This window comes from Prionailurus bengalensis, chromosome B1, assembly GCF_016509475.1.
Source record: "Prionailurus bengalensis isolate Pbe53 chromosome B1, Fcat_Pben_1.1_paternal_pri, whole genome shotgun sequence".
Classification (NCBI taxonomy): Eukaryota; Metazoa; Chordata; class Mammalia; order Carnivora; family Felidae; genus Prionailurus; species Prionailurus bengalensis.
In genome coordinates, this window is record NC_057344.1 from 186339537 (window position 1) to 186482481 (window position 142945).

A 142945-nucleotide genomic window follows, 5' to 3' on the forward strand; every position below is an offset into this window, starting at 1 on the left:
TAGTCCTTAATGTTGTCTCTTGCCTCCAGAGAAATTAAGGCTTTCTTAGTAGCCAAAGGAAAAATAAGTAATATTCTTTCTTAAGATTTCCGAACTCTTAAGATTCCCCCGGATTCTGGCTCTCTGTCATTTCTCTGTAATGCCAGTCATTGACGCACCGTGCAGACCCTCTCTCAGAGGCTGGCTGAATTGAATTTACACTGTTTGAGGATCTTGGTTCACAGGGACTGTGTCTGTTTCACCACGATTAAACTTCATATCAATCAATCCATCAGTCAGCAAGAAATTTCAAGCATGTTCTCTGCACTCCAACACTACGTTAGGTATTTTTAGAAAGGAATATGAAGGCACACACGGAAATATTAAATACCCCCTTACACGCGCCTCCCCTCCTACACATAGACTCCTTAAGAAGGCAGGGTAGTATTTAGGAAATAGTTTGAATTTGGGGTCTGGAAGACCTTGGATGTGCTAACGAACCTCCCTCTTTCTGCTTCAAAACAGCCTGTGACAGAGACATTTACTGTTCGACTGAATGCCATGTACTCCCCCCTATGACCCTGCCCCCTTACAGTCAGGCAGTCACATGACTAATTCTGACCAATGGGTGTGAGCAGAAGTGATGTGCGTCACTTCCTTTGCAGAGCATTTCAAACCCAGCGTGTGACTCTCCAGCTTTTTGCTGCCTCTTCTTCAGAAAGCTCTGAAGCCAGGTATCAAGGCAGGGCGACAACTGCAACCTCTAACGGCCCGAGTCTTTGCGTGGCCAAGTGGAGTAGAGCCTCCTGCTTACTTCCAAGAACTGAGCAAGAAATGAGTCATTGTTGGTTAAGCCACTGAGATGTGGGTTTTTAATGGCACTGCACCATTGCCTAGTTTATGCTCACTAATAGAGCCGCTGATCTACCGTCGATCAAGAGTTCCTCTCCCGGGACTCAGAGTCTTGAGCGGGTGCCTCTATGCATGAGTAAATGCTTGGAGAACATTCCCAAGCCATCCCCACAGTTTGTTCATTAGACTGTTCCTGCAACAAAGCTGGACACCACAGTACTCCCTGTCCGGCCACCCAGGGTTCTCTTTATTCCCGTCCATTTCCTCGTCAAGTTCCCCAGGGTTTTGTCAACTCTGTGGGTCTCTTCATATTCCTTGAATAAGTTCCCCTTTGCTTAATTTAGCCAAGGTCTGTTTCTTTTGTACTCGGCAAGGCTCCTCTCCTTGGCCTCGGCACCACTGATAATGGGACTTTGAAAACACCCACCCGTGCCCCTGATGACACCACTCCTGCCATAGACACTGCCCACTGCATCCCAGAAATTATCTCGGGGATGAGGCCCAAGCAGGGGGTTATAATTAGACCTGCTTATCTTCTTCCCCTGGGAGACCATCAGGACCAATCTCATTACCTCAGACACCCCCCAAAAGTGCCAGCCTCCCAGACCATTCTTGACTCATCTGATGCCCACACAGCCCTGGGTATTTCTTAGTGTTGCTCATGCTGCCCACCCTTCCCAACCCTCAGGTTCTTCCAGTGCACCTCTAAACCTCATGTTTGATCAGCAGCAAAATCCCCACTGTCCCCAGCCGCTTCTCTTGTTACAGCCTGCCTTTCCCCGTGAATGTGGTTTCCCTAAAGCCCTCTCCAATCATCACTGGCTTTCTCCTGGAGGCGCAGGGCATTGCCCTCAATTCTCCTTCTAGACCACTACCTCCTATCCCACCCCTGCCTCCCCATCCTGCACACGATCCAGCTCAGTGGGAGCGCACAGACCCACTCCTTTCCTATTGTGCCTATCTACCAGCCTCCAAGACATGTCTCCTTATTCAGGGAAGAGGAGAACTAGGTTGGCACGTGGTGTTTTTGTCCCAGCACTCCTTGTCGGCATTGTTGGAGGCTTCAGTACCTATGTAGATGGCGCATCCCAACACTCTGGCCTCTCGGTTCCTATCCTCCATTTGTCTTTTTTCTCATCTCATCTCAGCTACCCATTCCCAGAATCATGTTCTAGACTCCTACATGATCAATAACTCCACCTTCTCCAAAATCTCTATTTCAAAAAGCATCCCACTTTCTAATTACATCCTCCCATCTTTCCAGCTCATTCTTTCTATTATTCTAACTCCAACCAGACCCTTCAGTTCCCTTGACCCTACGAAGCCTTCACTGTCCATCACTTGCTTTCTGTTTCTACGTCCCTCCTTACCCATCCCTATAGCCCCTCTGGAGAAGCATTGCAGAGGTTAGCAGCACAGGCTCAGACTCAGACTGCCAAGGTCAAATCCTGGCTCTGTCACTTATTAGCTATGTGTCCTTAGATAAGTTACTCAGTCTTCTGTGTCTCAATTCATCATCTATAAAATGGGGGATGGGGGTGCAAACAATAGTATCTATCTTTCTAATAGGGTTGTTGTAAAGATTAAGTGGGTTAATATGTAATATTAATATTTAATATACAGGTGCTTACATGTGTCTGGTATGTAGGAGCCACTATGTAAGTGCATGTGAAATACATTTTTAATACTCCTCAAGCATTTCTTTTAAATGCATCTCATTCTCTCCCTCTTACCCACTTTGCAAAAACCAAACTCTTGGATAAACCCTATTCCCCATGTGCTCCATATAACCAGGTACAAATGGCTTGAGAAAAACACACAGCAATAGTTTACTCTAAATTTATAAATGTATAACCACATACCTCGTGTGGGCTCAGAATTCTGCCTCATTCCCTAAAGCATAAATTCTTCAACTCTATTTTTAAAGCATTCTCCTCTCTCTGTAAGTCTTTAATATCCCTACCTAACCTTTAGCTGATGACCTTCTTTCTCCTTTCATGGAGAAACCAAAACAGTTGCAGAACTTTCTCATATTTCAACCGCAATATCAACCAATCCATTTGCATTTCTATCTACCTACTCTTCTGTCTCAGGCCAACCCTTCCTCTTGGGCACTGGCGCTCCTCCCCTCCTCTCTCCTCAAAGACTTGCTCTATGCAAGTATTTTCTTCCTCCACTGGAATATAAATTTCTCCCCATCAATGATGGGCATTCCCATTGTGTAAAAACATGCTCTGATATTGCTCATCTTTTTAAAAAAACTGAAAACCTCCCTTACCTGAAGCCCCTGCTGACCCATTTTTCGCTCCTGCCCTTTTAAGCAAAAGTCTTTGCAAGAGTTGTCTATCTCAGCTGCCTCTGCTTTTTCATCAGTTCTCTTCTCCTCTCTACCTGCACTGAACTTGCTCTTGTCAAGGTTGCCCAAGACTTCTGCACTGGCCAAAGTCAATGCACCCTCATCCTACTTGACCAACAATACCAGCAACTTGGTGAGCACCGCCTTATTCTTGAAACATCTTTTCCCCGGCCTCCAGGACATGCCCGCCTTTCGTGTTTCTTCTCGCACTGGTCAACTCTTTTCTGTCTCTTTTGCGGGTCTCTCTTCTTCCTGACCTCTGCAAGTTGAGAGTCCCAGGTCCCATTCAGTCTCAGGATTCTAAATACCAACTGTGCACTGATGACTCTGAAACTTGTACTTTTACCCCTCTCCCCTGAAATCAAGACTCATATATCCACCAGCTTAACTAAAATCTATATTTTGATCTCTAAATAGTCACTCTGGGCTTAGAATATCTAAAGCATGTTTTTACACAATGGGAATGCCCATCGTTGATGGGGAGAAATTTATATTCCAGTGGAGGAAGAAAATACTTGCATAGAGCAAGTCTTTGAGTAGAGAAGAGGGGAGGAGCGCCAGTGCCCAACATAATTCTCTATTTTTACCACCCTACCCCCAAACCTGCTCCTCTTGTATCTTTTCCATTCCAGCAAATGGTAGCAATGTTGATGCCGTTGGCCGGGTCAAAAATCTTGAACTCAGCCTTAATTCTGCTTTTCCTCTCGCTTCGATATCCAGTCTATCAGCAAGTCTTCTGGGACTAACTTCAAAATATATCCAGAATCTAACATATTCTTGCATGCCCCTTGCTGCTACTCCACTCTAAGCCACCATTGTCTCTCACCTGGATGACCGAAGGGGTCTCCCAGCTGGTCCCCCTCCTTCCCCCTAAACTGCTTCTTTCCTCTCATTCATTTTTCACACAGCAGCCAGCCAGTGTGATCCTTCTGACACCTGAGCCATTTCATGTTACCCTTCTACAAGCGCTTCTCATCACATTTGGAGTGACGTATAAAGACCTAACCATGACTTTCAAGGCCCCTGGTAATCTGACTGTATCCCCGTTTCCATTAACTGCCTGTTTACTCTATTGTTCATTCTTCTTTAGACACGTCCCCAGAATCTTTGACCTCTTTGTTAACCTTCAGACAAGACACACTATGTGTATTCCATATCGAGGCCTTTGTCCCCATGGTTCTAGGGGTCTGTCTAGAGCGCACCTCCCCCCCCCCACACACACACACCCATCTTTGTCATGGTTCAACCTCTCTCCTCATTCCAGTCTCTGTTTAAATATCATTTCCTAAGACCATGGCATCTAACACAGCCCGCTCCCTATTCCGGTCACTCTCGGCTGTAGACAGTTTCTGACGATGGCTGCCATCAATTCTGCCCATCAGGAGATGGAGTCTTTTTGCCCGCCTTTGAATAGGGGCTGGTCTTGTGACCTGCTTTGGCCAACAGAACACAGAGGAAGTGGCAGTGTGCCAGTTCCAGGACCAGTCTTTAGCAAGCCTGGAAACTTCCAGGCTGTTTTCTCTGGGCAGGCTGGCTGCCATACTATAAAGAAGATCAAGCTAGACTACTGAATGATGAGGCACCATGTAAAGAGAGAAAGAGAACACATGGAGGGCCATGGAGGCACCAAATACATGAATGAATTCTTGGTTTTCTCAGCTCATTCGGCCAGTGAATGTGGCCAAGCGGTTGACCCCAATGGGTCAAACGAGCTGGCTGAACCATCCCCAAATTTCTGACCCACAGAATCACGAAAAATAATAAATCCTTTAAGACCACTAAATTTGGGGATAGTTTGTTACAAGGCAATAAATAACTGAAAATATTTTCCTTCCTCTGTGCTATCTATAGACAAAATGTGTCCTCCCCAAATTCTTATGTTGAAAGCTGTTCTCCATTATGATGGGGAGGTGAGACCTCTGGAAGGTGATTGGGTCATGAAGGCAGAGCTCTCACAAATGGGATTAGGCCCTTATAAAAGAGATCCCACAGAGCTCTCTTGTTCTTCCAGCGAGTAAGGACACAGCAAGAAGGCTGCTGTTACAAACCAGCAGGTGGGGTCTCACCAGACATCGAATCACCAAGCACCTTGATCTTGGACTTCCCAGCCTCCAGAACTGTAAGAAACAAATTTCTGTTGTTTATGAGCCACTCCGGCAATGGTATTTTGCTACTCCATATTATGGTGTTTTGTTAAAGTAGCTTGAACAGACTAAGACACCGCTTAGTTTTCTTCATAGTAATTATCTCAGTAAGAAATTACACAATTATTAGTTTTTCTGTCTACTGTTCATTATCTGTGTCTGCCTCCAGAATATAAACCTATAAGGAAAAGGACTTTGTCTTGTTCACCACAGCATTTCCAGTGTTTGGAACAATCTCTGGCCTATTTTAGGACTCAATAGATATTTGTTGACCCTAACTGATACATGAGGCTTACTTTTCTACAAGAATCATATCTATCCTCATGGAAACATTTTCCTTCAAATCTTAACATCCAATGTCATTGGTCTTTTATTTTTCTTTTATTTTTAATGTTTATTTTTAGTTTTGAGAGAGAGAGAGAGAGAGAGAGAGAGAGTGCAAGCAGAGAGAGAGAAGGAGACACAGAATCTGAAGCAGGCTCCAGGCTCCAAGCTGTCAGCACAGAGCCTGATGTGGGGCTCAAACTCACGAACTGTGAGATCATGACCTGAGCCCAAGTGGAACGCTTAAACGACTGAGCCATCCAGGTGTCCCTGCATTTGTCTTTTTTTTTTTTTAACGTTTATTTATTTTTGAGAGACAGGGAGAGACAGAGAATGAGCAGGGGAGGGGCAGAGGGAGAGGGAGACACAGAATCTGAAACAGGCTCCAGGCTCTGAGAGTCCGCACAGAGCCTGATGCGGGGCTTGAACTCGTGAACTGTGAGATCATGACCTGAGCCGAAGTTGGACGCTTAACCGACTGAGCCATCCAGGCGCCCCTACGTTTGTCTTTTAAATCCGAGATCTCTATTAGGTTGCTAGGGAAACATCAGGTTTTTTTTTTTTTTTTTTAATTCCAGAAAATACTTTGGGCCAAGATCTGCACTGCATTTTAAGCTGACTTGGGCATTGTTACCACTCACTGGATAGTGCAGAGCAATCCTGTGGGTTGGTTAATGACAAAGTACCACTTTGTCCCCTTATCTTCTCAGGACAGACTTCTTGTGCTACCCAGCCCCTCCCATTTAAATACATACATGTCACCATTTTAGGACAGAATATCCAAGCAGGGCTGATAGTTCTTATTAATTCCTGCAATCCCACCAATTTTTCCATCAGGGCAACATGAGAACAGCCCCTTCTGTGTTAGTCATCGAAGATCATTTTCTGGTATGTTTCCTCCCTGACTCACTGGCCCTCACCCCACATAAGATAGCGGACATCGCCACATTGGGCAATGCCTTTCTCAGAAATAGGTTTACTGTGACTTCCTTCATGCCTGGTTGGAACACGGAGTCATAATTAGAATGAGGCTCGTCTCCCAGGTCATTGTTCTGATGGTTCTAAATTGGTTCCCACTATGCCATTTCTTTCTACGTGAATAGGACCTTTGCCTTTCTGATTGCAGACATGTAAGACTGACCACCAGGTCCCTGACACGTCCCTGTGACTACCATTTTCCCTGGTGTTTTTGGGTACTCTGCCCTATACATTTCATTTGGGGAGCCACATTGCTAGGTTGTAATTTAAGTTTTCTAAATTTAGTCTGTAGAAGGCTCACGGCCAATGGAAGGGGATTATAGCTTACTAGGAATCTACATTTAAGCAGGAGAAAGTCCTCTCTGGGGATCTGGATTTATTTACAGAGTTTGGGGACTCAAGTGAAGACCAAATAGACTTAGCAGCCACACTTCCCCAATGCAATTTAACAGTCTCTTAAGCACAAAATCAAACACAATATAAATAAAGTGGCTTGAGTCTTTCCTGAGTGTCTTACCTTAACTTCCGCTGCCTTCTGTCTTGCTATCCCCTAGATGTCCCCAAAGACCCCCGTCTATCTTCTTGAAGAACTGTAGCTTTTTAAGGAGAAACAATCACACCTCCTGAAATGTTTTCTGATACCTCAGGAGCCATGCAGCAACACAGAAAGAATTATTAAAAGATCAGATCTGTTGAAGATCTTAATTAGAAAAGGGACGCGTTGTGTGCAATACGTTTCAGAAAACATGTTATGTGCCTAAACCTGTACTTGGCATTATGGGAAATAAAGAAATGAATCAGTTTTATATCTTACTCTCGGCTAATAAGGAAGTTAAAAAGACAAGCCATAATATAGTAGAGTAGTTCAGAGCCGATACTGTGGAAGTAAATTGGCCGTGTTAGAAGCCTGGCTAGAATCCTGTTAGGATACTTAGCCTTTCTGTGCCTCAATTTCCTCACCCGTAAGCTGGAGACAATAAGAGGAGGTACCTCATAGGGTTATTATGAGGATTTAAACGAGTTGATAAAAATCGAAATGGGCAAGCGTCTCACATGCAGTAAGTGATTTCTTTCGATGGATGATAGATACAGATAGATAGATAGATAGATAGATATGGGTGTGTGTGTGTGCACGCGTGTGTGTGTAATCTTCATACAATGTGGACAGTACCTATTGCAAAGGAAGGGCACATAGAGCACCGTCAGAATCCAGAGGCAGGAGACATCATTTGCAGCTGGAAAGAACCAGGGAGGCTTCCTGGAAGAAGGGCAAAGATGATCGTGCTCACCAAATAGTACATTTGCTTCCCCCACTTCCCAGCTCTTTGTCAGGGTCCAACGACAAGTTTGGGCCAGTGGGATGCATGTGAAAGTAGCACTGGCCTTAACTGGCCCTTCCCCTCCTGCTGCAGCACATGAGAAGGCTTTGCATCCCGGATTTTGCAGCTACAGATGGTGGAAAGTCTATCACCCTGGGTTCCTGAATGGCAGTATCGAGGAGAGACACCTCCTCTGACGGAAACACACATTCAACCCCCAGAATGGATGTATAGCATGGCCAAAGAGAAATCTTTCGTATGAAAAGGCACTGGGAGTGTAGGCTTCATTTGTCACTGTAGGGTAACCCAGCCTGTCTTGACTACGTATATGCCTCTCTGTGTGTATAATATATGGGCCTTATATGAGTCGACAGAAACAATTATTATATATACAAATATATAATTAAAATTATGTAAAATTCAAATCTATATACATAACATGGCGGTGGAAGAACCCAGGGAAAGATGGGAGGGATGACATAGTTTACAACATAGTGAACAAATGTTTGTTTGATTGGAAAGAAAAACCGGGGTCAGATCATGGAGGGCCTTACAGTCCGACCAAAGAGTTTAGACTCTATTCCAGAAGGCAACAGGGCACCATTCAGCGTGTTTCCTGGGATAATCACACCAAGCAGGCAGCACCGGTGAGAGCTCTTTGAAGAGCAAGAGACTTCCATGAGGTCCGATAATCTCACGTGGTACCTGCTTCAGCCAGAGAATCCCTCCCTTCCCCAAACAGCTCAGAACACTACACGTTTGTTCTCTACGTCAACACCAAGAAGAACGGGGGGTTATGATCGCTAAGACGGAAGTTTTTTTTTTTTTTATCATGATTCTTAACCCATCTCCATAAACTCTCCCCATCCAGGGTAGCAGGATGCCCCCTCTGCATTGGCTGTTGGAACTGGAGGAATATCTCAGACAGCTTCTGGAAAGAACCAAAACTCTTATGCTCCCCCTTCATTTATGGAAGTGGAATGGTTTGAAATACCTTGGCAACCAAACTTAAAAGAGGGTATGTTTGTGCCCAAAGTGGAAAAAAGCCAATTGCCTAAGAATTATAGTTTTTTCGCTTTTTCTGAGAAACCCTAAAACCTATGATATTGGTTTAGGTAATCATAGCTACTATAACAAATAAACCCCTCACTGTGTAATGACTCCAACATGGTGGACATTGGTTTCTTACATAAAATCCTAAATGGCGTTTCTGATTGGTGGGTGGCTTCTCTCCATGCAAAGATTCAAGGATCATGGCTCCTTCTATCTTATGGCTTCGTCATTTGCCAGATGTAGTGCCCAAGGATACCGTGCTAACCAGCGCCAAGCTGGCAGAAGGGGAAAGAGAATGGAGGGTCAGGCATGGAGGTTTCACAGACCAGGTGTTGAAGCGGCATGCGTCACTTCTGCTCCCTTTCCACTGGCCAGACCTCAGTGATAGGGTCTCCCCTAACGGCAAAATAGGCAGGTGTCACCCACCTGTCCGTCCAGGAAAAAGAGAAAAGGTGTTTGCAGAATAATAGCCATACCTGGTATTGTTGCCCTGGGCACCTTTCCTCCTGATCCATGTCTATTAAAAGAATGAGTTAGTGAATTAAACTTCTGGCTTCTCATTCTTTCAACAAATATTTATTGAACACTCGTTGCGTCCAAAGCACATGCTTGGTGGCTGGGGTTTCCGGGGGATGCAGAAAATGTGACAGAAAGCCTCCATGGAGGAGCGTATGAGGCGGAAAATGACAAAGTATCCAGGAGAACTTCAGAAGGGCTTTTTGGACGCTCGGCAGAGGGGACAGGTGGAGGCTTCTGCGATGGGAGTGGGTGTCGCAGGCTGACGGCGAGCAGAGACACAGAGGTAGGTGATCATACAGTCCTCACCGGCAGGAAGGGGGAGTTCAATCCGACCAGAGCGAAGGGTAGAAGAAGGGGAGAGAACAAGTGTAGTTTGGACAAGTTTGCCAGGGTCCACGGCCCTCAGACGCTCTCTGATCACAGGTGATGATGTGCATTCCCGAGAAAGGCCATTCAATCACCTCTCTGTTTTTCATCAAGCAGGTACCCCGCTCTCTTTCCACTTGAAATAATTATAAAGATGATTATGGAAATGATAGTGGTGGTGCTAATGATTAGGAGGGAGAAGAGATTTTGTAAAAATTTCCTAACCTACTCAGAAATCTCTGTCTCCCTCAGAAGAATCCTTGAGATCATCATTCATGAGCTGTCGTGGGCCGATTTCCACTCCCTGGGAGCTCACACGAGAAGAAGTCCAGCGGATTCGGGACTGCTTTTGAGAATCAGCGGAGCAGGGCATCTTGGCAATCACTTTGGAGAACAGAGAAGTAAGTCACAGAGCAGCACATTTAGGCCACCTCTGAATGGGCCCCAACAGCTTCCCCCGACCATGGGACTGAAAACCATGGGCGTTGTGACTAGTTTTCCCCACCCTCAGCCTTTCAGAAAAACACCCATGGATAGAGGTAGAGTACTGTGCTAATCAGGGTGCTTATTCTTCCTTTAGGCAGACGGACCAGCTAAGTGCATGACACAGTAGCAACCTGGCAGATGGAGTTGAGCAATAATTCAAATCATTTCAGTGGATCACAGATGTCAATGAAAATAAAAGGGGGGTGTGTACTTCCCAGCCTGTTCTGTGGAGTGCAGCCTGCCCCTCTTGCCCCCGCCTGCCTTCCTTTCTGGACTCAAGGCAGCTCCCAGATACATTAGGGGATGACAGGAAAATGGCTCTATTCGACGCAGACCACGGGACACCTGTCTGCTAGTTTGCTAGGTCAGGCTGCCACAACAATGTACCGCAAACTTGGGGGCTGAAAACAAAAGCAACTTATTCTCTCGCCGTCTTGGAAGGGCGTTCAAAATGGAAGACACAAGAATTGCTAAGGCTCTGGGGTGGGAAGGTGCATAGGCAGTATGATGGCCCTTCAGAAAGTAGGAGAAATACAGGGGGTCAATGCCAAGCCTTCTTCCACTGAGTCCACCATCCACTCTGTTGGCATTCCTAGGCATCCTTCGAAATCAATCTGTACCCACTTTCTTTGGTTCTTCCTCCACCACTGCCTCCTCCTTCCTGGGCATCTACTCCGTCGAGGCACACACTGCTAATCTTGACCTCTTTGATGCCAAAACATCCAATGCACATTATCTCCAGGAAAGCACCTAGCATGCTGCTTTGGACACAGCAAGCACTGAGTGGCGTTTCCCCTTTATCTCTTAAAATCCTTACCACAACGTTAGGGGTTTTCACTGCAAATCAAATTTGAACTGAGTTTTTAGAGAAGATCTGGTTTATGTGCAAAGACACAAAGGTGCAATAGAATCCTTTCAAAGAGCTCTCTTGCTAATGCTAAATCGTGGGGAACGATGCATTTCCTGACATTTTTGGACTCCCAGACCAGAGATAGAGTATGATAAAGGGGGGAATAGGGGTGAGCGGTTTTATAAAGGTTCTTTTGTCCCATCTTTCTTCCAGACTATATCTTTATTTGTGATGCAAAAGGAAAGAATTCACTTACAGCGCATGGATGTGCACAGGTGTGCGTGCCCTGACTTTTGTCCAAGTCAAGTCTTACCTAAGGAAAACATACCTGCCCTGAAAAGAATGTAAGGAACTCTAAAGAACTCCAGGGAGATAGAGGATAGTCTGTGTGTGCATGTGTGTGTGACTGTGAGTGTGCGGTGAGAGAGAGAGACAGGGGGAGAGAGAGAGCGAGAGAGCACAAGTGTGAACAAGCTTGAATTTGGGTATGTTGAAGAGGGGAGGGTGTGGTGGATCAAGTTAACATAAGGAAATTTAATCCGCATTTGACTGCTTAGCCAAACATATAAGTACCTAGAGAATGACATCATTATAGGGGAAGGGGATTGTCTGTGAGTGGAATACTTGAGGCTTGGAGAAGATTTCAGCACCTGCTTTAATCAACCTTAAAACTATTTTTATGAAGATTTATACTTATAGAAGTTTGAGTAGTTTTCCTGAGTTCCTTCCTTTTGCTTATAGTTTGGAACTTCTCCATGGTTTTGGACGCAAATAAATGCAGCTGTTTGCTCTGTGAGAGCAAGGGAAAACATATTTATGCTGCATTTGTAATACAGAGAATGTTCAATTGAGAGTGGATGCGGCTTCTTGCCTGATGTTTCAACTTTGCTTTTTAATAACATAAGATCCTTTCTTCATGCCAATGATGCTGTTGACTCATCAGCATGGCAGAGTGAAAAGAAGAGGGGCCTGGGCATAAAAGCAACTGAGTTTCAGTCCTGCTGTATCCGGAATGACCTTCCTGAATGGGCACGTTATATTTTCCAAAGCTGGCCCCTAAGTCTCACATCTGTGGGTCTGTGTCCCTGTCTCTACGGTCCAAATGGGCTTGCCATTTCCCTGTAACCAAAAGAATGCCACGGAAGTGACCATCACGTGTCCCTTCCGAGGCTGGGTCATAAAAGACAGCGCAGCCTCTGCCTCATTTCTAGAACGGGAGCATGAGGAGCTGGGCGGCCAGGGGAGAAGTTGGCCTCTCCTGAGGTCACTATGCTGTGGAGAAGGCAAGCAATGTGTAGTGACCACGGACAGGCACTCCAGCCAAAAGTCCTGGTCGTCGATGGGCGATATTTGGAAGCGTGGAATCACTACATTGTACCCCTGAAACTAATATAACACCGTATGTTAACTAACTGGAGTTAAAATAAAAACTTAAGGGGCGCCTGGGTGCCTCAGTTGGTTAAGCGTCCAACTTTGGCTCAGGTCATGATCTCGCAGTTCGTGAGTTTGAGCCTGGCATCCGGATCTCTGCTGTCAGCCCGGAGTGTGCTTCAGATCCTGTGTCCCTCTCTCCCTGCCCCTCCCCCACTCGTGCTCTGTCTGTCCCTCTGTCAAAAATGAATAAACATTAAAAAAAAAAAAAACTTGAACAGAGTCCTGGTCTTTGAGAAAGAGAAACACCGTATAATTTCACTCGTGTATAGAATGTAAAAAACAAAACAAATGAAGAAACAAACAGAGGGTGGCATCAGACCAATAAGTAAAGAGAATAAACAGATGGTTACCAGAGGAGAGGGGAGTCGGGGGGATGGGCAAAATGGGTGAAGGGGAGCAGGAGACACAGGCTTCCGTTACGAAATGCACAAAGCATGGGGCTAAAAGGCACAGCATAGGGACTATAGTCAATGATATTGTGAGAGTGTTGGATAGTGACAGAGGGTAGGTACGCTTGGGGTGAGCATAGTGGAATTCACAGAGAAGTTGGATCACTCTGTTGCACCCCTGAAACTAATGTGACATTGTCTGTCAACTATACTCACATAAACAAATTTTTTTTCGAAGTCCTGGTCTTTGAGTTCTTGAAGCCCAAGTGCCGGACAGATGATTGAAGAAGCCTTCGGATGATTCAAACTCTCAGTCATGAAACTTCTCCAGACCTTCCAGTATTTCCAGCTGAGGAACCAGACCTGCCAGAAACCAGCTACCCCCGTCATGCCCTTTCTGCCCGGCCAGGCTGCCACGGGAAGGAGGAATTAAATTCCTTCTTATTTGAGTCCCCGTATATTTGGCTCTCGATTACTCAAGCTCAGCTTTAATCCTAATACACCCTTCAAAGGCTGCCGGTACTTGTATGATAAATTCCCGCTTCCAGAATGTGGCTAAGGCTCTGGGCCTCCTTCTAGCCTGATCTCCTGTCACACTCTTTCCTTCCTCTCTGTGCTCGGGTTCAGCTAGTCTCCATGAAGTTTCTTTGTTTTTGTGCAGTTCTTTCTACCCGGGTGGCCCGGCTTCTCAGCTTGTCCTCTTGGCTAGTTCACCAAGTCTTTGATGTTAAATGACACTTAACATGGATTCCCCTACAATGTACTCTTATAGTGACCCTGTATTTTTCTTTCGTGGTGCTTATCCCTTTGGTGATGAAATAATCATTTGCGTAACTGACACCTGCTGCACCACTCCACTGGAGATATTATGGGGACAAGGCTCCTGTCCCTGTTTCCGGCTCTGTTCCCAGTACCCAAACAGTGCCTGGCACACAGTCGCTACTCAAAGAGTATTTATTGAATTTTACTGAATGAACTTGTCAGACAGCTGACCAAAGTTTACAGGATAGGCTGCTTGTGGCCGTAGAAGTAAGCAAAAGATGAACCTGCCCATACTGGGAGCAACCTACAACCTTGACTTCACAGTTATTATGCTCACAAATCAGCTGAGCTCACCCTATCGGGCTGCGGGCCTCCTGAGTGTGTTCCCTATGGGCTATCTTGAGTGTCATCGGGGACACTTCGGATAATAGAATCTCTCTCTTTAAAAAATTGGTTTATGGATGAAAAAGTCCCAAGTATATAGGATGCTGAGTTTAGCAGAATCTGTATGTAAATTGGTATTTTGCTGGTGATCAATCTTGTGCTAAAAATGGAAAATCAATAAAAAAAAGAAAATCTAAGGGGAAAAATAAGTTGTAGACATTTTTGGTCCAATGAGTTTCCAAGTCCGAGGACGCCGCATCTGAGACCAAGGTTACTGTCTATTTCGAAGGGGTGTGCAAGAACACTGGACAACCATCTCGTATACACAGAATATGGCTGAAGCTCTCAGTGAGAGAAAAGTTCAAAGGCAATGCTTCCCACCACACTTCCTGGGAAAGGCCCTGGCAGTATCTCCTTGAGACTGAGAAGGAATTCATCATCCGTGAACAGCGGTTCCGGAATCTCCTGAGCTGTAGAGTTCACACAACTGTTGAAGGACAAGAGTTGACTTCACGTGCCACGTAGTGGCGACAGAACCAGCAGTGAACTTAAGGACGCTGAAGTCGCACAAAAAATAATAAAAATCAGTAAAAAAACCCATTTCTTCTCAGATCTTTCAACTAGATGCTAAAATGGATTGGCACAATGGAAAGATACAGGTGGCACTGAGCAAGGGCAAACGTTGCCAAGTGGCACCAATTCAACCCGCTTCTGACTGAAGTGAGGGGGGAAAGCCTCGGGGCTGGTTAAGCATTAATGGGAGAGCTGGTAGACCTATATACATCATGAACTTTCTCCAGATAATTTATGTAGACACCTAATTAACTTTGTTCTACATGAGGGAAGAACATGGGGGAAGACATGGGGGAAGTCTCAACAACAACAAAAATAGTTGTTATGAGCTGAACTGCACCCCGCCCCCCAAAGCATATGTGGGAGTCCTAACCGTCAGTATCTCAGAATGGGACCTTATTTGGAAATAGGGTCATTGCAGAAGTAATTAGTTAAAATGAGGTCATTCTGGAGCAGGGTGGCTCCCTAATCCAATATGACTGGTGTCCTGTTGAAGGGAGAAACTTGGACGTAGTGACAGATACGTGCAGAAGGAGACACAGAGAGAAGCTGGTCACCTGCAAGCCCCAGAGAGAAGTCTGGAACAGATCCTTCACGGTCAATTTTGACTTCATACCTCCAGCCTCTGCAACTGTGAGGCAGTAAATTTCTGTCGTTAAGACCACCCGTTCTGTGGTCCTTGGTTACAGCATCCCTGGCTAATGTAGCAGCAAAGCTCCATAGCAGAGTGCGCGGAGCTCAGAGAAGGTCCTGCATCCACCCTTACTAGCTATATGGCCTTGGTCAATCATTTAAAAACTCTTTAAAATTCTCAGCTTCCTCTTCTTTCAAATGTACATAATCGGGAATGATAGTCAAAACATCCAACAACCCAGAAGGTACAATACAGAGGCTACCACTCACACAGGCAGCCACGGGAGAGCCACTGCGGATGCATTCACTCTTGAAGACTCATTACAGCCTTGGACAGCTAGATGGGCACCAAGCACTTAGCGCCACCCGGGCTCTGTCTACCCATGGTCAACTCTGGCCAGGAAAACCCACGGGGATCGAGCCACTGTGGGGAACCACACAGGGCTCTCAGAACACGATAACAGCTCCCTGGGAGTGCCCACCTGGGTCCCTGCTGGGCTGGGCTATCAGGTGAGGGAGAAGTGTAAGGTATGAGGTTCATCCCAGGGACACAAGGCATCTGTTATTTACCCACCTGCATGGAAGTATTTTACAATTTCAGGAACCTCCCTGGCTTTTACCTGCTGCATATCAGGTCGAGGATAATTACAGATATTACATGGTTTTGTGAACGTTAGGCGAAGTGACACACATCAAGTGCTCAGCAAAGTGCCTGGCATATGGCAAATGCTCAATAAATGCTAGTTTACATTATTATTGAGAAGGATGGCATTCAAGTAGAACTCAAGGAACATTTACTTAGCACCTACCACGTGCTGTGTTCTGTTCTGGGCACTAGAAATACAGAGATGAATGTGGTCCAGTCCCTGTCCTCAAGGAATTTATTTTTATTTTTCTAAAGGGTTTAAAACATGTTTGTTAACTTATTTTGAGAGAGTGGAAGAGAGCATGAGCAGGGGAGGGGCAAAGAGGGAGAGGGAGAGGATCCCAAGCTGGCTTCACACAGTCAGCACAGTCAAGCCTGATGCGGGGCTTGAACTCGCAAACCGTGGGATCATGGTTCAAAGAGGTGGATGCTGAGCCGAAACAAAGAGATGGATGCTGAACTCACTGAGCCACCCAGGTGCCTCTCAAGGAATTTTATTTTATTCTTTGCTACTTCCCTGATCTTCATAATGAAGGGAAATGGAGTCTTTCAATGTTTTAGTACCGGTCTTCGTAGGTTCCACTGCCCTTTCCGCACAAGATGTACTCATACTTCATCGTGAGAGTATTTCCTTAGAGACTCTCCTATGCCATGGTTTGGCTTAGGGGATTCCTGAACTGATAGAATCTAAACAAAACAAAACAAAAAATGTATACTGAGGTGCCTGAACTCAATTGATTTCATTTCCATTAAGGTAAAAAGAAAAACGTCAAGCTTGGTTGATAGGTGCCCAGTATTGTTGTTTCAAAGAGGGCATCAAGGGATCGTTTGTGATAAAAATCAGAATTGCTCCTGTGGTAGTTTGTTTCCAAAGACGATGGAATTCTTTGGAATCCTTCTGTCCCATTAGGCACATGGATGGCTCCATCCCGTCTTTATCTAGAGGTGAGGTCTATGACTCTCCTCTCTTGAAACTGGGCTGATTTGTGACTCCTTTGACCAAAAGGTTGTGGGGGAAGTGATTCTCTGCCAGTTCCAGGACTGGCCTTTAGAGGACCAGCAGTTTCCACTTTGCTATGGTCTGGATGCTTCTGCCTCCTCAAAAGTCACCTCAAGGTGATGGTATTAGGAGGTGGGGCCATTTGGGAGGTGATTAGACCATGAACACTCAGCCCTAATGACTGGGATTAATGTTCTTATACAAGAGACCCCAGAGACCCAATGCCCCATGGCATTAAGATAACAGTGAAAAGATGGTCATCTAAGAGGTGGCCCTCTCCAGACACTGAATCTGTCTGCACCATGGCCTTGGACTTCCCAGCTTCCAGAAGTGTGAGAAACAAATGTCTGTGGTTTTTAAGCTACTCAGTTTATGGTATTCCATTATAGCCTCCTAGATGAACTAAGACATAGTTCTTCCTTGAAGCACCTGCTCTTGAGAAGCTCCTTCTGGGAACCTGGCTTCCATGTAATGAAAAGCCCAACATGGAGAGACAGGAGTAGGTGTTCAACTTGCCAGCTTCAGCTGAGTTCTCGGCTGACAGGCAGCACTGACTGCCAACATCGACTGCCGGCCATGTTAATGAGCTGTCTTGGACGTCCAATCCCGTTGAGCCTTCAGGGAACCACAGTCCCAGCCTCCATCTGACCTCCACACAGGAGGCTCCACATGAGAACGACCCAGATGAGCCCAGTCAACCCACAAAACCCCAGGAGACAATAATAAATCAATGTTGGAACCACTGGGTTTGGGGTGTTTTGTTGCAAGGCAATAGATGACCAGAATTTCAGTCTTCATGAACTTCAAATATCCTCGACTTCAAAGCATTGTGAAGAAGTCGGAGCATTGGAACCGGAAGCTGGGCTGCGGGCACAGCTCTGTCCCTAACAAGCTCTGTTACCTTGGACAAGGTGCTTTATCACTTTGGGTCTCTATTTCTTCCCCTGTAAAATAAAGGGTCCAGATCTCTGAGATTCCTCATATCTCTAACACCCTATGGTGCTGTGATCTTTCTGGAATGATGCTTAACAGCACCTTCACTAACCTTTTGGACAGAGTTCCACCCAAATGTAAAATTCTGCTTCATCTCATAGAACTATAGACCCTCAAGGTCATCTGGCTCAATCTGCTCATTGTATAGATGAGGACACCAGTTCACAGAATGGTGAAAGTGTTCCAGCTCCCACACTCACTGCTTCCGTTCTCCTGCTTTTGTCCAATTACTACTTCCTTCACCTTGAAAAGGAGTCATCGCTTTATCTTTTTCAAAATGATCTGGGATTTGGTGAGTCAACTCACCCACTCATGTTTTCTGTATTTTTGTAGTCTTTGATCCTGCCCTCTCACAGCTTTCCAAATGGACCTAGTTTTTCTTTTTTGTGTGTTTTTAGTCTTTTTTTTTTCCACTTTTTTTTTTTATTATGGTAGAATATATAGAACATAAAATTTGCTGTATTAACCATTTTTAAGTGTACCAAATGGATCTAGTTTTCACGATTCATTCCCGATTCCTGAAAAGGGTGACTATGTGACATAACATAGCCGTGAAGGACGATTCTGGAACATTCCTCCATGGTTCTGCAGTGTTCAGCTGCTTGGGGGACTTGGCCACTAGACTAAGAGCCTTGAGGACAGAAGACAGGGTCTTAACCTGGCTGTTAGGAGACCCTCCTCAGATCTCTTATACTACCTTAAGATTGCTTTTCCTGTCTCATGGGAACAAACAGGTTAATAAATGGCAACTGTCGTGTCACATGTGTGCATGCGTGTGCCTTTTCCCCCAAAGGTAAGCTACTCAATGGAATAGCAGGGACATGGTAAGCTCATAAATACCCTTGTTGACAGTCTCGCTTTAGAAATCGCGTCTCCTTGCCAAGTTGTGTTTCTGCTAGAGAACAAAGAGAAATCTGCCCTTTGGTGACTGAATGAGGTCAAAGCATTATAATCAGTGTCACCAAGGGCTGACAGCTTCTGCCCCGCGGATGTAATAAAAGTGAGCAGATCGCTGCCATTCTTGGAAACATTTGCTCAAGTACACCCACACACCATGGCTGTGGGACTGCAGGCAAACACCTCTTTGTGCCCCCAGACCAGGGAGGTGCAGCAGCTCAACCGTTTGGACTCTGAAAAGAATCACAGCTTTGGTGGAAAGCAGGAAGAAGGGCTGGTACTATCTGTCTCTGACGGGAATGAAACGGCAGTAAAACCCTTTGGTTGGCCTTGTATCTTGGGGTCTTGAATCTCCTTGTCTCACTGCCGCTGCAAGTTGCAGAGGAAGGCCGGGCTCAGAGAAGCTATTCTCACACTGGGAAGGGTTCTCTTTGCGGTCACGGTCATGGCCAGGCTGGAGAGGCTGCTACCAACTGGGAGAAGGCACATCATTAGATAAATGTCATGACCCCGTATGAAGGGAAAAGGTAAAAATCAACATCCAGGGTTCTGAAGGACAGCCTAATGGGCAATAAATATTTTACTAGCTCCGGCCATTTATAGGGAAGGCCACCTTTTCACCCTGTCAAATTGTTTCCTTTGTGGGTTTTTCCCCCCCTCTCCCAAGTCCCATTACTTTTCCAGAGTGGGGAAGGAAAAACAACATTGTTGTCACTTCACTAGTGAATTCTGTACACACAGTAGGTCCTAGATAATGTTAGTTCTCTTCCTTTGGTGTCCCTTTTCATTGAAATAAGCCTGCCCATCTCTACTGGGTAAAAACTGTCCCCCCCTCCCCGAACCCTAAGAGAAAAATCGGACCCGAGGACAATGTAGGTGATCCTATTTTAGACCATCATCAGACTTTTTTTTTTTCTTTCTTTCTTTTTTTTTAATAAGCCTTGCAGAGCGACAAGGTCAGTGCCTGTCTTGGCCTGCAGGAGAGGCCAGTGGCCCCCAAATCAGACGTTTCTATTTTCAGATCCCCAAGTCCGGAGAGCGCTAACCTCCAGTGTGCTGAGGGCCACGCAGCCAACCCGCCCGTGGCTCAGGCCCGCAGCCTCTCTGCATTTATATTTCCATAAATTTACATCAAATTTGTGCTGAATCATATCCCCCCACGCAGAAGAAATGAACTACATTATCAATAAGTAAAACAAATTTGAATAATCTGAGAGCAGAGTGCCTCTCCCTGTATCTTTTCTATTTAACTCCTTCCTTGGGCCACCTCTCACACCACTTCCCCCACCAGCCCGGGGCGTTTTTCTCCCAACTCAGCCCTGCCCCACGGTTTTCCGCCCTTCTCTCCCCCACCTTCCTGATTTTCTGGCCTCCCATCAGGAGCCCCACTGGGCCCTGCATCTCCCTTTGTCCCTCCTTTCCTCCCTTTCCTCCTCCAGCCCTCCTTGGCCCCTTCCCTGGACCGACTTCTCAGTCCCCCTTCTCAGAACTCCTCCCTCGCAGAAGCTGCCCCTCTGCCTCGGCTCATCCCCACCCCCTGCCCCGCAGCGCCCCAGCCAATCACGCCCGCGCCCCGCGTCCCTCCAGGATGGCAATTGCGGGGTCCCGGCCTGCCAGGCCATCATCAGCCCCACTCAGTCATTTGAGCACCTCAGCGGTGGTTCAGCGGGGAGTGGAACTTCCTTCCACCCCCTGCTGCCCGGCTGATTGGCAGCCAGCGGGGCTGGAAGGGGGAGGGGAGCAGGAGCATCTGATTGTTTGCTGCTGGGCGAGCAGGGCTTAGTGGTGGCAGAGAGAGGGCCCAGGAGCTCAGGAGGCTAACAGACAGAGGATGCTCTGAGTCAGGAACCCCCGGACAGAGTCCAGGTCTGTCTGTTGTCTGGCTCCCGGCCCTGGTAGGGAAATGATGGATGAGGGGCTTTGCAAAGCATCCCCAGGTAGGGGGAAGAGAGGAGGCTTATCTTTTATAGAATTGAGGCCAGTGGCCCAGGGGACCTCAGGTCTCAAGACTCCGTAGGAGGCCTGACTGCTGTAGACACCAGGACCTGCAGACCTCTGTCCTCTCCCACGAAAATCAAGAACAAAGGAATGCACTTAGCAACCAGGCCAGGGGGACTCCTGGCAGGATCTGTCCAAACGGCCCTCCTTTGACAAAGGTGAGAATCGGGGACCCTGGCTCATATGGAGTTAATTTTTAAAAATGATATAAATATATAATGCATATATATATATATATATATGTATGTATATGTATATGTATATGTCAAATGCGTCACTGTAAATCACTATCGTTCTGAATCATTTTCTTCCCAGGCTCATCAGACTGGGTTTCCTAACTCAGGCCAGAGAAGAGTCACTGGGGGAAAGGAGTGGTCGTGAATGTTGCCCCAGTTGTGTAGTTCAGAGAATAGCTGAGCCAAAAATCTCAACTGGAGATTTGCTGCTAAGTTTCCTTTAATGAGAACACTGACATTTTTGCTTGGGCAGCCAGAATTTGAATTGGAAATACTGTCTGGAGAAGTGGGATCAAAAGCTTTAGGGCCTTCCCATGTGTCTGGGGCTGTTGGGACTTGGCCAAAGTCATCTTGCGAGTCAGTAGAGATGCTGTGACAAGAGGCTAGGTTTCTAACAATAAGTTCCAGTCGTCCTTTCTTTCCAGGTCTCTCCAGAGATTTTTTTTTGTTTTGTTTGCATCAGAATCTGCTGGCTCCGGTTCTCAGATGAAGCTATTCTGGATTGCCACATCTAAATCCCTCTCAAACTTTTGAAAGTGAGAAGCATCACTCAAAAGCATCCAAAGCATGCTCTTCTAACACTCCACGTACATATAAATAAATAAATACAACTGGCCCTGGGGCTATGAATAAATATGGAAAAATTGAGACCCTGGAGACTTCAGAGCGCTAGGGGTGGGTGTGGAAATAGAGGCTAAAGCCATCATTTCATTACTTTAGTGCCAGGGTGGCAAATTTAAGACAAGGGCACCTGGTTTTAAATTGGTCCCGTGCAAATGGACTGTGGGGCGGAACATTTGATGTACCGCTTTTTATCAGATATGAGGATCGTTGGTGAGCGGTCTTATTTTTTTCTTTGAAAAAAGTTAACCACAATATAATTAGCTTTGTTTTTGTCAGCCTGGGCTGCTGTTGATGAGGTATCTAGAGGCCTTCTGGAATAGGTGCCTAACAGCTTAAACTGCATTTAATTATTATTATTACTCAATGTCAGGCTACATAAATGAAAAGAGATAAAAAAGAATCGCTTGCAGCTACATTGCCTTGGTTGGTGATTTCATCACATCTCACAAGCTAAGCAGGTTCGAGCTGGCACTTGGGGCATAAAACCTCTAAGGAAAAGCCAGGCAACTGTGGATGCCATTTCAACCGGGTCGGAAGTTTCTCCACGCACTGGGGACGGTAGAGGCTTGCCACTCTTTGATTTTCCTCCCCAATACCTCAATACCTCAATAACTGGCTGACTTTCTGCAGGGAAGGAAAGCACACAGGGGAAACAGAGTCACAAGGAGACTTGTCTTAAAGGTACCTGGTCTCTCCTGTGAAGATCCCTGGGCTCCCAACTGCTCACTGATTATCCCGCCGCCTGAAATACCAGCTGAGTCTCCAAAGCAGCAGGGGTACCGTGAACCTCAGCTATACATGGTAACTGGAAAGGAAGGGCTGCTTTCCTACCTGAATGCACAGACCAGGAAGCAGCGGAAGGCAGATGGACCACGTTCTGCCTGCTCTTCCTACAGTTCGTTTCATCGACAGGTCGGATGAAACCCAGATGGTTTGCCAGAGGGCAATATATTGGCAGACGGTGCCTTGATTCGTAGCGTAAGGCATTGATCAAGGCTGTTAGGAACAAGTGTCTGGCACCGAGCTAACCCTAGACATTCAGCTCAGGGATGAACCTTCTTTCTATCCCTTTGGATTAAAAAGAGAGTGGGGCCTCTATTTTCTCTTCTTGTTCCCTAGAACATCCGCTTGCAAAGCCTTGATGGTAAGGCTTGCAAACCCTCCAGGACAGGGCCCATGGTCTACGATGTCGTTGAACATTCCCAGGATGTGTACGGTATTTGTACATAAAAGGCACTGGATAAATGTGCGACCTGGCAGACTGGCTCCTTGTCATAGCCCCTGGCCTGCCAGAATCTGTTGCAGAATCTTTTCTAGATGAAGGCCCAACAGGTCATGATGCCAGAGGCTGTTGCCTTCTACGGGGCCACCAGGGAGAGTTCAGACCATCCAGGCTCCTCGTCAGGAGTATCACCATCCACATCAGTTATCTGCTGATGCATGGGTGGCAAACCACCCCAAACCCTAGTGGCTTCACACACAACAGCCATGTGTTTCACCATGTGGTCTGTGGGTCAGCAAATCGGGCAAGGCTCAGCTGGGTAGTTCGTCCGCTGGTTTCAGCTGGGCTCCTGCGTGAACCTCTCATCTGTGGCACCTGGGGGTCACTGGCTTCACTCACAGCTGTGGCAGCTGGCCGGTTGTCGGTCGTGAGTCCATCATCCAGCAAGCTCTTCCGGGCTCGTTTCCACGGTAGTGATCACAGGTTCCCAAGAGCTTAAGCAAGGAGCCCCAGTACACAAGCGCTTCTTCACGAGCTTCTTTGTGTGCACAGTTGGAAACACTGCAGTAGCTAAAGCAGGTCACGTAACTGAGCCTGGAGTCAGAGTTATAGACAGTGGCTGGGACACCGGCAGGGAATTATTAATGCCGTTTTCTGAACAATGTACCGTGCCAACAAAACAAGGCCGACAATAAAACGCAGTATTTCCATCTCCCAGGTGTGGTACTTCTTTTTCAGGCTTCCAAGATGCTGAAGAGGCCCTCTGGGAGCCAGAAGTCCTAGTTGAGTCTCTGTTTCTCCACGTTTCAGATCTCGGTAGCCACATCTGATAAATGAAGAAGACAGCCATCTCACAGGGTTGATCCAGGATCCACAGGGGGCTAGAAATCATAAAGCAACGTTGGCAGTCAGGCTTCCACAACTGTGCGATAGGTTCACAACTGCTTCTCAACCTACCTGATCATTTGCACAGGTCGTGCTTCCGCGACTGGAAAGCTCACCATTGGTGGTGGTCAGTGAGAGGAGTTCAGGAGACCTCGGAAAACCATCTTAAATAATAATGATTCATATGTTGAAGATTTCCTGCCCTCTGTAACTCTCTTCGGTCCTTCCTTTCAGGGGAAAGTCTCGTTTGATGCCAGTAGGGTTTTTTTGGGTTTTTTTTAAGCTTATTTGTTTTGAGAGAGAACGAGAGAAAGTGACTGCAGACAGAGAGAGAGGGAGAAAGAGAGAATCCCAAGCAGGCTCTGCACTGTCAGCGCAGAGCCCCTCGTGGGGCTCGAACCCACCAACTGTGAGAGATCATGACCTGAGCCAAAAACTGAGTCTGAGGCTTAAGTGACAGAGCCACCCAGGCGCCCCATGATGCCAGTAGGTCTTAAAACACCTCTCCTGACACATGTGCAGCATCGTGCTCAGAGCTTTTAGTCCTATTTAGAATTCAATATTGTTTTATTTTCAATATTTTCGTTTGCTTCCTATTTATGACAGCTGATAATTTGAGAAATAAATATAAGTAAACATTGGAAGCTTTAAAAACAATGTTAAATATATAATAACAGGAGGTTCGCTCATTCATGTGACCAACACATATTTGTAGAGCACCTACTATGTGCCAGGCCCTACACCTAACATTCATTAGAGAACAAGGCCACCACCCTGTCCCGGTGATGCTTACTTTCTGGAAGTGGGTCAGGGGCTGGTTAAACAGTTGGGGGGCGGGGGGGTTGGTTCTTGCAGGGGACACGCAGGTGTCTGTTGAGCCCGCCTCCGGCCCAGGGAGAGCAGGCATCCAGGACACAGGAGTCACCTGCAGGTTGAGACCACCCGCTGCCGTCCGTCCCTTCCCTTCGAGGCCCCGCACGAGGGTCGAGGGTCGGGGGCCGGGGCCGGCGCAGGGGTCAGGGGTCCCGGCGTGGAGGTCAGGGGTCGGGAGCCGGGGCAGGGGTCAGGAGTCCCGGCGCGGAGGTGGGGGGTGGGGGGGTCAGGAGGCCCGGCGGCGCGGGGCGGGCCGGGGCCGGCGGGGCCCTGGCTGCGGGCCGGGAGGCCGCGGCTCCTCCTCCCCTTCCTCCCGCGGAGGCGGACGTTGAGTCAACAGCGCGGGCGGCCGCAGGCGGCGGCGCGGCGGCTCGGAGGCGCCCGGCCCTCTCGGGGCCGCGCGGGGCGCGGGTGGCGGCGGCGGCGGCGGCGCGGCGGGAGGAGGCGGAGGCGGAGGCGGAGGCGGAGGCGGGCGGCGTCCACGAGGCCGGCCCGCGCCCGCAGGAGGAGGCCATGAACGGCGACCGGACCGAGAGCGACTGGCAGGGGCTGGTGAGCGAGGTGAGGCCGAGGCGCCGGCCAGGCGGGAAGGGCCGGGCCGCGCGTCCCCGCCCCGCGCCCGCAGCACGTCCCCCTCCCCCGGCCCGCGCCCCCCTGGATGGCCGAGCGCGGCGGGGACGCGCGGGGGGGCGGGGGACGCGCTGCTCCCCGCCCCCGCCAGGTGCGCCGCTCCTCGCGCGCCTCCCGGGCCGGCCGGGCGCCGCTTCCACGCCATCTGGTGCCGGCTTCAGGGGAGGGGCCTTCCCCCTCCCGCGGGGCTCGGCCCTGGATTGGAGAGCGGAGCGCGGGGGACCCGGCAGGAGAGGAGCCAAGCCCCACCTGCCTTCCCGGTCACCACCGTTGTGGAGCCCAGCGATTGGACGGCCCGCGCTGAAGCGGAAAGGTGGTGCCGGGGAGTGGGGCGGGGAGATCCGGGACCTGGGGTTCCCCCCCCCCCCCCCCCGGGCCAGGTGGAATTACCTGCGGTGGAGGTTTGGGTGGGGGGAGTTCGGGGTCCTCCGTAGCCTTCATTCAGTCACTTACTTCTGTCAACACGTGTGTCTTGCGGGCCTACTCTGGGTAAGGTGGAGAGCCATTTATCAAAGGAGCGAACGACAGGTGCGGAAGGCAGTCGATTCGTGCAAGCAGAAAACAGCAGCCCTCTTCCCCCCAAACCCCTTTGTCACAACCACCCCGGGGTTGGCTTTTAGTCTCCTGAGCTATTGCCTCTTCAGCCCAGCCTGAGTTTTTTGGCTTGGGAGGGGCTGTCCGGCTTCTGCAGGTGACAGTGAGGGCTGATGTCTCCCTGTCACAGGTAGGTCGCTCGTCCTGACTTACCGCCATATGTGATGGCAGTTCCCGGTGCTACCTAGCCTTGCTGAGCACCCCCCTCCCCCCAGTTTTCCATTCTCTCCGTCCGGAGAACCATCCCTTTGCCCAAAGCCAACTTGGGGTCTCTTTGACTTTACTCCTGTGCACATAATGCAGGGTGTAGTGATTTGCTCTCTTCCTTCCCCTGTGGGATGTTAGAAGGGAAACCCTTATACTTTCTCCTGTAATCATTTCCAGGGCCTCCAGGTCAGGCGGATAACAGTACTTAACGTCTGGTGTGTGCAAAGCGTTGTATTTCTGAAGAGGGATAAGATGTCTTAAGTTCTTCCTGGTTTAGTTTGTTTACTCTTGGTCTAGTAGCTGAAAACTCCTAACTAGACAGCGTTTGGACGCATTGTTTTGCGGCCTGCGCCCTCCCGTCTCCTCTAACTCTCTGGCTGTATGTCAAGGGACAGATCCTCCAGGGAACTTTCAAGAATCAAGAATCATACCCAGTAGTCAAGGAGGCTGGGGGTGCGTCTTCATAAGAGTCCAGGGTTAGGCTCTGAAATGGCAGCAGAATGTTCTCTACTCCAACAAATATGTATCGAAGGTCTATTAGCAGCCAGGTACCTCGCTAGGTGCTTGGGATTCAGCGGCAAAGAAGGCAGACAACCCCTTCTGCTCTCAAAGAATTTCTGGAACCTATGCTACAGTTCGGGAGAGTTACGCGATAAACATGAAGAGAATGCTAAAGGGTGGAAAACCAGAGGAAGGAAGTGCTTCATTGCATCCGAATATGCCTCCCCGAGGTGGCCTTCCTTCTGCCTTGCGCTGACCACGCTACTGCGGCCTGGTGGTCTCCCCACCGGGATGTGTGTTTTACTTGGCTTTGATCCAGGGGCCTACACACCGAGCTCCATACACAGCGGGTGCTCAAAAAATGCTTATAGAATAAATCAAGATCCTGACATGTGCCTTTTAGGAGTTGCCTTGCCTATCCCAGCTGGATTTCTTCAGGGTAGTGCATTCGTGCCTTCCACAAACACTCAGTTAAGGCTCTAGGGCGTGGAAGGCACACAGCAAGGAGCTATGCTTGCCCCTCTCCTAATACCTCATGGCTGTTTCTTGAGTCCTTCATCAGTGTTAAGTATTTTACATAGCCTCATTCTCATAACGTTATAAAGTAGGAATTATTTCTCATTTTGCAAGTAAGGACACTGTGGCTCAGATAGGTTAAGGAGCTTGCCAGAGCCTTACAGCTGGAGCGGGCAGAATTTGAACCCTGATCTGACTCCAGAGCTTGGAATCATTAGGCCATACTTTGTATATTAATCATTGGTTCATCTCTGTGTATCTTCAGCTAGACAGCAGGTTCTCCAAGAGAGAGGACCATGTTTTATTCACCTTTGAGTCCCCAGTGACTAAATCAGTGTCCCTCAGAGTACGATCTACAGATCACCTGCACCCCAGTCATTTGGGGAACAAAGAACGCAGAGTCACTCTGCGTTTTGGGGAAAAGTGCAAGTTTTAAGGTCTCTCCCCGGATCCGTTGTGCATTTCCCCCTCTTCACCGTGGATCCATCTAAGTCTTAACCCCCCAGTAGCTGTGAATGGGACCTTATTTTGAGATCGGGTCTTTGCAGATGTAATTACGTTAAAGACTGTGAGATGAAATCATCCTGGATTTAGGGTGAGCCCTGAATCTAATGACTGGTGTCCTTACAAAAGAAAGTAAAGATAGATTTCAGACACAGAGATACAAGGGAGAAGACAATGGGAAGGCACAGAGAGGGAGGCCATATGAAGATGGAGATCGAGATCAGAGTTGCACATCGAAAGTCCTGGAATGTCAAGGTTTGCCAGCTGCCACCAGAAGCTGGAAGAGGCATGGAACAGATTCTCCCTTAGAGCCTCCAGAAGGAATCAGTTCTTCTGACACCTCTTGACTGTGGACATCTGGTCTCCACAGCTGTGAGAGAATACATTTCTGTGTTTTAAGCCACCCAGTTTGCGGTAACTGGTTATGGCAGCCACAAGAAACTGATACACCGATGGCATGAAAATGCCCAGGGGTATAGCCTAACATCTGCTCTTCTCAGACACTGAGCTACCCAGGGGATTCCCCTGCCCCACTCAAGTTTAGCTGGTCGGGTGCGGACTGGGCCTGGCGTGGAGATGCCTGCTACGTAGCCAATAGGATCCAAGGGAGAGAGTGGTCAGTGGCTGGTGGTGTTTCAAAGTGATTTTGGAATCCAGCCAGAAGAACTGGGGAAGACAGTCACCAGACATCTGACCTGAGCTGAGTGGGCCTTTTGACGGCTCACGTCGATTTCTGCAGAGGACCTGGTTTCTGCCTCCCGCCCTGGACACGCACTCCATTGCCCTTCCTGCCCAGAGCCCTGTGCTGCCTTTCCATCGGTCTGCTTCCGCGGCTCGCCTCTACCAAGCCGTCTTCACTTAAAATGATCCTACAGAGATCAGTTTTATTTTCATATTTTTAGTATAACTAGCTGAAGTTGCAGCCCACTCGTAGGCCCCAAAGTAAACACGGCCATGCATGTGAAAGAAGCCTGGCTGATGTTCTCTTTTAGAAATTGAATGTCTGGGGAGGGGGAAATGTTCTTCCTAGCACCACCTGAAGTGATCTTCCAAAAGATCTCTCTCTCTCTCAGGGAGAGATCTTGAAATGCAGCCATGCAGACGGTCAGTAATTTTTTATTTCTAAAATAAAAATGCTGGCCACCTCTTGGCCCGCTGCCTTATGATAACCCATGCCTAGTTCAGTTTCACTATTTTCACCATTTGACTTTTGGTTAATTAATTAGATAGCAGTCAGCGTCGTATTCTTTGAGTGTGTTGTGTAACCCTGCACCTCTACCCAGAATAGAGCCACTGACATTGGAAAGACAGAGATTGAATAGGCCCTATGGTTAATGGTGTGCCTTTGGGTCTGCGTTGTTGACTGAGCTCTGCGGGTGAATCTTGGCTCTACTTCTCTCTGGGTGCAAATGATCAAAAACCTAACCCAAAGCGGTTCAGCTCAGGGAATTTATCGGCTGATGTTGTGGGTTGAATTGTGCTTCCCAAAAACATATGTTCAAATCCTAACCTCCCAAAGCTGTGAACGCAACCTTGTTTGGAAATAGGATCTTTGAAGATGTAATCAAGTTAAGGCAAAGTCATTAGAGTGGGTTCTTAATCCAATGACTAGTGTCCTTACAAGGAGAGGAAAATTTGGATGTAGGGATGCACAGGGAGAAGACACTGGGTGAAGTCACAGAGGAAAGAAGGCCATGTGATGACAGAGGCAGAGACCAGGAGTTATGCAGCTAAGGAGTTCCAGAGATTACTGGAAACTACCAGAAGCTAGGAAGAGGCAAGGAACAGTCCTCCCCTGGAGCCTTATTAGGGAGCATGGCCCTGCTGACACGTTAATTTTGGACTTTGAACCCCCAGGAGTAGAAGAGAATTAATTTCTGTTGTTTCAAGCTGCCCAGTTTATGGCAGTTTGTGACAGCAGCTGCAACAAACCAATATAGCTGACCTGTCTAGTAATTCCAAGAGAGGAGTGGTTTGGGCCCCAGCTGGATCCCACACTTAAATGGGCACTTTCTCTCTATCCGTGAGTCTCCTTGCTGTTTGTCTTGAGTCTCAGCCTCCCGTCCTTTTCAAGTTCCGAGAGGAAGACAGCAACTCTTATGTAGTACGTCCCATAAAACCGCAGGCGTCCCTCCATTTGAACCCACTTAGATCACTCACCTGGCCTGGAAGACAGTGGCTCAGGAGTGTGGTAATCTGGTTGTGGGCCCTGCCCAGGAAGGCCACGTGGCCTGAGAGCGGGCAGGCAGCAGGGGCTATTTGCCCGAAGCAGAATGGACTGGAAAAGTCCCTGCACTGTGCAGCTTCTCTGAGCCTCGTTTTCCTAATCTTCAGATGGGTAATGAGTACATACCCCGTAGGTGTGTGAGGGGCTTGTTAGTCCTTGGCCCTCTGCCTGGCAGGTGGTGCTTAGTGAACGTTAGTACAATGAGCATGAACCTCAGGACAGAAACTTGGGCATTCATGAAATGAAGACGTCTATATTTTGCTACAGCATGTGAATTCTGATTACACATTCCCAGGGATGGAAATGTACTTTGGGTCGGAGTCCTGTGTCTCCCTTTCCCCCAGCCTGTATTTAAGTTGTAGGGGGCTTAAGTGGTTCTCAGCCGCTGGCAGGGGTGACGGGGTAGGGGTTACGCATCCCGTCTGGGCTACTTTCATATAGTTACAATCTCCTCATGTTTCATCGAGTATCTAGTCATAGGTCACGGTTGTGTCTCTCCTTGTCCCCCTCTCAGCAATGGCTTGTACCCCACCCGCGCTACTTTGGGTGAACGAAGAACAAGTTGATCATTTGTTCCTTCGCGGCTCTGAGCCTTGCTCAGAGGACCTTGCTGAGCAAGGGGGACCCTGCTCTCTTGCCCAGGGGAAAGGCAAGGGATTCATATTCCGCTGCCCCCAAATCACTCCTGAGCTGATGGAAACTTTTGGAAACTATTGTGCAGTTGTCTGCATACATACACCACATGACACCGGGTGGGTCCAAGACCCTTGAGGTTATTGTCTACTTCCCCAGAAAGAAGGGTGAATTTTTTGGGTTAAGTTTAAGCTGCTTTAACAAAGATACCTACCCTCAAAATATGTTGTTTTAAATAAGGTGGATATGTTGGTCTCTTTCATGTTACAGTGTGTGGTGGTCCAGTCTGGGAGGCCCTGCTCCGTGAGTCATCTAAGAACTCAGATTTTTTTTTACACCTTCTTACTCCAGTGTGTCTGAGGGGGTGGTCCCCAACTGTATGTATGAAGCTGGTTGTTGCCATGTTTTTGTCCCAACCCATGAGAATGGGGGGAAAAAAAGGGCAGGGGGAGTCCAGGGTGAGGGGCTTTTTAAAATTAGGGATGACTTCTTCTCACATCCCATTAGTCTGAGCATAGTCACGTGGCCACACCTAGCCATGGAGGCTAGGGAGCCTAGGGAATGGAACCTTATCTGTGCCCAGCTTGTACTTGGGAAGGTTCTCTTATCACCACTGAGATGGTTTTTCACAGTTTGGGAGGTTCAAGAGTAAGAAGGGTACATAGGACATGAAAAACATAACCACAAAAGGAAAAAAGAATAAATTGTATTTTATCAAAACTTAAAACTTCTGCTCTTTGAAAAACTCCTTTAGGAAAATGAAAAGATAAGCCACAGACTGGGAGAAAATTTGTGCAGAACAGAAGTCTCATATCTAGAATATATAAAGGACTCTCACAACTGAATAATAAAAAAACAAGCAGCCTAATTTTTAAAATGGCAAAAGAGGGGTGCCTGGGTGGCTCAGTCAGTTAAGCATCAGAGTCTAGATTTTGGCTCAAGTCAAGTTCATGGTTCATTAGTTTGAGCCTCGCATCGGGCTCCACGCTGGCAGTGTGGGATTCTCTCTCTCAAAGTAAACAAATAAACTTTAAAAAAAAAAAGAAAATGGCAAAAGAGTTAAATAGATTCTACACTCAAGAGACTTGGATGGTGGGGCACCTGGGTGGCTCAGTCGGTTAAGCATCCAACTGTTGGTTTCAGCTCAGATCATGATCTCATGGTTTCGTGAGTTCGAGCCCCACATCGGGCTCAGAGCCTGCTTGGGATTCTCTCCCTCTCCCTTTCTCTCTGCCCCCCCCCCCCACTATCTCTGTCTCTTTCAAAATAAATAAAATAAACTTTAAAAAATTAAAAAAAAGAGATTTGGATGGAAAATAAGCACATGAATATATACTAAACAGTGTCAGTCATTAGAGAAATGTACATTGAGATCGCAATAAGGTTCCACAACACAACCTGTCAGGAGGGAAAAACAAACAGATAAAAAATGGATAAACCGAATGCCGCCAAGGATGCAGAGCACTGGAAGCCCCATGCGTTGCTGGAGGAATAGAAAGTGGTTACGGCCACTTTTGAAAGTTGTGCAATTTCTCATACAGTCAAACATACGCTTACCCGAACAGCCCAGCCGCCCTGCCCCTGGGTGTTTACCCAAGAGAAGTGAGGATGCACGTCAACACCAAAGCCTGTATGTGAATGTTTATAGCCCTTTTTTTTTTATATAATCACTGAGAATGGAAACAGCCCCAGTGTCCGTGAACTGACGAGCGGATAACTGTCGTGCGTCCATGTAATGAAATCCTGCTCAGTGTTAACGAGGGGACAGGTTACTGATCCGTGCAGAAACATGAATGAGCCTCCAAAACATTTGGTACACCTGAAGCTAGCGTAACATTGTGTGCCAACTATACTAAAAAAAGAAAAAAAAATTGGCAAGTGATGGAAACCAGAGGCTCGAGCCAAGCGTACCTACTGTAAGATTCCATTAATACGAAATTTCTGGGGAGGCGCAGCTACAAGGACAGGAAACAGATCAGTGGTTGCCAGAGCTTGGGAACAGGGTGAGCAGATTGACGGCAGGAGGGCACAAGGGAACTTTGTGGAGTGATGGACGTATTCTGTGCCTCAGCCGTGGTGACGGCTATGTGATTGTACAAGTGTAGTGAAATTCATAGAGCGGTACACCCAAAAAAGATGAACCTTTCTCTGTGTGAGTTGTGCCTCAAGAAATCGAATTTTTTCAAGATCTTTTTTAATATTTATTTTTGAGAGAGAGAGACAGAGAGAGAGAGAGGGAGACACAGACTCCGAAGCAGGCTCTGGGCTCTGAGCTGTCAGCACAGAGTCAGACGCAGGGCTTGAACTCATGAACCGCAAGATCATGACCCAAGCTGAAGTTGGACGTGTAACTGACTGAACCACCTGGGTACCCCGAAATCTAATTTTTTTAAAGGGGAGAGATGGGGGCGCCTGGGTGGCGCAGTCGGTTAAGCGTCCGACTTCAGCCAGGTCACGATCTCGCGGCCCATGAGTTCGAGCCCCGCGTCAGGCTCTGGGCTGATGGCTCAGAGCCTGGAGCCTGTTTCCGATTCTGTGTCTCCCTCTCTCTCTGCCCCTCCCCCGTTCATGCTCTGTCTCTCTCTGTCCCAAAAATAAATAAACGTTGGAAAAAAAAATTAAAAAATAATAATAATAAATAAAGGGGAGAGATGGATATTTGAGATAGACATTGCTCTGGAGAGCTTTATTCCTTACCTCTTCACATCCCACTTCATCAGGTTTCCAGCACGACTAGCCGTGCTCCCCACCCTGGTCCTGGGGTTCCCCCTCCACTGCCCTCACCCAGGCGGATTAGGCAGAGGCTCCGTGCTCATTCTTAGAGACTCACTGATAGCCAAACTCTCTTTCTTTGCCCTCTGATTCTGCCCTTTCCTCAACTTTGGAGATCTTTCTAGTCTTTTGGGAAGCCATGGGGGAGGGAGCTCCTGGGGAGGCTGTTCCATGCCCTGATGTCTTAAGGACCAGACTTCCAACACTGAAGAGCCAATCACTTTGTTACCTGTGTTTTGCTGGGTGCTCCCTTCCTTGGAACACAAAGGCAGAATGTCTGGTTTCTTAAAAAGGCAGAGGGATGTGCAGGGAGAAACAGGGTAGGAATTATAGGAAATGGAGGCAAGGTGGGTAGATAGGACATCAGTTAATATTTCAAAGTATTATTCTTATTAATAATAGTATTAAATTTAAAAAAACAGTACAGAATAGCAGGCACATATATAGACACTTGGTCAGGCTTGAGAGGTGGGAAAAAGCTTCCTAGAGGCAGTGGAACTTGAACTGGGTCCCTCCCCTTTGGTTGAAGAGGCCATGGGTGATCATGATAGAAGCAGGCATGAACACTGGGCTGGCAGCTGACCTTTGAGGAAATGCTTCTGACCTTTGAGGAAAGGCTGGAACTAGTGGGTTGAGGTATAGCAGACATGAAGGTTGGAAGAGCCAGGGTGGCCCAGATGGTGAATGACCTCAGAAGCAAGACAGAGGGCGTGCTCTAACATAGCTGGTAATGGAGAGGTGCTGGACACTTTTTTAGCTGGGGTACAAGTCGATGAAACTATCTGGGATAGATCTGTTTCCACCGAACTCAGTGATCACTGAGCCTCTAACAGAGTCTGCGAGGCACTATGCCAGGCAGCGGGGATGTGCAGACAAATTTGGTAACTTTGCCAGGAATCGGGGAAAGACAAGATGAGGGACTAGCAATCTAGTGTTTTCTGTCACCACCAGCATTTCCGATTACTCCTTTGGCACCGAAGCCATGCCACTTACATGGTTTTCTAACTAACCTATAACGTGTCTATCTCTCCGCTGAACCCAAATGATCTTGAACTCCTTGAGAGCAGGGACCATGTGTTGTTAATTTGTGGCCTTCGCTCTCTTTGCACTGTGCTTTGCCCTTTATAGGAATTAAGTAATTGTAGGATATATGAATCTGGATGTTTGAATAAATGAAGTGGTAAGGAGATAACAGCGTCCGTGGGAATAGAGGAGAAGGGATGGCTAAGAGAAAGATTTTGTTTTTAATGACCCCGACAGGATTTCATAGCCAACTGGATTGGGAAGATGAAATGGAATGGGTCCAAGATGACCCGTGATGGGTGGCTAGAGAGAGGCCAGGCTGGGCATGATAGAGGATTGGGAGTGGCCAAGTTGGTGAGAAGAGATGAGTTCCATTTAGAACTCTGCATTGTTCAGAGTTTCCTGGGAGTACTTGAACTCTTGCAAGGCAAGCTTAGTGCTTACTGGGAGCATTTTGGATGAGCAGCTATCTGCATAGTGGCAGGCTAATTTCAGAGTAAGTTTATTAAAATTAGCATGTGGGGGAAAGTGAGCACAACTGCTATTTTTAACTAATAGGATTCATGTTCTCTCCTGTGCAGGGAAATTCGCATATGCGCTTCTAAAATTGACAATTTCTACTCTTATTATGTTAAAAAATTAATTTAGTGACTTTCACATTGAATAAAATACATTGGCTGAAGATTAGAAGAGGACTTTGGCTAGTCCCTGAATGAAAATGACCAGAGTGAATGACATTTCTTACTCACCGCCTGGTTTTCCACTAATAGAACCACACTGGGGCTTCGGGTACCTCATGGTGGAGATCTTTGCTTAGTGGAGAGTCTGCATCTCTCTGTGGCCCATCAGGTGACATGGTGCCCGTGGGAGGGGTTCCCAAGGAACGTAAACCTTGGTTGGTTTTTGTTTTGAAGTCTTCCCATTTTCATTTTCTGTATAAGTTTGTTCAATAATCTACTCTGTTTCTATCACCTTGTGCTGTTTTATTGTGACATGTCATTTATGTCCAGGATATCAGATCTCCTTCAAGACAGTCTATCCTCTGTACAACTAATCTATTATGCCACCTTAAGAAGAAAAGCACTTTTCACTAAGTCTTCTTACTCAGAAACCTTCTTGGCTCCCCATTATCTGGTATTCAAAGGCTCCCCTCAAACTGGCCTTGAGCTTTCCAACTTTATGTCTCATTGGTCCCCTCAGAAACTGAGTGTTCCAGACAAACTGATCCATCCTGCATTCTGGTTCCTACCTCATTCCCACATCCTGATCTCATCTGGGTGGGCCTTCTACTTCTTCCCAGACCACAGCCTTTACTAGACCTCCAAAATGGAATAGAAGCCCGCATCCCTCATAAAATCGTCCATGACCACCCAAGCTTGAAGTGAACTCTTCAGCCTGTTGCGTTACATAGCTTAGACTCCAAGCCACTCATATAGCACTTAAATGCTCCCAGAGAAATATAGGGACCTTCTCTGTGTGTGGATCTCAACTCCTACACAAGTTAGTGAGCTCCTAAGAGAAGGGACTGTGACCAGCTATGTTGGGTGGGTAGGAGATAGGAATGAATTTCATGCTATGACTCAAGAGGAGCAGAACTGAGTGGGGATACTGAATAATACCCAAGAACCAACCCAGTTCTGACCCATATACAGGACCTCTACTTTGAGGTCTTCACTCATGGAAAAGTGACTCATCAATGTGCCTGCCCACCTATAGCTTTATTAATGGTCGACACACAGAATGTTACTGATGACATGATTATACCCTCTGAGCAGGGGAGAAATTACCTGGGTGCGGTGGGAAGGTAGCTGATCTGCCAGGAGTCAATGTGATAGGGATGAGGGTCGAGAAGGACACAGGAGCCCACCTGAGCCTCTTCCTTGTCCCCTTGCTCTCATCCACTCTCGATCCACCTGAGTCTGCCTTCTGCCCCATCTTTTCTCCTGCAGTGCCCTTGCCAAGCCCATCCAAGACCAGACTCCTCTCTGCCATGCACAGTGGTCTGTCCTCAGGTTTCAGCCTATGTGGTCCTGGCTGTGCAGCCTCTGACACTCCACTCTTCCTTCCCCACCTGCTGGGCTTCTGCATCCCTGCACATGGCCGCTGGACATGTCTCCAGGCACCCTACACTCAATGTGCCCTAACCCGAATCCATCCTCCCTCTGGCTTCTGCCTTTCCTATCTGTCTTCCCTTCTTCCATCCCATCTCGAGTGATGATGTCGCTACAGCTGAACCCAATCTAATTATTAATCAAGGCCCATATCTTCTGCTCTTGAACAAGTCTTTAATAAGGGCTCTGTGTCGCCATTTCCACCGTCCCACCACGGCTCAGATTCTCATTCACTGTCCTCAGAATTATCTGCTACATCCTGTAAGACCTTTCTTCTGTGTCCTGTCATCCAGCTGGAGTTGTCCTTATAAGCACTGAAATGCTTTACCACTCCTTTGCCTCAAGCTCTCTGATGGCCCTCAGGGGCCTGCAGAGTCAAGGCCAGTCCCTCAGTTGGCCTCCAGGGGCCCTGCTCCCCCCTCACCTCCAATGACTCCCCTGGGCCCCTTCTGCCTATCCACTCCCCCACTCTCCACAGAACTCCTAACAGATACCAGATCGTTCCAGGCCCTGAGGCATCTCTAGGTCTTTGCTTGTGTCCAAGGTGACCTCCTTTGCATACTTAAAGGCCATGGTCAAATGTCACATCACATGAGCGTCCTACCTCCCCTGGGCCTGGTATGTTTTACTTGGGAAGTTGATGGTACGTTTCAGTTGGGGAGATGGTGTGGAGAATTGTTGGCAGCATAATAAGGCAAGGTAATGGGGTTCCTGAAAATGGGAGCCCTCAGAGAGGTGTGGGGGGGGGGGCAATAATATCTAGTACAATTCCAGGCACATGGTCCTTGGCAGGTACTCATGGAAGGAAGGAAAGAAGGAAGGAAAGAGTTCACGTTGCCATTTCTGATACTGTCTTTGAAGCCAGCCCTGCTCAGCTGCTGGTGTGCCCCACTTCCAGCCTCTCCCCCAGACTGCTCATGGCCCCAAAGAAGCTGGGAGTGAGTGTCCACGTGGCACCAGCCCATGACCGGTATCCTCACCAGCTGGGTCACGTAAGTCTTCAAGCTCCGTCGGTAGGTAGCTACTTAGTGTTGGGCGAATCTCATGACTTCCCCAAGACCTCAAGTTTCTCTGGACTTTATGCAACGAGGATAACAGTATCCGTCTTGTATCCCTCACCTGAGATGAGGCTAGAGTGAGGTGATATATATGAAAGTATGTTTCCAAGTCCCCGACCCTCTGCAGCCGAGGTGGTGGTCCTGTGCTTTAGGAAATGGTGCCCTGGTCTTCGGAGCCATTGCTAACTCCTTCCCACGTTTGGTGGGGTCCTGAATAAGCCTCTTAGTAGGCTGACATCAGTTCTCAGGACACAGCACTTGCTCACAAAGAACTAACAGTAACCTCCTCCCTGGAGAACACGCCTCCCTGCCTCCTGCACCCGTTTCTGCCCTCCCGCCCTCTCCTCACTGCCTGGTCAAGTGCCTGGAAGCAAAACTGGGATCTGACCCTTCCTTGGTCAAAAGCCTCCATAGCTCCCGCTGGCTCTCACTCTGTCTCAGACTTTATTGTCGTTTAAGGCCTTTCTTACTTTCATCCAAACCAAATGATCCGGCCTTACTTTGCACATCTCCGTTTCACATGTCCTGTGTTCTCGGTAAACGAGAAGCACGCTGAGTGTTTGCAGGAAGCCAGCGTTTCCACCCACCTGGGGTTTGCTCAGGCTGTGCCCTCTGGCAGGAACCCTGGTTCTCTTACTTCTTCTCACTCCTCCTTCGAGGCTCAGTCATAACCACCTTAACCTCCACCTGGAAGGTCTTTGGCCTCCTGCGATCGCATAGCATCCAGGCGCACCTCCGTGACCAGGTCGGAATTATTTGCGTACGTGCCTTGTCTCCAGCCTGGAGTTACTCAGAGTGGGAAGGGGTGGGTGTTTTTTGAATCTGCCATTATACCCAGCACAAAGTCCTGCTTGTAGACAAATCTGAAAGAGGTGACAAGCCTATCCGGCTCTCAGTTAATACTTGCATTGAAAACCTGCTGAATTAAAACAAGGACATCCATTTGTTTGCTCGTCAGAACAACATTCTCGTGTGTTTCTCTCCCCAAAGTCGCCTTGTATCCATTTGATCTCACAGACCTTCTGACTTTCCAAATACAGACTGTGATCTGTTAAAGGTAGTAAGTCAAATCTCCTTTTAATAAGCTCCAAGGGATTTATGAATTCACTAGAAGTCGTTTCCTCTCTCTCTCTCTCTCTCTCTCTCTCTCTCTCTCTCTCTCTCTCTCCATCCATCCCAACCTCCCCTTCTTTCCTTTCTTTTCTTCCAAACCGAAATTTTATCGTATCAGATATATTGCTTGACAAGAGGCAGAAGCTGCAGGTGGGAAATCATTTGGTTATAAAGAGCTACTTTCTGTAACGGGCTCTGACCTGTGCTATCATGTGTCGTACCCAGCCTCTGCCTTCACCCTGGACTAGAAGGGTTTGTGCCAAGGTTGTTCGCACCCACCTTTGACTCTCATGCAAAGAAGCTATGCGATTGCTTTGGCCTCTGCGGTCACCTCATCACAGGACATAATACATAAAAACAGTACCTTACATCTGTCTTTCTTCTACTGATGCTTAAGAGGATTAACCCGGCCTCAGGCACCTTGCTAAAAGTTAGGGTGCAGAAGCCAATGGGATGCTGTCACCTTCTTCTCCATTCCCTTATCCTCATAACCACCTCGTCAGTTAGAATGAGCAGGGGGTAGTGTGAAGAAATGGAAATTCGGAGTCCTTATTGATGGTCACTTGGCAAGAAGCAAGTATGTGGAGGCAGGCCTTTTAAGTTCAAGTCAGATGGTTCTCCCACCGGAAGGCTTGGGTTCCTATCCTCTGCATGCTCGTGCCAGCTGACCTAGATCTGAGCCCAAGAACTTGAGCTGAGATAGAGACTTCTGGGGTCGGGTTCCAAATCCCTGCCCAGACTTCAGTAGAGGCTGGAAGTTGAGCAAAAGTGGCGTCAGGGACACCTGCAGATGTGGCCATAACTGGAGGACGGTCAGGATGCCACCTCTGCTGTGGAGGCTGCAGGCAGGTGCTCCGGGTGACCCAGTGCTGTCTGAGCAGGGGCTCCGCAGAAGTACTAGAATCTAGTAATGCCACAGATCCACGTCCCCTGGATCCTACCTGCCCCCATCACAGAGAGTTTCCTTGGGCAGCTGTGGGGGCCCTACCCTTGTCAGCCTGAATCTGTGAATGGAGAAAGGGTGGCGAAGAGAGGTGAGTGACTGAAGGTATTACCTAGAGATGGTAAAACTTTGGATCATGATGGATTTGACTTTAAATATCTGAATAAACTTAAGCGGTCCCCAAATTTAGAAAATATACGTATGTTTATTCATTTTTTAAAGTTTATTTATTTTTATTTTCAGGGAGAGAGAGAGAGAGCAGGGGAAAGGGAGAGAGAGAATCCCAAGTAGGCTCCGTGCTGTCAGCACAGAGCCTAAATGCGGGACTCGATCCCATGAACCATGAGATCATGACCTGAGCCAAAATCAGGAGTCAGACGCTCAGCCAACTGTCCCGAGAAAATATACGTATGTTTAAAAGAAAATAACTATAATTCCAGTACCCAGAGATGACTACTGTTAATATTTTAGTGTTTAATCATTCAGATATTTTTCCAGGCCTTTATTTCTAAAAATGAGTTTATATCACATGCTACGCACATACAGTGAATGCACACGGTGAATGCTCAATGCATTTTTGCATGTGCACCACCCAGGTCAAGATATAGAACATTCTCAGCTCCCCAGAAGGCTCTGCATGCCTTTCCTAGTCGACTCTACCCACCCACCCCTCCTGCACCCATTAAGCATTTTTTTGAATTCTGTCACTGTATGCTGTTTGATAAGGTGTTCTTTTTCTTGCTCAGCAATAAGTCATGAACAGTTTCCACGTCACTAACTCATCCCCATCGACATCAGTCTCTGTGGCAGCACGGGATTACACCGTGTCGACAAACTATACATTTGCTGGACTTTGAGCCTATGTCTTAGCAATTCTTAACTGCATTGTTTCCCACTGTCGGAACACCCAGATGTCTGCCATCAGAGTTCTGTTAAACTCTCGAGTAGGCTGCAGGGACAGTGACTTTAAGGTTTTCCCGTGGTTTTTTGCACAGCCGGCTTATATCTTCCCTTGCTTACTTAGTTTCTGTGAATGCACGTGAGTTAGGCCGAACGACCTAATAACCACCCCTGTGCGCTGGGGCAAGGGTATCTGGCATCTTACCACTCGGTGTAAAGGTTTGTACAGGAGAGCAGATTCTAGGGTGTGCGTTCATCCTGTCCATCAACTTCTTTTTAAAAATTCATTTTTGAAAAAAGAGAGGAATTCATTGGACAATTTAAACACCTGGGTTTTAGAGAGACGTTCTTTTAGGATTATAAGATTGCTTGGTGAGCAAGGAAAATCACTGCTTTGATTACTGGAAACATTGGTGAGGATTCATGAGAAAAATTCCACACTTCTCCAGAAACAGTCTCCGACCTCGTGCTGAACAGTTAAGTTTTGATCATGTAGGTATTAACCGCACACATTTGGGGACCTTCCTTATTTTCACCCTCTCTGTTTAGCTTTTGATTATTTTACTACCGCTGTTTCTACGACCACTGCTATGATTGCCACTACTCTCTCAGTATCATTATGATTATTAACTGCAGTAAAGGTATTCTTTTCATTCTGTTTTGCTTTTAAGTAGGCTCCCCACCCAGCAGGGAGCCCAACGCGGGGCTTGAACTCTCAATCTTAAGATCACGACCTAAGCTGAGATCAGGAGTCAGATGTTTCACTGATTGAGCCACCCAGGCGCCCCAGTGAAGTTATTCTTACCAATGTGTCCATTTATTAAGCCCTGTGTGCCATACATATAAGGTTCATCTAAGGTTTGGTGCAGGCACATATTTGAAGGAAAAAGGATATGTTTATTGGGTGCTATTTAATGTGCCCAGTCCTGAACGCTTTATATATGCATTTCATTTGTACCTCACAACAGCCTTGAGAGGCAGCTAGAGTTACCACCATTTCATTTGCTGTGATCAATATGGCTAAGAGTTGATAAGTAAACATAAGAGAATATATGCTGGCAATACAAGAGCTGGGATTTGAACTCGGGTTCTTTTTATTCCAAAGTCTGTGTTTCCCCTGGTCTACCGTAGCCTCACCAAATGGATGAGTGAGTGAACGAATGAAAAAACATTCTAGTGTGGTGCTCATTTTTAGGAGGTGTGTATTTTGAATTATCAAGCCAAGAAGGAAGTATTCTTTCATTTAAACTCTATGAAAACCTCAGTATAGTACTTACACAGTTTTGTATCATGGATATCCAGTGACACCTGTCAGGGGTGACATAGGGCTCTCGTATGAACTCAGTTACATATCTTACATTAAAAGGTGCCAAATTTCCTCAGTATCAGTTGCTTGGGTGTGTTGGCATATTATTTAGGATTAGTTTTAACGTAATACCAGAAACAGCAGTGGTTTGGATAAGATAGAGTTATCTGTATTTCTCTCTCAAGTACAGTGACTTTAGAGGAAGACCGTTTAAGGCTGATATGGCAGCTTACAGTTTTTCAGGGACCCAGGCACCTTCTGTTTCTTTTATCCACCGTTCCAACAGTGGAGCTTTCCATTTTCGGGATGAATATTTTGCAGGAGGAAGAAAACATGAAGAAGAATATGCTCCTTCCTTTAAGGAAACTTCCCAGAAGTCTCCTGGAACACTTCTGCTTCCCTCTTCTTGGCCAGCACTTTATAGGAGATGTAGGGGATCATAGTAACTCCTACCTCCTAGGGCCTCATTGTGAGGACCAAATGAACTAATGTGTGTGAAGTGCCCAGAACAGTACCTGGCACACGGTCAGTGGTGGAGGAGGGTCTGCCCTTAGTGTTTTGTCTGATGCCTCCATGGCCATATCTGGGGTCTAGGCCCATCAGGCTTGATAGGTCTTTCCCAAAGACTTGTTTTAACTACTTTGGTCTTTGCACCCTCCTACACAGTACGGACAGCAACAGTCCTAATGATATAGCATGAACATGATGATGATGACCGATGAGGAGGAGGAGGAGGAGGAGGATTATAAAGATAAAAAAAATAATAACCTGTTAGCAAATGCCAGCTTCACACCAGTGACTGGACTAGATACCTTGTTCCATTGCCTCCTTTATGTCGCAGACCCTACGAAGGACACACTGTCATGGTCCCCCTTTTACAAGTAAGGGGTCTTTGGCTCAGCAAGAGATGGATTAACTTGCTCAAGGTCATTCAGCTACAGGTGCAGGGCAGGGACTGGAATCCAAGAAAGTCTGCCCCCCCCCCCCAAAACGTACTTGGGATATCCACTGCCTTCCATGAGCTTTTAGGTCTCTCTGCCTCTAAAATTTCATCTCCTTTTGGAATGGTTAGCCTGGTCACATATTTAGTCAGTCCTATTGACGCTGCTGTCTGTAGTGACCTTGATTATCAGTGACTTTCCTTACTGAAAGAGAAATGCCCACGCCTTGATGCTACCTGCATCAGTGATGTCTTCTCCAAAGGAATCCTTTTTTTTTTTTTTTTTTAATTTTTTTTTTCAACGTTTATTTATTTTTGGGACAGAGAGAGACAGAGCATGAATGGGGGAGGGGCAGAGAGAGAGGGAGACACAGAATCGGAAACAGGCTCCAGGCTCCGAGCCATCAGCCCAGAGCCCGACGCGGGGCTCGAACTCACGGACCGCGAGATCGTGACCTGGCTGAAGTCGGACGCTTAACCGACTGCGCCACCCAGGCGCCCCTCCAAAGGAATCCTTGAAGCGCCAGGTCTTGTGTCTGTACTTGCAGAGGAACAAACTGAAGCAACCCATGTTACTGTCATTTCAATGCTCTTCTGATGAACCGTGATTGTGGTGGACAAATGGGCTGTCAAGAGAAGCCATAAAATTATGCCCAATGTTGGCTGTTGGCTTGTTGGTGATGTGGAGACAATGAGGACTTTGCCATCCTCCCTGAAAGCCATACTAAATTGAGATCATCCATAGGAGCCTTTGCTAGCATAATCGACCCAGTTGCACCATTACCAGCCAGGGAAACAGACCTGGACAGAGCCCTTGCCTTAATTAGTGTTTATAGTTTAGTCTGCCCTCTGAATAAGCCTGCGATTTGAATCAGCAGAACTGCACATCCACCCATGTTCCAGAATGAATCTCCACCTAACTTGTTGCCGTGGGGCCGAGTTCTGAACTGACAGTTCTTGTTGAGGAACATTTCTCACTAATCAGTACTGCCTGGAGGTGGTGGTAAGAAACTGATAATGACAAGCTCAGGAGCAAATTAACAGTGCTCAGGAAAATATGAGCTAGGCATAGAGAGAAGGCAAAAACAGCTCCCACTCACAAGCTTCCGCTGGGGACACCTTCATCCTGTAGGCGGAAATTGGGGCCCAAGTGGCCCTTTAATGATGACTCCGTGATTCTCATGCAGAGAGAACCGCTGGGGGGAGCCGTGATGATCACGATTGGCTGGCATCTTGGCAGATGGTGGTAAGAGCTCTGCTTCCTTGGATAATTAAAATAGTGATGGATTTGCATGTCTGATTTCAAGATCTCTAGTCTGCAGATGACTGCCTTTCGGGGGCAGACAGGGACGGAACACCTCCTTGCCTTGGAGTATCTGCACCTGACTCTAGTATGGAAGAGATGGAAGCCAGGGAATACTCCCACAAATGCTCCATCTTGAGTTGAGTCTTCATCTGGAGCACTCTGACCTCTTCTGGAACACTTCATCCCAGCAGGGAGATGATATTTTTCCCAAAGGCAAGGTCTGCTGACAAACTTAGGAATGGAGATTGGTTTTCTTTCTTTGAATAGGATGAACGCAGTTCTTTGGATTATTGTGATTATTAATAAGATTGGTGCCTTTAGAATTTATTGAGTGCTTTTAAAAAAAAAAAAAAAAACATGCATTGTCTTATAGAGCCCTTATGACTCTCCTGTGGGAGAGGTGGGGCAGGCCTGGGTTTAAATCCCACCATTTCCAGGGTGCCTGGGTAGCTCAGTCAGTTAAGCGTCCAACTCTTGATTTCAGCTCATGTCGTGTCCTCACGTTTCATGGGTTTGAGCCCTGCATTGGGCTCTGCGCTGAGATCGCAGAGCCTGCTTGGGATTCTCTCTCCCTCTCTCTCTGCCCCTGCCCTGCTCTCTCTCTCTCTCTTTCTCAAAATAAATAAACATTAAAAAAAATAAATCCCACCGTTGCCACTGGCAAGTTGTGTGACTTTGTTCTTAAGTTTATTTATTTATTTTGAGAGAAACAGAGATAGCACGAGTTGGGCAGGGGCAGAGAGAGAGGGAGAGAGAAAATCCCAAGCAGGCTCCGTGCTCTCAGCACAGAGCCCGACACGGGACTTGAACCCACAAAATGTGAGATCCTGACATGAGCTGACATCAAGAGTTGGACGCTTAACAGACTGAGCCACCCAGATGCCCCACAAGTTGTGTGACTTAAAAAAAGAAAAATCTCCTAGGTCCTCAGTTTCTTCATCTGTAAAAGGGGAGAATGTCTACTTTTTGGGGTTGTGATAAGGATTAATGACTTATATATGGGAAATACTGAATCACCTTTGGACACTGAGTAGAGTCCACTATGGTGATGGTCGTTCACCCAGCATTTATGTAAGAGGAAACTGAGATACAGCGGGGGTGAGTGGTAGGTGATGGCCATGGAAGCCACATAATTTCACTCTAAATCCCAGGTGCCATGTTGTGTCTATCAATAGTGCCTTTGTCCCTGTGCCTCCCAAAGTCCCTTTTGTTAAAGGATAGTCCTGGAATCAGTTGGAGTTCTGCAAACGACTTGAGCCTCATCTGGGAAGTGGAGGCACTGCCTCACGGTGTTTGAGGGCAGATCTGAGAAGTCAGGGGCAGATAGATATACAGCGGTCACTGTGGCTCAACAGTAGTAAGGATTTTAGGGGTTTTTTTTCTTCTTATTTTTTTTTAATGTTTATTTTTGAGAGGGAGAGACAGAGTGTGAGCAGGGGAGGGGCAGAGAGAGAGGGAGACACAGAATCCGAAGCAGGCTTCAGTCTCCGAGCCATTAGCACAGACCCCCACGCGGGGCTCGAACTCATGAACCACGGGATCATGACCTGAGCTAAAGTGGAAAGCTTAACCGATGGAGCCACCCAAGTGCCCCAGGGTTGGGTTTTGTTGTTTTTTTTTTTTATGATTTATTTTTGAGACAGGGGGAAGATGAGCCACAGCAATTGTATAGCTTTCAAAGACAGTTTGACCAAAATGTTGTCCATGCTTTGTTGGCTTTTTATTGCTACCCAGCCCACAAGAAAAGCTTTCTGCAATGGAATTGAATTATTATCCCATAATGAAGTGCCTAGTGAATCTCTCATTACATTCCATGTGTGACTGTTACGTGTTTTAATATGTCATTGTATATGTGAGTGTTTGTGATGTGGGCTGTCGGCTACAGCTAGCGTACCCCAGGCCCCTGGCAGCCTGGATGGAAAAGGGTGAACCTCAGATGCGTGGGCGATTTTAGTGCCCCATCCCGAATCCTGGATCTCTGTGAAACAAACCTGAATTGCACGCCTTGCCATCAGCATCTCGGCCGGAGGCAAGGTCAGATCAGCCTAGCGCTGGGGAGAGAGCAAAGTCGCTCTAGGCAAGCAATGGTCTTTAAAAATATATGCCGTCTTCAGCAAATGAGAGGGATTTCCTAGCCCATTTATGGCCAACTAGAAGGAAAGCAGTCTTTTTTCCTTGCATTTCCTCCTAATTTTTATTGGCCTGAAAAGAACAGGGGTGCACTCAGACAGCACAGAGACTGAGAAGGTGGGGACAGGGAGTAAGGAAGGAATAACAGGAGGGAAGGATTGAAATAGATATTCAGGCAAACCCTCGTTATTCCTAACTTCACCTAACCAAGACTGTCAGTGAATTTCACATACCCCCCAGCTACCATAGTTCACATTATAAACTCTTCCAATTACCTGAAATCTCACTTAACTTAAATTTCCAGCACATCCCCTGGGGCATTCAAATCATCAAAGTTTGCCTGTCGAAAGTAATACTGGAGAGGGGGAGGCCGCCATGGTGACTCAGAGAAAGCTAGATCATAAAAAAAAAAAAAAAAGTCATCTTAGAGAATGGCATAAGAATCATTGTTACCAACCTGAAATTGCTGAAATGTTATCTAAAAATTACAAAGGCGAACACAGATTTGGAACAGGGCTGTGGACGTGCTTAGGAGACTGGGGTGTGATCGTGGCTGGCAAAGGCTGCTCCCACGGGTGAGTCAGTGTGGTGTGGTCACGATGGCCGCAGGCTGGAGGACCTCCGTGAGATGACTGTCCACGTGGGGTTGGCCCCACTTAGCATCTTACTCCATAGATGCCCAAACTCTGCCTGGCAAGGTTCAGTGTGTCCCTAAGTGACAGTCCTGTATATCTGGAGTGGTCAGTCTGCAAGATTTCAGAGAATGAAGGTGTAAAGGAAGTTTATGCCCCTGTGATATGGGGAAGCGCTCGTTTTAAGGAATAAAAATGAGGTGAAATTACAAATGCCATTATGGCAATTCTGTAGGAACTGTCTTGTGACCTCTCCATACATATCAAGTTTTTGCAACCAGATTTCTTTCTCTACATTTTTTAAAAAATGTTTATTTTTTATTTTTGAGAGAGAGAGAGAGAGACAGAGCGCAAGTAGGGGAGGGGCAGAGAGAGAGGGAGACACAGAATCTGAAGCAGGCTCCAGGCTCCGAGCTGTCAGCACAGAGCCTGACGCAGGGTTCGAACCCACAATCTGTGAGACCATGACCTGAGCTAAAGTTGGACGCTTAACTGACTGAGCCACCCCGGCGCCCCACCAGATTTCTTTTTCTAAATGATGCTAAAAATGGACTTTCGAGAGTTAAGCTTAATAATAAATAATAATTGATTAGCTTCCTAAAAAATATATTACAAATAGGTAAATATATTTCAGCTTAGCGGGAATCAAAATTCATTTACATCTCAAATGTAAAGTGTATTGAGCACTCAACTCTTGGTCAGGAGCTTGGCTCTGGAGATGCAAAGGTGAATGAGTTGGACCTTGGCTGCAGGGAGGCCTCAGTCGGTGGGGAGGCAGATGGGTGGGCTGGTGGCTGTGATGCCCTACTTCAGGTGTACCTGGAATGTCACATGGTTACCAGGAGTCAGGGAGAGGGCAGGAGGAGTCCGAAGTGGACTGCAGCCAGGTACCGCAGAGCTCTTGTTTGCCAATCTCCGTAACAGGGATATTTTTAAAAGCGAGTGAGTGGCAGGACCTGATGTATGGTTTTCAAAGGGATTCGTACCTGGGCCAGACAGGTAAGGAGGCAAGAGGAGGCTGTCGTGATGGTCCCGGCCAGACATCACTGGGCAGGGCAGAGTAGGGCTTCTGAGAATGGAGGGAGTGGCTTATTGGAAGTTGAAGTTATGTCGATTGCCGGATACTGTTTGCCCGAAGCCGCATATTGGGTGAGAAAGGAGGTATTCCTGGGTGGAGGAGGGAGAATAGGATAAGAAGAGGGCAGTGAGAAAGTAGGAAGTAGAGGAGGACCAGAGGGGGAAATACCCCTCAGAAAAGAGGGAGCCTATAGTTGAGAAGTTTCTAAATTATTCCTGAACACGAACCCTTCAGCCACACGAGTTTATCAGCACGTTGTGAAGCCTTTGGGGATTAGCAGGTAATATTCTCGCAGCGGCTAACGAGAGCTAGCCTGACCCCATCCGTAAAAATCGCCAAGGACCACGAGTCACTCGGTGGAGAGGCGCCCTCCCTGACAGCCTGGCCACCTTTATCTCTCATCGCATTTGTCTAGCTGTAAAGCCATCTAAACAGTAATGTGGTATTTCAGATAGTCGTGTAATTATTATGATCTTCCTTATAGCAAATTATGATTTGCTTTATTGCAGATAACAGTAAGTGGGTAGATAAAAGCCACTCAGTGGTGAAAACTGTAGGTCTCGGTTCTTAGGATGAGAGCACAAGGCTACCTATGTGGCGTTTGTATGCAGGTAGGGATTGACATCGACAAATGACTTGTGAGTTGTGCTTTAAAAACACGATTGAAATGCAGTTCAAAAGAAGTCTATCTTGGAGAGGATAATAAAAGTGTTTCACGAGGTCTAGCACACGTGCCGAAAACCGGGCATATTTTACCGTTTATTGCATTCACGTTCACTGATTACCCCGTGTACTTGGTGTGTGGTTTTTCTCCTTTCTCCAGGTGGTAGGTGTATACCCCACGGCAGCGTGTAGACTTCACCACTGTATATGTGTTTCTGGGTGTGGTTAATAGAGTCTCAGAGGTTAATCAGAATAAAAGGAATTGTTATTAAATGTGCACTGTTTCTTTTTCAACCTTTATTCATAAGCCACCAGAAGGAGGACCTTAGCAAAGTTGAGGAATAAGCTCAATAGAATGGATCTACCCAGGTTAGTGTGGTGAACAGTCGTTGTTTTCTCACTCCCCAGCATTCATTTCTCTTTGCACCAACACCCTGGGTTGGAGGGCATTACCCCTGGATATAATCTGCAGGGACAGAGCACAAGACTATAATGTGGGTGTCCTGTGCTCCCCCAGGCGAAGGATGGCACATGATCTACTTTAGGCCACCCCTTGAGGTGAGAGATAAAGAAGCTGAAACTTTACCCCGTTCTGCCCCAATCGGTGGCCTCTAACCTCATCTTTCCTGCACTGAGACCTGGTGGTTCCTCGTCCTGCCTGCAGCCACCAGAGTCACCTCGCTGCTTACTTGTTTCCAAGTCGACTTCTCTGTCCTTCTGCCAATTCTATGAGTGCCGATATCCTTCCAGTACATTCCTGCGTTAGAGTATCAGTTACTGTCACTTACAGCTAAAGGGTCCTGTTGCTTAGAACCCAACGCAGAGAACAGTCTGGCTTTGCTACTGACTACTACTTTAGGAATGAAGGATAAATTGACCTCATTGGGCTTCAGTGTTCTCCTGCCTAAAATGGGGCTAATCATACAACCTACGTCATAGAGCAGCTGTATGGATTGAATGTAATGTTTCAAGTTGATCATTGCATACAGTTTGGAACAAAATGTTCACTAAATAGTGGTCACTATGCCACTAATTACTATTGTTAATGAAATAAAAGTCTACGCTTCTCATCGTTATTACTCCTAACAGTGCCTGACACATAGTAGACGTTCAAAAAATACTGATTTGTTTTCTCCTTCTCCTTTACTGAAAACAAACCCAAACCCTCCTTTTCTTGGGCCGAGAAGAGAGCAAATATCCCCCACGCCACACATGAAGAGGGGGTGTGGCCCCCACGCCACACATGAACTTAACAGGCAGAACTACACCTTGACTGGGGAGCAACGATGGAAGATAGGGAGAACCAAGTGTGTATCCCCTGGCCAGAGCGGCCCGTTTCGTGAGGTTTGCCCTGCTCGTCTACGCCCTTTGACCTGCGATTGGGCAGCCACGTGACCCGTCCGCCCACTGATAAGATTCTGATAGCAGCCGCCGTGGCTGAGGCTAACCCCGTGCCTGCAGCCGGTTGCCTGGGTAGCACCCCGCCTAACAGAACTGCGTTAGACAAGGCGATAACAGAATCCACATTAAGAAACAGCAAAGCCAGTGTGTTCTTTGTCGGCCTGACAGATCAGATCAAACTGCAGGATCCAAAGGGGTGTCTGCAAAGCGGGGCCCTGAACCCCAGCTGCCTTCCCCTCCCCCTGCGAGCTTGGCAGCAAATTTTACCCAAGCTGTACAGTCAAAGATAATTTACACCGCATTGATGTCAGGCCGAAATTGCCTTCCTCAAAGGATTCTTAATGTCACTCCCCTATTCAGAGACCCTCGGGGCTCCTGCTTGCTGGAAGAATCAAATCTGAACTCCTCAACACCACTTCCAGGCCCTTTCTGACCTGACCACCCATCTGTCTCTCTTTCCAGCTTTATCTTAGGTAGCTTTCGTTCCCACTCCTCCCCCCAAGACAGCCCAGCATGCAGCTTGCCATGCGGACAGCCTGTCTTCAGGCATCTCACCTCTGAGCTTTGCTGGGACCGTTTCCCTGCCAGGAGTACGGTTTTCCCATCACCACTACCTGTCACAACCGCAGCTACCCCCCCCCCCCCCAGCAAAACAATCCTTCCACCTGGCCTTTGGGATCCGTTTCAAACATTCACATCTTCCTCTGACTCTCTGAGCACCTTCTTTGCCGAGCTGTGATCCTCTCCTCGTGATGAAAAATGGAATAGCAATGCACCTACGGCACTTACTATTGTAGATGTTTCACACATACTAATTCTTTTAATTCTCACGCTAGCCCTATGAAGATACTATAATCATACCCACTGAACGGATGGAGAGACTGAGGCACGGAGAGGCTAAGTAATTGATCACATAGCTAGTGAGCGGTAAAGTCAAGATCTGACTGCAGTGTCCCAGTTCCTTCTGCCATGCTCTCAACCGTTGCTTCAAGCTGCCTTTCCTGTGTTTCTGGGAACTTTGTATGTCTTTATAGCATTTAGCATGCTATAGTTCGTGACTATTAATGAATGATGATCAGGCTACTTATTATCATCTATTTCTCTTTTATTTTATTAATAATTTTTATTGTTATAAGAAGTACCAGGCACCATTCTACGTTGATAGGCACTTATGTCTCGCCAGGGATGCGTGCCTTAATTTGGTGTGTGGAGAGAAACGCACTGGGCTGAGAGGAACCCTCAGCTTAGGTCCAGCTCTGGGTCCTACTAGTCAGCCCTGGGTAAGTCAGTGCACAGTCTGGGTTCCAGTTTCCACACGTGTATGATTAGGGGTCTGGTTTAGGTGATTCTTCTGGTCTTTACCAGCTGCGAGTTTGAGAATCCATAAAATGGGGATAAAACCACACGTGTCACACACACCCTTGAGGCTATAGTGAGATATAGTAAGATAATGCATGACATTTTCTCATTCGTTATATGTATGTATTGAGCACCAGCTATATACTGTGCATCATTCTGAATGTGGGGCACCTAGAATGAAAAAAGCAAAGCACTCGTGGCCATGGAGAGGGAGATGTTGAAAATAAACCAATAGTCATCAGTTATATATTTCTCATTCGTTATATGTATGTATTGAGCACCAGCTATATACCGTGCATCATTCTGAATGTGGGGCACCTAGAATGAAAAAAGCAAAGCACTCGTGGCCATGGAGAGGGAGATGTTGAAAATAAACCAATAGTCATCAGTTATATATTTCTCATTCGTTATATGTATGTATTGAGCACCAGCTATATACCGTGCATCATTCTGAATGTGGGGCACCTAGAATGAAAAAAGCAAAGCACTCGTGGCCATGGAGAGGGAGATGTTGAAAATAAACCAATAGTCATCAGTTACATAACTCAAGATCAAGTATTAAGTGCAATGAAGGAAAGTAACACCATGTAAGAGGATTGAGAGTCTGGGTATTTACAGACAGGGACGAACTTCCTGAGAAGGAGACGTTAACAACAGATCTGAAGGAAGCCAGGGAACAAGTCTGCAATCCAAGCAGAGGAAGCAGCAAGGCCAAGGCCCTGAGGTTGGAGTGGGCTTGATGTGGTCATAGACCAGCAAGGAGGCCAGTGAGGTTGGAGAGCAGTGAGCAAGGGTAAGTGGGAGGACTTTGGGTTTTGTTTTAAATGTGATGGGAGGCCGTGGGGGACTTTGAGTCACTACATGTCACCATCTGCTTTCCGTTAAGAAGCATCATTCTCATTATGACACGGAGCAGGGACTGTAGGTGGGTAGAAGCAGACAGTGTGAAGCAAGAGGCTGGGGCCACGGTCTAATCAAGAGATGATGGCGGGGGCGCCTGGGTGACTCGGTCGGTTAAGTGTCTGGCTCTTGATTTTGGCTCAGGTCATGATCTCATGGCTCATGAGTTCGAGCCCCACATGGGGCTCCGTGCTGACAGTGCAGAGTCTTCTTGGGATTCTCTCTTTCTCCTTCTCTCTATTCCCTTCCCCCACTTGTGCGCTCTCTCTCTCTCTCTCTCTCTCTCTCTCTCTGAAAATAAATAAACTTAAAGATGATGGTGGCTGGAACAAGAGTGAGAGTGGGGGAAGTGGGTGAGCAGTACCTGATTCAATATACCCTGTGAAGGTAGAGCCATGGCATTAGCTGATGAAGTAAATGAGGGCTGTGAGCAAAAGACAAGAGGCAAGGAGGACTCCAAGGTTTAATGGAAAACCAAACATGGTTTGTACCACTTCCCAATGGGGAAGATTCAGGGCAGGGCAAGTTCAAGGGGATAGTGAGGGTTCAGTTGAAGCTGCCTCTCAGATGTTCAGATGGAGACACAGAGACGAGAGTGAACACAGGTGAGAGGCTGAGCTGGTGACACCAACTTGGATGAAACCAGCAAGAGATGACAGGAAAGCCCATTGGACTGAAGGCGATTCTCTTGGTTGAGGGGGGTAAGGTTTTGAGTGAATGAAGAGAAGAGGGTCCGGGGCCTGAGTCACAGCTTACATAACCGTGTGCAAGTGCCCTTTGAAAAACTATGAGTCTCATCCATGTGACTCAGCCAGCGAAGAGCCCAGTGTGTTCATCAGCACACAGGCAGCCAGAACTCTCCGGGACGGAGTTGGTCGGTGACCGAGCAGATGGCTAGGTGGCCTCTTGTGCCTCAGTCCTTCCCCGTGGAATATGATTGAAAAGGGTCCCAGGAGGGCCACCTGTCTTCCAAACAAGGCCTCAACACACTATGAGTCAAAATGCACCACTCCGAGTACACAGTTATGTCTGAGAGCGTTTGGTTAAAAATGTAGTTAGACCCTGGGAGGCTCAGTCGGTTGAGGGTCCGACTCCTGTTTTAACTCAGGTCAAGATCTCACAGTTCAAGAGTTCAAGCCCCACGCTGGGCTCTACACTGTCAGTGTAGAAGATTCTCTGTCTCCCTCTCTGTCTCTCTCTGCTGCCCCTCCCCTGCTCTCTCTCTGTCTCTGTCTCTCTCAAAAATAAATAGACATTTTTTTTAAATATGGTTAGATCTAAGAGAGGTAATGTGTGGACCTGCTACTAATGTATTTGGGACCAATATAACATACTAAAAAGAGCCTGGAATTTGTACGTCAGAGTCCTGGTTTGAGCTGACAGTAGTTAGTTCTGTTACTCTGAGGAAGACAATCTCAGCTCTTTTTTAAAATGAGGAAAACAGCTTTTGTCCCACTTGTCATACAATGTTGACCATCAAATGAGAGAATGTCTGCGAAAGTGTTTCGTTCGCTTTAAGTGCCGTGAACGTAGTACCTTGAATTTTGAAAAAGTTTACAAAGTCCAATTTTAGCATGGCACCTTCCATTTGAAGCCCAGTGAGGGGGGCAGAGCAGGTATGTATTAATCTGGGTTGTGCCTCAGTCCCAAAGAACTAATTATCTCCATGACATAATGGCCTTTATTTGGGCGCCATGATGCCCACTCAACTCTCAAAATGCATCAAGTGCCCTCTCCTGTATCTAGTTTTCCTCCCCTGCCCATAAAGCCAACCTCCATCCCACTCTTGCCTCCCTTGGAGGCCTTCATGAAACATCCATCGAATGAATGAATACATGTGCAGGGTGGCTTTTTACAGAATAGTGGTTTATAGGCTTTTAGAGTGACAGTCCACACTAAATGTGTGAAGATATGCAGATACGTGTGTTTATTCCTACACACATGCTCCAAAAGAAAAGCTTGGTGAAACAGTGCTTACCTTCATGGGATGCACACGGATATCTTCTGTTCTGCATCTTTTTTTCTTCTTTTTAAAGAAAATGACATTGCAGGTGAATTAATTTCACTACCCAGACTAATGTGTCGTGACCCACCACTTGGAAAACACTATTAGGCCAGAAACCTTGTTCTTGGCAGTCGGGCAAGTCGCTTGGGTTACCTGTGAGGTTTATCCCAGCTCCAGCATTCAATGCTAATTCTAAATAATAAAGAAAATAGGAGGCTATGGGAATAGACACATAGCATTTAAGGCAGCTTGAAGATTTTCTGCATGTAATGTACTTTTAGTTTTTCCTGGCCTATGTGAGGAAGTCAATATCCAATAAATGCTTAGGTGTGGGACAATTCTTGTCCAAGAAAGATTGGACTTTAGTCACACACATGTCATCAAGACTATGTAGAGATTTGCAAGGGTGACTTTCAAATAAAAGTCAGGTTCCCTGTGTCTAAACTCCTTGGGTCCCAGAGGCGTTTCAGTTCCTGAAGTTATTGGAATCTGAGAGGAAATGCCTTAAGCATATGGTACATTGTGTATTGGCCCCAGCAAACTCCAGGGCAGTGACTAGTCAATAATCAAACACATTGATTTGTCTTCAGCAAATGTATGAATATTGACATTTAGTGGCATAGAGACCATAAACACCTTCACATCTAGGGTACGTGGGTGGCTCAGTCGATTAAGCATCCAACTCTTAATTTTGGCTCAGGTCATGATCTCACGGTTCATGAGTTTGAGCCCCACATCAGGTCCCACGCTGACAGTGTGGAGCCTGCTTTGGATTTTCTCTCTCTCCCTCTCTTTCTCTCTCTCTCTCTCTCTCTCTCTCCCTCTCTCCCTCTCCCTCTCCCTCTCCCTCTCCTTCTCTCTCTCCCCTCCCCCCCACCTCTTGTATACATGTTCTCTCTCTCTCCCTCTCAAAATAAATAAAACTAAAAAAAAGAATAAACACCCTCACGTCAGCTGAGGTCACTAATGGGCTGTGAACAAGTTTTCAGTTTTCCGAACGTCGGGGGATTCAGAAAAACCCATAAGGGATTGTGGAAATAAGATTTGTTATCCAGGTATCATGTTTTTCATTTTCAAAATCAACAGGACCATTTATCCCTTGGGGAGACCGGTGTTTGGCTCAGTGCCTCCCACAGAGAAGGCACCTAGAAAATATTTGTTGAGTGAGTGGCTGAGACCAGCTACAGCTTACACAAGACTGTTCCGACCAAGCCTCTTTGGAGGAAACAGCCCTCTGGTTCTTTTCTGACACCCTTAGTTTATCCCATTTCCTGTAAGTGGATAGAAAACTTATTGCTTCCACTTGGCTCCCTCCCAAAAAGCACAGGGGAGAGATGCTTGTGGATCCTCTTGGTTTGGGTTTTTGGTTTTTTTTCCTTCTTCCTTCAGGCCTAGAATCTGAGGAAAGAAGAGGCAGGCCCCCTAGATCTAGAGGGGAGGGGGCAAAAAGATAAAGGTTTCACTCATTTGTTCTAGGTCTAAAACATAGCCAAATTCAGAACTGCCCTCCCATAGCTCCTTGTGCTGGGAATACTGACTCAACGTAGTGACCAACTCCGTGAATATTCTGAGGATTTTTCTTTCTTTCTTTCTTTCTTTCTTTCTTTCTTTCTTTCTTTCTTTCTTTCTTTCTTTCTTTCTTTCTTTCTTTCTTTCTTTCTTTCTTTCTTTCTTTCTTTCTTTCTTTCTTTTTCTCTCTCTCTTTTCTTTCTTTCTTTCTCTTTCTCTCTCTCTCTTTCTTTCTTTTTCTCTCTTTCTTTTTCACAGAATGCTTAGTTTTTCAGGATTTGGGGTTTCAAGGGGTTGGCCCTACAAAGATCTAAGTTCAAATTCTGACTCTGTCCATCCCTGGGCACATTACATGAACTCTTTTATTTCAAGTTCATTTCCTCGTTAGACAATGAATGTGATGACAGCAGAGTAACCTCACGGGATTGCTGTGAGGATCAAAGGCACGCATACATGGAAAGCATTTGTCACAAAAACTTTGGTTTTTGTTAATAGTGATGATAATAATACTTGTGTGTCTTCATCGTTGTGGTGATTCAGCAGCAGCACAGTGAGGGGTGGGGTGCACAAATATAATCTCCACCAGGCTCCCTGTGCTCCTTTTCTTTGACATGGACTGTATGAGCCAGGATGGGCTAAGTTATGCTGCGGTAACCAACACCTCCCCCAAATCTCTGTGCCTTAACAACCACAAAGTTTTACTTCTGGATCATGTAAATTTCTCCGTGGACCCAGATGACTCATCAGGGCAGTTGTCTGCCATGTGGGTACCACACTGCAGGCTCTTTTGTTCTTGTGACGTCTCCATAGCAATATGTGTTGTGGCAGGGGAGGAGGAGGCTTGGGGATTCTTACCTTGGCTCTTCAGTGCTTTCACCCTGGGAGTCCCTCGTGTCCCTTCCAGGCCCACTTTACTGGATAAAGCAAGTTACATGGCTCTATCTCACTCCAGAGCATGACGAGGGACAGTCCTGCCATGTGCCTGGAAGGAAAGGAGAACTGGACATGTCAGAGGGAGACACTAACGTCGACCACATAGACATTGGCCTTTTCTCGTTTTATCGTACATCGTTATTGCAAACACAGCTTCAGCCCAGCACCCTTTGCAACCAGGTAGTGTCCTTAGCCTCTGCTACCTAGAGATTCTGGAACTGCCACTGTCCTGGCCTGTCTCTGGAAATCGTTGAGCCAGCTCCATCCTAGAGAAGGCAGAAGAAGAGATTTCTGGGTGCTTGAAGTGAGTCATACTTCTTGGGCAGGAGCCCCTCGCCCCCAGTGTTTTCTCACCCTTTACCCCCAGTGCTATTGGATGGTGGTGTTAAAATCGTGGGTTGCTCAAGTTACAGGGCACCTGGGAACCCCTCTCATTTTCCAAGGGAGGAAACCGAGGACCAGGCAGTGTGTGTTTGTTCTGTGGCTCTCCCAGGGTCCCCAAAGTTCATGATTAGCTCCTCACTAGACCTGCTTCTGGATGGAGGCCTTCTGGCTCTGCCTGGTGATTTTCTGCTGTCCACCTCCTCCATCATCCTCCTTTAGGAGCTGAAATGTCTCAAGTACGGTCACTTGGCTTGTCTGGCTTTCTGTTCTATTTTTGCCCCCCCCCTTCCCTCTGCCCTCCCCCCCCACCCCGCCACCAGGGCTGGGGCTGGAGTCATGCACTTGCTGGTTGTTCACAGCTGCCAACAAGGAGGCTCTTGGGGACCTTTTCCTTTCCTTGCAGTTTTTGTTATTGTTGTTGTTGTTTGTTTCCAATTGGAGGGATACGAAATGGGTCATGTTAACAGCTGCCATAGGGACTAAACTATCACCATTTTAGAACGAGTACAAGAAATTCCATCCCATTCCCCAGTATCATCCCCTCCACACACATAACCCTTCCAGAGTTTTCTGTTGTTATTTTTTCTTAAGTGTTTATTTATTTTTGAGAGAGACAGAGCGCAAGTGGCAGGGGGGTCAGAGAGAGAGAGGGAGACAGAATCCTAAGCGGGCTGCAGGCTCTGAGCTGTCAGCACAGAGCTGGATGCGGGGCCCGAACTCAGGAAAGGCAGGATCATGACCTGAGCCGAAGTCGGATGCTTCACCAGCCGAGCCACCCAGGCGCCCCTCTATTGTTATTTTAATAATACATGTAAGCTCTTTGATTGGATGCAATAAAACATAGTCCTTGCTTGTACTTATTCAGAACCCTTCTCTTCTACACAAAGTGGCTCAGATATCCCCGGAAGAGTCCTGAGAGCCTGCCTCGCCCTTGGACCCGTGGGCTGCCGCTGGCTTCTCAGGTTCTCCAGACTACTGTAGTTGGGGTTCTAACTTCCAAGATGCCACGAGGCTGGAGGTCCCCGGAGCCTGTGTTTTCCAAGTGTAGATGAAGTCAGAATCACCCGTGCCGTGTGCTAACGATGCAGATTCCTGAGCCAGTTCCAGATTCCAAGTCAGTGGGTCTGAGCTGGGGCTGGGAACCCGCATTTTCATGAGCATCCCAGGGGGACATAGAGCAGCGTTTTCTAGTGTTCCTTCTTGGTGCTGCCACACCGGGGTCAGGGCGCTGTCGGGGAGGTGTCCCCACCTTCGCCAGGGCAGCACCGCTTTGAGCTGCTGCAGCAATGAGGCTTCAGCCTGAGGGTTCTGCTGATAAAAATAAGTGACACAATGCAGTTTTTGCAGTTGGCTGTTCTAGACCATAGTAGAAGGAAGAGCAGTCCAGCAGTGGCTTCCTCGAGACCACCCTTTTGTTGCTGGGGCTCTAGGTTCCGTACAGAATGAGTTTGCTTTCTTCCCCTTTGGTGAAGGAATAACTGTCCTGTTTTCCATGCCCTGAAGGGACTAGAACTGCAGGACTGCACTCATCAAATCCCAGGTCACGGGGCCTTGGCAAAGGCCTCTGTGCCTGTTTCCTGCCGGGCACCTTGGACCCAAGGGAAGGGAGTCCTCTTACTCACAGCTTCCGAGGCCTGATTTGGACCTTGCCTTGGGAGAGAAACAGCTTCTCTCTCTGATCCCATCAGACTGCAGTTCGAGGTCAGGAAACTTGAATTTCCACTTTGCCCTTAGGTGGTGGCCCTTCCCTGTTCTCCTTCAGTAGACCGGCTGTTACAGCCAATCTTGCCTACAGCACCTTACCGCGTCTCCATGCAACTGGGGTTTTCTTCCCCAAAGTTGGGAGACTTTGGGGCCTCAGATTTGGATCTGATCAATTGGAGGGACAAGGGTGGCCATCTTTCTGCCACCAGGACTAACAGCACTGACAACCCAGGCCTCTGATCTCGGCCGCAGGACCGGAGGCACAAGGGCAGATCGGCTAAATTGTGTGGAAATGGGATTTTTCCTGTGAAATCTCAATACCTCTTTTAGGATGTTGCAGTTTAGGGTTTTTGAGCCACTCTCCTCTGATATTTACTCACTGGGGATTTTACTCTTGAAAAATCACAGTGGCAGTACAACCATTTTGCTTCCATGAAGGCGATGTCAAAGTCTTAAAAATCCAGGACGTTTTAAGGCAGGATTCCAACCTCATTACTGCCAGGAATAAGATTCACCCAAGGTGGAAGTGTCCTCCCTTAGAACGCAAATCCGTCTCAGAATGGCTTTTCTTTCCCCTTTGTTTTTAAAGCTAAGCAATTACTTTTTTTTTTTTTAAGGAAAAAAAAAATTGTGCTAATGCACAAAACTCTCTTTTTCCCCTTTCATTTATTTGAAATTGAACTTAACAAAGTCAGTTCCAAGCAAGCACTATATATGAGTAATGCTTTTTGTCCATAAAAGAGCATTGACTCCAATGGTACGGGAGCGCTGATTCTCTCTCTGCTTTGTGTGAGCGTCCATAATGACAAAGTGCTCATGTCAGAGTGTATAATGAAACTATAAATTGTTTTCATGAATGCTCTGAATTTGGTCTTTTACGGGGCAAATTCAAAAGGTATTTAATGCCACATTTCACATATGTGAATAACGCCAGACGGTGCAATATATCCAATAAAAGCAAAAGAGTCCCAGTCGGGCTCACAGTGGCCCAGGTGGTGGATGATTATCAGGTGAGGGTAGTTCATGGTCAGGGGCGGGGCGGGGGGGGGGTGTGGTGATGGGGAGAAGGAGGGACAAAGATATCCTGTATCTCTGAAGAAGAGTTTCAGCTAGGTACACTCAACTGTTTGGGGGTAATTCAAAGTGTGGCTAAAATACTTAGCTCACAGAGTGGATCTCTGGGGAGTGGGTCTCTGGGGAGTGGGTCTCTGGGGGTGGGTGCCTGCATTGGAACCATGGAAGTTGTACATATCTTGGTGGAGTTAGTGAACAAATGTTCTCAGGTGAGAAAATGTCTGCTGGGCTGAATGGACAAGTGAAATCTATTGCGATGATATATAATTCAATTAAGTTATTTTTAATAACCATTTTTGTATTTTTTTAATTATAGAATAGTCATAAGGGCTTATTCTAGAGAACACAGAAAAGCATAAAGAATAAAATCTTTAAAAACACCTGCAAATACTTTTGTTACCAAGAGTTGTTAATAACATTTTTTTTCAAAATTTGTATTGAATAGTCTTTCTGTGTATATCATTCCATTAACATTTTAATATGATTTTACATAATCTTATCTGGATATATACATCCTTTTAAAACAAAATTTGGTTCCGACTATCTATCTGTGTCATTTTTTAAAAAAATATTTTGCTTTTTGCGTTATACGTCGGTTAAATGATTTTATCTATTTATCCCAGTTTGCCAAAGTTCACAAACATATAAGGCTTTTTGGTTCTGTCACGAGAGGAATACATCATGTACCGTAGCCCTCTTTAGGTGCACATGTCATTCACTGATGTCTCTGGGTATATGACCTCTAAAAATAAAAAAGGCGACAAAACGAAACCAGTCCCACGGGGTCTATTAAATACCTCGTGTGGCAAACGGAGGTCCATTGATGTTTTTGACCAACGGCTTGGATTTGTTTGTTTTGCAGTACCTAGTGTGTAAAAGAAAGCTGGAGAGTAAAAAGGAAGCTCTGCTGATCCTGTCCAAGGAGCTGGACACATGCCAGCAAGAAAGGGACCAGTACAAACTCATGGCCAATCAGCTTCGAGAGCGCCACCAATCCCTGAAGAAGAAATACCGAGAGTTGATCGTACGTGTTACGTCACGGTGACGTCCTTGTCCCCTTATGACACAAAGTGGGTTACACTGGAATTAAAATTTTAAAAAATAAATAAAGCAGGGATTTTGACATGCCATTTCTTTAAAAAAAAGGAAAAAAAAAAAAAGGATTGCATTCAAATAGTTCCAAAGTGGAAATATTAAGATGTGAAAGTTGTCACCCGTTTCCTCCACAGCCCAGCCCTAGTTGCTAGCTGATGTATATGTGGTTCCAGACCACCTGCTTTGGCACCCGTGAAATAGGCATATATACCTATGTGTTTATGTGTGTTTATATGTGCTTACTTATTAATTTATTTGTATTGGACTTTTTATCTTTGTTGTTTTTTTTTTTCTTCAGTAATCTCTATACCCAAGGTAAGGCTTAAACTCACCAACTGGAGATCAATAGTTGCATGCTCTACCGACTGAGCCAGCCAGGCACCCTTTTATGGGGCTTTTAAAATAGGATGCATATTATAAAGCTGCACTAGAAGCCACTGGTAACATGGGATTATTTAAATCTCATTTCACATTAATTAGAATCCAATAGAATTGAAAACTCCCTTCATCAGGCTCAGTCATCACACGTCACGGGGCCAGTCACCATCGGAGGCTGGCTGATGGCTGCCATATTGGATTATGTTGGTATAGATTTCCATGGTGGCCACTGTATTGGACAGTTAGATCTGGGACATTTCCATCATTGCAGAGCGCTGTTGAACAGCGTTGTGTGAATATTGTTCCAACATTTGCTCTTTTCACTCAGTACTTTATTTGGGACATCTCTCTAGGCCACACGTACGGATTCAATTCATTTTTAAAAAACAGTTGCAGAGTAAGTTTCCCATAATTTCTTTAAGCTTTCCTTTATCCTGAGCATTTAGATTCTCTCTGGGTCTTCGTGTGGCAGGATTTTTAAGGATACAGATCACACCGAAATGGAAGATACCAACTGCAGAGTCCTAGTTTGCTTCCTACTTTTTCCTCTCGCAGATACCGTCTCTGTTTTGGGGTGCTAACGCTACGGCTAACGTTTAGCTGTCTGCACTGGGATCATTGTCCTGGAACAGAAATAGAATAGAAAGATTCTGCAGGTTAAAATAATGTCGACTTACACACGGGCAGCATCAGATAGAAGAGTTTACTGAACATTTACACATTCACCTGAACCTAAATTCTCTTTATTCCCAGGTGGCACAAGAGGGCGAGGAATCAGATCCTTTTAAGACAGAAAGCCTGTGGACTGGAAGAGCTCAGTTAATTCTTGCTTATTTTGAGCGTATCCCTTCTTCCCTACCCGCTGAAAGTGTTCCGCCAGTAGAGCAAACTCAAGCATGTGTGGGTCCACTATTATTCCTTTGGATCTAACTATTTAAAAGACGAATTCAACTCAACCCAAATGAAATATTATCTTAGTTTTGGCTCTGTTCAAAAATAATTGTGATAAATCTAGTTTATTTGTTTGTTTCACATAGTTTTAGAAAGTATAGGGATGGCTGGATGGCTTCGGCGGTTGAATGTCTGACTTCGGCTCAGGTCGTGGTCTCACAGGTCATGAGTTTAAGCCCCATGTTGGGCTCTGTGCTGACAGCTCAGAGCCTAGAGCCTGCTTCGTATTCTTTGTCTCTCTCTCTCTCTCTCTCTGCCTGTCCCCCGATTATGCTCTGTCTCTCTCTCTCTCTCTGTGAAAAATAAAAATAATAAAAACATTAAAAAAAGAAAATATATATGTTTCGTTGGAACTGATTTCCTAGAGTTTTTTTCCAAAATAACTGGTTCAGTTTATACTTTTTTCTTAAACTATATTTGAATTTGGCTCAGGACACTATTTTTTTTTTTAATATATGAAATTTATTGTCAAATTGGTTTCCATACAACACCCAGTGCTCATCCCAAAAGGTGCCCTCCTCAATACCCATCACCCACCCTCCCCTCCCTCCCACCCCCCATCAACCCTCAGCTTGTCCTCAGTTTTTAAGAGTCTCTTATGCTTTGGCTCTCTCCCACTCTAACCTCTTTTTTTTTTTTTTTTCCCTTCCCCTCCTCCATGGGTTTCTGTTAAGTTTCTCGGGATCCACATAAGAGTGAAACCATATGGTATCTGTCTTTCTCTGTGTGGCTTATTTCACTTAGCATCACACTCTCCAGTTCCATCCACGTTGCTACAAAAGGCCATATTTCATTTTTTCTCATTGCCACATAGTATTCCATTGTGTATATAAACCACAATTTCTTTATCCATTCATCAATTGATGGACATTTAGGCTCTTTCCATAATTTGGCTATTGTTGAGAGTGCTGCTATGAACATTGGGGTACAAGTGCCCCTATGCATCAGTACTCCTGTATCCCTTGGATAAATTCTCAGGACACTATTAATTGCAGGTGGGTGGGTCTGAATTTAGTTCATAGTTTGGTTTGGTTTTTTGAATCCAAGCACATATATTGTTTTTAAGTAAAATGTAATATTTGTTTCTTTGTAGGATGGAGATCCATCACTTCCCCCTGAAAAAAGGAAACAGGTAAGACTTATTCCTGAAGCTTGGTAACTCTTGGATTATTCACACTGACGCCTTACAATGACTGGGGGATCAGGGAATCCCAAAATGTGTAGAGAGCTTCCCTACCAGCAAAACTCCCACGCCATTTATGTTCTTTTCTCCTAAATGGTAGTTAATGTTGTTTACTGATAAATCCATTCCCCCGCCCCCCACACATTTTAGGTGCTTACTTTTGTCACTGAACAAATCCTTAGATATTTGTGGATCTGTTTATGAACTTTCTGTTCTGTTCTCTTGAGCTTCCTGGGTAGTTCCGGGGTTGTACCACACTGCTCTAGCTGTTTTGGCTTTATAATACTTGAGACATCTGTTTAGGTTAGTCTCCTTCCCTTTGCTTTTTGCTTTTCACAACTTTCTTGTTACTTTTTCCAGATAAAACTTACATTTTATCACACCTTCCTCTGATCCCACCCAAATAAACAGACCTATGGGTATTTTGATTGGGGCTTTGTTAAATTTATAGATTAATTTGGGGACAGTTAAGATATTCATAACATTAGGGGCGCCTGGGTGGCTCAGTCGGTTAAGCGTCCGACTTCGGCTTGGGTCAGGATCTCGCGGTTTGTAGGTTCAAGCCCCGTGTTGGGCTCTGTGCTGATGGTGCAGAGCCTGGAGTCTGCTTCAGATTCTGTCTCCCTCTCTCTCTGCCCCTCCCTCGCTCACACTCTGTCTCTCTCTCAAAAGTAAACGTTAAAAACAAAATTTAAAAAAAAGGATTTTCATAACATTATGTTCAGGAATATTATAAATCACATTTCTTTTAATCCAGTTGTATACACCCATATATATATATATATGTTGTTGTTTCCCAAACGTCCTGTTTTGTTCATTGGTGATATACCTGGCATCACATATAAACGTGTTGGGTCCTTTTCCCTGAGATTTTTTTTTAAATTTTTTTTAATGTTTATTTTTGACAGAGAGAGACAGAGCAAGAGCGGGGGAGGGGCAGAGAGAGAGGGGGACACAGAATCCAAAGCAGGCTCCAGGCTCCAAGCTGTCAGCACAGAGCCCGACTCAGGGCTCGAACTCACAGACCGCGAGATCATGACCTGAGCTGAAGTCGGACGCTCAACCGACTGAGCCACCAAGGCGCCCCCCCAACCCTGAGATTTTTGATGCTGAGTAAATAGTATGCCCAAGGCGCGCACACACACACACACACACACACACACACACGCACATACGGGGCATTTACTCTTAAACACCAGCTCAGTCCTATGGTTACCCATTTGGTTATTCGGTTCTGCTCATTCCTATACTCTCTTCCTACTTTAATTTGATTATTCTGCAATGCTCCAGGTTTGATCTAAAGGCAAATTTTGCTATGGAGCTAATTGACTTTTTTTCCCAAACAAAATTACAAGGAGATTTGTCATGAACGGTTTAAATTTGGGATCCTCAGTCTGGAATTGCTACATGTGTTTGTGTTTTTGGTGTCTACGAACAGTTATCTTTGTTGAAATTTTAAGAGTTTGTTAGTATTCATGAAGGGGTTTTACAGTTTAAGTGAATTCGTGTTCCGTGACTTTATAATACAAAATTTACATTGACTGAGGAGAATCTGATGAATTCCAGTAAGTCTGTCAAGCTGCATTCTTACAGCTCTGAAAAAAAACCAGTTCAGGTCCTAAGCACTGGCTTTTTTAGATTTGCATATGGCGTTCAGTTTCTGTCCCTTTAGGATTTGTGTGATGGTGTGACTGGCACTGCGTCCTTCCCGCCTGGCTTAGAACCTCTGACTTGCTGCATGGGATAGAATGCGTTGGGGCACAGGTGACAGAAATTCCAAAGTGTTCAGACAGTGAAGAAATCGATGACCTCACATAACCAGAAGCTCAGAGGTAGCACGTGCTGTTTCTTCTCCATCGCGTGGACACCTTCTCTCCATTGTGCCACACTTAGCGAACAAAAATACAAATAAAAGTACAGGACACCTGGGAAATTTGAATTTCAGATGGACAATTGGTACTTTTTTAGTATAAAAGTATGACCGATGCGGTATTTGGGACAAATTTATACCAAACGTTGTTCATCATTTATCTAAAATTCAAATCGAACAGGGCTCCTATGTTTTGTCTGATCACTCTACCACTGTGCCGATTTTAACATCAGCTTTCTCTAGACCTGAGTATCAGCTTTCTTCTCAGGCAGGTTTCCCTAAGCAAGAGAGGTAGAAACCCCAGGCGTGGAATAGAAGTCCTTCTCTCCAGTCTGACTGGGCGAGTGTAGGACATGCTACCATTTCTGGTCTACTAACATTCACTAGGAGAGTCTCGTATGTTTTTTTTGGTTCGTTAGTTTGTTTAATTTTTTTTTTTTTTAATTTATGTTTTGAGAGAGAGAGACAGAGAATGCCAGCAGGGGAGGGGCAGAGAGAGAGGGAGAAACAGAATCCCAAGCAGGCTCCACACTGTCAGCACAGAGCCCGATGCGGGGCTCAAGTTCACGAACCGTGAGACCAGGACCTGAGCTGAAACCAAGAGTTGGACGCTTAACGGGCTGAGCCACCCAGTTGCCCTGAGAATATCATATGTTAATTGGCTTAGATTAATCACCCAGGATAGAAGGGCTGCTATGAAGCCGGCCGTAACACCCACGAAACTAATCGTGTGGCCTCGGGAAGGTTCCTTTCAGTGTCCAATTCTCAGCTTTCTCATCCATAAAATGGGAATCCACATGGTACCCACCATACGGTGTGGCTGTAAGGAACAAATGAGAGAGTGCAGGCAGAGTCCTCACCATGGTGCCTGGCACTGGGTGAGCACCAATAAATATTTATCATCCTTTCCTCCGCCTTATCCTCTTTTTTAATCAATTGTATATTAGTGTGTCGAATCTGTCTACCACTGCCCTTGTCGGGACCCTTTTGTTTGCCTCTGACAGCTTGAAGTAGCTCGGGCCACAGAGGAGGTTCCTGGCTCGTAGGGCCTCAGAGGGGTTGGTAATTAACTGGTGTTGGAGCAGAGTTTGAACCCCTGCAGTTTACTCAGAGCAGGTGCTCAGAGCCACGGTGACTCAGTACCTATTTATTGAGCATCTCATGGGTGTCTTGTGCTAATTTAGACAGTGGAGACACAGGTGTGAAAAAGTCAGAGCCAACTCCCGGAGCTTATAGAACTTGCATTGTAGTTAGAGTGACCATACCTTCGTTTTTCCAGGAATGTTTCCAGTTTTTCATGGCATAATCTCTATTAGTGCTCCTTTCCTCTCTCCAAAATCTCTTGGTTTAGACAATAAGTAATATCATCACCCTAATTCTAGTACAGATGCTATGAACAAACAATACGGAAAATAATTAAAATATATTGGATGTCAATGGCCACTGGTGCGATGGGGAGAAATGTAGAACCTGATGCAAGAGAGAGAATTCTGGCTTAGTTTTGCCAGGAAACGTCTTGGTAAATATTGGTGGGGGGGGGGGGATGGAGAATAGTTCCATTATTTGGAAAAATAAAGAATTTTAACCATTCAAAATATATTTTGTCAATTTTATTTACTTTTGGTTATTTTATTTATGAAAGCATGTGACTGGTCTTTGGGGAGTTGGTGTTAAGATGCCTTCTTCCTTAGCTCCTTGTGGGGAAGAAAATGCACCATTAAATGCTTAGTCACTGGTGACAATGAAACTTTCCATTTAGCCAGAAGCAAACAGCTTTGGCATACATGTGACAGGATTGGAAGGGAGAAGCACAATGATTTCCTTAACTTTTTCCTCTGGCAAGAAGGGGTTAGAAGCATGCACTCTGACCTAATGCCTCCTATATCACATTACATGCTTATCCCAAAGGCAAACCAGTGGGTGACGTATTTACCCCTCTCCCTGCAAAGCAAGTACATCTTATATAAGCAGAAGGCACTGGAACAAGAACGAGCTGTCAGGTTAATGGATGGGACATGGAGGTCAAGAGATCCACCTCTTGGAAAAGGAGGAGAGGCCACATTGAGCATCTCATTGCCCATCAGCCTTGTTTCTTGATTTAGGAGGAAGAATCTCTCTGGTCTCTACTTACTGCCCCCTTCCCCCATTGATTGCTCAACTCAGAGGGACAGATGGCTTGATCATTCTGTTACGGACGGGATGTTTGTATCCCCCCCTTTCATATATTGAAATGCTCCTCCCCAGTGTGACGGTATTAGAAGCTGGAGCCCCTGAAAGGTAGTTGGGATGAGATGAGGTCCTGGAGGTGGAGGTGTCACAAACGGGATTAGTGCCCTTACGGGAGTCATGACAAAGCTCGCTCTCTCTGCTCTGCTCCCCGCGCTGCGAGGATACAATAAGGAGTCACAACCGAAGCGGGCCCTCACCAGAACCTGACCATGCTGGCACCCCAGCGTCAGCTTGTCAGCCTGTGGAACTCTGCAAAACTAAATATCTGTTATTTGCAAGCCACCCAGACTGTGGCACTTTGTTATCGCATCTTGAGCTGACTATAAACGTATTTGAGGGTTCTTCTCGAATGTCGGTGGAACCAGTACCACATCCCCAGCCTTTGTAGTGCTTTGTGCTCTTCAGAGACCGTAGAGGCACACGCATTTGTACACACGTGATCTCCCAACTCTCTCCTGAAGTCACATGGGCAAGTTAGGTCTTCCGCAAAGTCACAAGGTCGCATCGTTGGGTAGCAGTAGGTGGTAAGAGGCTGGGTTCTGGTGTCCAGTCGCACTGATTCGAATTTCACCCTTCCTTCCACTTGCAGCCTGGGGGAGTACAGGGGAGCTGCCCGACCTTTCTGAGACTCAAATTCCTCCTCTCCAAGGTGAACATCATAACGAGGCGTATTCACAAAGCTCTTGTGAGGCATTGGTATGATAATGCTTGTAATGCTCATTGCCTGGTACTTAGTGAGTGCTTGGTGAATGTTTTTCATGTTTCCTGTGACTCGTCCAAGGTCACACAACCAGTTAACAGAGTAGAACTAAAATCCACGTCAGCTAACTCGTAGTTCAGTGCTCTCGTTCAGGTTTTTTTGTTCTAGATTCGACTCTTAGACTGAGTGGGGAGGAAGCATAGTCAACATTGAATCCAACCCATTTTGGAAGTCCAGACATTCAGGTGCTTTAATCAAAGCCCTCTCCTTAGAAGTGGTGGAGAACCAGAAGCAGCTAGGAATTTCTACCTGGGAAGCCAGTGTTCTTTCTTGTGGCAACCAGTGTGTGGCCATAGATAACTTTCCTGCTTCGTCTCCTCCACAGAGGACAGACCAGAACTTTCGTGTTTGTAGTTCGAGAAATATAGTTGTCGAGGCTAAAGAAAGCCTTAGAACTTAGACTCCTTTTTAAAACAACTCAATTTCCAATGTCGAGCCATCCATTCCAGAAGCTATGAAGAAATCGTGACAACAGCGATGGCCTAATCGCTTCTCCTGGGATGTCGAAATGAAAATTTGTTCTTGGCGCCCCCAGCACATCCGCACACAGGGTACCTCTCTGCACTGCACTGAGAGATCACCAGAAGATCTCAAACAACCTTTGAAATCTTTTTCTTCTGTTAAGCAAGCAGTTCCTCCAAAGGAGACAAAGGGAATTTAAATTATCTTGGGTTAATATTCTTAGAAGATGGGACTCTTTGGGGTCACAGCAGCACATTTTCCCATTCAAACTCCTCCTTGAGTAAACAATCAAACGCATCTTTGTTTTCCCCTGTTTTGATTTTGAGCTGACACATTACGGGAGATAATTCCTCCTGGCTTAAGCGGGAGTCTCTGCTTTCTTCCCTTGTAGAGTGATGGCTTCTTTAGACGGTGACATGTGCCAGAATGCTGACCCTGGAGAAATCAGAGCATGCAGGGGCCCTTTGGGGGATGGGAGGGAGCCTTTTATTTCAGTAGAAAAGTCTTCTTGGTCAACCTTTTTTTCTTCCCCAGTGACTGCAAAACAGAGCAACTTTGTGTACGCGCCCTGGTTTGATGCTCAGAACCTAAAACTTCCTTCAAAGATCTTGAGTGCTTTGAGATGTTTCTTTTCATGACTCTTTGAATAGCACGACTTTCCTGTCCCAACAGGGACACTGGGAAGAAGTGCAGGTCCAGCCTGTGGGAGCCCTCCCACATCTCCGTGACAGCAGCAACTCTGTTCTGAGCACCAGTGCATCTTGCTATCGGTTCTGTGAATCCTTGCGAGGGGTTTGGGAGGAAGGTGAGAGCACCCCACCCCCATCCCCCAGTTTATAGATGAGGAAATGTAGGCTCGACAAGTCCAGACAACTTGAGAGTTACTAAGGGGGGCGGGGGACGCTAAGGGGCAGGCGCAGAATCCTAATGGCCAAGATGAAGCAAACGTTCATCGTAACAGCAGCCTCCCAGATCTATTGAAGAGTGTTGTTTGCCTGTGGGCCTGGAAATGGGTTCCTTCGCAAGCGTGTGCTTTGAGATGATGAGGTCGGAGTAGGCTGCTGAGGGCCCCGTTTGCACAGCCAAAAACTATGTATGGAGTGAGCTTTGGCTGGGTGGGTTTTTTTTTTTTCTTTGTAAATAAGAAAACTGTCACTGTAGCAGAGGTCGTCATCTTGGCAGTTGCTATGAATAGGGGGTTCCTTGCTCAGCAAAGCGAGCTTCAGTCTGTTCCTATTAACACAGTTGCCGCCATAGACCAAAGCAGCAGAGTAGAAATTGCCATTAAATTTGCTATCAATCACACCGCTCAAGTATACTTGATGTTTCATCAAACTTTTTTTTTTTTTTAACATTCTTGTTTAACCTAGCACTTTCCCCTATGAAAGGTGTGGGTGTAAGGAGTCCAGAGCCTCGGACTTTTTAACACCTTGTCGAGCAGCCTGTTGTAAGTCTGGTCTCTGTCTCTTTCCCACTCACCCTCTCTTTTCCTTAGTGTTCTCCGGGAAATGCATAGGTCAAGGTTTTACTTCTCTGACTTTTACTTATTTTTTTTTTCCCTCCCGCTTTTAAATTGTCGTTTTGATATGTCAATCAACTGAGAAGTAAGTTTTCGGAGTTTTTGGTATACATCATTTCTACACTATGATGGAGGCTAACTTTTCCCTGGCTAGGTTATTGCAACACCGTACAGCTAACAAATTACCGAGATTGAGGATGGTGTGAGAGATTGTTCCTGGAAGGTTGCCCCTGCCCCCTTGTTGCTGATCTGAATCATTTAAGGACTTCGTTGGCAACATGTGGCTCCTCCCCTTTTTCTGCTCTCCCCAGCGTCTGGGCTAGTGCAAGGTTAGAAGGTTAACCTTAAGCTTTTTATCGCTTTCTTTTATTTTGCGTTGCTTTTCCTCTATCCTGTTAGGTTCAGTACACAAGGGCCTGCAAATTTAATCGACAAAAGACAGAAGAACAAAAGTATACAATTTTGTGAATATTTTACATGAATGGGAAAGTTCACAGATGAAGTGAGACTCAAAGAAGTCGTTGACTCGGGGCTTATATACCGTTTTAATAAAAGAAAGGACGTCTGGGCTTCAAGGGATGATAAACTGTGGGAAAGTGACTAGGAAATGTACGAGGAAACTAATGGGAAGCTAAGGGTTATTTTAGTAAGGTTTGTTTATGCAGACTCATCGGTGTCAGGGGCTGCTCTCTGGTGATGAGTCTCTTGCTTCTTCCTGGTATGGAAGAAGATGGAACACTTCACAAAGGGAAATTTATGCTCTGCATTTAGGCAGACATGGGGAGGACGGAAGGAAACTGTCTCTATCTATGGACTCTCAATTGCCTTCAGCTCAAAATATCCTTATGGCCAAGTGGAATATTTTGGAATGGCATATTCTGATCCCCTTCATATCCATCTTTTCTTACGTCAAGGAGAATGGTATGTAGTGGATCCTTTTTTTCCCCTCCCGTATAAAAGATCCAGGGCTGTTTCTTACAACTAGTATCCTGAAACCCTTCCTTGTGCATGAGTGTCGATCACTTGATCATTGAAAGCAAGAGTCCTTAACAGTAATTGTCATTGCCAAGTTATATATCATTTACTTTTTTAAAAATCTCCCTCCCATCACTTCTGGTAAGTTTAAAAAAAAAAAACTGTATTGCATCTAGAATGTAAACTTTTCTGACATATTTTATGGCATGTAGAGGGGAATTGAGACCTAGTGGCAGAGGTACTAAGCTAAGCTAGAGCTTAGGATACAGTGGGACTTGAAGAAAGCTGGAAAAATGACACCCCCTGCCCATGGGACTCTGCCTCGGTGAGAATTTCTGCCCCCAAAGGCAGAAAGGTTGGGGTGTGAGATCCACACTGCTCTCTCAACTTCCAGATCTTTGCCTTCACATAACTATCGGGATCTGTGGCCCTCACCTCTGTGCAGAGAGAATTTCCATGAGCGCCATGGTGCCCACACCAAGGACTGGCTTTGGAAGCACTCTTCTGCAGACATCGCTTATAATCGGGGGTTGAATTGTTCGTTGATGAAGGTGTGCCAGAATGTTCCAGCTATGTCCTCATCAAATCTCCCTCTCCTCTCTTCCCCATCACAATTTTACTGAACTTCCAGCCAGAAAGAGTGATTGCGATATATATGGGTCCTATGATACATTCCACTGTATTCATTCCCCTATTATCAGAGCTAAAATGTCACCCTTTCACATCAGCCCTGGCTAGATCTGAATATTGAAAAGAGGCTTCTCTTTAAACCTTTTTATGTTTTGCTGTTTAAGCTACCTCCTGCCCCAGAGACTTAGAGGAAATAATTTCTCAGTTTGGTTTTCCTTCCCAGTGTTAGCCTGTCTGCCACGCTTTCTCTGACATTTCCTTTCTATAGTGCTGCTGTTGCAAACTGATGGTCACAGAGTCCTTCTCAATAACACAGAGACAGAATGCTCTGCATAGCTGATAAATTATAAGCAGGAGCCACGTGTTAGCTTGATGGATTGTTATAGTGAGTGTGTGTGAGTCATGGGTGTTATTTTTGGTCAAAAGAATTGTGTGAACTTTTCTCCTCTATTTTGAGTGCTTTGATGAAATGTACTACTTTCTTTTCTTTTCTCTCTTTATTTCGCCCACCCCCCCCCCCTTTAAGGTATACGGCAAGGGATTAGGTACCATATCAGAACAGTCATGTTCTGGTTCCCAAAGTTACTGTTTTGGAGTTGAAGAGGCAGAAGGACTCAACAGACTGAACAGGAAAAAAGAAATGTGTTGACAGGAAACTCAGCCTGTGAAATGTAAAATTACACTCTCCCGGCTTTGAAGCAGGGTGCCTCCCCCACCTGGCCCTCCCAGAGAGGTCAGTTTCAAAGCTGGGGGAGATTCACTAGAACCTAGCTTGGGGGCGCCTGGGTGGCTCAGTCACTTGAGCTTCCGACTCTTGATTTCCGATCAGGTCACGATCCCAGGGTTGTGAGATTGAGCAGCGTCAGGCTCCATGGTGAGCACAGAGATTGCTTGAGACTTTCTTGCTCTCACTCTCGCTCTCTCTGTCTCTCTCCCTTCCTCCCCCTCTCCCTCTGCCCCTCTCCCCTGCTTTCTCTCTCTGTCTCTCTCTCTCTCAAAAATAAAAAAATAAATTAAAACTTAAAAACCTAGCTTGTAGGCTGTGTGCTCCTAATTCTGCAGCAACCATAGAAATGCCTGACTTCGCTTTAGTGGATTGCTTTTCGGCTGCCTACAGAGTCAATAACTGTCCCATCACCGGTTCTGCAAGTCACTGTTTGCTAAAGCAGCCCTGTCCTCTGCTTCATGTGGCACTGGAACCTCTGACGGGGGTACGGGGTCCCTGCCCTGTGCTGAGGAGAGCTCGTTAAGCTCAGTGCTTTCCAAAGTGAGGCCCAGGGACCATGCCAGGGGGCGGGATAAGCACAGAGGTGGAGAAAGTGTTCAGAAACTCTTAGGGCAATTTGCCAGCATGATTTTATGTCCGTTGAATCTAACGAACACTTGGGGTTTGATCCTTTCGTCTTAAGTTCATTTTTCTAGTAATCAATTATCGTACTTTACAAAAGTTCTGGTCTGGGTCGGGTTGGAGGCTGAGAGCAGGCTGTTCACCACTGACAGATGGACTTGTATCCCTGTAGCTGCTACGTCAGGCTTCCGAGTGAACACCAGGCCGCCCACCACCGGGGGCTCTCAAGCCACTGTTGATCCAAAAAGGAAAGGGGTTTTTTTTTGTTTTTTTTTTGTTTGTTTTGTTGTCTGGGATTTATTTATTTATTTATTTATTTATTTATTTATTTATTTATTTATTTATGGAGGGGTGGGGGTAGCCTTTTATTAAGTTTCCACTGGCACTTTTATTTTAATTTTAATTTTTAAAACTTTTAACGCCATTATAATTAACACGGACTGTGACATTAGTTTCGGGCGTACAGTGGTGATTCAACCATTCCATACATTACAACCTGTTCGTCGTGATAACAGTTGGCGTCCTGATCTCCCCCACCGGTCCTCTTACAAGCGTTTCTCTCCGAGAACCTCTTCCACCGCCTAAGAGGAGGCAGGTCCCGGGAAGGTGAATTTTGCTGTGTCTCCTGCAGAGCGGGTGTGAGACGCCACTTCCCCGCCCCTCCTCGGGCGGCTCCCCTGCCTGTGGCGGAGGGATCATGCTTGCTGAGCTAATGTCTGGAAGACGTTCTGGGGTTCCGTGGAGGGGAAGTGGGGGTGGCCCCCTCGGGGATAGCTTCGCTAAGGAAGGAGAGCTGCGGCCGGAGGGGAGGGGCGGGGAAAGGAAGGGCAACCACTGAATCATCACTTCACCGCCCGTCCCTGGGGTCAGCCTGCTCTTGTGGCCTTGAACTGCCCAGCAAAATGGAAATCTTTGGGGCACCTGGGTGGCTCAGTCGATTTAAGCATGCATCTTCAGCTCAGGTCATGAGCTCACGGTTGGTGAGTTCGAGCCCGGCGTCGGGCTCCGTGCTGACAGCTCAGAGCCTGGAGCCTGCTTCGGATTCTGTGTGTCCCTCTCTCCCTCTGTCCCTCCCCCAGTCGCTCTCACTCTTTCTCAAAACTAAACATTAAAGAAAAATTTTTTAATGGAGATCTTTGATGTAACGGGAGAGGGAGAGAGGGAAGCCAATGCCATTCCCCCCATCTGAGACTTCTCCCTTCCCACCCACAAGGCTCACACTTATTCTTTTTGCTCTTTTAGTCTTGATTTAAATGTGGCCCTTTCCTCAGACACAGTCTGTTCCGTCTGCGTACCTCATTTTTCTCCATAGCACTCATCATCCAACCCCTGGGTCCTTATGTATTTTATGGCAAGATAATATAATTAATTTAACATCATCTATTCAAATGTACGTTTGCAAGGGCAAGGGGTTTTGTCGCTCCTGCTCGCTGCTGTATCCCCAGAGTCCAAAACGGTGCGTGATGCATGCTAGGTGCTCAATAAATACTTGCCGTATAAGTAAATGGACGAACAGGGAACAGTGAAGGGGCAGGATCGCAAAGGGGCCAGTTGTGTCCAAGGTCGCATTCGGCCACGTCTATCCAACTGTCCGCCCAGCGGTTGAGTTGGAGCCACTGGCCAGGCACAGTCAAGGGGAGCTAACCACCCTTTAACCAGCACCTACTTTACCAAGCACTGTGGTAGGTGCCCTGTGTTCATTATTCAGCTTAGAGATCACATGAAGCATGTATGGTTAGCCGCATTTACAGACAGGGAAACCCCAGAGGTTGAAGAATTCCCACACGGCCACCCAGCCCGGTAAGTGGCAGAAGGTGCGATTCAGCTTAATCCATCCGGTTTCCACAAATTTCCCAGAATAGTCAATTGGCCGTAGTATCTCTTGTCTTTTTGCTTTTTTACCTGTAAGATGGGAATTAATTTTCCTGGTAAGAACAGCGAGCTGGGGAAATCAGAATGCAGTTAGTATAAAATACGAACTTTAAGGGGCGCCTGGGTGGCGCAGTCGGTTAAGCGTCTGACTTCAGCCAGGTCACGATCTTGCGGTTTGTGAGTTCGAGCCCCGCGTCAGGCTCTGGGCTGATGGCTCAGAGCCTGGAGCCTGTTTCCGATTCTGTGTCTCCCTCTCTCTCTGCCCCTGCCCCGTTCATGCTCTGTCTCTCTCTGTCCCAAAAATAAATAAACGTTGAAAAAAAAAATTTTTTTTTTTAAATAAAATACGAACTTTGCACGCATGCGGTTGAAAATTAGATGGCGTTGTTGGGTCACACGGACTTGGTTAAATCTAGCCAGTGGGGATGAGTCCAGTTTTCACGTAGGACTCTGTGCTTAGCACTGGCTTCAGTGTTGGTACGTATTGTTGTTATTCCAAATTCCCCCCTAGGCTGAGACCACAAACTCCAGACTCAGCATATTGTCTCTCATTTAGAAAATATTTATGGAGCACCTACTAGGTGCTCGGGGTAGATCCATCGAGAGGACCAAGTTCCCTGCCCTTCATGGAACGTCTATTTTTGTAGGGAGAAAGAGGCAGGAAATAAGTAGTCAGCAACAATCCATGAACTAAATTACATGGTGTGTTAAAAGGTAGCATGGGCTATGAATGAAAAAATTAGTGTAGGAGAGGGGGCTTGGAAGATCAGGGTGGAGGCAGGCAGGTTGCACTGTTAGATCGAGTGGTCCAGGTGGCTTTTGAACAAAGGCCTGAAGAAGGTGAGAGAGGGAGGGAACCAAGAGGTGTTCTGGAGGGAGAGCGTTCCCATCAGAGAGTACAGAGCAACAGTGCAGGGATGGGAGCATGCCTGATATGCTTGGGGAACAGCGAGGAGGGAAGCTTGGAGGGAGCTGAATTGGAGTGGGGGAGACCCTGAGGGTAGAGACAACCTGATACCCCAACAGATGGGACATGGGAGATGAGCTAGAGTGTGGGGTCAGGGGTGAGCCAAGCCAGGGTTTATTCTTCCTATTCTCTCACCTTCATTCCCTTTTTATAAAAGTATCTGTTGTAATTGAGTATTCTCAAAAGTATTCACACTTTTTTAAAGCAACCTTCCTTCCTTCCTTCCTTCCTTCCTTCCTTCCTTCCTTCCTCTTTCTTTCTTTCTTTCTTTCTTTCTTTCTTTCTTTCTTTCTTTCCTTCCCTCCTTCCTTCCCTTTTTCCTTTTCCCTTTTCCCTTTTCTCTCTCTGTCTCTCTCCCCCCACCCCACTTTCTTTCTTTTTTAAGTAGGCTCCATACCCAATGTGGGTCTTGAACTCCTGACCCTGAGATCAAGTTGCATGTACTGACTGAGCCAGCCAGACGCCCCTCCAAAGTATTAGCACTGAGCTGTTTGGAGATTTGGCCACTGCAGTTGTACTAGTCCCCTAATGTCTCTGGATGTGGGTTTCATCAGCTATAATATGAAAGGAATCTTCTAGATAATCTTTAGAAGCCCCTGTACGACTATTGCTGAGTGATTCCTTTCCAGGAGTCATGTTCTCATTGCTTGCTTCTTTCCCTCCTTACTTTATTCATTTACTCATCGTGAGTACTTAAAACATTTGCTGGAACACGAGCCCTCCCTGGATGCTGAGGAAGTGGAGAACAAAGTCTCTCGTTCAAAATAGCCTGAGGTCTCCTTACTGAGCTTAGGTAAGAAGCTCTAAGCAAGGCGAGATTCAGAGCAAGTTGCAACCAGCAAAATACAAACCGTGCTGTAGGACGAGCAGCCACGTGACGGCATCTCCAGGTTCGGGCCACCCGTGAAAGGGGGGTGGGCCCGGTAAGAGGTGCTCACGTGCTCCGGGAAAGCAGGCAGGCAGTGATGGTGTGACAGGAAGCTGGCTTGAGAGTGGGAGGCTGGTGAATGGAGAGCCATCCACATGGGCCAGAGGGATTTGAGTCTGAGCTGGAGACACATCCTAGGGAAGGGGTGACATCCTCATGCTGGTACTGCAGGACTAGAAGAGGAGAATAAGGAGGTGAGAAAACCAGCCCAGGAGACTGGTGGATTGCCTCTGGGCCCCGATTCCGGCAGTGGTCGCTCACCCCTCGTCCCCTCTCTGGCTGCCTCATTTTGTGACTGAAATTCTAGACCCTGAGGTAGCACAGAAAAGCTCTTTCAACCAGTTCTCTTTGAAGGGGAAGAAAACTACCTAAACAAGGAAATAAAGCTTTTCCTGTATCGTTGGCTCAACATTTAGAACTGACCTCTATGGCCATTGCAAGATTTTTAGTGCAGAGCCCTTAAAATCGTTTTCTAAAAAGTCGAATGTGGCAGACTCCCCCTGTTGCTTGTCTGTGAAGCTCTCCTGGAGACGGAGCACGTCCCCGCACCGAGGTTCACGGCCAACGTCGTTTGCCTCCATGCAGCTGTAGAGGCGTGATTTGCACACTTGCTACATTCGTGTATGCGTTTACTCTAATGGGCTTTGTGTGGTTGTGCTGGGCCTGGACGCCAGCCTCAGTGAGCCTCGCAGAGCCCCACTTTTTATCCACTCCTGCGTTTCTGAACGTATTTCATAATATGTTGATATTTCCAGGCTAATCTTGCACAGCTACTGAGAGATTCTCAGGACCGAAATACACATCTGGGAGAAGAAATTAAAGAACTTCAGCAAAGGCTTGCAGAAGTCCAGGGTGACAATAAGGTACCGTGAATATTTAAAGGGAAAAAGCTTTGCCATGTAATTGTGCACTAGAGGTTTATGTAGAGCACATCAGAAAAATGTAATGCAGCATTTGCTGAAAAATTTGTTATAGATTTTTACATTTGCAATGAAAATTCACAGTTTAGCGTTTCTTATCTTTATTACATTGCCTTTGTGTGTGCACGCACGCGTATGTGCGTGCTTCTGGGTTGCTCTAAAATATTGCCACAACCCATTATAGAAGTTTCATTATGTTCAGCTTGGTGGTGAATAACATTGCGGTTGAGGGCAAAATAAAACCCCAAACGCTATACTTTCCCCCTTCTATACAAATAATGGATTTGTGGCTCAGATGATTTGGAATTATTCACATTCAGTTTTGAATTTTAAGTAGTCATCCTACTAATTATGTTCACATAACCAATTTATTTTATTGCTAAATTTGGCAATTTGTATGGAACATTGCTCAAAATCCGCTGCGTGGTATTAATCAAACTCCCCTGTTGGCAACGTTAATTATAAAATATGAACTCATAAACTCCAAACTGAATGTGTGCGCTCTCTCTCCCAGCTGAAGCTATGAACAAAAGTACAATTGAGAGAAAGGAAGAGAAACTATCAAAGTTTAATTCTGTCCCCCCAAATAATTTTCTGTTTGGCCACGATAGATTGATGTTCAGCCCCTTGCCAGAAGCAGCTCTCCTGATAGAGATGGCCACTGGAGTTTCACGCAAGAAAACTGCATGGCAGGGAGGAGGTCCTTTCTTGGGAAATGCCTTTTAAATGTTACCAAATTTCCTTGACAAATGGTGGTGGCATTCACTGTTTCTGGGAGCTGTTGGTTATTGGAAGGCGCCATTTTGAAAGACGCTGGCTCATTAAAAAAAAAAAAAAAAAATGCACGAAGTGTCTTGAGTTTTCCAGAGACTTCTTCGTAACAAAACAGAGAGGGTTTTATGCTCCTGCTGGCTTGAGAGGCTCAGTCTGAGGGCCAAGTGGGAAGTCTTCCTCTGTAGCGTCTTCTCCACTTAACCTGCCTTTAAGTGTTGTTTGAAACCTCTTGGATATAACGTGTGTATTTGAAAAATTAGGCTTTATTATTCTGGGTCATGAAATTGGGGGTGGGAGAGAATGCCTAAAGAAGGGTTCTAATTAACACTGGGCAAGCTAATCAGATCTCTGGTGTGGCTTTATTCACCACTAAAAGGATTTAAGTTCTGTAACCTAGGTGTTTGGTCCATAATTAAGGGCCAGACCTTCTTAGTCACTTCCTTAAGTGGTAACAGGAGGACAAGGTTTTCTAGAGAATAAAATGAGATGTGTTTATGAGTTTCCTTTAAACCCATGAAAATACTACAGGAATTTTGGAGACATAATAAATCCACGGAATACTAAAACATTTTGAAGATGGTATTTTTGGATTTATAGCCCTTCCTGATTGATCTTTTTTTCTTTCTTTCTTTCCCCCGCCCTTACATTAGCTACCCCCACCCCCCAACGTTCCTAAATATACCTTCTGCTTCTTGTTTTGGTCGCTTTTAATTCTGTCACCTTTGAGACACGTGGTATTTTAGGGATCGATGTTTGCAACTGGTATTTCAAGGGAAAAGAGGGTGCGTGTGAACGTGACCGTGTATGCATGCACGTGTGAGTAGGTGCAGGACTCAGCGCGGGGATGTGCGTGCATGTGCACCACTAAGCACGGGTCCGGGCCTCCTTTTGCATTGGCACAGTCTGAACTTCGTGATTTGTTTGCGCCCTGGGTCTTTATTCCAGTAGCTGGACACATTGATCAGACTTTGTTTTCTTGCTCAAGGTTTGGAATCTAGTGACTCCTATTCATGGCCTATGAAGTAATTCGCCCGCCAAAAGGTACAGGAAAGAGGTCATAATGTTCAGCAGACCCCCTGTCTCAGTATCCAGCCTCTCCTCCTCAGAAAAACACCAGCTTCAGTGAGCCCCAGAGGTTCCATTTATTCTCATTTGCATCTAAAGGTATAGGGCTGATTTGTTTCAGATCCCCGTGAATCGTAGCCACCCTCCCCCCACCCCCACCCCCAGTTGTCAACACAAAAGCCGGATTACTCATTCGATCATGACACCAGGCATCTTGGGAAACTCAGAGGCCCCTGTTCCTAGGTGTGTGGTGTAGAATGGTTAGCCCTTCATTTATTTTTTTCTAATTCATCGTGTCGCTGGCTGCTCCAACCTTTCCATTGCCTTCCAAATCCAGTCCAACCTCCTTGCCATGGCAGGCTAGGCCCTCCTGTATTTGGCCCCTACTGATTTCTCCAGCCACATCTCTCGCCACTGGTCACCTCATGCTTCAGCTCAGCAGCACTAATTTCAGCCCCTTGGTTGAGCTATACTGCCTTGTGCCTCAGGGCCTTTGCACCTGCTGTTTGCTCTGTCTGGGACTCTCTTCCCTTTTACTCTGCTCACAAACTCCTGCTCATCGTTTAAGTCTTAGGTCAAATGGAGCCTTCTTCAACTCTTAGGGGCCCACACTGCTCTGCTCTTTCCCCTCTGCTTACACTTGTGTGGCACCCTCACCCCCAAGAGTAAGCTCTTTGCACGCTGAATTCCTGACTGGTATACTGCAGTATTGCTAAGAATTGGAGCCCTTAGTTCCTGATACGTGAACATTATTTAATAAGTCTTTATTGAAGACATGGAGTGGAACAAATGAATGAGTGAAGGAATAAAACAAATGAAAAGGAGAGCAAAAACGTTCAAGGAAGAGGAAAAGGGAGATGAAAAGGAAAAAGCATACAAGAAAATACGCAGACTGAGAAAACAAGCCCTGGTCGTCATCAGTAACTCTGTTTGTGGGGTGAGAATAGTTTAGAAATTTGGAGAAAAGCAAACCGCTTCATCCAAGTAAAAGCAAAAGCGAACCAAACCCCAGGTATGAGACCTTGGGAAGCCCTTGTGGAGAGAGCAGAGGGTCTGAGGCTGAGCCATGGTGGGCTCAGGGTGAGATTCCGGCTCAGAGGTTGGCTCAAGCCTGTCAAAATCAAGAGCACTCAATAACTGCTGTTGTTGGGCTCCTGACTCCTCCCCCCGCCCCCTCGTTCCAAACAGAAGCGCCGATGGCATCATTTTATGAGCAACTGTTAAAGTACAGGATTTTTATCTCCAAGTTGCCATTTTAACTGATGACCCTTATCCGTATTTTGGGAAGCCCAGATTCTAGATGTTAAGTACATTTAAGAAACAAGGTGATAGGAAATTACTTGCCTTGGATATTTTAAGGTAGACTAATTTTTCCATTTGTTCAGCTAGAGCCTTGTAACCCTATGTGCCATAAAGCATTTTCAAACAGCCTCTTGAAAGATTTGTTGCCACCCTGGCTTATAAGCAGCTTAGCCCTCCCATGGGGTGGAGAGGGTGGGGGTTTCCGTGATAGGGTGGGGGGGGGGTGTCCCATGATCAAATACCACCTGCCATCTCTCTGAACTGTGCCCAAGAATTTCTCGGGGCTCCTGGAGGGATGCAAACCCCTCATCCGAGCTTGAAGAGAGGTGTGAAAAGGGAAGCCTAGTGGACACCCTCCGTTTCCCTGATAATTCTAGTTCTGAAAGGTTAATGAGGAAAGAGGAGGCACGTGGGGAAGCAAGGACTCACACTTTTACAGATCACCCTGGGAAAAGCTTTTCATGGGTGGTAGATTGCCCTGGGCTCTCAGTGAGTCCGTCTGTGAGGCATAAGGACCAATGATGAGGAAAGACCCAGATGAGGCTGGCGCCTACAGTCTCAAAAAGCAGCCCGCTGAGAGAGAACCGTAGCTTTCCTTCTTACCTCAGAGGTCTGCCTGCTCCGAATCTTCTGGCCACTAAGAAAAGAGTGGATTCAGGCAGAGGGGACTGGGAGGAAGAAGGGGTTCTCTGAGAAATTTAAGGAGTGGTAAGAGGCAGTCAAGAAAACTAGCAGAGCGCATTTGGATCCGATAGCCAGAGGTCAGCTGGTAGACCAGCTCTTTAAAGGAGGAAGCCGGGCTGATAGTGCCTTGCCAACTTCCATGACAAACAAGGAGGCCACCGAAGTGAAGGCACTGACCTGGGAGTTGGAAAGATGGGCACTCCTGGAGAGGCCAGCTGCAGCCTTGCCCCTGTCAAGTGGCATCAGGAAATACAGTCCAAGGGGTCCAACTTTGGAAATCAGGAGGCCCCAGGTTTATATTCTGGGTCCACCAGTTACTGTTTAATGGGCACGAGCAAGTTGGCTTTCTCTCCTGGCCTCAGTTGCCTCATCTGGAAAATGGGAGTAACCACACCTCTCCTAGATTTGTTGTTAGGTTTTATCGGGTATTCATGAGTGCATGGTTGAGGAATGGCTACATCCCGCTTAATGCTCTAGCAGCCGTGGATACATCCAGGAATAAGAAAGACAAGGTGCTCATTCTCAAAGAGCGTATATTCTAGTTGGGGAGACACACGGTAAGAAAACAAAATATGTAAGATCATCAGACAGTGGTTAGTGCTGGGAAGAAAGCAGGACAATGAGATTTAACGTGTGTGCGTGTATGCACGTGTTTGTAAGGATGTGGCACCCAGTAAGTGTTCCATAAAGGGTTAAGTGTTGCTGGTATTTTGGCGTGACCTGGGGCCAGATTGGCTTACAGTCTTTTTGTGCAGGTATGCCACCAGGAAGCTCAAGGTCTTTCTTTCTGTTGATCAACTGTTTCCAGCGTGCTGGGTACGTGCCTCCCAATAGAGACAGAAACTGTGGTAAAGAGCGTGGCACCTGAAGGATGGATCCCCCAAACTCAGCACTCCTTGTGGCCACCCCAGACTTTGCCAGCACCAAGCATTGCTGCTTTGGTACAGAGCTTCTGGAAGCTTCCTTGCATTTTGTGTGCCCCTTGCAGGGTAACCACCTAACAGAATGTGCCAGGAACAGGAACTCAGGTTCCCATTGAGAACTTGGTTTTCTTGTCCACTTGGTTTTATTTTTCTTCATTTTACAGATTTTGGCACTTGGGTGCAGAAGAACAGTCACAAAATGCAAGTATTCAAAAGCAAGGAAGTTCAGGTGGACAGCTGCTCCCAGCGGTGTTCCACGTCCACATTTCCTGGGCCCCCGCTGGCCACTTTAAACGTAGCTGTTTGTCATATTGCGTAGACACGAGGTTTTGCCCTTAATAATGAGCTTTATGTTACACCAGCTGACGGTCTTTAAGCACCTCTGTTTTATCTGGCGTTGGCACCATAAAACGATGGAGCCCTTCTGTGAACATACCTCTATTGACGTGGGACTTGTGGATGGATTCGGAGCGCAAACCAATTAAGTCAAAGCCATGAGCCAATAAAGACAGACCAATGAGCATGCAGGTGACTAATTAAAGTATACTTTGTTTCAAAAAAAAAGATAACAACAAATGAGTGCTCAGCTGTGGCTGTTTGTAATGGTCCAGGATGAGGAATCAGAGAGCTCTTTGTAAACAGTTCCTCTTTATGCTTCAGAGGAGCAGAGAGATGTCCTAGTCTGTAGGAAACCCAAATGAAGAGAGCGCACTAATGAAAAGCTCTTACCTTGGGGCATTATAGAAATTAATTACAAAGAATTAAAATGAAGGATAAGAGCCCCTCACCTGCTTCAGCCCCAGCGTATCCTGCTCTAACTGGGATCTTGATTGTGAACTAGAGGCAACGCTCAGTTCAGCCAGCAGCTGATTCCCTAATGTTCAGGATTCCCTAATGTTTTGCTGTCAGATGAATTGGACACATTTGGTCTCAGAGACTGTATTTGAGTCCATGCTGCCTTATTTAAGCGTGTAGCTTGGGTGGCCCATGAGACCGGTGGTTTTGAACAGTCATCCCATAGACCATGTGCTTGTAGTTACTTTTTAGTAGAGAGCAGGCTCTGAAAGCGATCTCATTTTTCAGCCCACCGTATCCAAACTACACTAAACTACCAAGAAATTGAAGCAGCCTTAAAACTGCTCGGTGGGACCCTATAAAGACTGCGGCTCCGCGGTCAATGTGTACCGAACTGTCCGAAGGTGATTCGGGGGCTTCCTCACTGTGTGATCTTGGGCCAGTCGCTTGAGTTCTCTGTGTCACCGTTATTCTCATCGGTACAGTGGAGATGTCAGCAGTACAGTGGATGGTTCGGTTCAAATCATTTCACCACATCGTTATTGAGGACCCAACCACGTGCTCTCTGGATAGGGCAGGAAATAGTGAGTCCCTGCCTTCACAGGGCTTCCACTCTAGTAAGGGATGAACAGTAACCAAATAAATAAATACATTGTATTTCACAGATCCGGAGATGCAGTTTTTCACATTCAAACATCTCTGACCTACAGTCAGTGGTATCATGTTGTTACGATTGCCGATTTTTATTCTTTTTAGAGACACGTCATGGTGGGTCTTCAACGTTGATGGAGTTTTATATTTGATGAAGCACAGCATGAGATGTCGGAGGGTGTTTTAGTGCCTCAGGAGAAAATTACTCAGAGCACTGTGGAGTGCAGCCCGGGCAGACGGGTTGGTGGAGTGGGCGGGGGGGGGGGGGGGGGGGGGGGGGGGGGGGGGGAGAGCACCGTTTATATCGGGTGGTCAGGGAAGGCGTATCTGTTCATGTGCCCTTTGCCCTGAAGCTGAAGGGCGTGTGGTGGGAGGTGGTCAGGTAACCGAGGGACGAGGTGCAGAACCCCGAGGCAGGAACAAGCTTGGGATGATAAAGTCGTGGCAGGGAGGCCATTGGACCTCTTAGGAGAATCACATATGAAAACTTATACAAACGGTTAACACAGAACTCACTCCGTCGGGGGAATGCTGTGCAATGGCTGTCATAGTCGTCGTGGAGAGAGCCAGCACCGCATAAACTCCAGAACCCTAGACTGCCAGTCAGGGTCGACCTCCCAGCCCTGCCATTGACAAGGTTGGCAACGTGGGCAGGTCGCTTCACCTTCTCTGAAGATGGGGATATCACAGTACCTCCCCGGGTGCTTGTTGGAATTACCTGGGTTCATGTGTGTAAGCACCTAGGCCACGCCTCCAGCAGTGGTATCCATGGAAGCCTTCACAGAGGGGAGTGACCTTTGATCTGAAACCTGAAAGAGTTGAAAGAAATGGGTTCTGGACATACCAAGAGGATGTGCAAAGGCCCAGAGGCAGGCACAAGCCTGTGTGTCTGAGGCATTGAAAGGAAGCCGGCCAGGCCAGAGAACAGAGAAAACGCAAGCGGCTGGAGATGGAATCAGGAGGCAGATGGGAGCAGCTCACGTCCTCGTGTTGTGCCTCATCAGCCCCGCTGAAAACTTGGGCATTGATGCCAGTGCAATGAAAAGCCACTGACGATATGCGTAAGAAGAGCTTCTAGCACGTTTTTGGGTGCTCAAGTTGGGTGCTGGTTAACTGGGAGAGGCTGATATACATAGACCCCAAAGAGCTCTTTTGCCTCTTCTGCCTCGTGTGGATACAGCAAGAAGATGGTTGTCTGTGAATGAGGAAGCAGGCTCCCACCAGAAACTAAATCCTCTAGAGCCTTGAGCTTGGACTTCCTAGCCTCCAGAACGATGAGAAATGCATTTCTGTTGTTCAGAAGCCACCCAGACGATGGCATCCTATTATAGCATCCCAAACAGACCAAGGCAGGAATTGGTACCAAGAAGTAGGAAGTTGCTATAACAAATACCTAGAAATGTGGACGTGAATTTGGAACTGTGTAATTGGTAGGGCTGGGAGAGTTCGAAGGTGCGTGTTAGATAAAACCTACGTTGCTGTGAATGGACCATCACGGGCGATTCTGGTGAGGGCTCAGGAAGAAAAGAGGCGAGCTGCAGAGAAAGCCTACATCTTCTTGGAGAAAACCGAAGTAATCCTGAGCAGAATATCGGTGGAAATGTAGACAGTGAAGGTCATGGATGATGTATGGGAAACTGGGGGCGGGGGGAGGGCCTTCTTTGTTATGAAGTAGCCAAGAACTTGGCTGAACTGTGTTCGAATCCATTGTTTTATGAAAGGTAGAACTTGCGAGCAATGAAATTTGATATTTAGCTGAGGAGATCTCTAAGCAAAGTGTTGGAGACACGGCTTGGTTCCTCCTGATTGCTTATCAATTACAAGAAGAGAGAAATGATTTGAAGATGGAATTGTTAAGCAAAAAGGAACCAGAACTTAAGGATATGGATAGTCCTCAGGCTATCTGTATTGCAAAAAAAAAAAAAAAAAAAAAAAAAAAATCATCAAGCGTGTGGCCAGGTGACCATTTGATAAGGAGATATGTCCTGATCAACCGTCTCAGACAGAAGCCAGGTGCTGTTTTTCACGACAGTGGAAGAATGCCCGTGAAGGCACATCTGAGGTCACCAAGTCTGCCTGGTGTGCATGGGCCTGGAGGTCACGGCAGCCTACACCTGGTTATAGAGGATGGGGCCTCCCAGAACTGCAAGGCCAGCAGAGAGCCACTGTGGGGCTGTCCTGCCAAGTCATGGGGTCACAGAAGTGACATTGCCATCCCAGTGAGTCCAAAGGCAGAGCATCAAGCCAGAGAGGATTATCCTTGAGCCTTAAGGTTTAACATTGCTCTGTTAGGTCACCTGGGACCTGTCACCTCTTTCTTCTTTCCTAGTTCTCCTTTTTGGAATGGGAATGTCTATCCTGTGCCTGTCCCTCCTTTGTATGGTGGAAGCACATAGCTTGTCTGGTTTCATGGGTTCAGAGCTGGAGGAGTTTACCTCAGGTCAAATCATACCTAGAGTCTCACCCATATCTGATTTAGACGCTATTTCAGTGAGGCTTTGGACTTTAGAGTTCATGCCAGAATGGGTTAAGACTTTGGGGGCTGTTGACATGGAATGAATGTATTATGTATGTGAGAAGACTGTGAATTTTAAGGGGTCAGGGGTGGAATATTGTGTCCCCTCCCCCTCCTAAATTTATGTGTTGAGATTCTAACCCCCAACGGGATGGTATTGGGAGGTGGGGCCTTTGCAACATTATTGGGTCATGAGGGTGGAGCCCTCATGCCTGGGATCAGTGTCCTTATAAAAGAGGCCCCAGCAGCTCTGTCTTCGCCACCACCATGTGAGGACACAGCAAGAAGATGGCTCTCTGGGAACCAGGAAGCAGACACCAAGCCTGCCACCACCTTGATCTAGGACTCGTGGTCTCTAGAACCGCAAGAAATCAATGTTTGTTGCTTATAAGCCACCAGTGCATGGCAGTCTGTTACAGCAGCCTGGATGCCCTAAGACAATCCCCATTTCCAAAAGGACGGATGTCCCCTGGGGCCCAGCAAGGGCTGGGTGACTTTCCCAGGATGCATGACAGGCAATAGAGCATCAGGGTCTGAACATGTGACACCCGGGGAACAGCAGCCACTCCTGCCTCTGGCTTCCTCTTCCTGTCTCGTGGGGAAAACGGATTCGGGCAAGTGGAAGCCAGGTGAGGAGAGGATATGGCGGGCCATGACGGCAGAAGCCTGAGAGGAGATGGTAGAAAGGAGTGAGTCATTCCGACTGGGGGAAGGAGGACCAGAGTTTGCAGGGGCCCTCGGCGGAGGAATCGACTCAGGGGGCAGGGTGGGGGAAGGGCACCCAAGAGTCATTTAGCCGCATGGTTTTGTGGCCACATCCCCCAGCCACATCCCAGCTGCAGCCGTTCCTCGTCCATAAGCTGACGACTCACACCCGTAATTCATTCATAAACGTTTATTTCCATCTAAATCAGCAAATGAATACATCCATTGGTGGCAGGCAAGTGCCTCGCGGGGCAATGATCCACTTCTGCGGCTGGCGCAGGGAGGCTGGCCGCGGAGTTTTGCCCGCCCTGTTTGGGGGAATTAAGTGCCCGGAGCAGTTGTAGCAATAGCCATTTCCAAGGTGGGAAATCAACATCATCGCCTGCAGTCTGCAGATAAGGTTGGCCCTGGAGCCCTGCTTCCTCCAGCTTGAAGGGAAGATTGGACTTCCGCAGCGGGCGAGTGTGGGGGGAAACTCACGTGGAGGACGACAATGATGACACTCGTAACAATAATCGTAATAGCAGCTAACACTTCCTGCACACTTCTGTTGTTCCGGGGGCTGTGCTAAGGATCACAGAGAAACCCATCTTCTCTTAGGATTACGTTCTGAAGTCAGCATGTGAGCGGTAAAAACTTGTGTCTAGCCACAGGTCCCCTCCCATCCCCCCCGCGATGGTCCCTGAAATTGTCCATCAAGTTCAGGGCACATGGCATCATTTATGTTCCCGAACACGGCATGATGCATTCGTATGAACAATGCGATCGTGCCTGAATGTGTTACCAGCCACGCCCCCACACCCCTCTGTCCGGGGCATTGAACGCAGGAAGTGGGTAGTCACCCAACTTAAAAAACCTTCTCTCTCTCTCACCCTCTCTTCCTCCTCTTTTTTTTTTCTTTCCCTCATCTTTTCGCCAAGCACGTATGCTTGAGCCCCTAAGTGAAATGTTCACTTAGAGCAACCCCATTCCTTCTCACTGCATGCTTACAGCAACCCTCCAAGGAAGCTATACCATTACCCTTGTGTTGTTTCAGTGCAAGATACTGCAGCCCAGGGAAGTTCCGGCGTGTGCCAAGGTTGCACAGCTAGCAGACTGTGGAGCCAGGACACAGACCCCAGCCAAGACAGGCTCCAGAGCCTGCGAGGCTGGTGCCCTGGAAGGCGGGTCAACTCTGCCTTCGGCATCCCTGTCGCAACCCCCTCCTTGGCCCCTTGCACTTGACTTGACTTGCACTTGACTTGACTTGCACTTGGGCTGCTTGCACTTGAATTTCAGACCAACTAATGATCCAGCTATTACCAGTTTGGACCTCACTTTAAAAAAAAAAAACACAAATGTTTCAACCAGTCCAGCCCTGCAATTTAATAGACAATATTGTATGCATATTAAACACCAAATGATTGTTAACATATTTATTGAGGCTTAACAGGCATCCGGCATATAAAAGATGACTCTCTTATATGGCTGTCAGACCTCAATAAACATGTTTAATAATTAATTGGCATTAAGCAAACATAATTGCGTGATTCTAAATTAGGTGTTCAGTGAAGCGTACTTCGAATGGAAAACCACCGTAGTGTTTTATTACTTAAAGTTCAGGCTGTCAGTCTGGCTTTTCACAGATCAAGAGAAGTGCCCTCCGTTCAAAGCCGGGTCAAAGGCCGCCTGTTGCCTCATGCCAAAAAAAGGCACAAGCCTTCTTGCTCCTAGACCCTTTGCTCCGAGAAATGTTTCTCATTTGGTTAGCTGTTTGTCTTTCTGTATGCCCTCTTGGGGTTCCAAAAGTTCTGAACCGAGAAGCTGTGTGATGTAAAAGATGGTTTCACGTGTCAGCTTTCAGCTGAGTTAACCAGTTCTGCCGTAAACTCCTGCTTCCCCTAATACAGACGATTCTCATTATTTGCTGTAGTTCTGCTTTCTAAGTTCTCTACGAACAGTGAATTAGCAAATACTGAATCATCGCTCCTAGGAGAAGCCCAAGACCAGGTTCCTTGGAGCCTCTGGCCACAACGTTTTTATCAATTAACACCTAACTTTGCTTTATGTGTGATTCTGGTTAAAGCCACCTTATTTAGTTTATAGTGTTGGTTCTGTGACATTGAACTCAGGGCCTGTCGTGCTGTAACTCATGCCCGACACATATTCTCTGTAAGGCACCTCACAGCCTATCTGGGAACACTAGATAGCACTTCAGCACTAGGTATTTTACGTAGCAAAACACCAACAAAAAACACGAAAGGATGAACAGCCATGGCACTAAATAGACCACGAAAGGGGTATTTATTCACGGTACCAGAACTGAAATAAGGCAACACGCGTTGCCCTGTTCTACCTCAACTGGGAATGCGCCTGTTGGATGATTCACACTTTTTTGCACCTCTGTACTTCTCTGCACATGTCTGCCCATGATGCAAAAGCACCATGCATGTTGATTTTGAGATTACAGACACATTGGCAGTAGGCAAATTCACAAATACAGAATCCTCCAGTAATGAGGATCAACCGGAAGCGGGTTCCATTAAGCACAGCCATCTGGATACCTACGTGCCATACGTCCTCCGCCAGCTCTGTGTGCAGACTTCCTGGAACATTGTCTGCTCAGTATCAGTGATGCTTTGGCTCGTAGTAGGTGCACAATTAATGTCTGTCACATTCAATTGAGTGGTTTTCAAATAAGGACCCCAAACAGATGTCACCTGAAAATGCTCTTTGCGGGGCACCTGGGTGGCTCAGTGGATTCAGCGTCCGACTTCGGCTCAGGTCATGATCTCATGGTTCATGGGTTGAAGCCCCATGCTGGGCTTTGCACTGACAGTGCAGAGCCTGCTTTGGATTCTCTGTCTCCCTCTCTCTCTGCCCCTCCCCTGCTTATGTTCTCTCTCTGAAAAATAAATGAACATTAAAAACAAAAAAGACAATGCTCTTTGCTTTTCTTTGGGCATCATTACTTTCAGCGTTCACTGCTGGTATAATCTTGTTTCGGTCTTGTTAATATTCTACCTTGGCTTTTAACTTTCTATCTCTCACCTGCCCCCAAATCCTTTAGAGACTTGAAAACCCATTTCTTTACCAGCAGCGAAGCCCTTAAGATCCGTGCTGGAACAAGGAAGAGCATGCCCCAAGCAGACCCTAATGGCTGGGTTGTGAAAACCTGTCTCCAGGATCTCATCGGTCTACGAAGCCCATCCACTCACACCCTACAGGGAGGTGGGGGAGTCAGGCTGACAACCTTTTCAGAGGAAGCATCAGGAAGAAGTGCCATAACTTCAAAAATTCGCTCTAATGGCAACCTGTATGGCACTGAGATAGGCACTTAAGGGATGTTCTGGCACCGTGGGATCATCCTGGGGTCACAGTTCCCATCGCGGCTCTACCGGAAGGTTTGCGGCTGTGCGTAGAGCTAGGTTCCAGAGTCTGGGGCAGCTCTAGATGCTCCAGGGACCCTTTGGAAAGAGACGTTTTGAAGACTGGAATTTTATCTGTAGGGATTTTTAAAGAAAAGCCCGTTATGAAAGTTGTGTGTGCTTACTTGAAAAGTTGGAAAACAGAGATCCAAACAGAGACCATGCAAGCTTCACCATTACCTAAACGTGCACATTTAAAAATGTTGATGTATTTGGTCATTTTTTTCTTTTGTGCCTGGGTTCTTAGTGTAATTTCAATTATGCTGCAAATGGAAGTTAGTCGTCTGCTTTTGGTTCCCCGCTTAGCATGCTATCGTAAGCATGTTCTGCGTTATTACACAGTTCATCACCCTTGTGTCAAACAGCTGCAAACTAGCCCATTGATTGATTGCTAGCCATTCCACTCTTGTTAGACTCTGTTTCTCATTTTTAGCTCTTTCTGTGAAGGACAGTGCCATCTACTTTTTCTCTTTTCCTAGGGCATGTCTGGGATTGCTGTTAGCCCAGGTTTTCAGAAGCAGGGTTACTGGGTCATTAGTGGGGGCATTCTTAAGGCCCTTGATGATGTAGCCTCAGTGTTCAGAGCATGGGAGTATGCCCGACTCACCAGACCCTTCTTAACCTTGTGTTACCATTTTTTAATCTTTGATCTCTGACCCAGAGTTTTTTCCTCACTGTGGCAGTGCTGTAAAGGACGTTCACCTTCAAATGCCCAGGACTGTGTTCCTGTTAGACTTATACTGTGTACGCATGCACATGCATGTGTGTACAAAGTATAATATATATTATATTTGGTTTTTTAAATTCATGATACTGTCAAGAAGTTTCTTTGTCTTGTGCCCTTCCTTAGTATATCTTGAAAAGTCTTACCTTCCAAAATTTTCTGCCCATTATGCTTGAGTATTTGTTTGGATCTATTCATTTTAACACACATACACCCATTCTGTCTCTCTCTCTCCTTTCCTTTGCTACCAATGGAAAATGCAGCTCTTGAGAATGACAATTGCCAAACAGAGGCTCGGAGACGAAGAAATTGGCGTGCGACACTTCGCAGCTCATGAGCGTGAAGACTTGGTTCAGCAGCTGGAGAGAGCCAAGGAGCAGGTTATTGCTAACATCTGTCACGAGTGGGGGATGAGTGTGTACGGTCGGACTCTGTCCCCTGTTCCTCAGAGAGGGTGACGTGCCTGGGATGCTAGTCAGAGGCGGAAGAGGGTGTAATGTGTGCTTTTACTTCCTCTGTGCTCTGCGAGTTCCAAGCCTCCCTCTTGGGGTCCGGGCTTCCTGCACGTGTGCCCTCCTACTTTGGATGCCATTGTTCTGAACGAAAGAAACGCACCCACACACACACACACACACACACACACACACACTCCGTATAGACAGGGACAAAACGTGACCCCCTGACCTTAATCTGCAAGTTGCCTGAAATGCCGAGCGATGCTTTTCAGGTAGAATCTCAAAGGGTACAGAGCCCTATTTAGGGAACGAGGAAGAGAGCCTAGACTTCCCTTCCTTCTTTTGCTCATTGGTTTCGAAGAACAGGACAAGATTTCTGCGTCTCGAGAAGCTTGAAAAAGTGTGCGTGTGTAAGACACCCGCTGCCCTTCTCAGCGTCTGGATTTGCCCTCTCGGAGCCCCCGGCTTGGGGGCGACCTGCCGCTGGGAGGGGGTGGGTTCTGCTTCCAGGTGGCGCTCATCCTATCTCAGACATCATGAGTGTCGGGCAGGAAGTCCGTCCCTTCCCTTAAGCTTTTATTGGTTTCAGATTGAGTCTCTGGAGCATGACCTACAGGCCTCTGTGGATGAGCTTCAGGATGTGAAAGAGGAACGGTCTTCCTACCAGGACAAAGTGGAGAGGCTCAACCAGGAGCTAAACCGTATCCTGGGCGGGCACGAGAACCGTCTCATCGACGTGGATGCCCTCTGCATGGAGAATAGGTAAGTGGCCATGCCCCCGCGGGTGCTCTGGGGGCCATCTGCAGCCCTAGTGACGTTTGAGGGAATTGCCTTACAATGGAAGGGAAGTCTCAGCGCTAAAATGGTGACGTCAGGGTCATGGATGAGTTCTGAAAGTCAGAAAGAAAGCACCACATACCTATGTGGCTACATACGAACCCCCTTCTCTCTCTCCTCTCTCTCCCCCTGCCCTCCCCACTCCCCAGTTGGGCAGGAGGGGTAGGGAGCCAGCAAGAGCTGCTCCGTATTGCTAGCAAGGAGGGGGAAACGAATAAGAAAATAAATTGAGAAATTCCCGTAGCTGTTTCTCTTCCCCGAGGCAAGTTTCAGTGCGCGCGCGTGTGTGTGCGTGTGTGTTTGTGCGTGTGCGTGTGTGTGTCTAACTTCACGTTATGTCTTGTGTCGCCTCTTCCTGCCTGCCTTCCCAGCGGAATCATCTTAATGAGAATTATGTGGAAACTGTGTTGATATCCCGTAGGGGATCTCCGCAGAAGGCTGTTCTAAAGTGGGGTTTCTGTGATTTGGGCATATTTGACCTTGATCGCATCCATTTAAGAAGAGGTCACAAAGATGCATTTCTCTCCTCCTTTTGGTGGTGAGAAGGCATTATATGTAAAAGATGGCTCTTGGGATGTGTCCTTTTCTTTTTTTTCCCCTCTCCTACTTGAGTGTATTTTTTTTATCTTGTCCCCAAACACTCCCTAGTTGAATGTTTTCTTTTCTAGGTACCTTCAAGAGAGACTAAAGCAACTTCATGAAGAGGTCAACCTCTTGAAATCAAACATTGCCAAGTACAAGGTAGAAAGTCATGGTGACACTAGTGATGATTCATTATCGCGCATCTAAATGCCATTCTATTTTAATTCCCTTTTATGTGCCAAAGACGTTTGAGTACTTGCCTGCCCTCCCAGACAGAATAAGAGCTTTAACTGAGGTAACCAGGAAGAATTATACCCCAAACGACAAACACAACAGAAACAGCTCTTGCAAGAGTCCCTTCTGTTGCCGTTACTGGGACAGGGCACACAGAGACCACCCGAATCTGGACACGGCCACGTTACGGCCTCGGTGCACGTAGAATTAGCTTTTTTTCCGCAGCTTTCCTGTGCAATATGCTGCCATCAGACGCTATTTGTCGCATAATCATCCCTAAGAAAATGGTTTCTGAGCGAGAAAGAAACAGAGATTGGGAAATCACGATCCGAGAGACAATGTTCACGTCACACTAAAAGGACAGAATGTTTAAATTCTCCCACTGTTGTTTAGACTAATTCCGGCACCATTAGCTTGATAATATCTATTTCTGCAGATGTTCGTTGTGAGCGTTATAATTAGAAACGTCTCCTGGGCTTCTCTGCTTTGAAAATAGATTGATTTCTCTTCCTGAGGGTGAAGTTTTACAGCAGCCTCGATGCTTGGGAGAACCTTCTCGTTTTCCTGGCTTTTGACGTTAGCTTTTTTCCTCAGAAGTCTCTACACTGTTCGTCCTCTTCCATGCGGTGGGGGGCCACACTTTACGTCAGTCTATATATACGCATGGAGCCAAAGAAGAATACAGCTTTTAAAGTTGTATAATTAATACATACATTTAAAAAATGTGTGTATGCATTCATTTAACAGCCTTTATTCGGTTCTTCTACGTGCTAAGCATTGGCTAGACAGTGCATATCAATTTTAACGTAAGGGTCTGTGGTCAGAATGGCACTCTGGTTCACATTCACACTTCCTAATCTCGTGTCCATGACCGATGTCATTCTTTGACCGTGTCTTCTTCCAGCCCAGCCACGGAAGCCTTCCAAATACTAATGACGATCTTTTGGCATTGGTATATGGAAGTAAACCTGTTCTCCATCTCATGTCTATTCAGAAGGGGTTTCCATAACTAGTGACTTCACACATTAGATGGAATTCTTGCTTCGGATTTGATTTAATTTAACAAATATGCACGGAGTGCCTTTTATATATAGGAGAAGGTAATCACTGTCATTCTGCTGGGCACCAACTTAAAAAAAAAAAAAAAAAAAAAACCTCTTTACCAGATCCATACATTTCATACCTCTTCGGCAGGGACTCAGAATTTTAAAAGTTGGGTCCGCATCTGGAGTTCGCCAGGGTTCTTGCGTGCCAGGTGGGAGGATGCATCTACTATAAGGAGGTATTTTTCTATTATTTGGCTTTTTTTGATAGAGATTTGTATTTTCTCCCAATGCTGCTTTAGAATGCTCTCGAGAGACGGAAAAACTCAAAAGGCCAGAGTAAATCTAGCAGCAGTGCGCTAACTGGAGTCTTGTCTGCAAAGCAAGGTATGGTTCGACCTCTGATGACAATCCGGTGCTGGGGCTGTGGGTCTACATCTCGGTTTATGGGTTGGGAACCAAGTGGTTCTTAAAACAGCCTTCCCAAACCTGCCTCTGCATCAGCATTGCCTGGAAGGCTTGTGAAATCACAGATTACTGTCCCCTCCACACACAGAGTTTTTGGTTTAGTAGGTCTGGAGGGGGGGCGGTGCAGAGAATATGCATTTCTTAAGTGTTCCCAGGTGATGCTGATGCCTGTTCCGGGATCCTGCTTTGAGAACCTCTACATTAGATGTTTTTCTAATGACGGGACCCCATTTGCATCTGTTCCCCTCCACTGGGCTCTTCTTTCAAGAATGCTTCCCCCTACCCTCTCATCACCAGTTTAGCATCACTGAGTACATGTTCCAGCCTCATCGAGTTTCTCCTTTTCCTGGCCTCTGTGACCAGAATAGAAAAGTCTCATAGCTGCTGAAATCATTTTATCATGGAACATGTGCCTTTTTCAAAGAAGCTTTTATTGATTGCAATTTTGTTCCTCCTCCTTGTCGATTCTGATGAAAAATAATGATCTTCCAGGAACAGTCCAGGGGAATAAATAGCAGAGAGCTTGCTTCTGACACTTAATATTTGGGAATTCAGTTCTCAACGTGAGCCTCAGGTTGAACACGCTCGACTGGCCCACTCTCGGGCTGCCGGCCGTGCAGACCAGAACAATCAGGCGGCAGTCTTAATCAGAGCTACAGTGGCTGGGGGTAAAAAAAAAAAGAAAGAAAAAAGTGCTGAATCTCCGGCCCACCTAATAACCAAGGCACTTGTCCAAGCAACTTTTGTTTTTCCACTTGACTGAAAAAAGGAAACCCTAGAATTGTTTTTAAACAGAAAACCACAATACTCCACAGAAATATGGAGTGGCTCATGTGAGGTTAGCCCTGGGTACCCCTGACAGCCAAACATGTTTGAATGGTGAGATCCAGCCTTGCGCTGATGTGGGGAATGCCAGCCATGGCCAAGCAGTAAACCTGGCACGGCCTTTCTAGATAACCCTTTGGCCACCTATATCGAAAAGCCTTGAACTCATCCCCTTTGAGCAGCAAGAAATAATGACAGATGTATGAAACCGTATTGCTCGAAGAAAGCTCTTCCTGCATTACTTAAAATAAAAACAAACCCCCCCAAAAAAAACCCACATAGGAAATAACATAAATGTCCAACAGTAATTAAAGAAGTTACTCTATATTTTATATATGGGCTAGCAAGCAGCCACTCTATTTTATGTTTTAAAAAATATTAATGATGAGGAATAGGCTTAAGTGCAAAAAGAAGAGCTTTTTCCCATTTTCAAAGAAAAATGTATGAATTTGTGGACCTGCATAAAAGCATATAGGAAGTGATGCTCAAAGGTAGACAGTGAGATTTATTTGTTTCTGTCTGGTAAGCAAGTCCAAGTGGTATCTCTTTTGTGGTGACTCTTAGTTCCTAAAAACATGCATGCACAAAATATATTTTGTATTTTAAGTAATGCCCTATATGATCTTCCCACCCACCGAGCATACCACATCGTAGGAAACTTTGCCACAAAGCGAGGAGCTCAGGACCAGACTCATTACCATTTGCGAGGCTGTGTGACCTTTAGCTAATATTTTTAACCCATTACCACCTTGCATTCCTGTCCGTGAAATGGGAATACATAATACTTCCCAGGTGAGTTTTTTTTTCTTTTTTTTTTTAATTTTCAGCCTCAAATGAGTTAGTATGAAAATGTTTTGAAAGGGCAAAAGACTGGACAAATACAAAAGATTATTATTATCCTTTTAAAACATTGTTGGTAAAAGTCCACGAGAACTTCCTCCTTTCACTTGCCGTTTACCCCTCATGCTGAATTTTATTTTGTTTTACTTTTGACACCTGCGGATGCGGATTCTTCAGTACAACATCGTAGCATTTAGGAGCTGGGAACGTATCCCAGCTTTGTTATCCAGGAAGAATGGACATTGGTTTGCATTCCAGCGTTTCAGAAGCACTTAACACTGAGTTGTAAACTTTAATCCCACCTAGTTCAGGATCTGTTGTCTGAGGATCATGGGTGCAGTCTCCCAGCTACTCCACAGTCCATTTCTGATCTGAAATCTCTGGCAACGGCCCTACTAGAGACAATCCACGAGAAAAACATGGTCATCCAGCACCAGAGGCAGACCAGCAAGTATGTAGATAAACCCTTGGGTGGGCGGTGGGTGGGAGAGAGGGGGGACACTGGCTACCTACCAGCAGTGGGTGGCGGCCGGGTGGGTCTGCAGGCCTTTGGGGGAAGCGGGGGAGGCCTCACGTCAGGAAGGAAACTTAACTAAACTGGAACGGTCCATCTGCATTATGACAACATCTTGGCCATTCGCCAGATTTGGGTGAGGAAATACTACCTGTCATTACATATTGAACACTTACTCTGAGCCACTCGCTGAGAAATGCATATTACACGGGTGATTTGGGTAGTGCCATTGCCTGGGGAATGTAACCTACCTCTCCTGCAAGGTTTCCTTCAGGGGAGGCACCTCCTCAGTGCCATCGTAGCCTCCAGCATGACTTTGAGGGGTTCGGACAGAGAGGAACATCAAGCGTCAATTTCCACAGGCAGCCAGCCGGGCCCAGAAGGGAGTGTTGCGTCACTCTTCCAGATAAGCAAAAACGGTCGTGGGACAGAACTACAGTCAAAACACAGTGTGTTGGTTTTTACAAACATATTGACTACGAGGGGCAACATCAAGCAAGTTAAAATAGCAATTAGAGACGCATGAGGAATTGGAGGTGTTCAGACGATGGTGAATATACAATAAGTTAAAGCAACAAACATTGCAAACAGAGCTGGTTCCCAGGGCGGGCGGCCATGCTCAAGAAAGGCCCCACACTTGGTCCAGGGCCCCCCTGTCGCCATCTTGAAATCCTTCATCACTGGCTAACGAAGAGGCCTGCGTTTCCATCTTTCACGTAGCGGGTCCTGCTTATAAAACCTACTCACAGAACCAAAATGAAGGCGTGGAACAAGTGAGCAGGCTTCCAGCAAGGAGGAGAGGGATGAGGGAATCAGGGTCCTGGCGAGGGCGGGGGGGCACAGGGAGAGAGGCAACCGGAAAATGATTGAGAGTATTGTAAAAACAAAATAGAAAAAAAAAAAAAAAAAAAGAGAGGGAAGCAAGGAGTGAAGGGAAGATCACGCAGGAGATGAAGATATATATAAAAGAAGGCAGAGAGCAGTGGAGGGAGTCTGGGCAATCTCAGAGGGATGACAAGGGTAATTTATTGACAGAAGAAGTTTTTAAAATTCTCTTAAAAGAAATCTTAACCAAGGAATGAAACAGTCAGGTGCTAAAATTCAGATACTTCTCAGGGGAGGGAGAAGAAATGGAAATCTCCCCAGAATAGGTACCAGGTCTATTTTATTCAGGAAGAATCCCCTGCAGCCACCAGTGTTCCACATGGGCCTTCTTTGTCCTCACTGACTCCTATAAAGCACCCACTGGGGCTCTTTCAAAACTTGTCAAGTCTTCTAAACCCTAGACTATTCTCAGCAGGCAGCCTCGGCTTCTCTTTGACCGAGAAAATAGATGCTACTCACCATGAAGCCCAAGACTTACTCTCGGATGGAACCAGTGCCTTCCACCCTCTCCCCCATCTCTGGGAAACACACTGGCCCGCCGTCCTGTTGGTCCACACCATCGTCTCCTGTGCACGCCTCCTCCCACCTGTTCAACGTCTGCCCCTCCTCTGGCTCCTGCCTCTTCACCCAGCAACCACACAGAGCTCCCTGAACCCCCAAAGCCTTTCCGCACTCTGCAGCTCCCCTCAAATTCCACTTACCTAGTGTCCTTGTGAATAAGGACACTTTTAGTTCTTCAACAGCCACCCCCTCAAAGTGTGGGGGAGGGGGGTGGGGGGCACCTCTGTCAGAATTACCTGGAGGCACTTGTTTAGAAATGCAGATTCGGCTGGGGGGGGGTCATTCTGGAGGGAGAGGAGGGGGTGTCAGGGTTCTGGATCTTAGCACACACCGCCTAGGGCGGAGGGGCTGCCGTGCAAGGGAAAGAAAGACCACCTACGCTTCAACACCTCCCAAGACTTCTTCCCGAATTTTCCACAGCAGGGTCTCCGGTCCCCGCCAAGCCCCACTTTCTGAGTCTGTTTCTTTTCCAGTTTCTCTGCATCCCAGTTCCGGTCTTGCACTGCTCCCTCAGAATTCCTCTGACTTTCTCCACTGCCTCTTCCCCTCGATTCGCTCCGCGTTCCTCCCTTCCACCCCAGGCCTCTGCCAGGACTTCTTTTTTTTTTTTTTTTTAATTTTTTTTTTTATGTTGATTCATTTTTGACAGAGAGAGAGAGAGACAGAGCATGAGCGGGGGAGGGGCAGAGAGCGAGGGAGACACAGAATCCAAAGCAGGCTCCAGGCTCTGAGCTGTCAGCACAGAGCCCGACATGGGGCTCGAACTCACAGACCACGAGATCATGACCTGAGCCGAAGTCGGTCGCTCAACAGACTGAGCTGCCAAGGCATCCCCTCTGCCAGGTCTTCTGCTCTTCTTCCCTACCTGGGAGGGGGGGCATCCTTCCCCCCCCCCCCCATCTTTACCTCTGGCTCTCTTCAGGCTCTTCTCAGAAGTCATGTCCCCACCTCACCATCAAGAGCAAGACCCACATGGCCAGCTGCTAGGTTGACAGCTTCCCCCTGATACCCTTCAGCTCCTCACATTTACCAAGTATCAGCTCTGGGCCGTCCATTCCTTAGTTCGCTTTAAGACCCTTCAGGGGTGCCTGGGTGGTTCAGTCAGTCAAGTGTCTGACTCTTGATTTCTGCTCAGATCATGATCTCGGTTCATGAGTGTGAGCCCCGTGTGGGGCTCTGTGCCGACAATGCAGAGCCTGCTTGGGATTCTCTCTCTCCCTCTCTCTCTCTCTGCCCCTCCGCTGCTCTCTCCGTCTCTCTCTCTCAAAAATAATAATAATAATAATAATAATAATAATAATAATAATAAACTAAACTAAAAAAAAAAAAAACCTTCAAAGTGCTTGTGCCCTTTGACCTACATGGTCTGCATCTAAGAATTTATCCAAAGGGAAAAAAGATCAGAATGATTCCCTAAGATGCATACATAAAGTGTTCACCATGGATTTGTTTATAAGAGGGAAAAAGAACAGAAACAACCCAAGTATTTTTATGTTGGAGACTGGTTAGGACTAAGAGAGGATATTATGCAGCCATTTAAAGCATGATTGGAAGAATATTTAATGGGGTCTTCCCCCCATCCTGACATCCCGGCTCCACAAACCTCCACATCATGCAGGTTGAAGCTGTTCCAAGACCAGAATGTTTATCCATTAGAATCACTGGTCTCTCCCAGGACGTAGAATAGTGCTGGGCCCATAGTAGGTGCTTATGATTATTTAATGAATGGATGACGAAACTATCTTCTAATCCTTTGTACCTATTCCCCCCCACCTTCTTAAAATCATTTTTAAGGGTTTATTTTTATTATTTTTTTTTTTTGAGACAGAGAGACAGAGTATGAGCAGGGGAGGGGCAGAGAGAGAGGGAGACACAGAATCCGAAGCAGGCTCCAGACTCTGAGCCATCAGCCCAGAGCCCGACGCGGGGCTCAAACTCACTGACTGCGAGATCGTGACCTAAGCTGAAGTCGGACACCCAGCTGACTGAGCCACCCAGGCGCCCCTGTTCCTACTCCCTTAATACTCTTCATGGTTTTCGCGCATTCAGTATGTATTTCAAGTCCTTGACATGGGCCTTCAGTGCACACATCACCCCTGCCCCCCTGCTTTGTCCCCACCAGACTATCACTTGTTCCCTGGGAAGACCTTCCCATCTATCCTCCAGCCTCAGACCCCAGTTCCTCCTGCACAACCTCCAGCCCCAGCACTCTCATACCTGCCCTCCAGCTGAACACATCACAAGCCTCCACTTAAAAGCTGGACTTTTATTTTTTTGCTTGTTTGTTGCAAGTTTTTATTCAAATTCTAGTTCGTTAACGTATAGTGTGATATTGGTTTCAGGAAAAGGCTGGACTTTTAAAGCGGAGTCCCGCTGCCTGCCAAACTCAGGGACCCCAAGCCATCAGCCTGACACTCCTACCTGTTGGGACAGACTGATTCCCTAACGCGTTCCTACCATAACCCGCACAGCCAGCACACCCCCAGGCTCCGTGGGCTCTCACCCTCTGTTGAAAAACAGACGTGTTCCTTTTGGCAGGTTTGATTTTGTTGTAATGCACCTTTTCATTTTCAACTATTGTTTAATAATTTTGTGCCATCTCGTGGTGCAAATTTTAAAAGGTTAAATAACAATATGTCTATTGGTTACTACTATCACTCAGCCACCCAACTCCTTTCCTGGAAGAAACCACCATTTCTTATCTCTTACGTATCCTTTCCAAGGATGCATATGTAAATAAGTGTATAATATATTTATATAGACACATATGAATACTCATGTATATTTATATAGAGATATTCTTTCTTTTCTGTTCTTTCTTTCCGTCCTTCTTTCTTTTTACAAATGGTAGCTAGTATTCACCAAAAAGCATTTTTTTCACTGTTTTGCACCTTGCCTTTTTTCCCCCATAACAATAGATCTTGAAAATTGCTTCATATCAGTACATAAAGTACCTAATGTGCCATTTTTAATACTTAGAAGGTCTTAAGTTTCATACTTTCAGTAAATGTTTTATTTGGGAGCATGTAAAGGAACTTAGACAACAAATGGAGTGGGAACTAGGAATAGAATCTGAACTTGGTCTGCTTGCTGTTATCCCCGTTGAGTGGGCCCTTTGTGACTAAAGTAATAAAATAGTTTTGTGTTGGTGGAGCATTGTGAAAATATTCTGTTCTGTAAGCGTGTGCTCCCCCTACTGGCCTTCCGCTGCCTGACAGTTTCCCCCCACTTGGAGAAGGCCCAGTGGGAGCCATCTTGAAGAACTGATGAATCCAATTTGGCTCGAGGTGCTTATCACCCAAGAGCTGGCAGTTGTCTGACGCTTGCCAAAGAAGGGATGAGGTTCATGTGACCTAACAACAGGTAGCAAAGCAGTCGTGGGAGGGGCAGGTGTTGAAGTCCTATTTTCCTGAACGCCACATTCAGTTTTCCAGGCAACGCTTTGCCGGTGGTTGGGTGCTGGTGGTGGTGGTGGTGGTGAATAAATAAGGACACGCTGGTCTCTCACTACCCTTCCTGCTGTGCTCACACTGTTTTTACTGCGCCGCCCCTTCCCTGGCCAATGGCAAGTAGCTTGGAAGTTCAAGGTATTGATAGCAGGGTGAGCTCTCATGGATCAGAGCGGAGATTCAAAAGGAGGCTCCCTGAGGGGGAGGTGGGGGCAGGGTTATTGCCAGGCGTGTGTAGAGCCATAGTCCCTTCTTCCTCTTTGGACCAGGCTCTCCCCAGGGGCCCTCACTCTGGAATTTCTGCCCCCTGTGTTGTCTGCAGAGCAAGAGCAGATGTACCGTGGTGGTCAGCTCCTGAGTTAGTGCTGTCTTTGCAGATCTCCTATGAGGTTGTCACTATCAGAAACTACTACTGAAAATCTGTCTAGAGGCCTGGCATCTTGGGGAATTTCCTAGACTACTAGGCAAACATATGCCGAAATCCCCCCCTTAAACAAACCATAGCTAAATAAAAACCTTATTTTAAAATCTCCCCCATCCTACAAAAAAAGAACCCCAAAACACAAAAACACCTCTCTCAAGCCTGTTTATGCCTCGAGCTACTGCCCTAGCTGTCTCCTTCCATTCCCTGCTAAACTACTTGAAGAGTCATCTGTATTCACCGCCTAAAGTTTCTCCTGGCCTGCTTCTCTCAACCCTGTCACTTGGATTCTGGGTTTCACCCTCTCCACCATCCTAAAACATCTCTCTCAAGGGTCGGGCACATGTTCTCGGTGGACTTTTTCAGCCAGTGTGACCGCTTTCTAGAATGAGGCAATATTGACCACACCGTCCCACCTGGAACACTGTCTCCTCTTGGCTTGCAGGTCCCACCTTGCCTGGTTCTCCTCTTCCCAGTCTACCTGTGCCTCTCGAGTCCCTTCTTCCCTCATGTGGGAGGTACTCGAGACTCCTATTCCTCTGGCTTCTCACACTCTGCTGGTGAGCAGACCTACTCCCCAGCCTACGTGGTCCTCTCTGCACTCCCAGACTTTCCTTCTCCCACGTGGCCAGCTGTCTACATGGATATCCTGTCGGCGCTTCAAATTCCTCACCCACCTCCATGTTATTTCTCCTTTTGGTTGACTTCCCACATCCCCAGTGGCTTGTTTGGGGCCCCCACCATCGCTGACTTGGGCACCACCCTTCTGACTGGTCTTTCTGTTCCTGCTCATACTTGGTGCAGTTCATTCTCAACTCCACATCAAGAATACTTTCCCTAAACGCCATTATGCTGCTTCTCTGCTTAAAACCTTCCAGTCTTTCCCTGTTGCCAGTGTATAAAAGTCTCACCATTCTCAACATGGCAACAAGATCATTCGTGAGCCGAGTCCCTGAAAACCACTCTGGATCCGTCTTTCCTTGACTCCACTTCTTGTCTGCAGTTCTCCGTAAGTGCTTGTGTACGTTCAGGGCCAGGTTCTGATTCTGGACCTTCCACTTACCAGCTGTGTCACCCTGGACAAGTTAGCTGACCTCTTTGAATCTCAGTTCCCTCACATACAAACTAAACTTACTAAGGGCTGCCTCGCTGGTTGTTGCAAAGGGCTAAGGGAGATAATATCTGTGCAGTGCTTAGAGGGGTACCTAGAAGAGGATAAGTGATTGATAAATGTGATTCAGACCTTCCACAGGCTCTGTACGCGTGTCTCTGTGTGTACACGTCTGTCTCCCACCAGACTTTTAGTTCCTCAAATACAGGGACCCAGGCTGCTTCCCTTCATCATCCCCTACCGCCTCAATAATCGTGCGTTGAATCGGTCTAATTGAATTCAAGGGACCCTGTTCCTACTTTGCTGTCTTCATCTCTGCATACCGCCGCCGGTCTCCCTGCACCACACCACATTCAGTGGACGCCCTGCCATATTTGTTAAATGGGAAGCCAACAAGGAAAAGCCTTTTTTGTCATTTGAGGAATCTTGGGTTATATTGTTCGGGTCAGCCCGGCTGCATCCATATTTCAATTACGAACAGTGTTTAAGACTTGTTTTTTTAATGTTTATTTATTTTTGAGAGAGGGGGCGAGAGAGAGGGAGGGAGTGGGGGATGGGTAGAGAGAATGGGAGACGGAGAATCCCAAGCAGGCTCCGCACTGTTAGCACAGAGCCTGATGCAGGGCTTGATCTCACCATCCATGAGATCATGACCTGAGCTGAGACCAAGAGTCAGATGCTTAACCAACTGAGCCACCCAGGTGCCCCGTGAACAGTTTTTAAAGAGTACTAGTTCCTGGCGCAAGAGTGCTTGTTTTATTTTTTTTTTTTTTTATTTTTTTTTTTAAATTTTTTTTTTCAACGTTTTTATTTATTTTTGGGACAGAGAGAGACAGAGCATGAACGGGGGAGGGGCAGAGAGAGAGGGAGACACAGAATCGGAAACAGGCTCCAGGCTCTGAGCCATCAGCCCAGAGCCCGACGCGGGGCTCGAACTCACGGACCGCGAGATCGTGACCTGGCTGAAGTCGGACGCTTAACCGACTGCGCCACCCAGGCGCCCCAAGAGTGCTTGTTTTAAAGTGCCATTGTTTGGGGCGCCTGGGTGGTGCAGTCGGATAAGCGTCCAACTTCAGCCAGGTCACGATCTCGCGGTCCGTGAGTTCGAGCCCCGCGTCAGGCTCTGGGCTGATGGCTCGGAGCCTGGAGCCTGTTTCCGATTCTGTGTCTCCCTCTCTCTCTGCCCCTCCCCCGTTCATGCTCTGTCTCTCTCTGTCCCCAAAATAAATAAGCGTTGAAAAAAAAAATTTTTTTTAATAAAAAAATAAAGTGCCATTGTTAGGTGTTGGTTAAGAGCCTGCACTTTGGCAACAAACCGAGTTGTGACTTCAAATCCAGATTCATCACCAGCCAAGTCCTGCTTGTGCTTTCAGGCACGTTAACTAACTTCTGCGCCTCTGTCCCCCAATGGGAGTAATCGAGTGGGATGGGCTGGAAGAGAGCGCTAGGGGTGGGCAAAAGATACACCTTGAAGATAAACTGCGTGTCCTTGAGCAAGTTCCTTAGGGTCCATGTGTAAAAAGAAGATAATAATACAGTGTACCCCGCAGGGTTTTTGTCAGGTCAGCTGAGATCACGTAAGTTCAATAAGTGTTCAGCACGGGCTCTGACTCATACCCAGGACTCGGGAAAGATTAGTTCTGCTGTTCATGTTAACAGTGGTGTGGTTGCTATTGTTATTGATGACGTTATTGCTACCATTGCTACCAGTAGAGTTTCCACTTGGTCCATTTTATTACCTCCAGCTCTGTATCAGATGCCTATGTCAGGCCAAAGAGAACAGTCACTGCTGACAAACAAGCAGGGTCCCTCAAAGTAGGGGACACCAGCAAATTCGCCTCAGCCCATTTCTGGGAGACAGGTCTGTGTTATCCGGGAACATCAGTAAAGAAAGAACCAAATGTCTCTTCACCACGCCTTCAGACGTTGTTCTGATGGCATCCTTCAGTATACACAGAAGAGTTAAGCCTTATCTTCTGTTTTCCAAGAGGCAGCCACACACAGATGATCTGATCTCGTTAAGAAACAGGCATCAGCTTGAACTCTGCCGTGATTGCATCTCAAACCCATCAACTGGTGAAAAGGGAGCTTGGATCAGAAGGTCTGAGCAAAATATTGAAAGCGAGATTACGAAGAATGGTGTTTATTGAAGGGTCGGTGACACGAAAGCAGAATAGACCCAACAAATAGGGTGAAAATGGAAAGTAATTGATAAAGACCTCGCAGAATTTAAGACTTAAGGAAAAGAAGAAAAGCTCCAGGTACCTAGATGAAGAAAACCACATCTAGTAACGTCAGAGTTTTCCGTGAACTCAAAGAGAATATTAATTAAGATGCTGCAAGTCAATTCAGGTAAAATAAAGACGCATCCAAAGCCATATATATACGTGCAGACATATACATATTCATGCCTCTGTGTGTATGTGGGTGTGTGCAGCTATCTCTGGAATATAAAGAGAGATAGGAGAACAATTCTGGCATTCTGATCTCTCCTGCTGAAAGGAATCGAAACTTTACCTTGAAGGTGATTTCCGCATCATGTTAGCACAGCAGGGTCAAGAAAATCCCCCAAATAATATAAAGACTGGTTTTTCAATTTCCAGGCCAATGGAAAGTGATTGAAGTTTTAGATGACTATGGAATCATTTCCCAACTGTGTTTAATGTCACGTAGAGTGAAACATGGGGAATATATGCCCACATTTATGTCTTTCCATGCATGTAGACCAAGTTTGGCCTCCAAGTAAACAGCATAATCTTTCAGATCTACATTCTAGAACCTGTATGGCACAATGAGCCAGAATGGTCACCTTGGAAAGCAATATAATTAATTCTTCTAGTGATTCTGCAATTGCTAGAAGTTCTTTTGCAATGCCTATTTCTTAATTCCGTCCACAGATAATTACAAATATGTTTCTCGAACACCTACCATCAACCAGGCATTACGCTAGGTAATAAGGGTGGGGACGTCAGGAAGACGTAGGTTAGGTATAAGAAGGCAGATCTTACTGTTTTATTGACTCAAAGCAACTTTACCAAGCATGTTCACCCACCTTATTTGTTAGAGTTGGTTGTTTCCAGAACTCAGATCCACTCTCAGAGAATCAGCTGTGATACTACTAAGGGTATTCAAAATGAATTGTAATCTCTAGCAATGAGAAATTCCCGTATAGAAATTGTGTAAAATATTTGGGCAATGATGGAATAATTGACGTGGGAGAGGACTCGCATGGCAACATTTTAGTATTTTTTAATCACTCGTTTTTCTATGTTTTCATATGTATTTTCAATAGAATGTATATGAATATAATATATATTCTTTACACACACACACACTTTTTTTGCATATACCTTAAATATCAAAACATTTTCTATCAGGGCGCTAGGGCATTTTCCCAAGTAGCTTGCTCACAGCCCTGAGAGCTGATAAGATACTCATTAATCTGTCTGTTGCCATTTTCTCTCATTTTCCAGAATCCTAGGGAATCGGGTGGCTGAATTGGAGAAAAAGTTAAGAACTCTGGAAGTTTCTGGTTTGTGGAGTCTTCCAGGTAAGCAGATCTTCATGAAAATTCTTTTCTCTCCTTTTTTTTTAAGGAAGCCCTCACATAATTTGCAAAGAAGTTTCTACTTTTTAAATGTCCTTTTATTTGAAGATGGTTGTGGAGAAATCTACAAGCACTTTAAACTTAGAAGCCATCAATTTTGGAAAACAATCAGGAAAACTCAATAAATATACAAATTCCCATCTATGGACTTACAAAGTTTCGCTGACCTAAATTCAGAAATTGTCATTGTATGTGTCTGTGTATGCTTTATTTTTCACCTTTGTGAGTGTAGTAAATTGTTTCTTTTCTTTTTTTTTTTACCCATAGGTATCTTATAAAGATTTGTTCATTTTATTCTATGTTTTTAAGTTTATTTATTTTGAGAGAGAGAGAGAGCACACATGAGAGCAAGCAGAGGAGGGGCAGAGAGAGAGAGGGAGAGAGAGAATCCCAAGCAGTCTCCACGCTGTCAGCGCAGAGCCCAACATGGTGCTCGATCTCACGAACTGTGAGGTCATGACCCGAGCGGAAGTCAAGAGTCGGATGCTTAACTACCTGAGCCACCCAGATGCCCCAAGATTTGTTCGTTTTAAGTATGATCCCTAAAAGGAATATAAGAATGTACAAAGGTTTGTACAATTTAATCATCAGTCTAAAACTGAATATAAGAACTGACAAACATTTATTCTATTTATCATTCCTAAAAATGCATATAAGAGCTAACAGTTAGTTGCACCTTCTTCCCCTCTCTTCCCCTATCCTGTTTGTTTGTGCAGCTTGAAAATCAGAATTTCCTGGGGCCCCTGGGTGTCTCAGCCGGTTAAGCGTCCGACTTCGGCTCAGGTCATGATCTCGTGGTCTGTGGGTTTGAGCCCCGCGTCGGGCTCTGTGCTGACAGCTCAGAGCCTGAAGCCTGCCTCTAATTATGTGCCTCCCTCTCTCTCTGCCCCTCCCCCACTTGCACTCTGTCTCTCTCTGTCTCAAAAATAAATAAACATTAAAAAAAATTAAAAAAAAAAAAGAAAATCAGAATTTCCTTTGGAGATTTTTCCCCACAATTGTACTCTGTGTGAGGAAACTCTGATGCCTCACTTTAATTAGCTATATTTATCCTCTTTGTCTTGATAAAATACCCCCTTCGTGAGACCCCCGTCAGCTATTCCCCTTTGCTTTAAACTCTCCAGAAACTTGTATTTATCATTTTCCACCACCCACTCTTTCCCTAGAAGCAACATTGTACACATATTTTTAGTTACTTAACCTTTCTGCACAAACCAGCCTCCTGTACCCTTGAATCATATCAGTTGCTTCCCGGTAACGTGTGAGAAATGAAAATTGCCACAGGGATGTGGCCAACACGTTTTCCTAATGTAAACCTGAATAGCTGCCTTAGTTTGTCTGCAAGTGCGTTTCATAAATTGGCATTTTTAGCAGAGATTCCTTGAACTTGATGTCAAAAGACCTAACAGAACTAATTAGTGGCAAGTGCCATTCTGGGGATTTGAATGATCCATTTTGCACAAGAACCTTTTGATGCAGTTAAAACCTTATCTTCTCTGAAGGCCTTTCTTTCATCGCATTGAATTTCAACACAGGCAAATTTATCGTTTATTTTGTGCAGTCAGATTGCTATTTCTGTGCCTGTACTGGAGTTTTGACTTTTTTTTTTTTCTCCAAGTGATTTAGTGAAATTTCACAATGTTTTATTTCTACGATTTATGTAAAAAGATGGAAGTTGAATAAGTAAAGGAATGCCGAGAATTCTCTCTCTCTCTCTCTCTCTCTCTCTCTCTCTCTCTCTCTGGTGATGTTTGGTCTGGGTTAGAATGGCTGTATTATGCACTAACAATTCTTTCTTTCCTCTTTTTTGCTGCCTGAAGGCCTGAGCTACAATGTTTCAGTAGGATTCGGGAGTATGTTCTATTTAAAATATCTGTGTTTGGGTCTGGTATCAGCAGTGCATTAATAACACCCCTGCATGTAAATAAATAGGAATGCATTCTCTATGTATCATTGCACTTTTCTGATTAGAGCAGTCAATTGAAATAGAGAATTCAATTAGTACAAAGCAAATATTGAACGGTAAAATTAGCTTTCAGGGACCCAGCTAAATGGATTTTATGCCATGGCCGTGTTCGTTCTAGTATCCGGCCCCCACATAGACACAAAGTGAGAGGACAGGAAAAAAACAAAAAAACAAAAAACGGTGGGGATTCCCCAGATCCTGATACAGTTTAATGTAAGGGAAAGAGCTGCTCTGGTACACTTGTGAAGGATGTTACGATGAGGCGTGGCTTGCGATCATTTCTAAACGCTGGTGAGAAATACAAGGGAAGGGCCTCTTGCAATACGAATCCAATCAGGCCCTTCTATCTGCTCATTGTTGACGGTGTGCTTTTAACACACCAAACAGTGGAGCACGGGTCACTCTCCTCCTTCCTCTCTCCTTCTCTCCTCTTCCCACCCACCCCCCCCCCCCCGCCACCTCCTTCTCTTCCTTTCTTCTTCTCCACCTCTTCCTCCTCTTCCCCTCCCCAGGGTGAAGCCATATCAGTGTTTCAGCCACCTGGAGGGGACTGAGTCCCGGCAGTTCCAGAGAATTGCTAGCTCTCTCTTATTTGCTAGCATCTTGAAAGGATCAGTGTCTTCTCCAATATATCAGCCCATCAGCATGTTGATACCTTTTTGAGCAGCACCTGTGTGAATTCAGTTCTGTACGGGGCATTCTAGACATGCCCCTTGCCCCCTTCCAAGAACCCATAGTCCCATTAGGGCAGCAGGATGCACACACATGTGGCAATGAGAAGAAAGCACGCAGTGATCTATAACTAAGTGCTGAGTGACAAAGGTGTTAGTGTGTGTGAGTGAACGATGTGAAGAGTCATCAAATGTCAGATCTGGAAGGACGGCTGAGAGCAAAGGGTTCAAGGATGGCAAATCCTTGGTGTATATTAGAACACACCCATTCCCACATCAGCGGCAGACATTACTAATCAATCACATGACTCTTCCATACTGATCTCATATGTGGCCTTCAGAACAGACATCCCCACTGGCTTCCCAGGAAGCCACCTCTTGCTCCCAGTTGCCATGTGAGAGAAAACGTTTCCCTTTCCTGATCTAGTCCAACCCCCTCTATTTTTGATGAGGAAACAAAGGCTCAGGAATTACAAGGGTACCTGCAGCCACCGAGGCCGGTATTGGAACTCAGGTGTTTCCACCTGTCCTGGGGACCTGCAGTTCAGAGAAGAGAAGAATGGGGTGAGTCAGATCACCCGGGGACTGGATTTCAAAGCAAAGGGGATTGGAGAAGAGGCGTTCAGAGCCAGAAGAGTCTGCCCTGAGACTCCGAGGGACTGTGGTGAATTCCGCCTCACTCCACGCCAGGATCACCGCTGGGCTTTGAGCAAGCAATGAGTTTTCTCTGAGTCTCTTCTCCTGCCTTCTCACTCTCTGCGCCCACAATACGTAGTTCTTGATGTCGTTTGATAGAACTGGGGAAGGTTTGGGATCTTGCTGGGAAGGCAACAGTACAGCCTGCAAGGAGAAATCATCTGGATAGGAGAGGGCACTCCAGACTATTTAATCGGTTCCTATGAGGCAGAAAGGCATGGGGCTCCTGCGAGAAGGAAGGGATGCTGACCTGGTCCCCCAGGAGGGAATGACACCCCCCAGCCTCAGCCCTCCAGCCCTTTGCTGGCCTTTGCAGGGAGAGGGGTGGGGTGCTTGGGGGCTCTGAGGGGAGGTTTCCTGGACGAGCTCCTGCTCTGAAGAGAAACACTAAACCAGAAAAAAACCTGGCAAGAGCAGAGCCTGGCTCCTTGAGTTTTTCATTTTACTTCCCTCTTCTCCACTCTAAGCATCAGCCTGAGGAGGAAAGTGCGCATTTTGAAAGTACTTGGCACACTTTGGAGAAGGGAGAGAGGGATGTTGTGTTACAGGGAATCAAGAGTGCTCCCAGACATTCACACGCCCAGCAAACGGAGGTGCCTCTGTGGCCTTCCACACCGCCTGTGGTCTGACTCCTTGTGGGTCACCTGGCCTCACCCCTCCTCCTCCGGGTAGAGGCATCAAAATGAAACAATGAGACAGCAGACCATCAGATTAGAGCTCACATTCATCAGCATAGATGGAATCCAGACTTAGAAACGATAGGACTGCCTTCTGAGAAGCCTTTGAATCCTTCAAACGCTGCAGGAATGACAAAATCTTGGCATTTGACCTCCAGATCAGGAAATGATCTCTCCAGGCAGGAATTTCAGGAAGTATTTATCTTCTCCCCAACCCCCACCTTGGTTGGCCATGGAGAGTGATGGCTTCAGTTTCCCTTTGCTAATGCTTGTTGCTCAGACTCTTGGAGAGGTTTCATGGTGCTGGCTCCAGCATTGTTGAGGAGCCACTGTGGAAAGGATGATGTTCTGTGGCTGGAGAGGGCCACAGAGACATTGCACCCTAGAGAATTCCTCATGCCAGGAGGAGGTGGCCCTCAGGCCACCTTAGTCACTCGGCTGCAGCCAGCTCCCAGCTCAGTCGGTAATTCTGATTCTTCGGCCGCCAGGGCAGAGGGGACTTGGAAGACTGGTTGGGACACGGGGTGGCAGAGTGTGTCTCTTCCTGCAAGGACGGGTCTACCTGCTAGAGAAAGCTCAAGAAACGCAGTCCTGCTCCTAACTTGAAGACAGTAACTGTTGCCTTGATGGAGAGAAGCAAAAGAAGTTCACCCTGAGGCATCTGCTATGGGTTCATAGTAACCACTAATCCCTCAAAGTGTTCCCAGATTGGATCTTTGCAGCACAAAGGGAGACCTGATGGTGTTTATTTCATCTGAGGGCCTCTTAATAATATCCCAACCGGTACATCTACAGTTCTCTTTGGGACACTTCTCCAGACTGTGTCCCTGAAGATTCTGGAGCTTTTTCCACATCAGACACTAGCTGTGCTGGTGGGGAGCTTCAGGATCAGCTTCAGTCAGATTTCTGTTCTCCTGGGATGACCCTCAGCAGACACCAGAGTGCTGTGGCTGCTAACAACATATGCCATCTGCCCGAGGCAGCAGCAGGCACCTGTGCCCACCAAGACATCAGAAGTCCCAAGAACCCATCACCCATTTATCCAGACACTTATCAGCTATTTATTAAGCACCTCCCATATGCCGGACTCTCTACTACAGTCTTGGAAATGAAGTTCCCTACTGGGAAGCCAGTATTGTAAACAAACTGAGGGCTCAGGGGTGCAGTCCAAGGTTCAGCTGGTTCTCTAAGGGAGGGAGCGTCTTTATAGAAATACCATTCTATATCTGCTGAGGCTGAAGCAGAGTAAACTCACAGAGCTTTAGGGCCCCTGATGTGAGCCCCAGAGAGACTCAGTAGCTTGGAGTTAGAAAAGGTCTTGCTTAGAGTGTGATGCTAAGTGAAATAAGCCACACAGAGAAAGACAGCTACCATATGTGTTCACTCTTATGTGGATCCTGAGAGACTTAACAGGAACCCATGGAGGAAGGGAAGGAAAAAAAAAAAAAAAAAGAGGTTAGAGTGGGAGAGAGCCAAAGCATAAGAGACTCTTAAAAACTGAGAACAAACTGAGGGTTGATGGGGGGGTGGGAGGGAGGAGAGGGTGGGTGATGGGTATTGAGGAGGGCACCTGTTGGGATGAGCACTGGGTGTTGTATGGAAACCAATTTGACAATAAATTTCATATATTTAAAAAAATAATAAAGTGGCATAAAATTAGCACTGTCCAAAAAGAAAGAAAGAAAGAAAGAGAGAAAGAAAGAAAGAAAGAAAGAAAGAAAGAAAGAAAGAAAGAAAAGAAAAGAAAGAGAAAGGAAAGAAAGAAAGAAAAGAAAGAGAAAGAAAGAAAGAAAAGAAAGAAAGAAAGAAAGGAAAGGTCTTGCTCAAAGTTGGACTGCTAAGCAGGCTGGATCCATAGCCCTGGGGTTTTCATTTTGGACACTGCAGTTCCCACCCTCAGAATCACAAGGCCTCGTGGACAGAAGTCTGGGATCAGATTCTGCTTGGCGTGCCCTCCTGACCCCTGGGCAGTGTCCCTTTATGTCCACGTGTTTTGTGTCTGTGTGTCTGTGTCCATGAGCCGCACTGTGTCCAAAGCCACACTTCCCTGCTCCTAACTTCCAGAACTTGCCATGGCCTCAACAATAGAGTTGTAATGGTCTTCTTCATTCCTCAAACTTTCTCTATCCACTTAGGGAGTTCATACTACAAGTTCCTAATAGATGAAAGAGTTTGGCCAGTATGGGACTAGATGTTGTAAGTGAAAGTTTAGCTGTGATAATTTGGGGGACCTGACACTATCTTCCACATGACAGAGTTAGCACTCAGCCTACATGATCAAATTGAAATAAATCAAATGTAGTGTACATGGCAAGTAGAGTGTGTTTATTTTTTTTAATTAAAAAAAATTTTGCTTACATTTATTTATTTTTGAGAGACAGAGCGAGACAAAGGGGGGGGGAGGGGCAGAGAGAGAGGGAGACACAGAATCCGAAGCAGGCTCCGGGCTCTGAGCCGTCAGCACAGAGCCCGACTTGCGGCTTGAACCCACAAACCGTGAGACCATGACCTGAGCCAAAGTCGAACGTTTCACCGACTGAGCCCCCCAGGCGCCCCTAGTGTAAGGGTTTAGAGTGTATGTAGCTGTCTACACTGCAAAGTAATAATTTCAAGATGTGACATTCACTGAGCGCTAATGAAATGCTTAAGTGCTTCACACGAGTCAGTTCATTTCATCACAACTACCTGGCAAGGTGCGTGCTGTCCTTCCTCAGTTTACAGAGGAAGGCTCCAAGGCTTAAGTCCCTTGTCTGAAGTCAGCCATCTAGCAAGTGGCGGGGTCCAGAACACAAACCGTGTGGCAGTCCCAGAGCCTGCACTCCCGAACACCCCGCAGTGGTTATCCGTGCTCTCACCTAACCCAGACCAAAGCCATTCGGCTTGTGGCCAACATAACAAACGGTGGCATTTATTGGCAGCCATGTCCCAGCAGACTCTCAGGACACGAGACAGCTGACCCTGCACCTCCCTGCCTGGTCGTCACGCTACAGAAGGGGCCGGTTAGCCATTCCCCTTCCACGGCATGGCCTGTGATTAAAGAAAGTGCCTTGTTCACCCAAACGGCCAGTCCATTGTGTGGGGTGAATGTAACTATAACCACACTGGTGACATCCTGTGTCCATTTTCCCCTTTTCCACGACAGGGGGCAAGGACACCATACTGTTCGGCGACCCCGCTGTTCCCACCATACAGAGATCAAGGTCTCCCCTGCTGAAGTTCATCGAGCAGCCTGCTGAGAACAAAACGAATTCCAAGGACGGTCAGTAAGCACACCTTGATTTCTCTGTCTCTACCTGATCACAGAGGAGGGGCTCAGTGGGCATCAGTTCTTCCCCTTCCTACCCCTTCTGTGGCCCCGTGGGGTCATTCCTTGCATTTCCTGTTGTTGTTTCTGTGGGTCTGTCTTGTTTGGAGCTTCCGGCCAAAGAATGCAGGCCTCTGGACTCAGAACAGTGGCATCAAGGTTAAGAGAAAGGGCTCAGCATATGAACAGGTCGGGCTCATATTCCAACCCCATATTGTGTTGGCTCTGAGAAGTGGGACTTCTAACCTCTGCACGTCTCCTTACCCATAGAATGGTGAGATGATGGTGCCAACCTCAGGGAAATCTTGGCCCATTGTCTGGCACAGGTTAAGTGTCCTGGGAATCATTTAAATGCAGAATAAAAGCTTCTCCTCTACCAGACACACTTTCCGGAGGCAGAGAGTTTTAAAGGTACCGTTGAGGGTGCCAGAGGGGCCCATCTCACAATGTGAGATACAGCTATCTTCCCATGTGGCAGTCTTGTTTCCCCAGCTAAACTATCCTTCCTATCTTTCCAAGTTTCGTCTGTCTTCTTTTTTATCCCTAGTGTGATCGCCAGCTTCCAGGATGGCCCCCAGTGATCCTCACTTCCTGGTATTCATGCCCTCGCATATTCCCCTCCACATCGTATCAGGGTTAATCTGGGTGACTAATAGAATACAAGGCACAAGTAACCTTATGTGACTTCCTAGGCTGGGTCATAAAAGACATACGGGGTCTTCCTTTCTGTCTCTGTCTTGAGTCATCCTCCCTGGAGGAAGCCGGCTGCCATGTGCTGAGGATACCCAAGCAGTCCTATGTGCTGCTCATGCGGTCTGGAACTGAGGCCTCCCAGCCACCAGCCGTGAAGCAGAATCCACAGCCCCAGTCAAGCGTTCAGATGACAACAACCCCAGTTAACATTTTGGTGACAGCTTCATGAGAGACCGCTAATGAGAGCCACCCCGATCAATTGCTCCCAGGCTCCTGAGTCTCCAGCTGCTACGTTTTGAGTTAACTTGTGGCACGGTAGCACGTGACTCACATACCCAGCTTGCAGGAGCCAAGGGTCTCTCCCCAATTCCGGTATTTTCTCTCCGTCTCCTCTCGCTCTGAGTCATGTCTGCAACCATCAGCGCTATGAAAATATTCTCGAAATATTTTTCCAGCCGGGTCCCATCTGCAGAGTTACAGTCCCTTATTTGCCAAAGTCCAGACTTTACCACCTGAGTATTCTGTGGGCCTCTCAAGTATGCCGTCACCAACTCTCCACGCTTCCTCCCTTTTTTTTTGCCACCCTCTCGGCTCTGCAGCTGCCTTTGGAGTCCTCATCGACCCCCGTCAGCTTTCCTTCCTCATCGCATCTGGTCTGTGGCCACTCTTCTTCAGACCTTCTCCCACCTCCATTCCTCCCACCTCTGGCTTGGCTCAACCCTCTTTTCTTCCTCTGCAGGGCTTCCATCCGGTTTCCCTGTCTTCTGGACCCTCCCTACTTCACTCCCATCCTCCTCCCTTGTGCTGTAGGGTAAAGCTTCTGGAGCACTGCTCTCCTACACCTGCGCACCCTGCTCTGAAATCTTCGGTGGCTCCCCACTGTCTCCCACTTGAAATCGTAACCGGCAAACTGGCCTACCCTGTCTTTCTGACCTGATGATTATCTGACTTGAAAACTGTGCTTTTATTGAGCTGTACTAACCAGTTGGAAACAGTTGTTACCATTGTGTAACAAGCCACCCCAAAACCTAGGGCTGAAAGGAACTACTATGTATTATTAATCATGAGTCTTTGGGTCAGACCAGCAGTTCTGCTAATCTGAGCTGGGCTCGGCAAGGCTCACTGGGTACAGCTGTATTTTGAAGCTTGTCTCAATCGCTTATAATAGTGCATGGAATGGGAAGAATTGGACAGGTCTGGGATTTCAACAAAGAGGATCCCCAAGCATACGCAGGGAGAATTCTTGGAGAGAATCCCCAACTCGGGTGGGTTTCATATTGGCCAGAAGGCAAGGCCGGGTCTTTCCAGCCAGCAGCACGTGGCTGTTTGCAGATCTGGCCCGTAACACACCATGGTCCGGTGCAGTCTGGAACGTGGCTTGGTTGATGGTCACCCCGTGCCAGCGTCCAGTGTCCACACTGGATCCGAAACCCTCTATCTGCTCTGAGCTTGTTTAGCCCCTGGGTGGGTGGGCCCAGGCCTGCGAAGTTGACGAGATCAGGCGCGTTCAGGGTGGTATGGCGTAGACCAGGCCTGAGAAATTGAAATGGAACATGAGACCCGGCTTGATTTTCACAAGGGTAGCATAAGTAATGGCCTGATTCAAAATGATAGCTTCCAGAGTTCCATCATTACCTCTCATTGTTCCAACCCCGTCCTTCACCAGTGCGGTAGGAACAAGGAAGCATTTGCGTAGCGGCTGTCAGCGTCTGGGAAGGTCTCATCCCCACCGCATCTCTGATTAATTCCAACTGAAAGAAGCCCACACTTGGGAGGACAAAGCCCGTCAGAGATCAGTTAACAAAAGAAGACGAATGTCCCCTTTGGGCCAATGTGCAAGGGTGACACGGTTTTAGGAGCCTAACAGCCTTTCTACAAAGAGCTACTATTTCTTCATCTTTTTTTAAATTTTTTTTTCAACATTTTAATTTATTTTTGGGACAGAGAGAGACAGAGCATGAACGGGGGAGGGGCAGAGAGAGAGGGAGACACAGAATCGGAAGCAGGCTCCAGGCTCCGAGCCATCAGCCCAGAGCCTGACGCGGGGCTCGAACTCACGGACCGCGAGATCGTGACCTGGCTGAAGTCGGACGCTTAACCGACTGCGCCACCCAGGCGCCCCTATTTCTTCATCTTTTTGAGAAAACATTTTTTCTTTCCTTACTATTTACGCCATGAAGCAATTCTACCGGTCGATTGCGTCACCGTTATTGACACGTGTTTGTTATTAGTAAGGATTAATGATACTAGTTCTGCATGCTAAAACAGCACAGAATAATTACTGTTATTTTCTAATAATATCTTCCCATGCCGAGCCAGTTCAAAAATCCTTCTTTCATGGAAATGGCAGTGCAACATGTCTGTTCTCAAGGGGAAACCAAAACTCGGCACAGTTTAGGAGTCAACATTCCATAAACCCAGACTTAAGGGCAGGTTTTGCACCTCCAGCAAGGAGCGGAGGTCCTAGTTGCATAGATCAGCGTTTGTGGCATTTTCGGGAACTTTTCTTTGTCTCCTGACAATGACTTGCGCATACTTTTTAGACATCTTTTGGATAACAAGGGAGGAGAGGATTGAAAAATCTTGCTGTTGACCTATAATCTAATCCTGGGCAGAGCCTGGCGCCTATGTTTTCATGGTCCTCAGGCTCTGAAAATCCAGACATTCTCAGGAAAAACAAACAAACAAACAAAATCCCTGATCAGACCAAACGGGAGAACCACAGCCTCGCCCATCCCCCTCTTGCCTCTGTGTTTTGACCTCTAAGGATGACAGCAATGTCGCTTCCCCCCCCCAATCCCCAGCCAAAAAAAAAAGGTTGAAAAGTTCTCCCTGGTAATCTCAGAGGTTTGCCATTTTAAAAAAGATTCATGTGTTTGGACATGAGCAGAATGTCATCTAAAGAAATGGCACGAGGCAAAGTACTGGCGACCAAAAGGCCCCCGTGTAATTTAGACCACCCTCACTTAGATGTAAATTAAGGTAGAGAAGATTAACCTGACCCACAGTAAAAACACCGCGAATGGTTTAGGGGTTAGGTTGTTACGGGTAAGGTTAATTAATTTTTCAGGGGCACCAGAATATACTATTAAGTGTCTTGGAAGGAGTAATTTCATAAGAGTAATTTCCAGACGGAGTTTATTCATCTCACGTTGGTGAAAAATCTAACTGCAGAAAGGACCATAATTTACTCCTTTTGAATACAGCTCCTTGCATGATGCTGGAAACTTGCTCGTTTTGACTCGGTGTTTCCCATAACCCCCGTACAACAACCATAAAAATTTTCTTTTCGTTAGTATGGAAATTATGTTATTGCTTCCCTGAGCTACCTCAGATGCCACTAAACGTTTGCGTGAGTTAGAGATCTTTTCTTCTGAGAGTGCCATTTTAAGAACTTTTAGGGTAGCAACCTGACCACAGCCTAAACAAATACCGTAAATTCAGTGGTTGCTCTCATTTCTTTATGTGTGACATTTACACATACGTACTAATATACTCATTTATTCATATGTGTGTCCACGGATTCAAACATTTAATCAGCTATCTGGTGAGTACCCACTATAGAACACTGGCAAAGTTTGAAGCCCCTGGGTGGCTCAGTCGGTTAAGCGCCCAACTTCGGCTTAGGTCATGATCTCACGGTTCATGGACTCAAGCCCCGCATCAGGCTCTGTGGTGACAGCTCGGAACCTGGAGCTGCTTCAGATTCCGTGTCTCCCTCTCTCTCTGTCCCTCCCCTGCTCACCCTCTGTCTCTGTCTCTCTCTCAAAGGTAAATAAATGCTAACTAAAAAAAAATTGACAAAGTTTAAAAATTAATCAGGTAAGATTTTATACTTCAGGTGATTTTTTATGAGCTAATTATACATAAGTAACAAGTTAGGGGTAAAAAAGTAAAAAGTACAAAGCTCCCTCGGAGGCGCAGACACAGCTGGGGGAGATGAGGGGCACTGCGGTTGGTCATATTTTGCTTCTTGTCCCGGCCGCTGCTTCCGTGGGTGCATTCACAGTGTAAGAATTCAGTGAACTGTAGACATAATGATTTGCACACTTTTATGTAAATTATACTTCCATCAAAAGAGAAAAAGGAAAGTGAGGGACTGTTTATAAACATTCTTGAGTGCTTAGCATGTGCCAGGCACTGTGAACAGGTCAGGTGAGGCTCCTGCTTGTATTCTAGAATAAGATAAACATGTAAAACGCTGAGCACTCAGCCCAGCACAGAAAATCACCTAAAGGTCATTAGCCGGTACGATTCACTTTAGAGAGGGAGAAACCAAAGGTGCCTGCATAAAATGCACAGAAGTGAAAGAAACGTGGGAACTGAGGCTAGGGACTGAAGCAAGAACTCATCAGTTAGGATCCTGCCAAAGACCTAAGTGAAAGGAATGAAAATTTATCCTAAAAGCAGCAAGCCTCCAGTGAAAGGTTCTAAGCAGGAAAGCACATGGTCAGAACAGCTCAACTCTCAGGGCGCCTGGGTGGCTCAGTCGGTTGGTTGAGTGTTGGACTCTTGATTTCGGCTCAGGTCATGATCTCACAGTTCATGAGTTGGAGCCCTGAGTTGGCCTCCGAGCTGAGAGTGTGGAGCCTGCTTGGGATTCTCTCCGCTCCGCCCCCCCTGCCCCTCCCCTACTCACTCTCAAAATAAATAAATAAACTTAAAAAAAAAAAAAAGGTCAACTCCCTCTAACTGCCCTCATTTGTCCCCCAGTTTCCCCAAATGCCAGCTGTCAGCCTGAAAATATTTGCATGTGTCTGATGCCAGCCCAATCGCAGTAAGACTCCTCTCGGGCCCCCTTATGGGTACCAGGAAGTGTTCCCCCCAGGCCCCTTGCCCCTGAAATCAGCCCTGTGAGGCTCCTGCATGCATTTCACCACTGTTTGGTCTGAGAGCTAAGAAAATCTTGACTTCCGGGGGCCTCAGAGTCTGGCGTGGAGCGCACATGATCGGGTGCTAAGAAGCTGCTCCCCAAGTGGGTCTCCGTCCTGCAGTCTGGAAGGGACGTCAGAGTCCCGCCCCCCCCCCCCATTTTGTGTCTGAGGAAAGGAGACCAGATGGGTCCTCCTGATCACAAAGCGATGAGTAGGAAAATGGGGCTGGGTACCAGTCCTCAGGACCCCGTTCTCTGCCATCCATCCCCCTCCAGTTGAACTGGACAATCTCTGTCATTTAGAGAAGTTTGGTGGAACAATTTAGTTAGGAGGCGTAGGGAGCTTAAAGCTTCTTTTATACATAGCATGTTGTTGAAACTGAGGAAACATCAGCTGTCTGCATCGAAGAATGAGGTGCTGATGGAGAAAGGGTGGTGGGGGACCCTAAGTCCCTCCCAACTGTTCTCTTTCCTGCCCTGAAGGCAGCCAGCACCTCTTGTCATTACTAAAGGTCCCAGGTCTTTCCTGAGCTGCAGCATCTATAAAACCTGCCTCGATTTAGATATTTAACGGCACACGGAAATGATGGTTATGGACGTGGCCAAGGGCTCCCTTTCCCTCCGTGAATGACACAGAGCGGCTGCTTTCTTTTCTGATGTGGGTCCCATGGCCCCCGCCAGCAGCATGTTCTACCTGAGAGCCCCTGTGACGTGGGCCTGGGGTTGAGAGGAGAGAGGGAGTGAGGGCTGACTTCCTGCCAGAGGTGTGATGCTGTCCCGGGTCTGTTTCAGGGGAGATCCAGACGCAAGAACGAGATGAAAGTCGTGCCGCCACCGAGGCATTGACAGCACCCGAGGACGCGGGAAGGCCCGCCATCAGCTCCCCGGCAAACCAGAGCCACGGGAACCAATGCAACCCCTTTCATCCTTCATTACCGCAGGTACCCTCTGAGGAAGAAGAAATGAACAGGCTTGGAAGGGAAATCACGAACCTGACAGAGGCACAGGCAGAGGCAGAACCAGAAGGGGCCAGAAGAGCGGGTCCCGGGGAGGCTCAGAGGAACGAGATGGGGACAGCCACGCTGGGCCTGACCTCCAGGGGGGAGGCCCCCAAATCTTGCCAGGGCCCCATTGAGTCCAGCCAGGCAGCGGCCGAAGCCTCCGCCGCGGAGGACAGCAAGGAGACCCTGGAGGGTGCAGGCAGGAGGAGCCCCGTGAAAACATGAAGGGGAAAGGGATCCCCGCGATGTCGCGTCAGAGGCACGGGGGACGGTAAAGAATCAAGCATCGGGGCAGCTTTCGGAGGCGACTCTCTCCTAAAACACTTCCAAGTCCGCAAGTGAGAAGGGACACAGGTCCTTGTTGCAAACTGAACATGCTGATGATGCCAGCACAGTGCGATTTATTAAATGCCGGTCCTCAAGCTTCCCGGTGTCCTCTCTTTGTGCCGAAGACGCGCTGCGGTGAACACGGCCGGGCGCAGCATCGTGTCCCCCACACGGCTGGGTTTTGGCATCCGTCTTTCTGTCGGCGTTTGTTTTATTAGAGATAAGATGTTTTTCTATTAGCATTTAATGTTGTCGATCAAGATTATGGGAAGAGCTTGAAAGGGATGGGGTTTTTAATCAGGCCCCTGTCTTTGTAATGGTTAGGCGGCTGGAGAGAAAGGTGTAATTGAGCGTAATGGGTCCAGAGGGCCCACGGCTCCGCCTCATCATGTCAGGGCCCCGTAAGGCCTCCCAGCACGGGTGTTCTTGGCACCCTGCCCGCAGCCCTGTCTGTCACGGCCCCGACTGGCAGGTGGAAAGGGGCTTAAGCAAGCTCAGAAGGCTGGGCTTCCGGTTTGAAATCCACAGCCCCTGTTGAGCCCTGTTTGCTGACTGCTAGAGCTGAGTTTTCCAGCCTGTAATTCTGAAGGATTAATCGACCTGGACTGATGGAGTGGGGCTGGGGGGGGGGGGGGGGGAGCGGGGTGGGGGGGGATAAGAAGACAAGGAAGGGGACTCCAGGGGTGTTTTGATTTTTTGTTTCTGAGATGAGATAAGAGCCAGAACCTGGAAATGCTGGTTCTCTCCACTCAACCTGCGCTGCCTGTAGGGTTTTATGGCCGTGTAGGGTTAGGGCAAGATAAGCAGTTCCCTGTGCCACCTGAAACCTTGAACCCTTCACCTCGCTTCCTCTGTGCCGCCACGTACTGGGATTTTAAAGACAAGACACAGAGCGGGTGGCCCTAGGGTGGAGAGAGAGAGAGGAAAACAAGATAACTTCATGACAGCCCGTTTAAGGGGGACTGTGGGGCCAAGCACCAAGGGTGGGAACAGGGGAGATATCATCCCTCCTGGTTCTTTCCTTAGGGATCAAATGAGCTCTTGCAGGTGGCATCGGGAGCCACAGGAAATTAGAGGCTCGTCGAATGATAGACCTTTCTTTCTGCTGAACTCCGTTCATTTCCCCAGAAAGGCCCGATAACCAGATCCCAAAGCTCCAAACACCCCCTGAGAACCAGAATCACTCCTTGGAGAGGCTCTCCTGCAGGAAAAAGAGAGGCTCCCCAGCTGGGAAAGTTGGAAATTCCTCGGAAGTATCAGCTGTCAATAAATAGCACGCTTGTGATTCCGGGGGGGGGGGGGGGGGGGGCGGAGGGCGGGGAGGGCCGGCCCACCCTGATACCTCCCTGCCACGTCTCATCTGCGGCGTTACTCTGCTGTGCCGTGTGCTGCCTTAGCCTGCAGGAGAGCGGAGTGTAGGCAAGAAGGTCCAGCGTGGGCGCCTGGGCGGACCTCCCGCTGCTTTCTTCCCGCTCGCTTAGAGGTCACCCCAGTAGTGGGAGAGGTGGCACGGCCGAGTCGGTGCTCTGTTGCCCCTGGACACAGGAGCTGGGATCTGGACACACCACCTGCCCCTGCCCGTCAGGCCCCGATGCCCCTTTCATCCGTCTGCGCTTCAGCGCCTCCCGGCTCTCCAGACCCACCCCCTCAACTCCCTCTCCAGGGAGGTCGCTTCTGCAGCTGCAGACCTTGCACAGGCCAGCAGCCACAGAAATAATTTTCCTGCTGCACGAGGCCTTAACTATCTGCAAATGTTCAGCGCGACCGCATCGTCCGCCAGAGCCACCAAAGGAAAACACAGCCAGATTTAATACAATAATAATAAAAAGAAAGATCTCTCCCCTCGGAAGCTCTGGTTTTGACACACGGTCGGCCAGGTGCACATCTTTAGGGCCCATTGAATCACCTTCTGGAAAGCAGGGCTTACAATAAACTCCGTCCCATTCCGTCAGGGGCAGGGAAACGCTGAGTCCCAGAGAGAGGGGGGTTTGGGGTACGGAGGTCAGAGGGAGTGATAAGCCAAACTGTGTGTGCCGAGGGCCTGGGAGGGTTTTGTGTCAATGGATGGAATCGGAGCCAATGAGTTGATCCTGTCACGTGTGTAACCTTGACAATGCCCCATACGCACATATGACACTCCCCACCCCTGCTGTCCTAGCCCGACATGGTTCTCCTGTTCCACAGCCATTAAAGAGGAGGTTTCAGCAATTATTTATGGTTGTCTTCTGTCTTTTTGAGTCGTCGTGAAAGCATACAGCATTCTCTCTCCTCCACCAGGTAACCCTGTGTCAGTCAGAGTCCTCTCAGCTACAACTCACACTTTAAGAAACTTAATAGAGAAATGAATTACATTACGTAACACGCAGTTCAGAAGTAGGGCATTCCTGGGCTGGTTTATTCAAGAAGTCATCGAGTATCTGGGTTCCCATCTTCCTGCTCTGCCGAACCTCAGTGTCAGCTACTCCCTCAAGCTGCCAAGATGGCTGCCACAGCTCCAGCATCAGTCACTGTTCTTACATTTGTGTCCAAAGGCAGAAGGAAGTTTCTCCCCGTGTGTATGTGTGTGTGTTTAAGAGCAAGAGCAAGAAATCTAGTTCTTGGCACATTTCATCGGTCAGAATTATCGCATGCCTCTGTCTACACCAACGCCTGGCAAGGGAGATGGAATATTCCTGCGAAGGGTTTAGGTCCCGTAAGATCACCATGGGAACTAGGGAGGGCCCGACCCGGGACACGCACACTCTTAAAAGGGTGAACACGAAAACAAAACCAGGTCTGAAGAAGTACAGGAAAGTTAGAGATGGATTTAAAATAAACCACCGACAGCAATGTCTCTGAGGTCCATGTCTGATTTTGTTTCATTTTCTTCCCTTTAAAAGCCAGAATGTTGCGTTACTCATGGGTTTGGAGGTGGGGGGAGGGGCAGTGGTTGCTTGTTAAGAAAAATGCCATCTTCTCTCTGCTCCTCCCTGGCTTCTTTATCATCTGTTCTGTTTTGCAGCTGGAACGTTCCCACCTTTGTTTACCTCTTCGAGTATGTCTGTCCTTCCATTATTTTTCCAGCTCGGTTGCCAGCAGAATGCAGAGCAGTCTGGATAAATGAAACAGAGCTGACAGGCCTCTTAATGAGAGCTTGTTTGCACATACTGCATTTCTTGTGACGGCTCTGTACCTGAGAGCCTTTAGGTGTGGATTTTTACATACGAGCGTTTGTTGCGTTTGTCCTTGTAATTAAGGCCCCTGGAAACGGATTGGCTTTTTAAAGTCAGGCATTTCTCTTCCTTAACTCCTTTTTCCATGCCTCCTCTGTCCGCTTTCCCCTCCCCCTCTGTCGTCTTCACCTCACGTGGCTATTCCAGAAGCCTCTCTAGCTAGGAGGCTCCTCCTGGCATTCAGCTCAGTCCCTGCTGGGGCCTCCTCCCGGTAGGCAATCTTACGCTAAACTCATTTTCCCCTATGGGTCCTCTTGTGTCCTCAATCCCAAACACACACCATTGTGACGACGTGGAATTCTAAACGACTGGCATCAGTCGTTCACATGTTGGGGTGAACCTGGGGATGTGTTATTCCCACTGGGGCATTTGTGCCCCTATTCACCATGTGACATGAAAGGTTCAATCTCTTCCTCAAGGCATTTCAAAGACCAGCTACTTGCCCATTGGGGTTTTCGTCCCTGTTTCTTTAAAATTCCAGCACGCCTTTGCCACGCTTTTCTCCTGGTTCCATCACTTTCCTGTAGCCCTTGGGATGGCTTGGTATCCGACTTCTCCTTGAAAAAGCCCTCTCTTTGCTCTGCCCTCTGCTTTCATTCTGGACGCCTCCATTTGGAACAATCTCTCTTAATAATACTGAGGGTACCATCACACAGCTCAGTTAGGATGTCAAAGAGCCAAAAGATTCCCCTTACTTAACTCACTACTTTAATATATTCCTTTTTTCCAGATGTCTTTCTGAACAGAGAGAAATTTGAAATTCCGAGATGCAGTAGAGAGCTCAGTAGTGAATCTAATTAGAAAGGAGAAGCAGAAAAATAAGAAGGGCCTGTCTCTCGATATTATGATTGCTCACGAAAACAAAACAAAACAAGTTGATACAGCATGAAGGCAATTTAAGATGATAGATACAGATGTGCTGCCTTACATTTCATATCACCTCTTGAATGGGATTTTTTTTTTTTATAGGGAAAGTTTGTACAATACCGACAGGTTAGACTTTCTGGAATCTATGTAAACCCAGGAATATATTTTGGATCTTAGCCAAGGCCAGTGATAGCCTATTAAGTTTAAGACAATTGGTGAAAGAAAGAAAAGAGAAAGAGAAAGAAAGGAAGGAAGGAAGGAAGGAAGGAAGGAAGGAAGGAAGGGGAAAGAAAGAAAAAGAAAGGAAGAAAGAAAGAAAAAGAAAGAAAGAAAAAGGAAGGAGAAAAGAAAGAGAAGGAAGGAAAGAAAGAAAGAAGGAATGAGAAAGAAGGAAGAAAAGAGAAAGAATGAATGAAAGAAAGAAAGAAAAAAGAAAGAAAAAGAGAAGACCAGCTGCTATTTTGTAGTTTAACTTAAAGACAGAAGTAACTTCTATTCATTTGCAGACTTTGTGTTATTGGATTCTATGACCATCATGTAACGTAACTATATATTTTTTTTGTTACCTGAAATAAACATGCAGTAATTTTCCTGATACATATGATTATCTTTATTATTTGCCCCATTCTCCCTCTCCACCCTCGCCACAGGCCAGGCATATAGACTGAGCGTTCCTTCTGAACATATTGTAACAACTTATCAGTTGCAATCTGCCACCTAAAATTATTAGATCGTATGGTAGTCATGAAAATTATGGAGAATGTAAAGATTTTATGCATTCCGTCAAAAATGCCAGATCTAAAATCAGTTCGTTTATTTCCTGCAGTCTTTCAAGTTGACCAAAGCACTCACTGATTTGCTCTATTTTCTTACGTTTTTAGTATTTCTGCATATATATATATATATATATATGCACTGAAAAGCCCCACTCGGAAAAAAATTCACTGCAATTCTGAGAAAAAGCTTATCCTAAACATCTAAAGATAGCATTTCTAATTATTGTCTACATTGTGTTTAAACTGTGCAAACTCGAGCATTATTCTCACTTTACCAGCTGTGTCTAGGTAGAGTCATTACATCAAACGCTTCTAATTTTACGAAAAGAAATCAAAACAAGTGTGTGTTTAAGTCTCAGTGACAAATGCAAACCCTGTGAGTCAAACAGGCAAACTGATTAGCAAGCTGGCTGGGAAGTCAAAACAGCAAATATAAGGAGATTAACAAAACAGATCTGTAAGATGAGAGGGGTAAAAATAGCTTCCAGGGGCCAAGTGGGGTCCAGTGGGTGGGTCTGGCCGCACGCATCAAGTTCTGTGCCCAAAACCAGATGCCTGCCTGTACCACTCGCAATCTCCCTCCGTCCCAGAACTCTACCTGCCCTCCCCCAGGAGCGGGGATCAAAGTTCAGCACGCCAGCCTCTTCACCGGATGCAGAAACTTTCTTTCAAACCTAAGTGGAAGCGACGTTTCCTCTACTTGAATCTTTCTAGTTGCAGGCACTCACTAGGACACAAGGTCGTTCAGTCTGTTGGTACGTAGCTATTTTTCTGACATTAGCCATCACTATTAAGTAGACATTTATTAGATACTTAGGTCCTCCCTTTATACAGCTCTCACAAATAACACTCGATTTAATTCTCACAACAAATACAATATAATGATCTTATTTTACAGACGAGAAAACCCAGGCCCAGAGAGGTGAAGTGACTTAAGTCAGGTCACACAGCTTCTAAAAGTGTGGCGGAGCGGGGGTTCCAAACAGGCCACTTCACCCTTCTATTATTTCCTTTCTTTGTTTCTTGCCTCTGGAGCCCCATGGAAGAGCTTATCAATCCAATTCCCACCGATGGACCGAAAGAACATGGAATGGGTCTGCTAGGTTACCTCTTTAGTCTTGGAGGGTTGAGGGTCATGAAGAGAGAAACTAAAGACAGAAGATACTATGATCTGAATGTTTGTGCTCCCCCCCCCCCGCCAATTCATACTTTGAAGTCCTAACCCCCAAAGATGATGGTAACAGAAGGTGACACCTTTTCCCAAAGGTGTCCCAAAGTCATGAGGGGGGGAGCCTTATAAAAGAGGCTCAGAGAGATCCCTAACCCCTTCCTCCATGTGAGGACACAGTGAAAGGCACTGGGTGTGAACTCCAAAGAGGGCTTTCACCTGACCATGCTGGTGCCATGACCTTGGACTTCCAGTCTCCAGAACTGTGAGAAATGAAGTTCCGTTGTTTATAGGCCACCCGGTCTGGACTGTTCTATGACAGCCCAAATGGACTACGACATAAGGTAAGTGATGAGAAGCACCAGCCTCCTTCTAAAAAAGAAATCCAAACCTCCCTTGATGATCCTGAATTTAACCTATAATCCGGGCAGCGAGTGGAAGATGGGGTGTTGGGCATCCATCCGTGGGGTGTTCATTCCTCTCCACTGTGTGTCCTGTGTGCTTCCTGCCTCGTTTTCACCACTTTAAACTGTGGGGATAGGCAAACACATCTGTTGGGATCAGGATATTTAAAGAAGCAGTTTGCTAGTCCCCTTTCAACGCTAATCTGCACGGTTCAAGCGAACGCTTCAAACCAGTGAGAACCAGTTGGTGGAGCAAAGTCACCAGGCAAAAACCTTTCTCTCCAGTTGTCACTTGGGTTCAAGGAAAGATTTGTAAATAACAAGTTAGTCCTAGTAAGCGGTAAAAATAGCCACCGGGGATGGGTTTCTGGCGAAGGTTCCGTTTGACTCACTGCCTCGAGTCTGGGAGGAATGGAAGTCGCAGCTAGAAAGTGGGTCTGCCCGAGGAGCGTAAAAAGTTGTTGGGTGCTTTTATTCCACAAATGAAGGTGGCTACGCATTCTAATCTAGTCTGTGTAGAGATTATCATTTTCAAAAAGACAGGCTGAACATCCAAGTCTTAGTCAATATCAGCCTGCCCATGGGCTTCATTGTTCCAACCGCCTCTGTGTCAAGAAGTCAAGAGAAGCCTTGTCCTTATCCTGATTGTGGAGAAGGCCAGCAACTTCAGATCCCAAAGCCAACCGCCCTGCAAACTGCTCTGTCACACTGCTTCACTGGCCCTCTCACCATCTGGGACCTCAGGCTGCCCTCAGAGGCACGTGTGAGGAGACACAGGGCCCAGTGAAGTGGCATTAGCCTTGTGTCACGCTGGCGGCCCCAGCATCAGAACCACCAGGAAGCTTGTTGCAAATAGCTGTCCATCTTTCCCTTTGGATTCCAGCCCAGGATGCCCAGGGATTTTGGGGGTTTTGTGTGTGTGTGTGTGTGTGTGTGTGTGTGTGTGTGTGTGTTTTGTTTGTTTGTTTTTTCTTTTCTCACTTTCCTGAGTGATCCTGGTGCCCTCCATCTTGGGAGCCACACGGAAGGACAAGATAACCAGAGACCCCACGTCGTGGTCAGCAGATGCAGAGAGAAGAGGATAAGGAGAAATCCTGCCTGTTTTTGGGAAATATCTTTGCGGTTTCCAAATAGTAGCTGAGCCTAGGAGCAGAGCCTCAAACAAACAAACAAAAGTAACCAAGGCCCCAGTGCAAGACTGAATTGCTGAGTTTTAATGTGCAACATGAAGACTGCCAATCGGCCTCTCTGTGGGTGGCAGCGGGCGAGCAACAGCCGAGGACACCGGGCAGGGGCGCCTAACTGCAGGCTGCATGTGCTGGCATGGTGGGTGAGAGGTCGGGGGTCGGCGGTTGGGGTGGGGGGCTAGGTGACCTCAGGAAGGGTCTCAGAGCGCCTAGAAGGACTCTAAGGGGTGGGAGGAGTTGAGTCCTTAGGGCATAGCAGGATTGGTTCAGGGCTCCTGGAATGAGGGTAGAAAGGAACCTGGGGTGGGGGTGGGGGGTCCGGGAGGGTAGGTGGGTTATTTCAATACGTCCAGGGCTCCTCAGAGCTCGAGATGGGGGTCTCAGAGGGCACGGCCTGCCCTCTGGATGCGGAGGGGTGTCACCGCAGACGTGGTTGGAGGCCTCAGGGTGCAGGGGATTTTCGGGGAGACCTCAGCCGCGCAGAACTGGGACCCCGGGCGAGAAGGTGTCTCTGGGAGCTGGGGGGAGAAAGTCAAGGCCGGCAGGGGGCAGGTGCCTGGCGCGCGGAGGAGCGGCGGGGCCCGCAGGGGGGTCTCCGCGGGCCCCGCCCCGGGCGGGGGGCGCGCTCAGACGGCCTTGCACTCGCTGTCCCGCCGCCGCTTCCGGCGCTCGGCGTGCTCCTGCGCCTGGCGCGCCCAGGGCAGCGGCCCGCACACGCCCACCACGCAGCAGGCGAGCCGGGGGCCCGCGTTGCCGTTCTCCACGCTGGCCGCGTTGCCGCCGCGGCCCAGGTCGTCCTCGCCCGCGTGGACCACCACGGCGCGGCCCACGATCGAGTGCGGGCCGAAGAGCGAGGCGGCCAGGCCGCCGCGGTACTTCCAGAGGCGGCCGTCGCGCACGGCGAAGTTGCCGAAGTCGCCCGGGTGCTGCGGGTGCGGCACGGCCCGCGGGTTGTAGTGCGCGCCGGTGGAGTCGCAGCCCTGGCTCAGGTCCCCGAACTGGTGCACGTGGATGGCGCGGCTGGAGTTGTTGGGCTCGGCCGGGAAGCCCTCCAGGTCGAAGAAGGCCTCGAGCCGGGCGCCGGGCACCTGCTGCCGGAAGAGCACGAGGCCGCTCACCCGGGGCTGCGCCGCGTCCAGCGTGGCCGACGGCTGCACCCGGCAGGCGGCGTGGAGCGCGGCGTCCGGGCGGTCGCCCGCCGCCTGCCGCTGCGTCATCTCCTGCCAGATCGCCGTCACTTTCTCGTGCATGTCGCGGATCTGCGCCGCCGTGCTGGAGCCGGGCTCCTCCGGGTCCGGGTCGGACCAGGCGCGCGAGGCGCGGGCCGCCAGCAGCAGGTAGGCACACAGCAGCGCCGGCGCCAGCATGGCCGGAGTCGGGCACCTGCGGGCGCCCCCAGGGGTGGAGCAGAGCGAGCCTTAGTCCCTGGCAACGTGAGGACCCCCGACCCCAGGGGCTTCCTCGCCCAGCGCGCGTTCCTGCCTTTGGCCCCGTGCCTTTCTGGGCCTGCTATGCTCTGGGACCTGGGTCTGGTGCTGTGCTTGTAAAGATGGCCTTGACACAGTCTCAAGCAACTCATGGGGATCTTTTCGAGCCGCCAGGGTGATCAGGGCCCTCTCAAGTCCTGTCTGCATCACTTGGAGGAAGTCATGGGGCAATGGGGGGAGAGTCTCAGGGCACATAAGGATGGCCCTTCCAGACCTTCCCCTCCCCCATCACCCCCTGCCACCCTCGCTAAGCATCCTCCTGTACAGACCAGTTAAGACTTCCTACCCCTCATTCTCGGCCCTTAGAATAGCCGTGCCCTCTCCGAAGTGTCCTGCCCCCTCTTCTCTGCCGGGCACAGCAGACTTGAAGACAGAAACTCGGTTTTCCTCCTCATCAGCCCCAGCACCTGGGCCCACACCTGGCTGTAAGGAGACATTTAATATGTGATTGTTGAATGAGGACTTCACCGAGGGACAGGCATGTCATCAAGTCATTCTAACACCATCCTGTGATTGGAGATGGATGAGCTCTGGGCTGGGGAAGGACAGAGAAAGTAGTACCCATCCCGCCAGGGGAACGCCAGGAACGCTTCCCCAGAGGAGATGACATCTGAGCTTGGTCTCCCAAGACAAGCCGTTTTTGAGCCGAACCAGACTGGAGACTGCTTTCAGGCAGGAGGCACACCCTGACGTGTTCACAGCCTGTGAAAGGACATGGCATGTCTAAGGGACGGGGGGAGATTTTGTGTGGGAGAAATAGAGACAGCTGGAGGGAGAGGAGTTGCCCAATTGCAGCAACCCCGATGGGAACCAGTGAAGGCCTTCACCAAGGTGGAGGCAGCAATGCTGGAGGGGTATGGACTTGAGAGACGCCTTGGATAGCACGGACAGTGGGGGGGGGGGGGGAGAGGGGGGCACGAGCCGGCGCGATGACTGAGTAGCCAGCAGGGGAGACTGGGCTGGGCCCATGGACAGAGGCCCTGAGAGGACAGCAGGGAGGGTGAGTTCAGCCGAGCCCCCGGGGGTGAGAGTCTGGTCGGTGACGCACGTGGGGTGTTTGGTAGACATTTGGAAACACAGGTCTGGCCCTTGGAAAAGGCAGCGTCACTGGGAGGGGTTTTCCGTGTCGACTGCACGTCACATTCCGGTTCATAAAAGTCACGTGCCCAGGCCTTGCCCGAGAGCTTCTGATTCAGTGGGCATGAATTATTATTTTTGTAAAGCTCCGTCAGAGATTCTGGGACCCAGCCAGAGCTTGAGAGTCAAACACAGGTTCAAATCCCAGTTCTGACGTTTGCTCATGGCGATATTGTGGGGGAGTTACCGGCTCTGTCTTAGCTACCTGTAAAATAGGGTAATGTCACCGAGGATCACGGCGAGGATTAAGTGAGGTATTATATGGCAGGCCAGTTTCATATTTTTAAGTGCATCCTCAGGGATCAGGTCAACGGCACTTTCAAGGGTCTTCTCCCGCCCCACAGCAGGTACCATTTTAAAAGCAGACTCTGGGGTTGAGGATTTTTTTCTTTCCGTAACTGTTACAGAAAGGCAATCTAGTATGGTGAGTACAAGAAGGTGGTTCTGGAACTCACTGTCTGAAGCCTGCCTCTGCCACTTACTCTCTGAGGGTTTAGTTATTTTTATTGCAGAGCTAGGCAGAGTAACTGTCGGACTGAAAACTGGTGGGGCTCCAGCTCTTTCCTGAGCCTCAGTGTGTTTTTTGTTTTTTGTTTTTATCTGCAAATGGGGATAATAATACATACCTCAGGGGCTGGCTGAGACTTCAGGGAGACAGTTCGAATCGTTAACATTTATCAAACACACAGAAGCGCTGTTAAAAAGCACTTTGTATATGTTAATTCGTGTAAGTCTTCCATGAACCCTATGGGGTAGGTGTCACTGTTACCCCCATTCCAAAGGGCAGGAAACTGAGGCACAGAGAAGCAAGTGTCTCGCCCGAAGTCACACAATGAATAGCGGAGGGCAAGATTTAAAAGTGTGTGGTCCAAGCCAAGGTTTAGCCGCCACACCGAATGGCTCTCAAGTCGAAGGCACTTAGCATAGAGCCTGGTTGGTAGGAAGTTCCTAGTATACGGCGACTCGTAGCGAGCAGAGGGAAGCTGCTGATAGAAGTTTCGGGACAGGGGCACCTGGGTGGCTCACTAGGTTCGGCATCCAGCTCTCAGTTTCAACTCAGGTCATGATCTCACAGTTTGTGGCACCGAGTTCCTTGTCGGGATCTGTACTGACAGCTTGGAGCCTGCTTGGGATTCTCTCTCTTCCTCTCTCTCTCCCTCCCCTGCTCATGCTCTCTCTCTCTCTCCCTCCCTCTCTCAAAAATAAATAAATAAGCATTAAAAAAAAAAAAGGAGAAGTTTCAGGACAATCAGGTGAGAGATGCTATTGAGGCCGTGACAGGAGGACGTGATGCCCGGGAAGGGCTCCCAGGAGGAGTGGCCCAGAAAGTGAGGTCCAGGGAACCACCACCTCAGACATGGCCTGGTATGGGGTTACCGCCCTGGAGCCCCAGGGAGCAGGAGCGGAAGTGGGGGACCGTCCCAGGCCTCAGCCTCAAGCTGTCCACCATCATTGCCTGCCCCAGCCCCGCTGGCCGTCCTGCCCCCCACGAGGGCTCTGCCAGTTGGAAAACTCTTCCTTAAAAACAGAACAAAAACAGATGGCGCGGGGTGTGTCGATGAAGCTTTTTTTCAGAATTGGCTGGGTAATAATTAACATTTTAAGGAGATCCTTTTCTCTTGAGAGAAAAAGCATCTTCCTCCACCTCAGGTGAGCCGGGACTCCTTGGTTCTCAACCTGGGCTTCTACGTCCTGAGGCCGGTCCCCGGGAGGCTCCCTTTTCTCACACACACACCGTGTCCCCCTGAGATCGAGCTGTGAAGGACCAAGTGGTTTCGGGGGGCCCTGCTATGTGCCTGGTCTGGAAGGGGAGACAGGTCATTGGAGAAAGAGGTCAAAGGAAGCCACCAGGCCTGTGCCTCCTTCCTGGGTCTGGATCTGGGAAGACGGTGGCCCTTCTGACACCTTCCCCGTGTTCCGGTCCCTCGGCCCACTCCCAGAAGGAGCCCTGGACGTGAGCCTGAACCGGCCAGGAGCCCCCCCTCTGTGCCTCCGCCAACCAAGCAGGTGGTTCCGCAGGAGGAGGTCCTGGGAGAGGCGGCCTTCCTCACTCGGGATCACTCCTGACACTAAAGTCCACTGGGACTGGCCTCCGCGGTGCAAAGGACAACAGTTCCTTTCTCCCCGGAAGCCTCCCTCACCCCTTCCCCACCTCCCCGCTCATCCCCTCCCCAGCAGCCGGGTTCTGTCATTAGATGATCAGTCGCTATCCCAAGAAGCGCCTCCCCCCCCCCCCATGCCCCGCCCCAGTTTCAGACTCAAAAAACGCGCTCCGGGAAGAAGGAAACGAACTCCAACTTGGCACCCACCTTTCCCGCTCTTCCAAGAGAGCTTTCCTCCTGAGAAGCGGGGAGCTGCACCCAGCGTTCGCAGGAATGCAGGCTGGCTCCCGAGGCCGGGCTGTTTGGGGGCAGCGAGGGGAAGCCGGCCCAGGGGAGTGGTCACGGCCGGGAAGGAAAGAAGGCCATTGGGCTGACTTTGCGAAGGAATGTAGGCCAGGTCCCTAGTCGTCCGATTGCCTCACCTCCTCCTCTGACTCCACCCGCCTCCACCTCCGCCCTCCCCAGCCCCCGGGCTCCCTGGCCAGTTGTTCCTTCCTGTGACTCCACTGAGTGGCGCCCAGACGGAGCCAGTGACCTTCAGCCGGCAGCAGGGGGATAAGAAGGAGACAGAAAGCAGCCTGTTTGGAGAGATGTACAATGGTCTCTTTCTTGAGCGGCCTTTAGCTCTTCCCTGATTTCCTCAGCTGTTGACTTATTTTTGCTCGATGCTACCAAGAAGGGAATGGGCCCCTTGCAGATACACGTGGTGTTTTCGTCCCAGAGCCTTTGAGAGGTGAGAGGCAGGAGGGTGGGGAGGCCGTGCACTCCGGCTGCCCAGGCCCCGCTGTGTCACATCCTGACTTTGCTCCCGGACCAGCTCCCCCCGGGACCTCCCTTTCATCATCTGTAAAATGGTGATATGATGTCAACCCGGCGGCTGGCACACAATCAAACTCCTCAGCAATCATCATCACTGTTGTCGCTTTATTATTAAAGTTCTCGAGAAGTCTTTGGAGCGTGTGCGGCCCAGGGCACCGCGAGCCTTTTCCACATCCCTCCCCCCCCCCCCCCAGTGGCCTTCCTTCCTTTGCTGCCATCATCTTTTCTCAATCACGGCAGCACTTTCCTGAAATAGCAGCTTTTCCCTCCCAGAAAAGCCCGCATGGGAGAAGGCAGTCCTGTCTGCCTGCTTGTCCGCCCTCCAGCCTTCTTTCCTTCAACCAATGTTCTGTGGGTGCTCACTCCATGCTGGGTGCCCAAACCTGCCGAAGCCCCTGCCCTCTGGGGGTTCGTAGTCCGGGAGGGACAGATCCACCCAGTACAGAGTGCGGAGTGAGGCTGCAAAGGGACGGACAGGGCCCCTAGAGACCCAAATACTAGTCCTGGCAGCCGGAAAGCTTGTTCAGCATCTTAGATTCCGGGCCCCACCCGAGGCTGAGTGAATCAATTGCCAGGTTCCTAGAACTGTTTGTTTGCTTGCTTGTTTTTTCAAGGTGGTCATTCTGGCGGGCAGCCAGCTCTGGGATCTTCTGTTCGCCCCCACCCTTCCTTTGGCAACGGCACCTCAGTTTTCCGCATTTGCATTCCATGCAGGTGGAATTGACTTCATCCCTCACTCCAGAGGTGGGCTTGTGACTCGTCAAAACATTGCATTGGTTCCAGGATAATCCACGCAGAGCCAGTGAAATGGAATGCCCCTTCCGCCGGGACTTTTAGAAAGACTGGAGTTCTAGCCACCCCCTGGCCCCCACTGGGGGAGAACCCAGCTGAAGACTGGGCCAACGTGGAGGGAAGCGGAATAAAAGTTGAGTGAAATCGTGACTCAGGGGCAGAGTTTGCACCCCCTGGATCTAGCCGTACCTGAAGCTCTGTTTTTTTACGTCAGTCAATACGTTCTCATTTTGCTCAAGTTGTCTGGGTTGGGTTTTCCGAACTGGCAACTGAACACTTTGCGGGACACTTTCTCATACGGTATTCTATGTAACGTTTGTATTCATGGTGTGGGATGGGCCGTTAGCTTGCCCACTTGGTAGATAAGGAAAATGAGGTTCGGAAAGAACCCGGAAGGGGCCCGAGGTTGCAGAGCCTAGAAAGTGGCAAAGTCGAGAGCTCAAGACTCTGATCCCTAAAGCCTGCCTCCTTAATAGTTACACTTTACTACCTCGCAGGCTGAGAGATGAAAGAAAGAGACAGCAGGTGAGCCGGCCCCCCACGGCTGTCTCCTCGCATCAGTGACTGCCTTGCAGCCAGACGCTGAACTGCTGACCTCTCTTTCTTTTCACGTCGGTTAATGTCTAATACAACAACCGAAAAAATCCAGGGAGTGTTGTAAAAGCAGCAGTATTAGAAAATGCAGTCCGAGGTACTCCTGTCTGTGTAGAAGAGATCTCTGCTAGAAAACTTTGAACTTCCTTTGTGCAGGGACACCGATTATAGTTTCCTTTTCATTGTGCTCAGAAAACGCATAGAACAAAATTCCACCAGGAAATAAAGCGGTTCCCACGAGGAGAAAACTTTTCGAAGCAGTGACTAGGGTCTCCAGGTGGCGTCCCTAAAAGGCCAAATTCTGTGTGATGATAGTTTAACCCAACCCGAGTACTTTAGACACGCCAGAGAAGACTCCCAACTGTGTCTGGCTGCCTCAGGTTGGCCCAGACACCCCAGAGGGAGGGAGGCAGAGCCAGGGAACGACAGGGTCTAAGGTCATTTTGTCCAAACACATCAGGGTAATACAGGGGCAAGGAGGTCCTTGTTAGTAAGGTTGGGCAAAGAAGCATCATTCTTAGTGATAGCAATAAACTAATAGCATCTAGCATTTATTAAAGTGGCTCTTGTGTGCCGGGCACTTGTTACACAATTTGTGTGCACCTTTGCGTCCCCGTGACTAGCCCCGCTCCTCAGTGAAGAAGGGAGATTGCATTCTGGGTCCGTGGAGCATTCTGGCAAGTTTCCTCTTCCCTGTGAACGCGTCACCCTTCCGCTCACAGGTCAGGACAATGTGTGCGAATCAGGAGGTAATGAAAGCCAGTCAGAGCCAGGACCTTCTCAACTAATTACACTTGGCTGGCCATGTGACGAGAATGACCAATGACAGGACACGACAGCGGTGCCTTTTCCGACCAGAAGGCTAGGGTGTGCGAAGGAAGTTACTCTCAGGAAAGCACCAGAGTGAGACCCTTCCAGGCGAAGCTCTGCACGCGCCCTGACCCTGCCTCCGGTTCCCCTTCCTGCCCATATCTGTGAGAGGAAACAGGTCATTCCTGCTTTACCTACCGTCTGAAAACAAGATAGCAGCGTGAATAACCAAAAAGCACATTGGGCGTGGTGCCTCTTTCCTCAAAATAATCGCACAGTGTATTCCTCTTGGGAAAAGGGAAGCATTTTCAGCTTACTTTCTCATCATACTTTAAAAAAAATACTTGCCGAGCGCGACGACCACACCTGCCCCTCCCTCTTCTTGCTCCCCCCCCCCCCCCCCCCACTGTAGAAGCTGGAAAGTCAGACACTTGCTTTCACCCAGGGGCACTCATGGGACCCAGTAATCCAGCAGTGAGATCCAGAACCTGATGTCACTTTGGGGAAGGCAGAATTTTAAAAGGGGCAGAAATGGTTGGTGCCTCTTTCCTCTTGCTCTTGCCTTGAACGTGGGTGCGACGTCTAACGACGAGGCAGCCACGTTGGGACTACGTGTCGGCAAGAGTGAGAACAGAAGCCAACAGAGGGGAAAGATGGAAAGAATCTAGGTCCTCAGAAACCTCATGGAAAACGTGGTGAAAAAAAGAAAAAAAACTAAATGAAACCCAGTGCCCCACTGAGCACCTTAACCAACACCCGTGCAGCTCTAGTCTTCTTGTTCTAGGAGAAAAGAAACTTCAAATACGTTCTCCTGTTAGTGAGATTCTGTTATTTGCAGCCAAATTCATGCCCAACTGATATGGTTAGATGCCAGACCCTTCGGTGGGCATCATGAGTAGGAACTTGTAGAAATCAGAGCCTTCCTTCAAGCAGCCTGTAGTCTATTCGGAGAGACCTATATATGAGAGACCAAAGCACAGTCCTGTAGGGAGGATATAGTCACTCCCATATTTTACAGATAAGGAAATAGACTCACAGGACTTAACTGACTTGTCCAGTGTCATACCTATAGGTACAGAGGAGGGACTCATGCCCAGGTGGCTGAGCTGTCAGGCTCTTGACCTTGTACCTCACCCGTTATGAGGCTCCATTCACCATCTCTTCACTTTTCCCATGCTGTCACACACACACACACACACACACACACACACACACACACCCTGCAACCTCACCCTGAAGAAGCAATACTGTCCTCACTCAAGACCCTAGAATGACCAAACTAACAGAAAAGATGGGCAGAAAAACTCCTCAGGAACTTATGCAAAAAGCCCAAAGGTCGCGACATGTAGAGAGTGAAATCTAGAGACAAAGGCGATAGAATATTCTCTACTGCTAGGGTTATGGAAAATTGTTGCTGGAAGCAGCTATAGAGAAAAGAGAGGTCCTCTGACTCAGCTTCTGTTCTAGAAGAGAAATTAGAAAATCTACATGCTAACAGGATTCAAAAAGCCTTAGAATCAAGGCCCGGGAACGAAAATAGGGAAGCAGCCATGTGATTCATTCAGAAAACAAATCCAATATGGTTCTGGCCCTTCTTCAGTGATGGTTCCAAAGGGAGTGCGTTGGAACCCCCATCAGAGCTTCCAAATCACTGTCGCCCACCAGGCCCACTGAAGGGGGCAGCAGCATCTGGAAGATTGGGACAGTTAGAGTAGTTAATAAATTGAATTAATTTTGGAGCAATCTAATAAAGTCATGAACCTCCTCATAGTGCTTCTGGGCCCTGGCCCAGATGTACAGGGCACCACCTTGCCCTCTCTGGAAAGAACAGGAGAGATAAAGTCGGGTCTTATGACATTCTGCTCACAATGGAGAGGTGAGAGGATCTACTGGTGGCTCCAACCAGGGACCAAGACATGGAACTTTTTGAGTGTTTCCCTCAACTTTTGTCCATCGCGGTGTAAGAAGCTTTTCACGTTGGTCTTTCTCCACAAAACGTACATCAAATACAGGCATTTATCTCTCATTGGCCTATTTCCCTCAAAAGCCAAGGCAAAAGAGATGGGATCTAACTATTGGCTCAACTCTTTTATTTTACTTATGGAGACATGCTTAATAATCAGAGCATTGTTCTAGTTGGGTTTTCTCTATCAGAATAAAGTTGTCTTTTCATTTGTGAGCATATATTCATTATATAATCACTAGTATAGACTTGAAATTGCTTTTGCAGCCGAGAGCAGCTATTTGTAAAAGAAAATGGCTATGCATAGCCTGAAACCAGCCTCCCTTTTCTTAATTCTAAGCCTCAAAGTTAGATCATCTCAAACGGAACTTGAATATTTACTGTAACAGGAATTGAAAATTCAAATGCCTGTGGGGGCCAGACAGGTTATACAATGAATAAAATAGGCCAAGTGCATGCCCTTCCCTTTTTGCCTTTAAACACACAGCCTTCTTATTTACCTCGTGTCTTCATATTGTAGTGGAGATCTTTATCTGAAGAAATATTTGCAGCTCATTGAAAAAGAGCAATCCAGCCCCCGGTGCGTGGGCAGAACGCAAGATGCCAAGTCTATTGGGGGCAGGGGCGGCCCAACCATGTGTTGCCATATTGGAATGCAGCCCATTACCGCCAGATCTTCCACTCCTCAAGAGACGCCAGAGATTCAGATTTCCACGTGATAGCTCTCATTTTTTAGAAAGTAGTTAAGGGGCACCTGGGTGACTCAGTCGCTTAAGCGTCTGACTTCCACTCGGGTCATGATCTCCTGGTTCGTGAGTTCGAGCCCCACATCAGGCTCTGTGCTGACAGCTCATAGCCTGGAGCGTGCTTCAGATTCTGTGTCTCCCTCTCTCTCTCTACCCCACCGCCCCCCTCACACTCTGTGGCCTTCTCTCTCTCTCTCAAACAAATAAACATTAAAATTTTTTTAATTAAAAAAAATTAAGAAGTAGTTCATTAGGGTTATTTGCTGCCTACAAGAGTTACATATGAAATATAAAGACACAGGTTGGCAGTAAAAAGATGAAAAAAGATATACCATGTGAACAGTAAGCATAAAATGAGCATGGTTGTCTTAATAGCAGATACAGTAGATTTCAAGACAAAGACTGTTGCCATGGTCACAGAAATTGGACAGCTCGTGATGATAAAGGCACATTTATCAGAAAGACAATAATCCTCAGTGTTTATCTCTCTAATAGCAAAGCCTTGAAATACACTAGACAAAAACTTACAAAGCTAAAGAGAGAAATAAATCCACAATCATAGTTGCATATTTTTAACATACCCTCTTACTAGTTGATAGAAGAAATAGTATTTAGATTATCTGAACATTATCAACCAACATGACTGAAATGATATTTTCCCAAGAATTCAGAATAAGTGTTCTTTGCAAGTTTACACGAAATGTTCACCAAGATAGACCGTATCCTAGTCTGTCTTGTTTCATTAAATTTGAAAAGGTGAAAGCTTTACAGAGTATGTTATCTGGTTGCAATGAAGAAATGGAAATCAGTAACACTGAGAGATCTAGAAAATCCCCAAATGCATGGAAATTAAATCATGCACACTAAATAATCTGTGAGTCAAAGAACCCATAAGAGAAATTAGAAGATATTTCTGAGTGAGTCATAATGAAAGGAACATACCAAAATTTGTGGGATGTAGCCAAAGCAGTTTTGAGAGGAAAATGTATAATTTTAAATGCCTAGAAAAATACAAAGGTTTAAATGTTATGAAGCTATAAAAGTAGCAGCAAATTAAACCCAATGTATATAGAAGGAAAGAAATAGGAACGTAAATCAATGGAGTTCAGAACAGATAAACATTACCGAAAGTTAAAAAAAAGCCAAAAGTAGCTTCTTTGAAGATTATACAACTGATAAAGCTCTAGCAAGCCTAATTAAAAGAGAGAGAAATCTGAATTACCATTGTGAGAAATACAAAAGGCATATCACTTCATGTCCTATAGCTAACAAAAGGATAAGGAAATATTTTGAACAAATTTATGGTTATAAATGCAATATAGCCCCATATATTTAAAGTCTATTTTCCAATTAAAATTTTTTTTCCCACAAAGAAAAGTATAGTCCACATGGATTCACTGGTGAATTCTACCAAACGCTTATCAAATATTTGAGAAGTTATACCAAACTTACACAAACTCTTGCAGAGAAGAAAGGAGAAAATTCTTCTCACTTCATTTTATGAGGCTCGCATAACCCTGAAACCAAAATCTTGATAGACCAATATCCCTCATGGGCCTGAGAAGAATAATAGCAAAAGAAATCCAGAAAATATATGTGGAAAATATATCATGGCCAAGTACAATTTATCTCAGAAATGCAAGATTGGTTTAACATTTGAAGACTCACGGATGCAATTCACCACATTAACAGAATAAAGAAGAAAAATATTTTATTTTCGTGATAAAAAAACTGTTAGCAAACTAGAAATAGAGGGGACCTTCCTCAATTTTATTAAAGGCAGCTATGAAAAACTTACAGGTACTAGCATACTTAATGGAGAAATCTTGACCGCTTTCCACTTAGGGAACAAGGCAAGGTTATTTGCTTTCTCCACCTCCATTCAACACTGTAGTAGAAGTCTAGCCAAGGCAATATGACAAGAAAAAAACATAATAAAAAGCATGGATATTGAGAGAGAAGAAAGTAAACATACAAACGTCACGACTATCTGCATAGGAAAGTCGAAGGGCTATTAAAAAAAACACTACTATGAATAACAAGAGAACTTAAGGTCATATAATACAAAGTCAGAAAATAAAAATCAGTTGGAACTTTATATACTAGCAACAAACAATTGAAAATAGAATAGATACTATTTATAACAGCACCAAAGAAGAAAATACTCAGCGATAAATTTGGGAAAGAATCTAAGACCTCTGTACTTAACGTGTACAAAATGCACACAAATGCAAAATGTTTCTGAGCGATATTAACGTAGATGTAAAAGCGGGTGTTCCATATTCACGAATGATAAAGATTCAGTATTGTCAAGATGTCCATTATCTGACTGTAATTCTAGTCAAAATCTCAGCAGACCTATTTGTAGAAATTGAAGAAGTGGCTTCACATCGTACGTAGAAAAGCAACGGATCTAGAATTGCTAAAATAATTCTGAAAAAAAAAAGTTCACAGACTAATACTACCTGACTATTGTAAGACTTTAGAATAGGAGGTAAATCTTTGTGACCCTCAAGAGGGTAACGATTGCTTAATAGGAGGACGACAAGCAGAAGCCATAAGAGAAGAAATGGACAAACGGACTTCATCTTAAGTAAAAATGACACCCCTGTGAAACTGAAAAAACAAATCACAGCCTGGGAGAAAATATTCCTAATACATAGATCTACCAAAGGATTTGTATCCAGAATATATAAAGAACTCTCAGAACATAAGAAGAAGAAGAAAGATGACCCAATTTTTTTTTTTTTTTTGAGACAGAGAGAGACAGAGCATGAACACGGGAGGGGCAGAGAGAGAGGGAGACACAGAATCTGAAACAGGCTCCAGGCTCTGAGCTGTCAGCACAGAGCCCGACGCGGGGCTTGAACTCACGGACCCTGAGATCATGACCTGAGCCGAAGTTGGACGCTTAACCGACCAAGCCACCCAGGTGCCCCAGATGACCCAATTTTAAAAACAGATCAAAGAATTTAACCAGTGGCTTCACAAAAGAAGATATATAAGTGTCTTTATTGGTCATCATGAAAATGCAAAACAAAATCACAACCGAATGCCACTTGATCAGGGTGCCTGCTAAAAATAAAAAGACTGACAATGTAAACGTTGGTGAGGACGTAGATTAACTAAAACTCATACATTTTGGTGGGAGTATAAAACAGTACAACCACTTTGGAAAACTGTAAGTTTCATATAGGGTTAAATACATATTTAACATGTGATCTGATTTTTTCCCCTAGATATTTACTCAAGGGAAACAAAAATGTATGTCTATACAAAGACACAAGAGTATATGTAAGAGCTTTAATTGTAAGTTCTACTGGAAACATCACAATTGTTCATCAGCAGGTGAATAGATCATTTGTGTTATATTTCCAC

General features: G+C 47.1%; 2 protein-coding genes and 1 long non-coding RNA gene across 7 annotated transcripts; 2 read left to right on the plus strand and 1 right to left on the minus strand.

The window, feature by feature from the left end:
- The first annotated feature begins 25182 nt into the window (after positions 1-25182).
- On the plus strand, positions 25183-121598 carry CCDC149 (coiled-coil domain containing 149). 4 transcript variants are annotated; one of them, XM_043572862.1, is made up of 13 exons: positions 25200-25336; positions 60694-60855; positions 63349-63387; positions 77754-77861; positions 91727-91843; positions 92508-92680; positions 93424-93496; positions 94917-95001; positions 97054-97198; positions 107162-107238; positions 109116-109148; positions 114448-114564; positions 120968-121598. In XM_043572862.1, the coding sequence occupies exons 1-13, from the start codon at positions 25289-25291 to the stop codon at positions 121399-121401; spliced, it is 1611 nt and encodes a 536-aa protein (XP_043428797.1). In that variant the 5' UTR covers positions 25200-25288; the 3' UTR covers positions 121402-121598. The 4 variants fall into 4 exon arrangements, with proteins under 4 accessions (XP_043428798.1, XP_043428797.1, XP_043428800.1 ...); XM_043572865.1 differs by lacking the exon at positions 25200-25336 and adding an exon at positions 25567-25718; XM_043572864.1 differs by lacking the exon at positions 25200-25336 and adding an exon at positions 43722-43999.
- Positions 121599-129121: 7523 nt separating this feature from the next.
- On the minus strand, positions 129122-134258 carry SOD3 (superoxide dismutase 3). Of its 2 annotated transcripts, none has more exons than XM_043572866.1 (2): positions 134051-134258; positions 129122-130500 (listed from the first exon to the last, which is right to left on the minus strand). In XM_043572866.1, exon 2 carries the CDS (start codon positions 130482-130484, stop codon positions 129744-129746), a length of 741 nt encoding a protein of 246 aa, XP_043428801.1. In that variant the 5' UTR covers positions 130485-130500; positions 134051-134258; the 3' UTR covers positions 129122-129743. The 2 variants fall into 2 exon arrangements, with proteins under 2 accessions (XP_043428801.1, XP_043428802.1); XM_043572867.1 differs by having other exon boundaries at positions 129122-131027; positions 134051-134168.
- A 32-nt stretch (positions 134259-134290) lies between these two features.
- Positions 134291-135642, plus strand: LOC122478993. Its single transcript, XR_006296208.1, has 2 exons — positions 134291-134576; positions 135377-135642. It is a non-coding gene; the product is annotated as an uncharacterized LOC122478993 (long non-coding RNA).
- The last annotated feature ends 7303 nt before the right edge of the window (positions 135643-142945 follow it).

Bases quoted from the DNA above. Each gene is read 5' to 3' on its own strand.
- CCDC149 (XM_043572862.1), top strand. From the start codon at position 25,289: ATGAACGGCGACCGGACCGAGAGCGACTGGCAGGGGCTGGTGAGCGAG. The intron at 93,497-94,916 runs GTAGAAAGTCAT...ATGCTGCTTTAG, and splicing joins CAAACATTGCCAAGTACAAG to AATGCTCTCGAGAGACGGAA. The intron at 114,565-120,967 runs GTCAGTAAGCAC...GGTCTGTTTCAG, and splicing joins CAAAACGAATTCCAAGGACG to GGGAGATCCAGACGCAAGAA.
- SOD3 (XM_043572866.1), bottom strand. From the start codon at position 130,484: ATGCTGGCGCCGGCGCTGCTGTGTGCCTACCTGCTGCTGGCGGCCCGC.